At 30.8% G+C, this 108,224-nt stretch overlaps 4 protein-coding genes across 11 annotated transcripts; 2 read left to right on the top strand and 2 right to left on the bottom strand.

Moving 5' to 3' along the window:
- The first annotated feature begins 22,967 nt into the window (after positions 1-22,967).
- Positions 22,968-30,190, top strand: LOC145323077 (uncharacterized). Its single transcript, XM_080165458.1, has 6 exons — positions 22,968-23,102; positions 27,123-27,211; positions 27,537-27,595; positions 28,261-28,349; positions 28,759-28,867; positions 29,180-30,190. Exons 1-6 carry the CDS (start codon positions 22,968-22,970, stop codon positions 29,359-29,361), a joined length of 663 nt encoding a protein of 220 aa, XP_080021584.1. The 3' UTR covers positions 29,362-30,190.
- Positions 30,191-30,783: 593 nt separating this feature from the next.
- Positions 30,784-59,883, bottom strand: LOC145322442 (uncharacterized). 3 transcript variants are annotated; one of them, XM_080164439.1, is made up of 16 exons: positions 59,778-59,883; positions 55,179-55,266; positions 54,855-54,902; positions 50,062-50,198; positions 49,109-49,200; positions 48,560-48,657; positions 48,090-48,171; positions 47,491-47,576; positions 43,845-43,928; positions 43,401-43,493; positions 35,895-40,165; positions 35,376-35,518; positions 34,542-34,652; positions 32,952-33,113; positions 32,585-32,792; positions 30,784-32,102 (listed from the first exon to the last, which is right to left on the bottom strand). In XM_080164439.1, exons 2-16 carry the CDS (start codon positions 55,236-55,238, stop codon positions 32,051-32,053), a joined length of 5,727 nt encoding a protein of 1,908 aa, XP_080020565.1. In that variant the 5' UTR covers positions 55,239-55,266; positions 59,778-59,883; the 3' UTR covers positions 30,784-32,050. The 3 variants fall into 3 exon arrangements, with proteins under 3 accessions (XP_080020565.1, XP_080020567.1, XP_080020566.1); XM_080164441.1 differs by lacking the exons at positions 50,062-50,198; positions 54,855-54,902; positions 55,179-55,266; positions 59,778-59,883 and adding an exon at positions 49,992-50,026; XM_080164440.1 differs by lacking the exons at positions 50,062-50,198; positions 54,855-54,902; positions 55,179-55,266; positions 59,778-59,883 and adding an exon at positions 49,712-49,763.
- A 4,621-nt stretch (positions 59,884-64,504) lies between these two features.
- On the bottom strand, positions 64,505-71,830 carry LOC145322441 (uncharacterized). 4 transcript variants are annotated; one of them, XM_080164436.1, is made up of 19 exons: positions 71,715-71,830; positions 71,105-71,171; positions 70,515-70,647; positions 69,964-70,055; positions 69,521-69,590; positions 69,079-69,122; positions 68,846-68,906; positions 68,394-68,485; positions 68,007-68,103; positions 67,518-67,598; positions 67,126-67,197; positions 66,922-67,005; positions 66,552-66,623; positions 66,381-66,455; positions 66,103-66,295; positions 65,534-65,933; positions 65,334-65,503; positions 64,707-64,878; positions 64,505-64,595 (listed from the first exon to the last, which is right to left on the bottom strand). In XM_080164436.1, exons 1-18 carry the CDS (start codon positions 71,776-71,778, stop codon positions 64,715-64,717), a joined length of 2,031 nt encoding a protein of 676 aa, XP_080020562.1. In that variant the 5' UTR covers positions 71,779-71,830; the 3' UTR covers positions 64,505-64,595; positions 64,707-64,714. The 4 variants fall into 4 exon arrangements, with proteins under 4 accessions (XP_080020562.1, XP_080020563.1, XP_080020561.1 ...); XM_080164437.1 differs by having other exon boundaries at positions 65,334-65,473; XM_080164435.1 differs by having other exon boundaries at positions 65,334-65,933.
- Positions 71,831-81,212: 9,382 nt separating this feature from the next.
- On the top strand, positions 81,213-104,716 carry LOC145322440 (uncharacterized). Of its 3 annotated transcripts, XM_080164432.1 has the most exons (13): positions 81,213-81,347; positions 83,361-83,417; positions 92,596-92,686; positions 93,395-93,499; positions 95,605-95,696; positions 96,190-96,273; positions 97,208-97,313; positions 97,586-97,654; positions 97,861-97,977; positions 98,111-98,207; positions 98,443-98,497; positions 99,066-99,135; positions 104,126-104,716. In XM_080164432.1, the coding sequence occupies exons 1-13, from the start codon at positions 81,265-81,267 to the stop codon at positions 104,177-104,179; spliced, it is 1,080 nt and encodes a 359-aa protein (XP_080020558.1). In that variant the 5' UTR covers positions 81,213-81,264; the 3' UTR covers positions 104,180-104,716. The 3 variants fall into 3 exon arrangements, with proteins under 3 accessions (XP_080020558.1, XP_080020557.1, XP_080020560.1); XM_080164431.1 differs by lacking the exon at positions 104,126-104,716 and having other exon boundaries at positions 99,066-99,673; XM_080164434.1 differs by lacking the exons at positions 81,213-81,347; positions 83,361-83,417; positions 104,126-104,716 and adding an exon at positions 90,182-90,330 and having other exon boundaries at positions 99,066-99,673.
- Positions 104,717-108,224: the final 3,508 nt, after the last annotated feature.

Here is a 108,224-nt window from a genome sequence, read left to right as displayed (position 1 = left end):
CCCATCCCTTATCCCTGATCTTAGATTGTGATACTTTTTGGCATAATTGTTCTTGCTAAAATATTTTAATCTGTTAAAATGTTAAATCTATAGTAATCTAATAAATTTGCTAAAATTTTTCAAGTGAATAATTTCAGCCGCGACTAAGCCAAAAATTGGAATTTTTGTAAGAGTGATTGTTATATTTTATTTCAGTTTAGACTTCCAGTTGATTTTTATAATTTTTAAAGTCAAAGGTGCTGCTGCATGCCGAGCCCTCTATTAGAGACATATATACTGGTCGACTAAGGTATAAGGTATAACCAACAAGGGAAATAAATCTTAAATAATATTTGGGTGGCAGATGGATTTTACTCGATATGTTTATACTGTTGTTCTTACTGCGCTACTAATGAAAAGAGTATTTCTCGTAGATAATATATTAGTTGAATAAATTTTGTCCTCAAATCTTTATATTTCATTGAAAATTTCTATATTCCACGATTTTGATAATTTCTATGATTATGTTCATTGTATGTAGCACAGCTCACAGCTGCGATCTATCTTAGGTACGTCCGTCCGAACAAATAGCTAACACTTAGCCACAGAACATTAAATGAATTATTTAAAGATTTTTGAGTGCTTTAACCAGGTAGGGACATTGGACTGTAGAGTGTAGATTATTCTGGTTGGTACTCAAGGTTTTCCAAACATCTTCTAACATCTAAAAGCTTTATCACATTGGATGATTTTTTTAGTCCCATATCTTAACAAAATGTTTTATTTTTTTTTATTTTTCTGTGTTCACAAGTCTGTGATTGTCCTTGTATATTATATCTTTAGTAAAATTTTAAGTGTGTGCAGTGTGTATGGGGGGGGGGGGTATGTTTGTGTGTTTCTTAAGTGTGTGGACTGCATATATCAAGGTTCAAGGACAGATATTGGGGGGCGAGGGCTTCATTTAATTCAACCAATTTACAGATAATGCCTTTATCAAGTGTGTTGTTGATATTACTAAAAAGTGATTTGTATAAAGAATTTTATCCATAAGTAACGAAAAACAAAAATTAGACATAGTAAAATGTAAAAAAAAGAATTAAATATAAATCTTTGATTCTTATTATACTATTAATTATTAAAATTGTTGTATTATCGTCGAACCAATATTTTTGTTAGATCTATACTAGGCCCTTAGATACACCCTCACTTCCCCTTATGAAAAATACCTCTATTTACAAATTTTTAAAAGTGCGAGGCTTTTCTGCATAACTGTGCCTGTATACTCATTTATATTTCAATAGCTTCTTAACATGTAGATATATTGCAATGTTGAAATAGTTCTATTGATTTTTTAAAAAATTCATGTTTATAAAGAGACAACTTGGGTACCCTCTCTGAAATATCAAAATTACTTCACTTCTACTTACGTCATTAATATTAGCTTTCTTAATCGAATTCAACCATAAGGAAAAAGGATAAGAGGATGAATACTCACCCCTTTTTCATGGTAAAATACTACTTCCCCATCTCTAAATTTAGAAGCAGACGAAAATCAAAAACCGCCCAGGGCTTTTTGTAAGTCAATCATAAATAATAATGTGAATAAAAAGAAAAGCGATATTTAGCAAACAGCCGTGGGCGGTCAGAATCAGCTGAATGTTCATTATGAAAAAGTTTCCCCCTTTTTAGAAATAGAAGGATTCATCTTTCATGAACAAATTTTTTTAAATAAAAATAAAATTCTATGTAATTTTTAATTAAAACATTAAAACGAAAATATCTAATCTAATATTCTTGCCCTAAATATGGAAATAGTAAAAAGTAAAAAAATATTTTTTTTAATACTTTTTAATCCTCCCATTTGAAAAGTAGTGGAATAGCAATAAATTTTAGCGCGGCAACAGCGCTGAGTAGGCCTCTAGGCCCACTGCCTATTTTCGTTTTCTAGTTGCTTCGATTCCTCTCTTTTATTTTTTTCTCTATGAATTCAACAAAAAATAGTTCCCTTGCCAAAGAATTAATTTTTAGGGCAAACTGGGTCCTGATATAAACTCTCAACTCTATGAGATAATATGGAAAGATAAATTGTTGTTTTCCCAATTTTAGAAATTTTTCTAGAAAATAATCGTTACAGTGCTATGAAACAAGAAAGGATTGCAACACTGAAAGCAAAGCTGGTGGATGTTTAATGCATAAAAGTAAATGTTGTTTGATGTACAACGACCAACTAACGAATAGATTTTCTCACGGATCTTAAGATGAGGAGAATTAGATATACATCCCCAATGATATAAACAAAATAACTCCTTCTGTATTATTGCAATTATTGGTTGAAAAGTTTGGACCCTAGGAGTGGACCGATTAAAATAAAGGGATTTTTAAACTTTGGATATCAGAATAACTCACATTCTAAAGTCCTCCCTGGAATTTATCGCACTCAAAAATACTTCAAAAAATCTACGAATCAAATAAAAAACTTCATATAAATATTGGATTTGCTTTGAAATTGGTAATTTTAGAATATGAACAAAATTTATTTCTTTACAACATTTCTTGATTTTCTATCTATTAGAAAGAGCAGTTACCATTATGTACATCAATATTTTTTTCCCTTCTTTTAGATTCTAGTTCTATTGTTTCTTTTTCAAATTACAAAATGTTGAGAAAAACAGGCCTAGGCCTTAAATAACAATAATCAAGAACGAAATTTCCTTAAAGTTCTCTAAAGTTGTTGTTTTGAAATAAAAATTGACCACCTGTGATCGAATAACCATATGACATCTATCTAGATTTAATAACCAAAATAATTTATTATCGTCCTTATTCAAAAGTAACAGGATTTGTGTCTGTCTGTATCGAAGTATATCTATAATTAGTGATGAATAGATTCAATTTAAAATGTCGATAATATGAAAGCTACTATGATTACCTAACAATTTAAAAACGAATAAATGTCAACAACATAAATAAGAATATGTTACTTTTTAGAGTAGCTCCGCACTAAAAAATAAGAATTATACCATCAAAACATAAAAACAAGATTATTACACTTTCTAGAAATTTTCATTGTTTTGAAAGCAAAGCTCTTCTAGTATTAAGGTCGGTGCAAATCGTCAGAACGAACATTGACGGTCAAAAAGGATCGCTACACCACTAGCGCGCTTGCTATGGTAGCGGTAAAATACTGCTACTTTTTTTGAGGCTCATCTGGGAGCTTAAAAGTGGTCGACTCAATCTGGTCACTATTACTGTAATACATATGATTTTTATGATACTTATAGCATAACTTCTTTATAATTTTATTAAATAATTACAAAACAGATTTTTCTTATAGTCTTTTCACTGGAAGGTTGAGTATTGATCTTGGGCTTTAGACTAATAGTTTTTTGGCAACTCTCCTTGATTGCTCTAGAACTCCATCTCATCTTTCCCCTAACTAAAGTAATATAATTTTATAATTCATAAAATATCAAATTTGAAGTACATCACCCCCCCTTGACTCTTGGGGTAAATTGAAAAGTCATAAATATTTGTAATAGCATTGCTAATTTGTTATTCCTTCTATAAGACTTAGCTTTTATGGATATAATCATCTTTGAATTTCGATTGTTTTCATTTCTAAGTAAAGCCACGCTTTTGTAAATGAGGGTCAATCACCAATCAAAACAAAGCAATTAAAGTCCTTCTTTACAATTCTTTATTGATAGAATCTTTTTACGATGAAGTTTTTAAGTAAAGATTTCTATATCCACAGTATTTTTATCAATCTGATAATAAAGTTTGATTTTGGTATTCCTATAATAAATAGACACAATGTTAGAGGCATGTCATTTAAATTATTGCGTCATAAGCTGTCAGTAACTCAATATTAAACTAATTGGAAGTCGGGCAATTTACACGTCTAAATTTTTTTCAGACTTCTAAATAGTATTTACATACCTATGCTGCTTAGCAGTTATGTCGCATCTATGGCGGAGTGTGGACGTCTTGACAAACCTTATCCAGTGAAGGACTGAATTACTTAATTTTTTTAGTCTTACTTATGCAGTCAGCTCAAAATTAATATGGGCTGAAGAAATGTATAAGAGCCAAGTGAAGCATAGAGTTGTGAGAATACTGAAACCATACTGAAGAAATTTCCACATACCAAAGCCATTCAATGAACGCCAGCTTTTTTTCAAATTGAAAAAATCTCTTTACTATACCTATACACCCTATCTACAAAAATACCCCACCTTCCCTTAACCAGAGCCTACCTTCCTTACCTCTAGTCTGACCGACGCACAGCTCAAATTGGCGTGCTATTTGACACCAAACTTCACAACACTACAACTCACACAATGGGTAAATCTTGGAGATTTAAAATAAATTAGGTTGGAGATGACTAATTTATTTTGACATAACTCCTGATTTTTCAGTATGAATCGCTTGGTTACATCCATGCCAGGCGTCAGCCGTTTTTATTTATGGATGAAGGGTTTCTTAATTGAAACTTTGGCGTCTTGCTGTCGACGAGTTGCAGTTTCCTGACACTTTCCTCTTCAAATTTCAAGTCATGGCAATACTGCAGAAGAAATCAGCACCGAGAAGCAATGACATTTGTCTTTGTGGATTATGTATATAGTGTAAAAAGTGACAATAGTAAACTTCATTTGTCAATGGATAAATATCTACAATAAATGAGGAAATATGAATCTAGCTGCTGAAACATTAACTTCTATCATCCAATAACTATTATATGATGATATTAACCATATTATAACCTATGTGTCATTATATTATATATGTTATAAGATTATGTTGCTAATAATCTCATAACTAACTTATCATATTTATCGTTTTTGAACCTATCTAACTCACTGTGAGATTGTTAAACATTGTTATTAACTTACTGTACTAATGATTATTTGCTATCTGTGTATCATTTTGTTAGTTAATTGTTTGTATTTTTCTTATTATTTTTTATGATTTTTTCCATAAGTTGAATAAATCATTTTAACAACAACCTATGCTGCTTATGTTTCTGTCCTTAGAGTATCTCATGCCATAAATTTAAAAATAAAATCACTTATAACAAAACCATCCCGGGGACTATACGAAGCTTACCTAATATTAAGTGATTAATTGTTTAAGCGAGATCTTAACGTACAAAAAAACTTACTACTACGAAACCGATTAATATAAGGTGGATTAAAACCAGTTCTCAGCAATACTAAAAAATTATATTTTATTTATTATTTACCAACGAAATACAGACCATTTTCCAAGAATATTAAATAAAAATCATAAGATGAATACTGATTTTGTTAGACAGGGCCTTCGGCCCTTCGAGGCCAACAGAGCTGGTTATAATTTTTCATTTCAATATCAAACGAAAGCTTTATATACACGTTACGAGAAATAACTATTACTTATTTTTAAATATTTCTAAAAACTGTCTAAATTGAGCCATCCCTAATTACGCTGTTTGGGTTTATTCTTCCTTAAAAGGTTTCAGATTTGACCCCCATATTCCCACTTACATATTTACACGCTGACCTATCATATGTAATATTTTGCTATATTACAAGCGTAGACACTCTATGACTACTTTTTATTCATTATTTTTTTAACAAAAAGTAAAAAAATATGTTTCTTAGTCGATATATATTATTAAACATGTTTTCAATGATTTCAATGCAAGCTATTTCATTCAAACTTACACAACACACAGAAAATTACTTTCACATGCAAACATACCCTGACAGACAGACTGACAAACAAACAGACACTTACACACATGTTTGGAAGCGCAGCGCGCTTCGCTCAGAATTTGATAACTACCTTCCTAACGTATTACCTATATACAATAACCTCCCTCCCTTCTTATATCTACCCCCCTTCCCCTCATATTTTTTTTCTTTTTTTCCTATTTTCCTCAGTATATGAATGCATGGGCCTATTTGGAGTGTTTTTACCCTTCCAACCAAGTTTTACGATTTTAGCACAATTTCTAAAAAAATGACATATTAACGACTTGAATCAAAATAGAAGCTTAAATACCTACTATTGACATCGACATTCTTATTAACATAGCTGGTAGAATTCAATATATTTGTCTGAATATAAAGATATCGAAAATTGGTCCGAATTGATTACACTTTTGATAGCATTATTATTGGGTCTTTGTATGGTTTAGGGCGATAGACACCGCTTTCCAATATAGGTTTGGATCAGAGCAACTTTTTTATAATAATATAATTATCCATTAAGTAATTATACCTTATTATAACTTTCATTTGCTTTGTCCATAGCCTCTAGGAGAGGGTGCATGGGGTAGATCAGGAAAATAGCTCAAAACCACAAGATTTGTAAAGGATATCTAAGAAGTACATAATTTTGTACTTTATATGGAGTAATTTACTTTATATTATGGAATAGTCTCATATAGATAATGAGATGTCACATTTATAATTCAAAAACTACGCAATTTTATGCGTACACTGTAAAACGATTCCCCTTTTCATTGTATCCTTACTTTCCTCCATAGATACCAACCATCCATCCTAAAGGGTACGTTCTGACGCTAGACATACTTACGCACTCCACACACTCACACACACACAAACACACACACACACACACACACGTACGCACACGCAAGGCCCATGGTTGAATATACATTAGTAGTGAACAATCAAACCTTCATAAAACTCATTTTATTCAAATATTACTTGTGACAATAATAAAAGTGATTTAAAACATTAAAACAATACTAAAAAATATTCACAATTGATAGTTAATAACAAACGATTTTTTGTACATAATTATTTAGTTTTTCTATTTAAATTTTCTATCAGCCGGTTGTCTGTAAAAGATTAGATATGGGAGCTCTTCATTCTGTTCCTTTCTGCTCAAGAACTGCTGCCGATGACAACAATAATCTAGGTAACACTCCAGAAATAGGACAATGGATGATAAATCCCACTTCTTACTATGCCAATTTCTGTTTCTTAAATTCTGTTATTTATAGCTTAAAATGTTTTAATAAATAAAATTGGTGTATAGATTATTTCATCTGGTAATGTTCTTTAAAAAGATTTTTTAACATTCATGGCCAAATTTTAAATCAAACCTTTTTTTAAATCAATTGTCACTCATTAAAATTTTTCAATTAGTAGTTATCCCTTTAAGGCTCACATTCCCCTATAAAATCCCTGTGCACGCCAATGTGTCAGCATATTAAATATTTTGAATGCGTCCATTGTGGAATTGATAATTTGTAAGCTTTGCTTTTATGAATGATATCATCCTTGCTTTTTGCAAAGTTTCAAATGGCTTTACAACAACTTTATGTAAATATTTTTTCTGAACTTCAAATTGGTAATTCACTGATTTCTGACCCTTACCTTTGAACTGTTTAATGATATTCACCTATTTTCTAAATGTCTCAATCTTGATTATCAGCTGTTTCCGAGATAAACAGCTGTTTTTTCTTTAAAATCTGCCTGAATCAGCTGTTGTTTTTATTTCTAGGTGACCGTCCTGACCTGAACCTGTCAGAGGATGAGCCTCCCGTTTGTGCCGTGGTTCAAGCTCAACCTGAGGCTACCAGCACACCTAAGGAAATTGGACAGTTAAAAACATAAAGAATATAGTAAACTATTGTGTCTTTGATTTAGAAAAAGGTTATCAAACACATGTCATTTTTGCGCTTGTTTAAGATAAGATAAGATAAGATAAGATTTATTTTCCTCAAAGGTACAACATGTTTTTATTAGATATATAGCATTCATTAAAGTTACTATGCTTTGATTGGTTTGTTTCTTCTGGTTTGTTAAGTTTGGTACAAATTAGAGAACAATTTACATAATAACTATTATTAGGTACCTAGCATGGAATTGGCCGAACTTCGTCTCCACCTAGTTACCAAGCCAAGTTCATATAGGATAAAAATATTATTTTACAAGAAAAATTCCATGCAACATTGTACCAGATAGTTGGCATAACCCTTTAAGGGTTGTGGAGCCACTGGTGTACTTTGACGCTTGCCAAGCCGATACAATGTTATATGTGCAAATAAAAATCTTAGCAATAATAATAATGATAAATACAGTATCTTGCTGTGTATTTCAGACATCCTCCTACTATCAGTTGCAACTCCTCCAAGCATAAATTCGGAACAATTAAGGAACCAAAACCTTCGTGAGAAGTTGCTATTCCCGTTGTGATCCCTTAGCAACCCTGTCCTGACAGATTCCTTTGTAACAAATTGTTTTCATTATAGAGTGGAGTTATGTCCGTGTCTAAGGACACTTCCACACTAGTAATTACAGGGTAACGATAAATATCTCGACAACGCCGGTCCAAACCAATAATCCATAAAATAATAATAATAATAACGGTGAAAGTGAAAAAAGATATACCTAGATTAAGTGTCTCTAGATAAAAAACCGTACCTATGTAACGTACCTAGGTACCTAGGTGAACAAGGAGTAAAGTAATGGTTTCGATTCCTACGGAATCTGAGTTTTATTTCTTGGGAAGGGATATAAAATCCTCTTGTGTACAAAAAAAAATAGAAATAAGAATATAGGTCATATGCGATTCCTACGGAATCTGATTTTGGTATTTTGAGATATAGGGAGTGTGTCCCTAAGTATGTAGAATTCGATTCCTCCGGAATCTGATTTTTATGTTTTGAGAACTGGTCACAAAAAAACTAAAGAAAAAGAAACATAATTAGATTAAAGGACGACGATAAATATAGTATATACTCAAAGAAGGAGAGGACATTGGGCTTTTTATTACACAAGTCCCCAAGGTTTTATAATAACATTTTCATATTCGTTGATGCAACAACATTGGGGAATTTTATTGGATTATGGTTGTTGAGTGTGCAAACGTTTCTAACACTAATTGTAATCTACAGAAGGGATAACTTTGTTTATTATTATTGGGGATGTATATCAATTTATCGACCATCGTATAAAATTTAGTATCATAATTTTGTATAAGGAAATGTAAAATAGTAAGAATGACAAAAATGAGAAAATCATAGGTTTTATATGTTTATGCAACTTTTAGATAAATCTTCTATTGTTTTTATATCTTCAAATAAAACAAACAAGTATGTTGGAGTTAAAAGTTAAAAAGCTTTGCAAATAATCATTGATTTTTTAAAAAGAAATCATAAAATATCTTATTTGATTGGCTTTAACTGATATGGTAATATTTATGTATAATACAAAGTAGAATAATGTCTGTCGCTCCGTCTGTGAGTGGATGGGGGTATCATTATTTTGGCCAGCTGCGAGCATCAATTTATCATAGTACATGAAAATCTTGTGCAACATCAAAGTTATAATATATAGATGAGTATAAGTAATTAGTATCATTTTTATTCACATTGGCATGTTGATATTTTGTCAGACAATAACACTTCCTTTTCTAATTAAAAAGCAGAACCAATCGACAGCCTTCCTTAAAACTTGTAAAGTAGCACCGCTACTAAAAAAAAGGTTGAGAACAAAAGGGAAAAAGAATAGAATAGGAAATGATGGAACAGTTTGATGACAATTTATATTGAAACAAGGACAGTTTTTCTATAAGAAGCGCAACCATGGCAATGTCACAAGAAGTTGTTTAAAAATATAACAGCAAATACGTTTTTTTGTTTGGAGAATCACCCCCCAAAAAAATAAGTTGTAATTTTATAAGGTCGCAATTTTTTTCGGTTTTGAGTATTTTATCAAACACCAAAATCAAAATATGTGAATCCTGCACCAAAAATTCTACGAAAACATACAAGTTGAGTCATAGAGTTGCTCAATTTTACCAAATTATATTTCTGTGTGTATGTTCAAATATAAGATAGAGAACAATGGTTTTTGAGATGTTTTACCGATCATGATTGACAAATATCAATGTATTGCGCAAATATACCATTACCAAGACAAAAAAATATGTCAACAAGTAGCGCAGTAGAATCGTTCTATCATTTTCAAACATTGTTGGTGGATATTTGATCGGGTCTATACAGTAAACGTAGCAACACCCAAAAATACGTACGTCCAAATTAAATCTCAAAATTTGTATTTAATTTTACTGGGTATATCATTCGCTCTTATAGATGTTGTCATTCTTGTTTTTCAAATTAATTTATAATAAACTTAATTCTTCCTGATGTTTTAAAAATCTAAATTGTTTTATTATTTTTGAAAATAAGATAATTTTATCATAGTGTACTAATTATTTGTTAGGGTTAGGCAAATGGTTTTATTTGCGTTTGCTTAACAGTTTTAAAGTTTTTTTTTCATATAGTAGAATATAAAGCATTGGCATAATTTCAACAGCTATATGTGTGAAGCAAAATTGATTCAATTGCCAACGTTAAGAAATAATAATAGAAAGCCCTATCTACTACATAAATAATGTAATTAGTTCTTAAGGGATAAGTCAAAGGACGTATACTTGATGTAAATCCCAAATGATTATGAATAAAATGACTCCTTCCATAGATTAATATCATTGTTGGGAAAGTTTGAGAACTTATAGTTTAAACGAACCAATTAAGCTTTGATAAAATTACTCAAAGTTTATCAAACTTTGGATACTGCATGATTTCCAGACCAATAGACCAATGGGTCCTCCATTCATGGAAGTTATTGGTTTCTATATAATTTACAATGTCTTGCAAAAAAGCTTATGGAGCGGCATGTCAAGATCTAACTTTTATTTTTTCTTTCTCATAAATCTTGACCCTATACTAGTACAAAACATTGCACACATACACACACACACACACACACACACACACACACACACACATACAATTATATGTAATCTATCTTATTAAGATTTCTTAAACCATATTGTTTTAGGATCAACAACAGTTACTTACGAGATTTGTACTGTGTATTTTCTAAACCATTTAAATAATTTAGATTTTTACAAAAGACACCAGTTCGCCTGTCTGTCTGATATTTTGAAATGATCATAAATATGATAATAACTTCATCTATTTTTGAATTCTATCTGATTGAAGTGTCAAACAATACAGTGATCTTTTGGAGAGCTAGCAAAATATCTTTTTAAAATCTTCATTGTTTATAGTCATAATTATATTTTTATTGATATCTTTTTCTAATATTGTTTTTTATTTATTTTGGCACTTTAAAAACAGTACAAGTTTTGAAACTAATTATATATTGTTCAACTGTTACATAAGAGAAAGTTTACTACAAATTGTTATATTTTATGCCATTTTCAGTAAAAACATATATTATCTAATTTTACAAAAAAAAAAATAAGATCTCGTAAATTGCTTGAGGCAGCTTATTATTGGTCTTCAGGAGTTTATAGACTTGGGGTTGATGGGCAAGAACAACATCCCACCCCCCATCTATTTTGAGGTACCCATAGATGCCAGGGGGGGGGCGAAACCACTGATTTTTATAGAAAACAAAGCCGGAAAAAGATGTAAAGATTCCTTTTTTGGGGTGTAAAAGTTAATTGTGTGAGATGCGGTTTATTTTGAAACAAAAAAGGAAATTATGTTTGGATGAAAATAAGAATTTTTTCCACCTTATGAAGGTTAATAACTTTGGGTTTCCTGTGTGTCATTGCAAACCATTTGTCCCGACCATTTAACTCCCATTCTTAATCTTTTTATCCCAAAACAAAACAAGGATGGAATTATTCAAAAAAAAAGTAAAGTAGAGAATAAGTTATATCAAATAATTATAATAATTATTTCTCGCATCGTATTATTAACAGCTTCCCTCGTATATAAAATGTACAATTATAAGATTACGATTGTACATTTTTATATTCGTAGAAAACTGGATATAATATGATGCTAGACATAGTTTTTTCTTATGGATAAGAACCGGTTCTAATCCACCGCATATTAATCGGTTTCGAATGAATACGATAAAACGAGTTTTTATATCAGCATAACTTTGTTGTGTAATGTTATTCAAAGATTTTTCACCCCTAGTATTTAGTAAGAGTGGAAATGTCAGAAAAATACCCTAAATACTCCTCAGGACCATCTAGGGGATAAAACATCCCAAGACTTAAATCCTAATATAAAATAGCCGAAAACCACCAAGTGACCATAGGATCTATGTGAAGCCTACCTGTTCAGCAGTTATTGAGATCTTAAGCTTGAGACAAAAAAAAACCTTACTACTTTATATAATAGGATTATAAAATAATAAAAAGTCGATGATATGTCAGCAGCAATTATAAAAATGCCATATTGTCGATTGCATGTCTATAGAATGCTAACCTAAACCTAAAGAATACCTAAAGAACACTGGCAAAATAAGGGATTTTGTGGAATAAATGTATATAATAATGTCTGGCTCGTGACATTTGTAAAAAGATAATGAAATTTAAATTATCATTGAAGGTAGATGTGTTCATTAATTCCTTTGCCATATTATTCTGTCATTACTTTTATTCAGGGCTCGGCAGTTATAGCTGCATGTTTTCTTATGCTAATTGCTGTTTTTAAGATATGTTCAGTTAATTTAATTTAAATATTTAATTATCAACTTCAAAAATGATGTGACTGATTGGAAGACGCTTTTCAGTGAAGCTTTTATTAGTTCTGAGTATGTTTCCTTGTTGTTGGGTTGTGCTTTTTAATGAAGCTTAATGTGTATGTCTTGAGATGGATTTGAGTTGATTTTTAAATGATAGGTAAATTTCTGAGAATTTTTGTAAATAAAACTTTAAAATATTAGAAGCGTAGATACTTTATAATTATTCACTAAATGTCAAACATTATTAATGCCATAATGATAAAATTTAAAAGTAAGGTAAACTATTAAAAAAAATATAAATTGCTCAGTTTTGCCTCCGGAAACAAAAAAAAATATTCTACCAGGGCAGAAAAAAGACTCATAAAAATATAATTTTTGAATATTTTTAATTTTTTTCAATATTAATCTGATTTGCCTCCAATATTTCTATCAGTCTCTGTAGTATAACGAACTTCTACGGAGAAAAATATTGAAATTATTTCATCAGAATATGTAAATGTCATTATAATTTGTTTTCTCTTGGCTTATCCCTATAACTCCCTGGTCTGAATGTGCATTTGAAAAGTGAAGATTATACACGACATGTACTTTACTCTTATACTTACGTTTTCATACTTAAAGTTAGAAAATGAAAATTTTTTAGTATCACAGAAAAAATAAACCAACTACTTTTTCTCTATGAAAAATGAGCTCTACTTACAATAGAAAGATATTTATGGTTTAAAAATGTATTAGGGTTACTTAGCAAAGGTAACTCGTTCTCATGGATGCATTGCAGCCAATCAAAATACCCTTGTTGTATAGTAGCTACGCTTTTAAAATGAGTTTGTCCCAGTAAAAGCCAAGTAAACCCAAGTCATCTATTAAGGACTGAGCGATGATTTACATATGTTACTAAATCAAATTACCCTTCAGAATTGACAATATGTATAAGAATTTTATGTTAATTTACCAACCCCTAGTTTACATATAAAGCATGTACCCATGAGCACGCATGTCATACCCACACACACTCACACACACCCACACATACAACACACACACACACACAAAGACATGCAGAAATTTCACTTTCACAATAACTATATAGTGTCTCATGCCAATACCCATGCAAAATCAATTGACAAAGGGGGACCTATTAACATATGATTCCCCCCCCCCCACATCTCACCAAAAGGCCTATAGGCACAACACCCCCCCCCCTCTCAAAATCCTTGTTCTTCCTTATTTTTGCTAGAGCAGGAATAAAGGAATTGATAGTATTTTTTAAATTTCATAATGTTAATTTAAGTTTATTTTTAAGCTAATAAAATCAGTTAATTGAGCATGCTATCTATAATACAAAGTAGAACGATGTCTGTCTGTCTGTCTGTCTGTCTGTCCGTCTGTCTGTCTGTCCCTTAAGATCTCGGTAACCACTGAACCGATCGGATTCTACTCTTCAGGGTATCTACCTATTGGTCCTGTGGTGGTTTTAAGCTATTTTCTTGGGGGGTGGGACACCCCCAACTCCCCCAAAAACCAAAAAATCCCCCCCATTTTTTTTTTTTTTTTTTTGAAAGAGATTTCCATGGTCCTTTACGATTTTCGCCATAATTTTTTTTTATCACCTCTTGGGGCAAAGCCCCTAGAGGCTAGGGGCGAAGCCGCTAGTATTTAAATAAAGTAAATATATCATAAGTTAAAGTATTCATAGATTTTTTTTACTTAAAGTAATTGAATTTCCTGTTCCTATATTCCTGAGTCTCAAGGACCCTAATATGAATTGAACCATCCCTTGTCCCGCTCTTTTGCATGGAGTTTATCCAAGTCCGCAAAAGTCATACCTGGGAAATATTTGAATTGCAAAAAATGTTTGCAATTGCAAATATCTATTACAAAATATGGTTAGTTTTTCTTTTGAATCTATAAGATAGTTTTATGTTCTATGCAATGCTTTATATGTTTAAATATATGAGCGTTTAGTGGTATTTGATTGACGTACTACGTTTCAAGATAATACCTCTTGCTTACAGGAATCATCATCTAATGCTGTACATTGGTTTTACACGCCTTGAAAGTAAAAAATCTTAGTTTTTAAAATTCTATACTTTAAGTTGAAGTTATTGAACACCCCCTCGCATGCCGCCCACTAAAGTCACGAAAAATGAGGTTTTAAGGTCTAACCATTAGACACAATATTAATAGATTATTCATAAAAGCACAAAATAAGAAGAAAGTAGTAGGATGTGTGTATGTGTCCTATAATATATCTAAAATGTCTATATTTGTCAGGAAAGCTTCAAATTTGCAATAGACAGAGTTTCAAGCTATTTTGAAAATAAATTATTTTTCTCTCCAATTTTATCTTTAAACAAAAATTTATTAGACCTTATGTTAAGTATTTTTTTTTCGCTTTTATTATAAATTCTTAGGTAAAGCGGTTTACGAGATCCTAAGTGACAAATTATTTATTAAGCTGATGAGTAGCTCTAATATAGATATAAATATGCTTATGATTCAAGACATGAATATTTGTGAACAATGTAATGAAATAAGAACAAAGGCATATGGTAATGTATAGATTTAAGAAAACAAGGATGACAACAGGCATGAAAGCAACGCTTAACAGATAAAAACATTGATATCTTTGAGAAAGCATTATAATGGAAAATCTTTTAATGTAAGATTCTCAATTTGGACGATTGAACACCATGTTTACTCATCTTAAGAATCACCTAATTTCATCGACCATGTGGTTAGACTGTGTTGTTAATTTGACAAAAAAATATTCTTATAGTTGAAGGATAGGACAATGGGCAATAAATTATTGTATCTCCCAATTATTGTTAATAAAATTACACCTCATTTAACTTAGAATAATTGGTGAAAAAGTTGGAGACTGTTACTTTGAATTGACAAGACCCCTTTAGGTTTTAAGCTAACGAATGGCAACCCATGTTTATTGGCAGTATATTTTACAGTCCATCCATTCTAAGTTGCTACTCTTTCCAGATAATATCTATTAGGAAATCTTCATGCAAGGGTTGAAATCAATAGGTTATTTGTTTTCTTACAACCCTAATTTTCAGTGCAGAAGTGTATGTTACGAACAGATCAGATATATAGAGAAGCTTTGCATTGACAAAGGCGTAGGAACATTGTAAATATTCAGGAAGTTAGAAACCTAAAAGTAAACTTGCAATCAATATAAAGGGGTGGAGGGTACAATGGCGCTATAATTAATATACATTCAATCAACAATATTGTAGATTCAGTGGGAGGATTAATTAGTAATCCATTATTAATTCCCGAAAATAAAGATGGTTGAAAACCATTTCAAGACTTAAAACTAAAACTAAATTAGCCTAAAAAACCTGGGATCTATGTGAAACTTCCCTAAAATGGCGAACTCAATTGGTTCAGAGAGTATAAATATTCTAAGCAACAGACAAAAAACCTTACTACTTTAAACAATAATATGCATGTGTATCACTATTAATATAAGTTTCGAAAACGGTTGGACCGAATGATCATCAATTTTTAGGGAGGCTGGTATAGGTTGTTATTTTGCTAGGAGATTGGTCTACATACCTAAGAGATTTGGCCACATTAAGAAAACCTTATTTAAAAATACTCTATCTTGGGTCAGCGATATTTAACGATTTAAATCCTCAAATGTTTTTTTCGTAATAATTTTATATTTATCCCTTTTGTTTATTGTCTATATTTACTACCTATTAAAATCACTAAATATTATCTAAGCCCCTGGTCATGTAAAGCTTTTTTAGTGTCTGATTTTTGTTTCTATGGGTGTTTCGTGTCCATGTATGTGGGTGTCTCTATCTGTATGTATGTGTGCGTGCATGCACGTAAAGCCAACACATCAAAGCTTTTTAGCTAAAGCAATTCCATGCATTCCTACCTTCCTTTTGGCCTTGCTAGCCTGTCATGCACACACACACACACACACACACACATATACATACACTAAAAACTCCTTCACACACACACACCCAAAAAAACATATAAAACCACACACAAATAGGCCAAAAAACAGGCCCATTTGAATTATTAGAATACATTAAGAACGACTAAGTGTATAAATGTACATATTTATATGAACTTTATATCTAAAGCAAAGCTTTTCTATATACACCATTTTAAATAACGGACGGTCATCCTATTATATAAAGCAGTGAGATTTTTTTGTCTGTAGCGAAGGATCTTGCTAACCGCGGAACCGATATGATATTTACTGTGAAGCTCTTATAGATCCAAGGAAGGTTTTAACTATTTTCGGGAAGGGTATCTTCAACCTCCAAATAAAAAATGGCCCAATCCTCCCCCCCCCACCCAAAAAAATTACTTTCTTTATAAAACTCAACATGAAAATGTGGGGGTTTGGGTTGGTTGTTGACTTTCCCTTCTTCCACCTTAAATGTCCATAGAGGCCTCTAGGGGCGTAGCCGCTAGTTTTTAATATCTTGATGGAGAAAAAAACACCTAAGCATTTAAAAACCAGCTTTGCGTGTAAGTCGAATGTTTTTTTTATAGACACATTAATATATTATGTATATGTAATCTTAAAACGAATCTTAGATAATTCTCAGATTATAAAATCAAGGACTTATTGATTGGGCAATTGGGGCTAGAAAAAAATGCAAGACTGTGTCATATTGGTTTTCATTGAGAACTTTTAAACGCCTTTTTTTATCAAATCTATCCTTGTTTAGATTGAGCTTTTTGTTACTGTCTAATGGTTTAGCTAAAGGGCGTTGTACTGGCCCTAAGGCCCTTACACTCTTATAGGCTTACACTACATATATGTTGCTGTCTATTTTGGTATCAACATTAACCCTCTCTATCTATCTGTCTATCTTTCTATCCTATATATCATCTAGAATGCAGTTAAATAAGCACACACATACACACACACACACACACACACACACACACACACACACACCCTTACACATATGAAGCCCTGAACTGTTAAAAACATGAAATGATTACCACAATGTTAGACAGGAGAGGAGGGTTCATTGGTGAATTTAAAAAAAATATACAGATTACTTTTTACTCAAAGATAAGTTACAATTCCTTTTAAAAATGCATAATTTTCTCGATCTAAAAGGATTACAGCATGCTATTGTACTACAATATGAAAAATTTAATGCTTCTTCACTGCACTGATAATTATTTTCGACCAATGCAAACCGTTGATTTTTAAAAGGACCACAAAAAAATTAGGAAAACAAACAAACATGCTTTTCTGTTCATTTTGGGTTAGGTTTGGTTCAGTAGAATTAGGGCCTTTTAAAAAATATTACTAAGCCTAGTGAACCATCCGTGTTCTTTTTATATTTAGCTTGTTGCCTAAGCTAAGATTCACTGCCCTCTAGACATTAAATATCTCAGACATTGTCTTATTAAAAAATACACTAAAATATCAAAATTTTATTATAATAAGGTTAAAAACCTTTTTTAGCCACAATGCTCCGTTTTCCCTCGAATATTGCCATTCTTTGCAGCATATTTTTATCTTTGAATATTTTTGATATTTTTTGTTACTTCTGTTTACCCTATGTAAATAGTTGAAATAAATCCCACAAAATAGCCTGAAACTTGCGGCAATAGTCCAAAACACTAATAAGAAGCATTCCTGATTGACCGATTTACCAGTTGTTTGCGAGATCTTCCTATGCAAGCAAACACGCAAATCAATGCTTTTAAGTATATGCGATGGTTTGTTTTTGTTAACCCCTTCTAATTTTTTTGACCGCAACTTTAATTGGTTAACTGTGACTTAAATATCATCAAATTCAGTCTTAAACAAATTTTAAGCAACTTAGAAATAAAATATTATTCAAACAGAAACTAAATAAGTATCTAAAGGTGGTTGTTCAAAGAACAGCTCTGTTCCCTATCTTGGCTGACAAATAATTAGTGTTTGAATTACATGATATATAGATGATTTATGGCCCTATTTAATATTAAATGGGATTAAAGTAGGGTAACCCCTTAACTTTGCAAACAACAAGGATGACAATATTATTCTCACTTATTCAAGCGAAGCTTAGAAGAAAAGAATTTTGACTAACTGCACTTTTAAACTTATTTTCTTTTATTACAAATGTAAAACTATAATCTTTTGGAAGACATTTATATGAACGAAATAGGTTCCTAGAAGTAAAACTTCAGTGTGAAAAATATATGATAATGTCGATTTTTTAAAAACAACAAGTAGTCGACAAAAACTATTGTAATTCAACATCAATAAATTGCTTCTCAGTTTAGGATATAAATGCATGTAGATTCTTAACATTCTGACTTAGTTGTTTTGTTATAGAAGAGCTCTGCTTGATATAAATAAGCAAAGCCAAGTATAGGCAATAAGGAACAGAGCATATATTGGCAGGTCTTTGTTATACGCCGATTTTTTTTTTCATTTAATTAAGCCTTAGATTATCTTTTTTATATGGATAAATTTATGGGGAATTCAGTTAATTATAAAGTTACAACATAAATGGATTAGTGGCTTCGCCTTTGGCATCTAGGATTTTGAGTTTAATAGGGAGGTAGGGGACAGAAAAACAACAAAAAAACATTCTTGTACATCATGTAAAATTGAAAACTTAATCAGCTAACGTCAAAAAACTTTTTCTTAACAAAATAGAATAAAGACAAGCTAAATCTTACAAATGGCTTTAATGGTGACATTGGGCTAGTTTTAGGCTATATTAGGACTTAACTTATCCCAATTCAAAATTGTGAATGTATAATCCTAGAGGCTAAGACGAAGTCACCGGTTTTATAAACTAGTGCAGTATAGTTATTACTGTACAGTTAGTTGAAGATTGCAAAAATAGTTTATTACACCCTTATACTACTTTAAATTATTACACCTATTTGTTTAGAGATAAGGTTTTATGTAAGTATGTCATATTAATTCCTATATTGGACATTCATTTTTGCAAGTTTTTTAATGGACATAATAATGTAGTTATTATAAAATCAGTAAAATGTCGTGGTTATTAAGATCTTCTTGGCAAAAAATTATACTTTATATAATACGATATTTTAAAATTTTATGATATGTAAAAATATCCTAATCACTATGTACATATGAACTTCCTTATCGATAAAAAAAAACCTAAGAAGGAACGCCTACTTTTTAACCAAGTCTGGTGGGTGGAGTTTGGTTTCTAGTAGTAATCTCAAACATCACTAAATTAGGTATCGTAACACTGTAATTATACTGTGATTTTACCGTATAAATAGGCATTAGAACTAGTCATAATGTATTGTAAAGAAACAGATAGATGTAGGATGTATTGACAAATCAGCGAATTTCAATTATAAGAATGATAATTTGTGTTTTTATCCCTTAAAAGTGATTGTGGCTGGCATTTTATCAACATGATGAAGTTGGGGTAATAATGGGTATATAATTAACTCAGTCCGCCCATCTGTTTGGTCAGTCTTAAAGACAGCTGATTTTTTTGTGAAGATTCCCTATTTCAATGAGCATCCAATATCTGATTAAATTGGTCAGTAAAGCATAAAAAAAACCAAATATACTTATTTTCTCATTTTTTGATTTGTCCGTCAATCAATTTTTATTGTGCTTCGCTACTTATGGATGTTGTCATCTTTTAATATCATAAAACACAAAAGTTTAATAAAAGATTTGTATTTTTTGTTGTATTGCATTATGTCACCCATAGATATATATTCCCAAGTGCGTTATCACTTCCGTCAAAAGTGTCACATTATAATAGCAACATAACCACATATTATTCATATTACAACTACAGCAAAACCTTTCTATCCTTTTTACTTTGCTCTCAACTAAGAATTCAAAACTGCAGGCAGTCTCCCTCAAAGTGCTCAGTCGATCACAGAAACATCCCCCCCCCCCCTCCCCCCAATTTATATTGAATTAAGGTGAGGATCGTTACTGTGTTCGCCTATGATAATGTATCTTTTTACTGAAATAAAATAAATTTAATAATGACAATATGCAGAAATGGTAAGACACCATATGTATTCCATGGTAGGCTCCACCCAAACATCTCTTGTTACTTGGCTACCCTATATGTTTTCAAGGACATCCAGTCATCTTAAGGGATATGACAATGGACGATACATAATTTTCATTCCCAATGAGGATAAACAAAAATCACCTTTTCAGTATATTAAAATGATTATTCTAAAGTTTCAACCAATCAATTATCATTCCTAAAAAGTACCCAAAGTTATTGAGCACACGATAGAGCAGCGTGGTTAAAATACATTGGGTACCAGTAAAGTTGCATTTACAGTTTAATGTCCCCTGCCTCCATGAGGATTATCTTAGACATCTATCACCATAGACAAACATCCAAAAAAAATAGTAAAAGATTGATTAAATAAATTTTCATAAACCCTTTTACCAATCAAAGTTTTAATTCTACATAAAAAAAAGATATTTATGCTGTGCTTTTTTGGCTTGGGTTAGGTTAATAAAGGTTTAAGAAAAATTGTTCCTTTGAGTTAGAACCTTGCATGATTGCATAGCAAAAGTCCCCCACATGGATTATGTCACAGGAATAAGTGGTTAATAAGTGGTCTCTCTCGAAAAATTAAAGGACAGACAGCCAAGTTCTAATTTTAGAAAAGCATTGGTTTTAAGATTACATTAAAAATTGCAATTAAGCATGATTCATATACATATTTACCAATGCATGATTTTTGTAATTCAAGTTGGTATTTTTTGCACATTTTGAAATGTCTCTCGCAAATAATCACAATTTTACGCCAATTTTGTGATTGCAACTGCGTGGCTCATAAGGAAGTTTATTTGAACTCCCCTGTTGAACACAGCGTCATTGTGGTGACATACAATTTTTATATATTGGGTTTTGGGCCGACTCAATTACCACAACTAAGTAATCAGGGAAGGAGGGAAAATTGGACGGTTTATTACTCTAGTCCCAAAAGTTTTATAATAACGTTTTCTTATTCGTTGAGTTCACAACTTTGGGGACTTTTATTGAATTTGGACTGGTTGGTTCATTACGTTTGGTGTCCAACCGTTTCAATTGTAATCTATAGAAGGGGTAATTTGTGTATCATCATTTGGGATGTATATCAATTTATTGTTCATTGTCTTATCCCTTTTTATCACTGCTAAGAAATACTTCTTGAATCAAACATCTACCTTGGATGTAAAAATTATGTCGATATAATAAGAGCGCTAAAGTTAGGTAGGGTATGACCCATAACTAAAATGTTCTTGATTAGATATTACAATTCTAAAAGGCTGCTAAACAACTTTAATATTAATAATATATTTAAAGAGACTTTCTTCTGCTTTTAGATGCAAGTTTGGAGCAAGAACTTTAACTTTCTTGACAAAATTTGGAAACTAAATCTAATGATTGATTTAAAAAATTATTTTACTTAATGTTCTTCTTTAAACCATGTAATTAAAATCAAAGTGTCAAGCTTAAAAAGCCTTAAAAAAACCTGGAATGGAGTGTCCTTCTGATCTTGAACTGGAGGCAAAATAATTTAGTTGTGTAATATCACGACCTTTTCAAACACTTGATTAACTATTTCTGGCCCCAGAAGTTCGTACAGGGGCGTGCGAGGGAAAGGACCCCCCTCTAAATAATTAAATTGTGATCTTAAGTAATGAGAGAACTGACAATAAATAAATGTATCCCCCCCCCCCCCACAATTATATTATGAAAAATACCTATTTTGTTGATCTAATTTATTGGTGAAAAACATTGAAATCAACATTCAATATTTCTATAAAAAAAAGATTTTTTGCTTACGACTGGCAAAACAAGTTTATAAATCTTAGGGGTCAGTATGATCTACATTTAATTAACCACTTCTGCTTGGTTTTTACACCTTTCTTCTCATTGATCAATTTACATTTACATTTTAGATTGCAGTATGTGTCAAAAGTCATGATCATGCTTAAAATCCTCTTGTCAAAATCTATTGCACGCGCCTAAATTCACTTTTGTAAATTATTTAATTTGCTAAAGCGATAAAATGATAAATATCAACTGGATTTTAAAATATTGATTCCAAGAGCAATTAGAAACAATGATAATCCCTATATTTTGAACTATAATGTCCATGTCCATATTAAGCATTCTAATTTTGGGTAATTTTACGAGTGATTGGTACATACTTTAAGTTAAAGCATATAATTAATGCTTGTTTATTCAATATCGAACGGACTATGCATTTTTATATTTTTTTGTTTGTTCTAATTTATTAAACCTTGCCTTATTTTATTCTTGTTTTTTTAGTATTAATAAATTAAAATTTCAAGACGTTTTGATTTAATTTAAGACCTAATCTAATAAATTACAAAATTAATTTTGTAAATAAATTATGAAAAGGGACACTAGTAACTACATTGTAATTTAAAGTTCTACCATGAAAATTTATTATATCAGAGAGAGTGCAATGGAGATAACCAGGCTAAAATTTTCCCAACATTCCGAGCCAACAAATGGTAGAACTTGTGTTCAGTTAATGTCCTCCCTTCCCTATGTGATCACCTATGCTTCAAATAATAAAGGTCGTAAATTGGAGAAGGGTGTCAAAACTCCCTGTTTAATAACTGCAACTGTCATTGGATAAGCAAAAAGTTTCCCCAAAAAGTAAACATTCATATTTTTGGTATTTTTTGCCTTGGACGGTCTTACAGACAAGCATATCATTACTTTGTATAGAGTATCTTTGCGTTTCATATTCGCTTCCAATAACATGAAAAAAAACTTTGAAAATAGTGTTTCTTTAAATGTTATGCTTTGATGAGCTATTAAAGTACTTTAAGATTACGGTCTTTACATCCCAGGGAGGGAAACGACAATGGCAATTAGATTAATCTAAAAACCGTTCTTTCGCCTACTTAAATCAGTTACTTAAGGAATAATTTAGATACATGAATTTGAGGTAGGATAATTTTTCTTCCATTATTTCATCCCTAATTCCCTGAATTTTACTTAATATTTTTCTTTGTCAATAAATACTGATTTACCCTATCAACAATTCAAATATCAAAACTGTTTTTGTTTTCTCCAAATCACTAAAAATTATTTTATATTCGTTATTTCCTTTATTTAATTTATTTATAGTACGAACTGAGACTAACTATTAGGTGGCTTTGCTACTTTAATTCATAAAGAAGAATTCTTTATTTTATTGTACCCTTAAAACATTTAACATACAACAAAATTAGTGAACGAATGAAAAACCTTTAAAGTTTTTTACAAAAAATCCTAGGTTTGAATGAATTTAATGATTGAAACCTTTTAGTGTACTGTTACTATAAGTATTTTGTTTTGTTTTTAGAACCCAGTTCATGAGATAGTTTGTAGTAAATGCATGATTCTGATCAAATCAATGTTTACGTAAAACATATTTTTATAACTTCTATAATAGTTCTACATATACTAGTTGGCTGTTCGTCTTTAGAATTTATACAAATGTAAAATATAAACATATTATATAACAAACGTATACTATTCATAGAGACCTTATAAAGTTTTAGGCTATTTTCTAAGGAGTAGATAATCATGAATGTCTCTATGAGAAATGGTCGGGAAAATGCAGTATACCTAGCAGCAGCTAGGAGTTAATTTCATGGATATACACATTCCTGTCCAGACTGGTACATACAAAACACTTACATCCAAACAAACTAAATTACAGTTTATATATTACAGTTTACTGTTAATCTTTTTCATAAAGGGAGGGGGTGGTCGTTTAAACCCCAAGCTTTCAATTATTAATTCTAAAAAGAAAGAGTAAAAAAACAATTTATTGTTTTTCAGGGTGAGGGTTATTTTTTCTATGATGCTCTTGGGAAGAAATTTTAGTTTTGGCTTCACTTTTTATGGAAAATAAGTTCTTTATTGTAAGTTAAATTACTAAAACATACGTTTACAATAATGCATAAACAATTAAAAGTCAGGGATAACAAAATGCATAGAAAAAATCCTATACAATAAGGTCATTTTTATATATTTTTTATAACGATTTGAAGTACAATTGTTAAATTGTTTTGTTAATAAGGACCATTCCATTTCATATAAGTTTTAAATATAAATATCCAAAATTGTTACATGCTATTATTATTAACATTTTAATGATTTTTATATAATAATGAAAGAATTACTGAACCGCTTTATAGTGTCTTTAGTTCCTCTTGGGGCTTTTTTTCTGATGGGAAAAACTAATCCTTGCTAAATCTGTCGTCAACTTGAAGCAACCATGTAATAGATCTTCAACGCCACATTAACAAAATAGTGTTTATTTTCATCGCCAATTCCTGTCCATGATTTAAATGTTAGTGTGCATTCGCTAACGCATAATATCTGAAAACATCTTGCATAACCCACATACTCGCAATAAGACACAATAGCAAACTAATTACAGTTGATAATTAATGATGAGATTGTTAAGATATCAAGTTAATTAGGTATTATTTCTATACAGGTTAGTTTAGGTAAAGATATGAATATGCAAATAAGCCCCCTGCAGGGGTTAGGCATTTAAAGAAAACTATGTAATGGTTTAAAATAAGTTAGGTAAGGTTAAGTGTCCACTACGACGTTTGGCCACTACTTCAAAATTTGTCACTCCTGCGTTTATCCTAGTACCATAATAACATGCGATTTAAATGGTATTAAATGTTACACATTAGCGGAAGTGAATACACACCTTAAATGTTATACGAAAAGTAATGGTTTAACCTATGACATAAAGATATAACACTTTTAGTTTTAAAGAATAGATAAGGGTTTACATAAAAATTAGATGGATTTCATCAGAGTGTTTATAAGTACTTTTGTAACCTAAAGAACTCTTTTACCTAAATTTTCTGCCATTCTGAAATAAAGTAAGTAGAAATTGCTTATACATTAATTGTGAGTTTTTTACTAGAGGCAAATTTATAATATTCTGTTGGTTATAATCTTATAATTTTTCATATTAATAACCGCGGAAAGTTGCCCATAATACGATGAGATAAAACACTATTCAAGCCACTTTTGCTAAAGTTATATAAACGACATAAATTATCAAATAATATCAGTAGCAGCAAACTTTTATTTTGAAGCAGCAGTAGTTACTAATTTATATTTGTTAAGGTTGAGATAGATTTATAACTGTTAAAAGAACTTTTATTGAATCAATATAGTAGACATTAACAATTGTAATCATTTATCAACATGACGTTGCTGGGTTATTTTTATGAAAAATTATTCCTGTTTAAGTTGTTAGTGGGAAATACATGTTTAAAAGTTCAATATAATCATCTTATATACTGAACTACAATCGTACAATGATTTGATACTTTTTTAGATTGCTTTATTTTGTATATATATGCAAATTAAAATGTCTTATTTTTGTCAGGGAGGGAGAGGTCATCAGACTGTAAAATACACCGGTACCTAAAATTTTCTATTCACTTTTTCTAACTTGTAGACTTATAAACTTAAGATACTTGTATTATATATTGATTTACTGGTTTAAACATAGCAGAAACTAAACTTTTCAACCAATAATATTAAATCATTGGTACATCAATATATCTTTCATTGTGTAATCCCTTCACGCCATTACTTTAGAGAAAACTAAGGCTATTATTATTGGCAGATTTAAAAATGTTATAGCAAAAAAATCGTTTTCTGTAAAACTGCATAACGTTACCTTTGGGAAGTTAATTTTTCGAAATTCAATGTAGATTTTTGACCGTTATAGAAAAAATTGTTTATTCAAAATAAAAATAAAACTACACGTTCAATTTGAGAAAATGCACTTTGATGACATTTAAAACATAAAAAAGTGTTGTTTAAAATGTAATTACAACCGTATGCATATAAAAATAGTGTGCATACAATATAACTAAAGAAATAACAAAACTGTCCTCATACAAAAATTTGAACGCAACATAAAAAGGTTACGTATTATTCAAAAAAAACATTTGAAGTGCCACTAGAGGCCTGTAGGGGCGTAGCCCCTAGTTTAAATTAAAGTAAGGAAACGTATAAGAATTACTTTTGGGTCACTCATCTTAAGTCTGAGAAAATTATGCAAATGGACTTTATGTTCTTTGTATATTGACTCATATAAAACAAAGAACTAAATATATCCATTTTTAGACTACATATTCATTTATTTAGATTTTTTTTATAAAAGTGAAATTCAGTCATAACTTCTCAACAGTTTTAAAATAATTTTCTTTCTTTTATTATTATATTATGATATTCTTTTTAGAAAGTTATTTTTCCATTGCTGCTCTTCTTTATGGCATCATATTGGCTAAACTTTAGTTTCATCTTGGATTTTGAAACACTAGCTAGCTAAAATTTTGTCAGGTTGTTAGGAAATGTCATTGTGAAGTGCATCTTTGCTCAGGGTTAAATAGATTAGCAAATGGATGATAATTCAATCTTTTTGCTCCATGTCAAACAGTCTTACTTTGTGGATATAGGTTTCAATAAGATATGCTAAATAAATTCTAAAAATCGCCGTAAATAAGCAGTCTTTGTTGATGGCATGTTAGCTATACACATCTTAGGGATTTTTTAACTGACCAATTCTGATGTACAGACAGTAAGAGTCGAAGAATCAGGAGACGTGGCCATAGTACACAATACACATCCACCCAGGGTACAGAGTACACCACCTCTATATAACAGGTATAGTACACATAATACACATCCACCCAGGGTACATAGTACACCATATCTCTATTAGGCCTAATCTCTATATAACAGGTATATTACACACAATACACATCCACCTAGGGTACAGAGTACAACGCCTTTATAGCTGGTATAGTAAAAATAGTACACAAAACACATCCACCAAGGGTAAAAAGTACACTACCATTATATAACAGTTATAGTCACATAGTACACAATACACATCCACCCAGGGCACAAAAAAAAACAAATATCAGGTCTGTTAGTCTATCATCTATCATGAATTTTTTCTTAAAAATTAATCTTATGATGTATTTAGTATGGATGGAGACAGTGGACTAGAACACAGTGGAGAGGATGAACAGGATAATAGTTCAGGTCAAGGATTATCACATTAAAATGAACGTACAGGCCTCTATGTTCATATTTATAGAGTGTATTTGCTAAATTCATTGTCGATATAGCGTTATAGAAAATTTTGTTTAATACAGATCAAACAATAACTGATTATGATTAGTAATAACGTTGCAGGAACAGAATTTTATATTAGATTCAAATACATGACAACTATTTTAAACAACCAACCCATTGTGAACAACCCTAGACGTTAACTATGCAAGGTTATGTGTTGCGACTGTTTTGAAATAAGACAATCCCTCCTCTCTTATTATTAATGCCAAATATTTTCTCGTATTCACTCGAATCCGGTGGATAGAAACCGGTTCTCATCCATACGAAAAAACTATGTCTAGCATCGCATTATATCCAACTTTCAACGAATATAAAAATGTACAATCATATAATTAAAACCAGTTTTTTAGCTCCGAGGTGCATCGGGGCTAAAAAAAAATGGTTTTAATCTTATAATTGTACATTTTATATCCCTGAAAAGCTGTTTATAATACGATGCGAGAAATAACTATTACATTATCCTTTTACGTCTTTTGTTATAACGCGGATGGGCTAAGATTCGAACGTACAAGCCGAAGTATAGAAAAGCTAAGCGTCGTCGCATTTAATAATATAATTCTTATTGTTTATAGATGAGAGATTATCCCAGCTTGACAGCAATGAGCTATCTGCAGATGAGAGATTGGGTGATGAGGTTGACCTCAATGGTACTCTTTCTGAGGTATTATTCAACTTAGTGATAAAGGACTCCAAGTATTTTTTAAGAGGGGGTTAGGTGTAGAAAATCAAAGTAGGAGGGTATTTCAACCTTTTTTGATGGGGTGACGGGGTAGAAATGGCATATATTTTTGGGGGGTTCCTGTTAGACTGTAAAAATCTGAAGTAATTCGAAATTATTTAGGGGGGGGGGGGTAATTAGCCATTTCCCTTACAATCACATGTGCCTTTATGATACTGACAAACCATAGTTATTGAATTTTGAAACTAACTGTAGTAAGCTGAATGGTGAAATTGTTGATAAGGATTGAAAAGATTGCTAAAACCTAAGACAGACTCAAACTAAATAGTTCCAAATTTTTTTTAAAAGCAAGTTGATTTTTATATTTATTCTATTTCTTTTTTAATTTAAGGATAATGAGGAGGAAACTGAGAACAAGGATAAACCAGATGTCAACAAGTATAACCAACAAAACAACAAGGACAAGATTGACTTTGCTCAGCTGGAGGAAGAAATATTAGGTAATAAAGAAAAATAATAGTGGGCTCAACAGGTACTACAAATGGATATTTGAGAAACCTCATGATTGAGTCCCAGATTAAAATGACCCCTTACCAGCACATATTTGATTAAGGGGTAAAATCTGTTTTTTTGTGCCAAAAGTTTGCATATACACAAAATTTTAAAGTACCTCAGACATTGTTTTTTTATAAATAGTCGTTTTTGGTGTGTCCTATAAAATCATACCTGTGGAACTTTCATCTTGGAACTCCTCCTTTAATTTATTTGCCATTAGACAACACCTACACATGTGATAATTTGCTATATTTTAGGTGACGACATGGTTGAGCCAGTCACTGACACCAACGATGAAACCAATGTTGATGATCTGGACATAACAGAGAGCAAGCACCATGGTGTGGGCAAGAAGAACAACAGCACTACAGACATGATTACAGATATGCTCAATCAGATGGTTGTTGATGGTGGCAGCAGGGATATTGCTATTCGTTAAGTTTTATGCTAAGTTAGAAACAGGGATAAATATTTATGCATTTATATTCGCCCCTAGCCTCTAGGGTGCACAGGAAAAGTGTTGTAACCAAACAGTAAATATACTAAAAATCACCCCAAGAAAAGCTTCAAAAAAGCAATTACAGTGTATACATTACAGAGATCTTATCCTGAAAATAGAAAAATACTCTTTATTGTTTTGTTTATCTTAAAATATTTATTCCAGTTTCTTAGTGTTTTATTTAAATTAAGGGAAATTACTTACTGTATTCCGCTAATTTTTAGCTGATGAAAGTTTTCAATCATGTAACAAAACTTTAATTATATACCTTTCCGAATTTTTTGAAATATTGTTTGAATTTTACATTTTAAAACGTTTTTAATCTTTTTAATCATGTTAATATTTTTTTGATAATTTTCAAATAGTGCCACATTCAAATTATTTTTGGTAACTTTGAAAATATTTTATAGCCATAAAACATACTTTATATCAGTATTATTTCATTCTGTTTTACATTATATTTATTTTATATTATGTATGAAAAATCAATATTTATCAATTTTAAAAAAATTATTTTAGAACAACTACAAAAAAAAATCTTACTCTAAGTGTTGAAATTCTAGTCTATTTCTTTTTGGCCAAAGAATTTTCATAAAATAATTCTTTTTAAAATCTTTAAATTAATAGATTTATTAGGAAAGAAACCTAAAATGCTCAATAAATGTACCTTTTATCAATTTTATGTTTTACATGGTGCATTTTAGTCATTAGTTTGTAAGTTTATTATTGTAATGTATTTAATTAAATAAATGAATTTGTATAAAAATTATGTTCTGATTTTTCATTTAAAAAGTTTAAATTATCACGCAACCTTGACTTGAATTTTAAAGCATACTACCTTCAAAAATTGGATGTAGAATATACGTGGATATTATGACGGGAAAAATTGTCCTGAATTTAGCTTGCTAATATGGAACTCGCTTATTGGTCAGTTCGTTCATCCAGTATGAGATGAGTTGATGAGGTAATGGGATTGGAAGGGTGTGCTTAGCATTTTAGCCAATGGAAGTTTTCACTATATTAGAGAACATAAAAATCTGGTTTAAGATCCAAGTAATAATACACCCCTTCTTACAAGTACTACTTTCCGTTTACCGTAAAATAAAACAAGCAAATCCTATTGAAAAACTTTACAATTTTACATGTTTTTAATCTATCAAGAAATTTCGGGAAAGTTTAGAGTTGTTTTTTTAACCTAAAAAATTTATGCTTTATGGTAATACCCTCTCTCTTTCGTGGACGTAGCTCTTTAAGATTTAAAGTTTAAATTATAATTGTGGAGCTAATTGATGCTGTAATTTGGTAAGACCATATCACACCTTCTTAAGTCTGAGTTTGCTTTTTGCTTTATAGTTAAACATATTTCTATATTAATTTATTAAAAATTCTAAATATATTCTATGATATTTACAATAAATAAATGAAAATCTAAATTTAGATATTTAAAATATAATTATACAAAATAATAAGAATCTTTGAGCATGTATAAATATAGATTTATGTCAAATTTAAACATATATGTTAATTGAGCATGGAAAATTTTGCATTTTTGGCCTAGAAATTTTATAGATGTACATACTTGCATTTACTTTAAAGAATATACACATTAATAATAATTAACAAAATATAGGATCTTAACTATGACTTTTACATTAAAATTTACTTTACATTTTGGCTTTAAAAAAGTATTTTACTTTTTAGACAAAAATCTCATTTGGGTTTGTAAAAGTATCAAAAAGAAAACATTAATATGAAAAAAACATTGATAATATTTTACATTAAAATAACAACTTTTTTTAACAATAATGAAATAAAACAGAAATTTAGAAAATTAAAATATTTGTCTCTTTGTAAAAGCACTAATTTTGTGTTCTGTTTTTTGTCCCAAGTTTTTGGCAATTTTTTTGCTTGACTTATTTTAAAATGTCAAAATGTGGCTTAAATAAGGAACAGATACTTGTAATGTGAAAAATAATAATAAGATGAAAAAATAAATTATTAGAAATTTGATTCTTTCTCAGAAGAACAATTTTAGTTTATCCTGCCTTTTTTTAGCTCATTAAAAAAAATATCCAAATTAACAAAGTATTGTCCATTTCTCTGTACTTAAATACCTGTAGTGTACATTGCATGTACCTGCGCCACTTTCTTAAATGTACACTCTGTACTTTATTTTAATTTACATAGGTCAATAAAAGAATTATGTTTTGTTGTGCTTAATAAAGTTTGAGGTGGGGTATAAATTTACTTGAATTGAACGAGTAATTTAATCAAAATTTTGGAAATATAATTTTAAAATAAAAATAAGAAATAAAATATGCTTTAACTTACTACAAAAACTTACCTTTCAAAATATGAAACAAACTGTAGTATGATACTGTCCTTTTACTTTGCTAAGTGATGACTGATGTCACACCACCATAAAAATATATTTTAAACGTCAAACTTATATTTTAAACTTTTCTTTATGAAGGTATGTAGAGAAAAAAAATGAAAATGCTGTATTTTTTGTTTATTTTCTGTGTGGAATCACATACAACAAGTAAGGTATAACTTTCTACAAAATGATAGATATACCTATTAGGGAAGACCTAAAGATACGTATATGTAATTCCAGGTAATTTTTATATTATTCATATGCAATTCCAATTGGTGGCCCTTCTTGGTGTTCCGGTAACACTCTGAAATAAGTTAATCAATTACATTTTATTACTTTTATTTTTAAAGGGTTAGTTCTGTGCAAAGTATTTCAGTTGCATACTAAATGGTACCCATTTATTACACAAGACAGGAAAAAACATTCAAAATAACCTTTACAATAAAAGAAAACAACAAAACAAGTAAACGAGTATGAATTACAGAGTAGGTGCCCATTTGCCAGTGTTATACTAAAGAGAAAAAATCTAATAGCCAAACAAATATAGGAGCCCATATAAATTTTCTCGGTAGAAATCATATTTCCTTTTAAGTATTTTGCACAGACGCATGAGTTATAAAATGAAAACCAAAGGTTCAAAGAAATCAAAGCATTAAAATTAAAACATCTTACGTAGGGAACGAAAAAGTAAAATTTTCTATGAACAGATTAAAAGACGAATCGACGGGCGTACAATCTTTATTAAAGAGCAGATTCACTTTAATAAAACAGTTTTTTAAATAATACCTGTAATAGCAATAGATTTGAGAATACCCAATATTTGGTACATGTGACTTCTTCAACCCGCGGATTTTTCTCTTTTTCTCCAGCTCCCATGGGCGCAGCTTATGCTTGGCATCCTTGATAATGTCCTGCAGGGTTAGCCCCAACACAGTCGTGTGCTCTATATCCTCAAAGTCGAACAGGAAGGCTACCTGCCGTTTTAAGGCTTTACCTAACCAAATAAAGACATTAATAAACTACGACGAATTTAAATTTTTCCTGAAAACCAATGTATCATATTATTTAAGATTATTTAGATTTATGATGATCACTTGTGGCATTTTTTTTGTAAGTTTTTGTGAACAATTTGTATCAACTATTCATTTTTTACCTGTCTGTGGATCTTTTAGCAGAAAACTGAGAAACTCTTTGATTCCTTCAATAGTTTTTCCAAATACTCCAAGTTTTGACATTTGGTCCTCTAAGTCGGCTTCAAGCAGAAGTCTTTTTATCATCTCAATCATTTCATTCCTGGCTATCTCCTGCAGGTCACCTAAATTTATTTTCATATTACTAGAGTAGAAAATACTTTCTGCACTTTCATTCTTTAGATTTGTATTCTATAATTTTCACCTATTATATATGCAAATTTATTTAATTGATTATAAGGGGCTTGCTGGGCCTTAAAAGTTGTAGGCAATTTTTAAATAAATGTATAAATTATTATCTCCTTACATGAGGATCGAGGGTAGGAAAATGGAATGGATATGGGATATGGGGAATATACCAATGAAGGGCAAATTATTTTCCACTTTTTGTAACTTTTAATTATAAGAGTTTGAAAAGCTTTTATGTCTAACCTAACCTAAGAGTATTAATTGTTAAAAATAAAAAAAGTTGCAGTTTTGTTGCAGCAGTAAAAATTGTGTTTAGCATTCGTAGACTCTGCTAGAATAATTATTTAGAAATTGTGAGACAAATTTAGTATTTTTGACACTAGTCTGCCTAGCCGACACAATATTTCAATTTTAAGGAGACTTTTAGGATTAGGGAGGTATTTTATAATACCAAGGACAATTATGTTCAAAGGCAGTAAATAAAATTAAAATTTCTACTAAAATATTCTATTATATTCAGTAAGTTTATTTATTTTTTCTTTAAATTAAGACAGATAATGTAAAAAATATAGGCTTGGGGGGAGAGGGGGTTAATTATGGAGCTATTTGTGTTAAAACAGTTGCAAAGAACCTAAAAATGCCTCCTTAAAAATGTAGCCACACAGAGACAAATTTTCTTTTATAGAAAATGTGATACTTTTTAAAAGTCACTGTTTTCAATCACAGGTGTAGTTTGACAAAATCCTACGTTAAAAAAAGTACTTAAAAAATTTATTTCATAATTTTTTAAATTCTATGACAAATAGAATATAATTTAAAAGTACATTGTAATTCAATTTATGAGGGTTGAATTTCAGTTTTATTAACAGAAACTCCCAACTGCCATACATGTTAGCAGTATTTTTAGTTCTTTAGTATGACAAATGTTTACCAAGGGTAACTATGGTAAGCAGTGCCTACTATTCCTTGGGCAAAAGGAAAAAAATACCCAACAGACAACAAACCCTTTGATTGCACGACATTAATCTAGAAATATGAAATGTGTATGGTAATGAGTTGCGCTAGTTTATGGGCTAAAACATTTCCATTTATTATTACCATTAATATGCAGGAATAAGGTATACCCAACAAGCGAAATAAATCTAAATTAATATTTAGGCGGCAGATAAAAAGGTCGTCAATTTCACTAGGTGTTGACCCCCCAACAATAGCTGAAAATCATGTATAAGTTTCGTGATATTTTTAGAATTAATTTCGTTGTTGGTATAAGCTGATTAATATGACACATTGCGGTAAAGACTCGAACCTGAACTCGCCGAGGATTACCAATAATGGTCAAACTGCTGGTCAGCAATCTAAATTACCTCCTGAGGGTTTGAGACCCTCCCTCTCAATGAGGTCAGTGGCAGAGGCTAGGGCAGAAACCATCAGATAATTGAATATCATATCCGCATCAGGCTCGTACTCAATCACATCTAAATAGCAAAATAGTTATGACTGATGGTATATGTTTCTTGGTTCTAAGGTAATACTGTTTTTAAATACACAGTAATTAGTATAAAAGAGGTCTACTTTACTTAAATTAAAGTATTCTATTTTTAAAAGCGAAAATATAATCATTACCAGAATGTTCGTACGTCCATTTTAAACTTTTTTTAACAACAAGTTTTTATATATAATTATCCGATTGATCTGATTTTTGAAATACTGATTCCTAGAACAACAAAGTACAATGTTATAAGCGTATCATTTCTATAATCCAGTCCTAAAAATGTAAGTATGTCCTTAAACATTACCTGTATTATTTTAGTTTTTCAACAAATTTACGTACAGTTTTTTCGACTTTTAAACATTTATTTTCTAATTATTTAGTTCTGACACTCAACAATTGTTAATGTTCGTTTGTCCTTCAGATCCAGAGCTTCGCTTTTATGGATGTTGTCATTCTTGTTATTATTTGTTTGTACCATTAATCCCAAGTTTAAAAGATTAAATTAAGTTTAAATAAAACAGGATATTTAAGATCATTTTGAACTTACTAAAGCATTTGAAAGAATAATAGAATTATCAGAAGAAAAAAACTAATTTTTACACACCTTTATATATTTCTTTTCTTGAATTTTTATCTTGTTTAATTAATCATTTGATAAAATAAAATTAGGTTTAGAGTATCAGCTCTAAAGAAACAAGAAAGTTACCTTGCAAAGCTTCATCTAGAACATCAACAAGAGCAAGTTTAACATCTGTTCTAGAAGTTGAGTCAGCGCAAAGCTTCTCTGCAAGTGTACTACAGGTACTGGAGATGTCTTCTGCACTGGGTATACTGTTCAAGAAGGTATTCCTATACAAAAATATTTCATCAATTATAAATTATTTATTTCAAGACTAGATTTAAATTAAAAACAAAATGAATGTTTGTAATTAAATTACAGATTAGATTAAATTTACAAGGATAAATAGCTTTTCAATAGCGTAATATTCTGGCAATACAGAATATAACCGCTATTTTAACATAACCAAACATTACTCTGCATTCAAAATATTTTCTTCAGACTGCAATTAAACTAGAAAACTTATTTTTCTCTTTTCAAAATGAAGGTGGTGGGGTGATGTTAGTTTCATTACGCGCTAGGCAATTTGATGCTAAATGTTTCAGTGTTCTTTTATTTTGAAATTTAATCAAATATTTTATTCTAAATTAAAACTCATAATGTTACCTGAGTGCATTTGTGACAGAGTTCATTTCTTGTTCCATGGCAGCTTTAAGGGCATTCAGCTTCTCAAATGGATTATCCCCACTAGCCATTGCTTCTTTGATACTACTTATAAAGTCTTCGGATATGCCACCAGTTTTGTTCATAATCATTTGCATCATCTCCTCAATTTCTTCCTTTGATGCTCCGGCAGCGGCCATGGCTGCAGATACTTCCATTGCCTGCAGAATGGAGGTGTCTAAAACGTTGTGTAAAGCTCCTTTCATGGCTTCTAGCAGGGCAGGGTCAGTTGTTACTCCAGGGGCTTTCTTTTTTAATGTTGCTTCCATTAATCTAAGTGCTTCAGGGTTAACTTTGCGTAACATTCTTTGAGCAGAACTGCTGGCTCCAAGAATCTTTTCAAATTTCAGAGTTCTAATAATATCCTGGCCACTTAAACCTCTTGATAAAGCTCCTTTTAGTTCAATTTCCATAAGTGTTATTACGTGTTCTAAACTAAGTCCAGATTCAATAAGAGTTCTGTGCATACAAGCTGCTATACAGTCTGATGATGCACCAGCCTCAGCCATGGCGTTCTGTAACAATATTGCTTTACCAAGATCTTCAGGTGATATTCCAGAAGCTGACAAAATCTTCTGCATCAAAATTGCTTTTTGTAATAAGTTACCATCAAGAGCACCCTCGCCTAGTAAATTCTCTAGTTTATCACCAATAGCTGATAATCCAGCATTTAATGATTTTTGCAAAGATAGCATTTTTTCAATTTCATCCTTAGAGCAGCCCTTCTTTGACATCAGATTTGATATTAGTTTAGAAAGTTCTTCTTCTGTTAGATCAGAGGCTTTGTTGAATATGTCAGCAATTTCATCAGGTGAAATACCAGCAGCCACTAAGGCTTTCTGGAACATAACTGCTTGTGCCATAACTTCTGGTGTTATTCCTGAAGCTGCTAACGCCTTTTGAACCAGCAATGCTTTAGCCATGTCCTCCTTGGTAAGTCCAGCAACTCTCATGGCATTATCAAACACATCTTTTATTTTGGTTTCATCAACAGTACTGCTGGACTTTACACCTTTTTGATAACTCTGTAGTCCTGATATTTCAGCTTCACCTATATTCAAAACACCTGACAAAGATACTTCTGACAATAATTGTTTTAATTTATCTGTAAATTGTTTTCTTCTGGGTTTTAATGTTTCATTAATTGTTCTTGCAAGAGATTCTGCATTGACACCATTCTGTAGGATTGCATTTTGAATTCTAAGTGCTTTAGCCAAATCTTCTGTGGTACAATCTGAGCCATTCAGGGCCTTTTGGAATAAGAGCATTTTACACAGGGATTCTGGTTTGATATTTTCAAGATCCAGAGCCTTTTTTAAAGCTTCAAACAGTTCAGATTGAGTTATACCTTTCCTAAGTTCATCTTTTAATAGTTTAAGTCCTGGGTGTTTATCAAAATTAGTTGAAGTTTTGATAGCTTCATATAATAAACTGCAATTTTTAATATCTTCCCCCTTTGCTTTAGACTGGTCAAGAGCTGCAACAAGCAAATCTGCAATTTCTTTGTTGTTAACTTTTGATTGGGACAAAAGATCCGACAAGATTGCAGCCACCTTGCCTGATGACAATCCACTTTCAAGTAGTAAATTCTGCATAGTCACAAGTGTCCCAATTTCTTTTAAACTTAATCCAGATGCTGTGATTAACTTTTGCAAAAGTAGAGATTTCTCTAGGCTTTCTGTGCTTAATCCATTTCTTTGCAATAATTCTTGTAGGTCATTTGATAAGCTCTCTGGGGCAATACTATTTCTTTTCATTTTATTTGCTAGGTCAATGGCAGATTGTTCTGGTGAGCAAATGTCTGCCTCAATTGCTTTTCTCATTAACATTATTTTAGATATTAATTCGGCAGGTATTTTGGTTCCTTGGAATGCATCAATGACGTCAACAATATTAACAACGTCAGCAGCATTCAGTTTTCTCTCAATTGTATCCTTAACCTTTGCAACAAGACTTTCCAGGTCAACTTGTTTATTTCCCAGAGCCATTTCCATCATCATTGAAATATCTTGAGGTGTAGCGCCAGCATCAAACATGGTTTTCTGAATTACAAACATTTTAGCAATGTCCTCAGGGGGAATTCCAAGAATTGTTATGATTTTTTGAAGTAAAGCAGCTTTAGCAATTGATTCTGACTTTGCACAATTTTCTAATAATAACTTTTGAATGTCACCAGACATGTCAGATTTCTTAGAATTTTTATTATTTGATGATTTTGTTACAACTTCTTTAATGTTATTAACAGATGTACCATTTGTGTCAAGAGCTTTTTCAAAACTGACTGCTTTAAGCACATCATCAACATTCATGTCATCTGTTAAAAGCCTGTTAAGAATGACAGCAAGAATATCCTTTTCCTTAAAATCTTGTCCCAATTCTGCAATAATATCTTCAAGAACTTTAGCTATATTTTCAGGGTTGTTACCATACCCATTGAGCCAAGCTTTCTGTAAGAGAATAGCCTTAGCAATATCCTCAGGGTCAGCTCCACATGCAGCAAGAGCTTTCTGAAACATCAGTGCTTTTCCAACATTTCCAATTTCTAAACCGCAATTTTTCAATATATCTTCAACACTCTTGTGGTTGATATCCCTACCACTTCTTAGATCTTGTAATAACCGCTTTGCAATCTCTTCTGGGTGAACACCTATGGCATTCATCAAGTTTTGAGCAACAATTGTATTGGCAATATCTTCAGCGGAAGCACCTGACTCAATCATAGCTTCAATAACATGCTTCTGTATCTCCTCCTCACTCATACCTGAATTAGCCATTGCAGCCTGCATTGTTTTAGCAATAAATTCAGCTGATGCTCCTGATGCAGCCATTGCTTTCAACATATGAGAAGCCATCTCCTCATCAGAAACTCCACTTGCTGATAGGGCTTCTTGCATAGCTCTTGCAATATCTTCTCCAGAAGCACCTGCCTCTGCCATTGCCTTGGCCATAGTTTTTGTAAGTTCAGCAAGCAGTTCAGGGTTATCCACCTGACCAGCTGCACTGATTGCATCCTTCATAGCCTTTTGAATCTCCTCAGGTGAGGCACCAGCTTCAGCCATTGCTCTGGCAACTGTTTGTGCAATTTCAAGAAAATCTTCTGCTGTTGTATCAGCTCCTAGACTAGCAGCTAAAGCTTCTTGCATTGTTCTAGCAATATCTTCAGCAGATGCGCCAGCACTTGCCAAGGCACATGCCATTGATCTGGCGATATCAGCTGCACATGCAGGATTAGCTGCCATCGCCTTGCTGAATGTCTCCTTCAATGCTGCTGCAATTTCATCTGCAGAAGCACCAGATGCTGCCATAGCCTCTGCCATAGCTTTAGCAATATCTTCTTGTGAGGCACCTGCTTTAGTCATGGCCTGCTGCATTGTTCTTGCAATTTCTTGTGGTGTTGCACCTGTTGCTTGCAAAGCTTTAACCATTGCCTTTGCTATACTCTCCTGGCTCTGGCCACTAGCTGCAAGGGATTGCATCAGAGTTTCAGCAACATTATCAACAGATCCTCTTCTCTGCTTCATGGCTTTTCTCATAAGATTAATAGCTTCTTTTGGAATTTCACCATGCTCAAGTGCATCTTTAAGAATCATGATAAGGTCAATGTCACTTGGGTCCAATTTTTTACTAAGAGCCTCAGTTAATTTATCTTTTAGTTCTTTTAATTTATCTTCATCCGTTGAAACTAGTGATATTGCCAGTGACATAGCACTTGCAACATCATTCATTGTCATACCACCTTCAACCATGGCCTTCTGTAGCAGCAAAGCTGTGGCCATTTTTTCAGCACAGTCACCACCGGAAGCAAGAGCTTTCTGGAATACAAGTGATCCAGAGATAGATTCAGGAGACAATGTACCATTCTCAATCATGCTTTTGATCACTTCCTCAAGTTTTTCAACAGAGTCTGCGTCACAATCTTCTAGCATTTTCTGTAGTTCTTTTAAACCTCTGACTTTGCCGGTTTCGACAGCTTTCTGCATTGCCAGTGCCTTGGCCAATTCATCAGTTGAAATAGAATCATTTCTCAGCGCATTGACAATATCATTCTTGAAGTTGGCAGCCTCTCCACTTGTTTCAAGAATATGGTTGAATACCTCAGCAATGACATCTGAAGGAACACCTTTCTTCTTGAGAGTAGTTTGTATTAGCAGAGCTTTGGCAATATCTTCAGGAGCTGCTCCAGCAGCTGCCATTACCTTCTCCACATACAAAGCCTAAAATTTAAAATAAATATAGTTGTATCTTTATACCACCATTTTATGAAATCAAACCCAATCCAATCTCAACTTTTGTTTAATATAAGAAATGAATAAGTAGTTTTAAAATCTTTAAGCTACAAGATATTTCATTTTTTTATGTACATGGAGGGAGGGGAGTACCATTTACCAAAGACAGAATTTCACATATCAAATTAGGAGGAAAAATTACTTATCAGTTATTGTCCTATCTGTCTTAATTAAAGGCACCAAAACTGCATCTAAATCTAATTTTATTATTAGAAAAAAACCTAGAGTTTAATTTCTTGATTTTGTGTCAGAGAAGCAACGGGAAGTTACAGGAAAAATAGAAAATTTACCGCAAATGTGTTTTTATATGTGCAAAAATTTGTATAGTCGTTAGTCCTTCACTTAATCTTATTAGACATGCGCTTTTTAACAAGCATTTAGTGCAATTAGAATGAGAAAGGGGGGTAATTCATATAATTAGCAAGCTGCTTCGCCCATAGATTCTTATTCAAATATTATCTAACCTACCCACTTATTAGAAGGTCTAAATATAAAAAAAAACCAAGAAATTAACTGAATCAGTATAAAAGGCAGAGTATATTGTAAAGATGCCAATAGAAAATTTTAAAAAAATCATAAGAATTAACAGAACTTTACTATTCATTTTGCAGATTTTTTCAATATGAATTAGGCTACATATTTCAACTGTCTTTAGAATACTAAGATTGAAATAAAGAGCTTAGTGTTGTAAAATTTAGAATAAATGACCTTCTAATGACTTTACGTCCTTTAAACAATGCCTATGTTAAATATATTTGCATTATTCACAAACTTCTCAGGACTCTAGGAATAGGACAATGGACTGGACAGTAAATCTAATCTTTCCCTGCATTATTAGTTTCAATTCTTACTTTGGTGATTGTAACTTTTTTAAAAAGTTTAGATTAATTTTAATTATTTTAGATAACTATAGAGAATAAAAAAATGACAGATTAAGATGTCATATAAAACTAAATCCCATCATATTAATTGTTGTTATTTTATACTCTCAAATGTGTTATAGTTAACAATTTGTAGACCAGAAGTGCTTTTATTATCCACTTAATGAATTTTTAGTAGTTTAAACTGAAAATTGGGTAATAAGATGAATATTTTTATAAATAATTTTAATGGCAAAAATCTTTAAATAACGTTGTTTGAAAGTAAAGTCATTGATTTTTTTTTAAATTTTTAAATTCTTATCTGATCAATTAAACTTTTTGGAATAGTAAATAAAGCATATTAATTCAATATTCAACAATAAAACGTATTTTAAACTTTAGCAAAGCATTTTTACTTTATATTTTATGACTAATATGTAAAAGAATTTAAAAGAGTATTTGGTTTATTCTTATATTCTATCAAAATCTTTCTTATTTTTGAATTATGAAAAAGCCAGGTATTAAAAGTGCAGATTGCAAAGGAGGAGGAAAAAAGTAATCATTTACTGGGTAATTAATCTTGCACACAGCTTTTTAATTGTCTAGTTTACAACACAAACAAGGTAGCAGACAATTCTAAAAATGTGTAAGCACATTTACATGGAAAATGAGATAAATGGATAGTTTTTAAGCTTGATTTTTTTGCTCCAAAACTTCATATTAAAGCAGCTGGAAATTGGGATAGTTTTCAAAGCTTTGTTCTCTAAATTTTTCACTAAAATAGCTAAAAGAACTAAGATAAGTTTTAAAAATTTATTGTTTTTTAAAAGTTTAACTAAGGAAGTTGTGCTCCTGGATACATTAGCTTTCAATTTCTCTACAAGAAAACTTTGAGTTTAGAATCGCAGTCTCATAAAATTAAATTCAATCTCTTCTTCTTCTTTCAATATATTTGATTCCAACAATTTTTAAAACATAGAGTGCAAGAATTTCAAATTGTTACCACCTCAATAATTCTAATAAAAAGGTTTTTTAAGACTAAACTTTATCTTACCCCATGATTAATGAGAATTTAAGTCAAAACTTACTATCCCTCCATTTATTTTTGCTATTCTTATTATTGTAATAAACATTTTAGCCGTAGAATAAGTTTTAATCCAACTGAAATAAATCAGAATAATATCAATAATGTTTGATATTTCCTTTTTGAAACGAATATTCTTACCTACATCTGAATTTGTTTTGAAAAATGTGAAAGGAAGAGAAATATTTGGGCAAGTATTTGCTTGCTATGCGCGGTAAGTGCCACGCTATGCGCACCAAACAACAAGGATTTATAGAAAGAGGTTACTATTATTGATATGCTCACAATTTCCAATATAGTTTTATAACTATTCCATCAAATAATTACAGCTAAAATACTTCATATTGCTTACTTTAGTCAATCTATTTATTTGAAATTCTTTACAAATTATGTTGGTAAGTTACTTGGTTTTAAAAAATGGTAACAATTTGCAATAGATTAGCCATAATCTCTGAAAAATATGCTGTCTTATCCAGGTACAGGTAAAAGTATTTTTAAGGCTTTGAAAATGCTTTTAAAGTTTTAAAAGTATAATTGGCTAAAACTACAACAAAAATTCACAAAAATTAAATAGCTACCCTCAATAATAAACCTTGATTTACATACAGTGGTATATGAGAACTCAAAATACTTGCAGTACAAAATATCAAGTTTTAAAACCCGAAACTTCTTTACAATTAATTTTGTCCGCTCATCATGTATCCAAAAAAATCATATATTTTATATTATCATTTATGATTTGAAGGCAAAATAAAAATTATGCTGTTCTTAATTTACCCTATTGTTTTTATTACTAATATAAAACTGAATTATTTTAATTAATTTAAAGTTTCCATTTTCGTTGTTATACATTTTGTAATATAAGGTAAAAATCATATAGCCCAAACATGTAGAGATTAAATATAGGTCAAACTATCAACTAAATATGTACTTTTTTCTACATTTTTCTCTAAAGGAATTTCAGATTTTTCATTCATTCGTTTAATCTCATAGAAACTTAATATTTTTTGTTCCCTATATTAGTAAATGATAATGGAAAACTTTTATTGATAATTTAAATTTTTTTTAAAGCAAAGTAGAAAAAGTCCTTATCCAGAAGGAAAACGATTAAATTAAAACAAAAAATAGTTGGTTGTCCTGTAAGGCATTAACTTTATGCCTTCTAAAAAGGAGAAAGGTTACTTGTCCCCTCACTCCCTGTGGCAGGTAAAAATCATACCTGGGCAAGGTCTTCTGGTGAAAGGTTGGCAACATTCAAAGCATTTCTCAGGGTTTTATTGATGAAAGCTGGAGAATTGTCACCAGCCATTGCCTTAATAATAAATAGATATCCAAGCTAAAAATCATGTACAATATCAAATATTGTTATACCTAGTTTCTCATAAGTGCATTTACTAAATAAATCTGTATCAATGATCATACATATTCTTGGAGAAGCATTGGAAAGTGTCATGTGTGACGACATAAAAATATGTCTAAATTCATCTTTTTAGACGTATTTCAATGACGTCACACATGACACTTTCCAACGCTTCATTATTGGATTTTTACTTGTGTTCTTAAAAAATTTTAAGTCAGGCACAAACGCTGGTTGAATGGACTGGACATGTCTTTGTGATATAGAATCGATTTGCTACTGTACTTTGATTGAAAAAATGTTTACCTTTTGAAGCAAGAGAGTTTTAGCAAGAATTTCTTCATCACTCAGTCCACTAGCAGCTAATTCTCTTTGCATAGCCTCCAAAATCTAAATATGATTATATCTAATTATACAATAATCTTATAAAAGAAAGAAGGGTTAATCAATTCAGATTTAAACCTCCGTTACGTACCCATATCCCCCAATGCATATATTATCAAAAATGGTATTAATCCTACTTTAAGCAATACAAGAAGGAACCTCATATGGAATGTTATTTATGTTTCTTTGACTATAGTTTTGATTGATAAGACAATGGAAGATACCCAATGATGATATATACAACTACCCTTTCTGTAGATTTAAATATTTAGTAGAAACGTTTGGACACTAAAGGTGTGTATAAGCCACATAAGATTTAATGGTACCAGCAGTTTTCAGGCTTCTGTTTGTATATAACGTTGGGTACCAGTGTGATAAATATAATATAGATACACCTAACTTCTTCATAATATAGTTTGTTTTCGTTTTCTAATAGATTAATGATTTTTAGAAGTGAGAACATTTGTAGCTGAGTGTGTCAAAATCAAAGATAATCAATTCCCAAACATTTTGTTATCTGAATTCCTGAAGCATTTTTGTTTTGTCGTCTGCAGCCGACATTTTGTCTGTTAAGTCCTATTTTCTCATTTCACAGGAGTAAGGGACTACTAGTTCGCTTTTATGAATTTAAATCATAAAAAAGGTATTAATTTATTTTGTGAAATAATCATATCAAAAGAAAAATCTATGTTAAAACACAACTTTGAGTAGAGATTTAACACTGGTGCCTTTAAAAAGTATGAATTCAGCCTGCATTGTTTGATTTTATGGTGGTTTTCCGCAAAGTGCCTTGTCGAGCACACAAACCCAAACTCCTTAATTTAAAATAAGGGTGCTGAACAGCAGTCTTTTGTTTGTTTGTTTATTATTTTTGGTAAGGTTTAGGTTGTGTAATTGGTAGCTCTAGAGGGTTAGGCGTATAACCCCCCCCCCCACCCCTTATTTTCATTCTTTAAAAATAGGGGAGGGGCTGGGGAGTCAGTGTTTAATTTGAGGGAAATCACTGATTTTATAAGAAAACATTTTCTTTCAAATATATACCTAGTCCCTGTTTTTAGTCTCTTCATTTCACAAGTTAAGAAGTCATTAGATTAATTCCTCAAATAATCCGACACTTTTTATTTTCATACTCAGACGTGTTCAAAAAAGCAAACTAACCTATATGTATATAAAAAGTATGATGCCTTTTAATACATTTAAAGAAAAATATCTCAAAAACTGCTGGGCTGATTTAATTCTGCGTTTAAGTTATGAATATTGGCTGGTCTTTTTATATTTTTTTACTTTTATTTTTATCAAATTCTAATATTAACAAAAAGTAGAACTAATAAAGTTTCCCAAATTAGACAATTTTCCCCATTTTGTTGCAAAGTGCCAAAAAATGCTTAAAATTGCATTCTCCTAATGCATGGAAAAAATTTTAATGCACCGTTCAGACATTGATATACACTGAAAAAATTGATGACAACATCCATAGGTAACATAGCTTAAAAATTAATGGCAAAAGGGAGAAATAATATTCTCCAATAAATTGTAATTTAAGGTAAGGTATCATATTTTCAAGTTAGGACATGAGATGCTTTTCTTATGGAGCACTGAACCCCCCCACCCTTAAGATTGAGGATAGGGGGGCGATAGTTACCCACATTAACCAAAATAACCTAAAGTAATACATACATATACGAAAACTACAGAAAGCATTTTTAATGAATTGTAGAGTTACTGCACTCCAACAAAAAAAAGTGGAATGGACCTTGAGAAAAAAATGTTAAACCCATGTTTCAAGAATTAGGTCAGACTGCAGATTCTACAGATGTTACAGCTATTCTCAATGATAAATTTAGTAAAGGCAGGAAAATAACAGCACTTTATACGGCCTAACACATTAATACTGCAGACTCTAAATGATACATCTACTATCAAGGATTATTTTAATAAGGGATGGAAATAATAATGTTGTACACAGCCATAATACAATAATACTGATGATTCTAAAAGTTACAGCTACATATAGTTTAACACAGGTTGGAAAATAATCATGCTGTATACAGTCTTACAAAAGGACCTCAGATATTAATCATAAGCTAAAGCCAAATATTTGTTTAATAAAGACTGCAAAAAAAACAATGTAGTATAGGGCCATTACACATTAATACTGCAGATTCTAAATATTACAGCTATAGTCAAGGATTAGTTTAGCAAAGGCTGTAAAAAAAACCAGGCTGTATGCAGCACTAACGCAGATTCTAAATGTTTCAACAAAGCATATATAGTCAACTATTAGTTTGTAGTCACGTTAATTCTTTGAACTATAGGACAGGAAATTTACAACTCATCTTTAAAAAAAGTAAGATAAAAAAATATTTCGAACATATTCTAGAAGAAGAGACAAAAAATTCTTAATTCTCTATTTTTCAGCCTGACATTTAGTAAACATGAAATTTGAATCTTTAGTATATTCCGTAGAAATTAATATGTACTATTATTACTTTTCTATGTATAAATTGGCAAGAACATGTAGGCCCTTGTCCCCCCCCCCCCAAAAAAAAAAAAACTCTCTATAATTTTGTGCAACTAAAACATCTTTTACATTACAAAAATTCTACGACCTTTGAACTACAATTAGGGGTTTTTAGCCCAAATCAAAAAGGGACTAATTCAAACTCTTACTTTAGTAAATTTTTCATATTTTATAGACATTATTATTTTGTAATGGACACCCTGTAGATACAAACTAGACACTGTCTATAGTAACAACATGAGTTGTCTTAATTAAATATTTTTTACATTTTAATTGTCTGAAGCAAATCATTTGTCTCTAACAATTATCTTGAGGAAAAATAAAACAAATTGAGCCCAATTCTATTCTCATTTTTAAATTCTTTTTCCAAAAAAAAAGATTGTTTATCTGTAACAAGGTAAAGTAATAATAAAAAATTAAAAAATAATTTGATATCTGAAAAAAAAAATTTCAATAGAAAACTTTAATAAGAACAAAACCTTTTCAAAACTATGCTTTTGGACATTTTGTGCAAAAAAATGCCCAAAATACATTTTCCAATTTGGAAAAAATGCAAATATTTTTTTCTGCATTTTTTTCACAGAATAATTTTGCATTTGTCATATCACACCTATTTAATTTTACTCACCTAGCATACACAAAAAATGATCAGGAAACATAATATGCAAATTTTATTGCTTTAAAATTTGGCCACCTTATTATTTACTTTAACAAAAAAAAATGGGATGTCTATTTGTACGTCTATATGATTCTTATGTCAATATAAATATTTTAGATGAAGATTATATTTTTTAAATATAAAGAGGGTCATCAGTTGGGTGTTGGGTTGTAGTCAAAGGCTTTTGTTAAGTCAAAATTGTTTTTTTTTTATTTTGGACCATTTCATATATTTACAGTATATTACAAATAAGGACACCCTGACTTAATAAGAGCATTTGACTACAACCCAGCTTATTCTTTACAACATTGCGCGAAATAATGACCCTCTTTGTACTTTAACTATACTAATTATTGGTAGGTATTATCAATAAATTAAAGAATATTTACCTCTTGTGTGCTTGCTCCAGCGGCTACCAGAGCAGTTGTAGCCATTAAAGCAGACATCATCGCTGGATCTATTTCATCTCCAAGCCCTAAATTAATATAAATGACAACATACATAAACGTCTAAAAAGCTGTCGGACTGTCACTTAAATCTGCTTTCTAATAATGCAAACTATGACAGGAAAAGTCAGAGTCTAGCTTTTATAGCAGCTGAGTAAATTTCATTATTCCCGTAGCGTTACGGGCGGACAACGACAAAAACATATTGTCATAAACTTAGATTAAATAAACATATCTACATGTCTTTGACTCAATCTATAACAAGTAAAGAAAAGTAGCAGTCAAAAAAAGCAAAACTCAACCCATTCAAAAACCTTAGAATAATTCTTTCTTAAAATGTTCTATCAAGGAGGTTTTGATTATAGTTAACTCTTAACAGTCGGGCCCCTTGATGCATCTTAATCGGTCGGGGGAGCTAGAGGGCTAAATTTTTTTATGCAAGACCACTGTTTGATAATGAATTTCCGACCTTTTATAAGTCAAAGTCAACGCCCCCCCCCCCCCCATCCAACCGTTAAGGGTTAAGAATGCTAAAGGATTACCTGACATCATTTTCTCAATTATTTTGTTGGCAATTTCTGGATCACCACCAGAGGCCGCTGCTGCGATCAAAGCTGCGGCTGCCTAAATACAAAAAGTAAATCATGCTAATGTGCCGATATTTCTAAAAATGTAATAAGAAATTCAGAGAGAAAAAGAAAAAAAATTGTGTTGATTACAACATCCATAAAAGCTAAGCTCTGAAATCAAACGGTAGAACAAATATTTGTATAGTGCCAAAAATTAAGCTGAATATTAATCAAAGCATATAGACAAAATTTTATATAACCTTGTTGCAAAAATGTTTAATACAGGATTCTGTTTAATTACATGCTCACATTTTTAGAACTTGATTATAGATTTGTTTCGCTTAAACTATTGTACCTGGTTGTCTTATTAATCACTGTTAAAAAATTAGATGAATAGGATAATTATATCATAGACGGACCAACAGACTGACGGACAGTCATACCTTGGAATCAATCTTGCCACCAGAACCTGTAACAGCAGCAATAAATCTTTTCTTATCCTCATCGCTCATCTTGTTAAACTTTAAACTTCCATCAGGACCTAGAATATTTTTTGAAAATTAATCCTTACATTAGTTTAAAATCGCCCTCTAACATCTTTCTAACGGTTAGGTTTTTATTGGCCTTAGTAATGTTTTCTCCTTCTAGTCTCAAGAGAGCACCTATGAAAAACGTTAGATACTTCGCCCTGAAATTAATAAAAATGGAATAGATGCCAGGACCTAAATGGATAAGACAATGGTTGATAAATTGAAGTATATCCCCAATGTTTATTCACAAAATTACCCCTTCTTACAATTTGTGGTTAAAACGCTTAGACACTCAACTTTATTAACCAACTAATCAAAATCCATTAAAAGTCCCCAAAGTTGTTAAACATTGGGGTCTGGTGTAATAAACAGCCCATTGTCCCCTTCTTCTTTGGAATACATGTGCAATGCATTATAGTTTATTTTTTTCTCAATAAGGGATGCCAACTTCTAATTATTTACCTTGGCCAAAAAGATTTTCAAGACCAGGGATGCCAGATTGTAACAGTTTCTGAAGTGCATTGTATGCTCCACCAACACCGTTCTTTCCACCACTAAAAGAGGAATATCATGTTATATGTTTCAAGGGTAAAATAATAAGGATGACAACATCCCTAAAAGCAAAGCTCTGAAACGGTAGGACATACGAACATTAACAACTGTAGAGTGTAAGAACTGAATTAGCATAATATAAAGCATAAGTCTAAACGAAATTATAAGTTAATTTGTTACAAAACTTTTTATGTTTTGTTACAAAATACAGGATACTGTTTAAGGACATACTTACATTTTTAAGACTTCATTATAGAAATGCTTCTCTTACAACATTACAAATTTTGTTAATAGGAATCAGTATTCCAAAAATCAGATGAATAGGATAACACACCATTAGACATACCCAATATTAATATTATCATAAATTAGCATAGATTCCAACATCTTAAACATAGGACCATCTTTAAACATATCCAATAAAAATATTATCATACCTTAGCATAGATTCCAAGTCCAACATCTTGAACATAGGTCAATCATTAGACATATCCAATATAAATATTATCATACCTTAGCATAGATTCCAACATCTTGAACATAGGTCCATCATTTGACATATCCAATATAAATATTATCATACCTTAGCATAGATTCCAACATCTTGAACATAGGACCATCATAGAAAATATCCAATATAAAAATTATCATACCCTAACATAGATTACAACATCTTGAACATAGGACCATCATAGGACATATCCAATATAAATATTATCATACCTTAGCATAGATTCCAACATCTTGAACATAGGTTCATCATTTGACATATCCAATATAAATATTATCATACCTTAACATAGATTCCAACATCTTGAACATAGGTCCATCATTTGACATATCCAATATAAATATTATCATACCTTAACATAGATTCCAACATCTTGAACATAGGACCATCATTGGACATATCCAGTACAAGTTTAATTTTCTGTTGTTTATCATATTTAGTTGAGGGACCATCGTTTGTGCTGTCTATATTCATTACACGCCTTTTCCCCTAAAAAGAAAAATTTTAGTGCTAATATGTATTCTTAAGAGAAAATGGTTGATAAATTGATGTATATCCCCATTAATGATACACAAAATTACTTTTAGATTGCATTTAGAGGTTTAAACGTTTGTGCACTCAACTTAATGAACCATCCAATCAGAATTCCCTCAGAATCAGAATGTTATCATAAAACTATTGGTACTAGTGTAATAAACAGTCCATTGTCCCGTCCCTCCCTGACATTTAATAGTACAATGCATATTTTAGGAAACTTTCAAGTGCCTAAAAGCACTGCAACAAATCTTAATTTTAATCCAGTAAGTTTGATATCTTTTAGATAGATTTTCTAAACATTTTGTTGAATGTACTGAGTTTTATACCAAATCCTGGAATAAGGAAGCTTCTTATTAGAAATGTTTGGTTTCATCACAATTATATCTCTTTTTTCGAGTAAAGGTTTGAACCCCCTACAAATTCTATATTCATATATACTTTTTATAATGTATGTCTCTTGCTTAGGTATTTTAATTGATGCACAATGTAATGTTATGCATTCTTATTAGAGAAAGTTTTATAAATATTTCTATTTAAAGTGTCATTTAGTTATTTTGGAGGAAAAATCGTTGTTTTGGAGTACTAAAAGCCTCTCCCCCCCCCCCCCTTATTTTTTATAAAACCCTGCAGGGCCTTCCTAAACTTTACTTAACCTAAATCTTTAAAATTTAAAAATCACTTTTAGAGACTTTGAAAGAAAAAAAATTCATTAAATTATTTTGGACCTAAAAATGAACATACAGTAAGAAAATTATTTTGTAATAGCTGCGCTAAAATGGAGGTACTTCTTGGATATTAGTCTTGAAAATGACAGAATTGAGACAAATATGTGAACTAATAAATATTTGACCTAATATTTTGATAAAGTCCAAGTGAAAGAAAACTGTAAAATACGTCACTCCACTCCAACGTAAATTCAGAAGGCATATTTTTACTTTCCCAATGAATTGAAAATATGGTTTAGTTTTTTCTGTGCCTAACCCTGCAGAACACCCTAACCCTACAAGACTTGCCCAATATAACCCAACCTAGTCTGCCCTGAAGTAATAAACAAACAAAACATAAACTCCCACCCTCTTATTTACAATATTGGGGGGGGGGGGGGCTGGGTGACAGTGCACAACAAGCAATTTAAAGGAATAAGCTGCATATTTAAAGTTTAAGAGGAACATAGATATTTATTTGAAATATATTTGCTAGACTTGTTAGGCCAATGGAGAAAGGGTAATTTTTTCTCACAATTTTTGAGTGTGTGTACATAAACTTATCATCCATTGTATTATCACTGTGGGATATTTAAAGTACCTAACCAGTAAAAAAATATTTATATGTATGATTATATGAGTATATTAATATGTAAAATTTGTAAACCTACATGACAGTTAGAAAAAATTTTAAAAAGCACTTTTACATTTATTTCTGTATCAAAACAAGATTTTTTATTTAAAGCTTAAATTTAAATTTAAATGTATTGAGATCGACTCTCCACTCCCCCCAACCTCCAGTGCATCTAAAGGCCTCTAGGTAGCCGCTATTAACCCTTTACAGTCGGGCCCCTTGCCGCACCTTAATCAGTCGGGGGGGGGGGCGTTCAACGCCCCCCCTTATTATCTCAGTTCCTATTAGAGCTAGAGGGCTAATTTTTTTTGTGCAAGTCCTCTGTTTGATAATGAATTTCCGACCTTTTATAAGTCTAAGTCAATTTTCGCTTCCTTCACCCTTTTATTTAACAACCTTTGTTTTTAGGTCCTTTCTTACTTAAAAATTTCAAACGGCTGTAATTTTCTTATTTTTGAAGCTAGAAGAAAAATTTTTTTCTAGAAAATTTTTATCTTTATGTAAATTTTACATTTGAAATATCAAAATATAATTTTCAGCGGCCGCAGCTGTACTTGGCAGCTGCCAGCCGCCGCAGTCGGCGGTCGGCGGGAAAACGGCGGCGGATCTTCATGAAATTTTAATACGTTATGTAGACATGTAAGAAAAGCTTAAGTTTAAAATTTGAAGTCTCTAAGTCAAAAATTGCGGCCACAGGAGCCTTTTAAAGACTTCTGGAGACCTGGAGGATCAGGACCTGCAGGATCATACCTGGAACCTGAAAGTGACTTGAACACCTGTATTTTATATAAGGATGTACTACTAGAGGATTTTTTAGTATTTTGGTATGATAAAATGCTTTGTTTTAGTCAAAAAAATATTTTTGCTCTTTACCTGGATGACCCTGCCAGGTTTGCTGGCATCCTGTGCCCGCCAGGATGGAGATATTCAAAAAATTCCAACTCTCAGTTATGTGTCATACCCATACTTAAAAAGTCAAGCAGTTTGGGCTCTTCATCTCTCACACACAGAAAATGAAATAGAAAAAACCGGAGGGGGGGGCGTTCAACGCCCCCCCCCCGACCGTTAAGGGTTAATGAACACCGAATGACGATATGTTTTATAAACATGTGTGTTACACATTTCATAATCTTGCAAAAAAAAGATTTGCAAGCTCTATTTTCAGTGATAAAGGAAACAGTATATAAGATAACAAAATTTAGATAATATAATCTCATCTGGTCATTTTCATTTTCAATGAAAAATTTAAAATCTTAAATTTCAGAGGTTTCAAAGACGTAATTGTTTTGTTTAAAGAAAAATTCTAGTTCTCTTTATTCTCAGCAGAAAGCTTCCTACAGTAATTGTGCAGAACATACAAAAGTTACGTTTAAAAAATTCGCAAAAATCAAATGCTTTTCTAATGTCAAAGCTACAAAAATTGACAATTATAAACTGCATTATTTACAATTTAAGAAACTACAAAAAGAACCGTTCATATGTTTTTATGGACAGACATATTGTCTTACAGACAGCCTCACATTTCAAAAAATTCTTGCAGTTTTGTAAAAACTTGTAAACTAGAACAAAAGATACCCTTTTATACTTGCTTTTGCCCATTCATTTATGCATTACAAAATTATGTTTTGCAACACCTCATATGATTTTTATTTTGGTGAAACTTTACCTCCTCCAAGCTACTCTACATTACAAAAAAGATATTTTATAAAGAGTCAAGCAAGCATTTCTGAATGTGTGTCTGTAACCAAAGATCTCGCTTACCAAACGAACGAGTTGGTTATCTTTAACAATAACATTTATAAGTTTTTAGGTCTTGGAGAGGGTAGGTAGACTAACTGAAAATAAATTACCCTTTTATCTTGCGACATTGGTTATAACAAAATAAAAATATCATATGATGGGACTATTAAAATAAAAAAAATTTACTTAGGAAATTCTATGAAAAGGTGGTGCAACTTAATATCTATAAATATTGTCTATGTTTATAAGTAAAACACGCTCTGGGCATAAGTCTTAATTAATGCGCCCTCCTCCCCCCTATGCAATTAAAGTTTAAGATTTTTTGGGGGATTGTAATTGTATGGCATTTTTAAAGTCAGATTTCGATCACTTTACTTAGGTAAATTTCCTAATAAAATTTTCAGAAAAGGGTAGGGGAGTTCAAAGGTAGTCCACTGGTGATTAAAATAGTGCTACCCAAGTTTGAGCATTCATGACAAGCTTTTTTTGCCACAAAGTAAGAAATAAACAAGATAATATCTTTTTAACTCTTCTCCCTTTTTGCTAAAAACAAGTTACACGTGTGTAAAAAAGCATAAATTTAACAAAAACAGAGTAATTACCATCATAAGGTTAGAAGTAGATTAAAATGACTGTGTAAAAAGATCATTTCTTATTAAACTGAAAAATAATTAGGTAGTGCTTTAATCAATTAACCCTTTAACCCTTACAGATCGGGGGGGGGGGGGGAGCTCTAAGAGCCCCCCCCCCCGCTATTTTTTTCAATCTCATTTTTTTGTAGGTAAGATGGAGAGCTGTGACTTCATGACTTTTTAAGTTAAGTAATTATACGTCAGCAAGAGTTGATTTTATAAGAATATCTGGTCTGTGTGGGTCGTGTTGTCCGATCAAAGTCGGTTGGGTAGCACCAAAATTAGAAAAAATTCTAAATAAATTTTAATTTCTAAATTATGACTTTTGTGTATAAGGTAGAAACCTAATTTTTTTTGGTAAATACTTAGATATCAATGACCTTCTAAGAAAAGTGGTGTTATGACCGTTTGACCGCTCCCTGGCCGACTTTATGACCGATTTTTTGTCCGGCTTTTACTATAGACATCGATCATGAATATCGTGGCTTCTATTACAGCTAGAGACCTGTAATTTTTTTGGTAAATCCTTGAGCAACAATAAACAGATAAAAAATATTAATTGGCGCCGCCAACTGCCGTTTTACCGCCGTAACCGCCGAAAATGGCGGTTTCCGTTATTTGCCGTTTTTCGGCGATGATCAGAAAAAGTAATTTTTTTGTTATGAAAAATAAATGTTCGTCCTAAAATTTTGTTATCCTAGCTGCAAAATTGGCCGCTCTACAGCTGTTTTAAAATTTAGCGGCTGGCCGCTAAAAAGTGGCTAAGGAGCGGTCTGACCGCTATGACTAGAAAAAGTATTTTTTTCTAAAAATACACATGAATCAACAGAAAAAAAATTTTACGTCTTTATCTGTAAAATTTATTTCATTAAAGACTTGAAATTTTTATTTAACTAACCTTTATTTTATTGCAGGTCCATGGTGCCAAGGGAATAAAATGATGAACCTGTAAAAAAAAAACAATTAGTACTTTTTATATACAATTATAATATGGCTAAAAAAATAAATTATGCAAAAGAGGGGGTTTATTCAAAATGTATTATCAATTTTAGGGGTTTCAGAGGTTTCTTTTGAAAGGTGCCTAATAACACACTCAACTTGAGGGTATAAGTTTGATTTTTTTTTTTTTTGGGGGGGGGGGAGGGGAAGTTAAAGGAAGTTAAAATAAGATCTAATATTTACAAATATTTTTTTTATTCATTTTTTTGTAAAAATGTGGTACCTTTGGCAATGATCTGGTTTTTCCTGTAATTTTACAGTAGACCAACTCTATCATAACCATCTTGAGGCCGGGGGTTTAGTAACTGGTCCTAAAATATTTTGAATTAGTTAGGCATAAAATTAGTAGACCAACTCTATCATAACCATTTTGAGGCCGGGGGTTTAGTAACCGGTCCTAAAATATTTTGAATTAGGCATGAAATTAGTAGACCAACTCAATCATAACCAACTCGAGGCTGGGGGTTTAGTAACTGGTACTAAAATATTTAGAAATAGTTATTCATGAAATTAGTTGAACAATTCTTTCATAGCCATATTGAGGCCGGGGGTTTAGTAACTAGTCCTATAATATATTGTATGGTTAGGCATGAAATTAGTTGAACAATTCTATCATAACCATCTTGAGACCGGGGGTTTAGTAACTTGTCTTAAAATATTTAGAACTAGTTAGGCATGAAATTAGTTGGACAACTCAATCATAACCATCTTGAGGCTGGGGGTTTAGTAACTGGTCCTAAAATATTTATAATTAGGCATAAAATTAGTAGACCAACTCTATCATAACCATCTTGAGGCTCGGGGTTTAGAAACTTGTCCTAAAATATTTTAAATGGTTAGGCATGAAATTAGTTGAACAATTCTTTTATAACCATTTTGAGGCCGGGGGTTTAGTAACTGGTCCTAAAATATTTAGAAATAGTTAGGCATGAAATTAGTTGAACAATTCTTTCATAACCATCTCGAGGACGGAGTGTTCTTTGCTTGTTTTTTCTGTGTTTTGGGGGACATAACTCTAGTACCACAGCTAACGTGTAATTCAAAAAGTTCGTCCATCCGTCTGTAAGAAGCCGTTAATTTATCGAGTATTATTCAAGATAAACGGTCAGAAATTTTTTAATGTCTAGGTTAATCATATATCCTTTACACAACAACGTGCACATCAAATTTGAACAACTTCATTTTTACTTTCATGTCTTGCAATCAGAAATAAAAGGATGGCAATTATTAAGAACTTAGAATATAAAACTGACATAGACGAACAGACATTGTAAGTGGTTGAATTATCAGGTAGATACTTTTTGGTAATAAAAATCTTCGCAAAAAATTATTTACATTCTGGTAATCCTGTCTTAATTTATCTTAACCTTCAAATGAAAATAGGGTTTCCGTTAAGTTAAAGCTTAATTTTACAGTTAGTTTTATAGCTTCAATTAAATAAAAGATAAAACATTAAGCCTGTAATCGAACTTTCAATTGGCAGGTTAAAAGAAAATCCTTTTATTTTTAGATGAAATATCTCTCCCTGTTTAGAAGCACTTAATGTTTTTGCAAAGTCATGTCTAGGCTTACTTTAGGTTTCCTGGAAAATGGGCTGAAGCCAGGGATGCAGGATTTTTTTAATTAATGATAAGTTTATCTTACTCCCAATATGATTATTTGTGCACCTTAGACAAATCCAAGCATTTCTGAACTCAAATTATAATGTGGGTTGTTTTTAATTAACCCATGAAACCTAGGTTTAAATCTAACCACAAAAAAAAAGATTTTTTAAATAAACGCATTTTTATTCTCATTTTTAGTTAGGTTAGGTTAAACAAAATAAAAAAAAACAATACCCAAGAAAATATAGTCACTTAAAGAAATATTATCAGTATAGGTGCTAGAACGAAAATTCTTAAATGTTTTGCCACAAATAGGAAATATATCATGTTCAGGTTCAAAGATTTTTTCTTTTAAATTAATTTATCTTTTTCTGTGTCTTTAATTGATATAATTTGAATTAAAATAGATAGAGTACAAAGACTACTGTAGGTATTTTAATTAATGAAAAAATGTGAAATCAAATGTTTAATTCAGACTTGCAAATATTTCTATTCTATTTGAGAATTTTAAATAAAGCATTTCTTAGTGCGAATAGGCTGTGACTGAATTCAGATTTGGCGCAAGAAGCGGTTGGAAATTTCTTAACCAAAGTACAGAAGGCGGAATTCAAATTTGTTTGAATTAAATTATGTTAATTCTTCCCTCTTTAAGTGTTGATAACAATGTCTTGCTGACTTTGGAAGACTGACACACATTTACTAGTTAAAGATCAGCTGCTCTTACTAAACAGTAAAACAATTTCAAGAAAATAGTTGAAAATAAAAAGGTAAAACCTGTTGTTCTAGATTAATTTAATTCCCCTGGACGTGTTAACAAAATTCTAGTGCAAAATCTAGACTTTACTTGCAAAATTAAACATCCTTTTTTTTTAAAGTACGGATTCTTAATACATTTTTTTTAAATGAAAACAATCCTGAAAAATAAGGCAATCTTACTTTATGGAACCATGTTATTATATATCTTGAATAAACAAAAAATTCAATGAACTTTATAACCATTTTTTAACTTTTCAGATAATTCAAAACAGATGGAATTAAACTGATTTTCTAATTTTCAAGTTTATAGTTTTAGGTATTAAGTGTATATGCAGTTTTAATGCCTTATTTATTCAACCAGTCAACCCAGTATAATTTCCATATTTTAAGGAAACCTTTGGTGCTATGTATGATGTGAAAACCTTTGCCTCATATAATTTTGTCGCTAAAGGAAGATTGCGTTCAACATAAATGAATACACATAGAGAGAGAAAGATAAAGAAAGGAAAAGGAAAGGAAAGAGAAAGACAGAAAAAGGAAAAGAAGTAAAAAGAAGAAAGAGGGGAGGTAAGAGAAAAATAGGCAAAGAAATACTAGCGCACATTTATGTAGCACATCATTTAAGGGTATTATCCTCTTAGAACAACGAACAACTCTGGCCGCAGCGCTCGGCCCCCTTGCCTGCCTAGCCGCAGCGCTCGGCTCCCTAGCCTATAACCTAACCTAACCTAACTAAAATAGTTGTTCGTTGTCGGGGGGGGGGGGAGTACTCAAATTTTCAAAATTGAAAAAAATTTCCTAAGAGGAAAACGCCCATTTAAGGGATAAAAGCGTCAGAGTTGGTCATACGTTATTACATATACAGAAGCTTTACTACTAAAAATGAATGAATAATAAAGAGACATGACTTGAGTAATTGTGCTTGACACTACGAAAGGTCACAATATACTCTCTAAAATAAATAAATATCATGTTATTTTAAAAATAATCAAATATGAATCTAGTATAAACTTATAAAGCATAGATGAAATGGAGAATTCAATCGAATCAGAAGATATGAAGAATTTAAGAGACAATAAAAAATAAATAAAAAGAAATCTTTATTATATGCCAAGGTAAAAAAAATCTTTTTTTAGAGAAATAAAAATAGCAAGCTATTAAAAGATTTTCAAAATCTAAGAATCTTATTTAATGATATAATATTCTAATCAAATATGCACAGCGACAGAGAGGGGCACTAAGAAATATAGTTTAATCGTTTAAATTTTGTTGAGCATTTCTTTAAAATTTAGACTATACCTTTTTAAGATACTAGTGTCTGCAAAATTAGCATTAGATTTGATAATCAATAGTTATTTCTCGCGGAAACAGCTTTCCGCGGATATAAAATGCACAAGTATAAGATTAAAACCAGTTTTATTAGCCCCGAGTTACCGAAACTAGGACTAAAAAGCTGGATTTAATCTTATGATTGTCCATTTTTATAACAGGAAAACTGGATATAATACGATGCTAGACATATTTTTTTTCTCGTATGCATGAGAACCGGTTCTAATCCACCGGATATTCATACAATATACATATATTAATTAAAACCACATACAGTGGATAATTAGTTCGTGAAATCTTAAAGAATAAAAACAATCTTGGTGTAAATTTTACAAAATTATTTTAAGCTAAATGGATTAATATCTTTCAGCATCCATTCCTTTCCTAGGTAAGGAAAGGAAAATTTTGAAATGCTTTCAATCATAAAAATTCCATCGATAACATTTTCCTTGAAATAAATACTATCAGGGAGAAGGAGGGTGATCACTATTAGTAGAAAAGGACAAACAGAAAATTTAAAATGAAAAAAATGATAAAGAATTAAGATAAGAGTCACCGCAGATATTGTTTTATTAATAAAACTAGTTTATTAGGACAAAAGTTTTTAATAAATAACATTATCATCAAATATGAAAATGATTTTTAGTTTTGCAAAATAAAAATAAACAAAACTAAAACATTTAAATTAAATGAAAATCAAAACCTAATCTAATAATACTTTACTAATCTAAGAAGTAAATCTTACTCAATGTAAGTTTCTTTTTTATTCTAGATATTTAAATCACTTTCTTAATCCATAAATTTAATGGTCATATCATGTTTGTTTTTGTAAATGATATATGTTATAAAACTATGTCAAATTCTTTGCCTAAATCAAAATATCGCAAATTAGATTTTTTAAAACAATATTGCAAAGTACCGAAGTAAAAAGATATAACTATTTTCAGTATACTAAAGCAAACCAGACAGCGTTACTATTGGACTTAATCGTCCCTGTAATGAACTGAACTACTCAATTCACAAATATGTTCATGTATCTCTAGACTAGTTTCCAAATATTAATAGCAATGTTTGTAAAACAAGCTTCTTAAAAACATATGAGATTAAAATGTTTTGAATAAAAACATGCTTACCTAATAGAAAAACAAAGTCTATCCTTTTTATTTTACACTTTCTTTCACTATGGATTCAAAATAACATTTAGGTTGACAATTTTCAGGTTTTTAACATTTTTGATCTAAACAGTAATCATTAAATTTTGAAACAAATTTGTACATTTTCTTTTAGAACTACATGTCATAATGATATACATACATATATTGTGATTTGGTCAGCAGATGGGACAATTATGAAAAGTAGAGTAAGCTAAAATACAGGGATATATATCATATTTACATAAAATAAATATTAATCAAAATTAAATGGTATTGTAAGAACTAAGTTAAAAATTTCATTGTGGCATATAGCGAGGCTAACAAAGTTAAAGAGGACTGTCCATGAAAGAAATTAGTTTAGATTTTTAAAAATTCAGGCTAGAAAATTTATCTAATTTATCATAGGTTACTGAACTTTAAAGGTTAATCTATAACAAATTGATATTCAAATTATGTTGATTAAATAAAGTGAAATCTTGTTATTGTTGAGCTTTTAATAGACAGAAACAGACCTCTCTTAGTTTAAGTAATAACGTTTTAAATTAGTGCAAGTTGGACTAAAACAACGCTTTTGATAAACCAAGAAAAATATGTTTTACATATTTAATTAGAAAAGAATTACTTTTTGTTTCAATGTATAAGATATAAAAAATCACTCATGAAAAGACCCCGTTTAGATTTATGTTATAGTTCACTAGCTGCTGCTCTTGTTAAAATAAAATTAATGTTCTAAGCAAACCGACCAAAAAGTGTTTTTACTACATTTGATTCAAGTTTACCGTGCCCATATTTTCACACATAGAAAATGCTTTCATTTCATTTACAATAATCAAAATCAACGTTTATTTCAATTTCACTTATTTTAATTAAAGTAAGTTGTTAATACGTTTTGTAAAAAGTATTGAAAAGGTTAAATATATTAAATCAAAAAACGAGTAGTAGATTATGATTTCCTTCTTTTCATAAATTTAAAAAAAAAGGATTTTTAATGCTTAATTGATGTAAGGTTAAGTAGAGGATACCGGAGGCAAAGAAACAAAGGATAGGACATACGGACAGTCCTCAAGTATTGCGTATTCTAAATCTATTATGAGTTTTTTCAATAAGCCAAGTTTTACAACTATAATAAATTTATACTGTCATGAAAAGTGAAGGAAAACTAACATTAGGTTAATAGAAAAATGGGTATTTTAGAATCTAATTACTCACACGTTTTTAATTAAAGGAGATAATGTTCAAAAGTGAATAAAAATACAAAAAAAAGATATTTGGGACACACATCAATAATTTTCAAATGTTTAAAGCTGCTTTCTCTGCCGAGAAAACTATTTGAGTAGCAATAAATATGTCGGTGCAGCTCATATCCACTCACTTTTTAATATTATTTGGCTCTAGAGCCGCGAAATGCTAAATGTCTAATTTTGCCCAATTTGGCGGCTGGCCATTTTATCAGCCGCTTAAATATTAGGCAATTTTAATCTTAAAAATTGAATACATTACTATTTACTTTAAATAAGAAATGTTTTATTTCACATAGTTAGACTGAAATTCTGTGCATCTGTCACTCATCATGAGTATGTTTTAGGCAGTTTTCGGAATGGTAGATCATCCCCAAATATAATAAAAGCGCAGCTGCTAGTAAATATACATAGTTTGGGTGTAATAATGAAAATTTAATGATATATTGCATTATTCTGCAGGTCTATATCCGAAGGGTTACAGAAGGACAGAAAAGTTGCCTAAAACCACTCAAATCTAAAAATAAAATAGCCTAGAGCCATCTCAATCTGTTCATAGTTATTTATTCTAAGACAAAAACACTTACAACTTTATATTTTAATGTATGCTAGATAATAATTTTATCATTATCAACTAATTAAACAATTTTTAAGCAGTCATTTTTAATTATCTAGTTGTCTTTTGTGAAAAACAAATTAGTTCTTAAAGAATAAACACATTTTAATAACTGAGCTATTATCATTTTTTTAACCACTTAAAATGGAAATATGTGCATATAACAAAAAATATTGAATTCTCTTTAGATGCATGGTGTAAAATAAACTGATATCCATATCCTTCAATCCTACCTATCTATCTATCTATGTAAGTGTATCAGTGTATGTTTGTCTATCTATCTATCCGCGGTGACCTAGTGAAAGCTCCCATAAGCGGCAAAGGGTCAGAGAGATAAACCTGTAACCTCTTTCCCTTCCTCTTCTCCTCCTCATTCTACTCCTCAACTTTCTTTTCCCTCCCAACACTTCCCCCTTTCGCCAGGCTGCTTTTATTACTTCTCCTTCTCCCCTACCCCTCACTCAAAGAGATTCTCCTTCCCCTGTGCAAAAGGGAAGACATAAGAAGCGGTCAACTCAAATATTCTGTCTGGGATTAGCTCTTCCTTTTACTCTTTCATTATAGTTATAAGTTAAAGGTTTTCATACTTTATCTTTTTTTCTATAATCCAAGTTTAAAAAAAGAATTTTTTAAAATGTTCATTGTTCTTTTAATTTCTGTTTACATTACTGGGTAAGACTTTGACTTTAATGGCAGGGGTATTACTCCCACATTTGTTTATTTTTTAAAAATGGTGGGATTAAGACTGTAAATATTTTCTGAAAGACATATGATTTGAGTGGGTTGTCACTGGTCCTACCACACAGCAAAAAATACAAAATCCCACCAACATATTAAAAGTTTATCTGAAAAAAAATATACATAAATCAAGAACTTTAGGTATATTATAAACCTATGAGACAAAAAAGTATTAAAGGCGAGATTTTTTCACAGTGTCGTCTGTTAAATGTTTTATTTTTCGTGGATAAAAAACCGATTTGTCAGCAAAAAACTGTACTTTTTTAGTCCTATTCTAAATACACTAAAACAGTTTTTGGTAGCGAAGATTTTCTATAATTAAGACGTAATAATAGAGTGAACCTGAGCATATAATTCAAGCTTTCGAAATTTTACGAAAAGTTTCCTTATATGGATTACAGAATTCAAAATTGTATATAATAGTTGTAGGAATTTTATTACAAGGTTTTAAATTGAAAGGATAGTTCTGGAATGTTTTAATTAACTTATTGAGTTATCTGCGTTGGACATACAAACATATCCTATTTTTTATGAGCTTCGCATTCTAAACAAGGATGACGACATCCATACGTTAAATGCTAAAACTGATGTATAAATCCATTCATTCAGTCTATATTAAATAGCAGCCTAGAAAATCAAATTTCTCCCATTTCGTTACGGTAAGTCGGAAAAACAGACGGACAATAAAAGTTTATAATAGAGTAGATCCGCTACTAAAAAATATATGAAAGAAAGACAATGTTTCTTATGTCTAAATACGCAAATATAAGAACAAGGATGACAGCATATCAAAAAATATTGAAATATTTGACTATTGAAATAAAAAGTATTGTTTTGATTATTTTGTATCCAAAAGTGATATTACTAAAGCTACTCTATTTTTAGTAGCGAAGCTACTTTATAACTTGCAATGTCCGTCTGTCTGCATGTCCGTATGTCCGTCTGTCTTAGTTTGGGGGAAACGTGATTTTCTCGGCTCCTATAAAAGATAAAAGGCTGAAATTTTTTGACAACATTCCCATTATTAAGGAGCACAATTAACTATAAAACATCAATGGCGGTTGGACCGCTTTTTAGCAGGTTTTAGGCTATTTTTGTATTTTTCACATTTTTGTCCATATCTTTGGTGTTTATGGTCCGATTTCCAAATTTTTTTTCAGTTATAGTATCAAAATTAAGTTTCCTGTCTTTACAATAAAACAATTATGACGGTCAGACTGCCTTTAAGCAGGTTTTAGGCTATTTTTGTATTTTTCCCATTTTTTTCCATACCTTTGGTGTATATGGTCCGATTTCCAAAGTTTTTCAGTTATAGATATCAAAATTTAATTTCAAGAAAACATCAATGGCGGTCAGACTGCCTTTTTCCAGGTTTTTGGCTATTTTCATATTTTTCACATTTTTCCTCACATCTTTGGTGTTTATTGTCCGATTTTTAAAATTTTTGTAGTTAAAAATATCAAAATTAAATTTCCCGTTGTTTTGAGCATCCATTTACTTTGACTGACAGTCTGTTAGTCATAGTACTGAAGTATAAATATCAAGAAATTAAAAACAAATGTTAAAAAGGTTTCGTGATTTTTTTCCTAATATAAATGCTTTTGACAACTAATCTTTAAATTCTTATACATATTTTTTCTGCTTCGCTACTTATGGATGTTGTCATCCTTGTTTTTAAACATATTATTATTACTAATAGGATTATAATCGTAACACTATTAAAGTTGTTAAAATAAAATCTAAATTGTATAGTTGCTGTGCAACTAATAACACAAAACAGAGGAGGCATTTAGCTTCAAACTTACAAATAGATATAATGACAGCCGCCTCAACAGAACAAAGTTATTATGGCAAATATTTTATAATTTTATATTTTTTTGTACTATCATATTTTTAGAATTTTTAGTTATAAATATCATTTACAACAAGAGTTTCAATTATTCACTATTTTATTAACAATTTTTCAAGTTTTAAGACTTTTTTCAAAGCTAACTTTTATACCTTTTGAAACCAATCATTATTGAGGCAAAACTTTTATGAACAGAAATATGTATATGTATTCTTAATACATACACATTTTTATGATATTGTATTTTATTTTATCACAATAATCCTTTTCTTCAATTAAAATCATAAATTTAATGTATTTATTTCAAGATAATTTATAATAAATATTTAATAAACTTCCATCACTCTTCACAAAACGGAAAATAAAATAAAGTATTATTATTAATGTCTTTTTTAAATAGATATTTAGAATTATTTTACAGTAAATACATTCTTTTACTGTTCAAAATTGGAATCAGATATCTCACCAAATTTTACTATCCCATCATTTTCTGAAGAAGGTTTTGAAATGAATTTCCACCATCTCCACCTGTGGCAGCCGGAGACTCATCTCCACCTGTAGCAGCTGGAGTCTCATCATCTCCTCCTGCAGCAGCTGGAGCTCCATCAACTCCAGCTGACTCATTAGTTTTCTCTCCTCCTATTTCAATAAAAGGGTTTGTGCATGAAAAATTTCTCATCTGATTATCAAACCTTAACATTTTCTATGCACCTTTTGCTATACAGATCAACCAAAAACGTCCTATTTTTAAAAATATACAGTATTTATGTCACAGGATTTTGTGGCATTTCGGGAGGTTAAGGTTTTATAATCAGATGAGAATTTTTTTCGTGCACAGTCCCTTTAAAAACTGTTCTTAGGTAATTATGAAAATGAGCAAAATTGAACATTTCCTTTTGTTTTGTTTTCTCATTAAATATGATTATTTATCACAAAAAAAAACTTAGTTTAAAAATTGGCTGCTGTAAAAAATTAGAGCAGTTTAATGAAAACTTGAAAAGTAAGATAAATTTTTAATTATTATATAAAGACAAGGTAACATATACATCTTTATCTTACTAAATTTATGAAATTATTATTATCATTCCATTTACCTTCTTGTGTCTGTTCTTCTCCTTTGACTTCTTCAGTATTATTTGACATTTCATTGCTATCTGTACCAGGTTTGTCTGCCTTGTTGAGGACTTCACCAGGATTCATACCATCTGGTGCTATTCCACCAGGATTCATACCATCTGGTGCTATTCCACCAGGATTCATACCATCTGGTGCTATTCCACCAGGATTCATACCAGCTGGATTCATACTGCCAGCACCCATACCAGGAGGCATGTCACCTGGATTCATACCACCAGCAACCATACCAGGAGGCATAACACCTGGGTTCATACCTGTAGGCATGTCACCTGGGTTCATACTGCCAGCATCCATACCAGGTGGCATAACACCTGGGTTCATATCTGGCATTATTCCTGGGGGTATTCCAGGAGGCATACCACCTGGGTTCATACCTGGAGGCATCATATCTGGGGTCATACCTGGGGGCATGATACCAGGAGGCATCACTGCAGGTGACATCTTATCACCTGGATTAGGAAGCATACCTTCAGATGGTTCCCCACCATCAGGAATCATACCTTCAGGTGGATTGACACCAACAGAATTTTCATCCATTCCCTCATTTCCATTAACAACTTAAGTATAAAATAAATCACTTTTTAAATCCCAATTTGATGCTTTAATAAAATTGAGTTTGGTGCATTGTGTCATATGTTAAATTCCTTTTAGGAGTATGTTCCCTAAAGCTTTTACATATCATTAAACACAAGTTAACTTTATTTATTAAAAATTGTATTACTGTACCTGTGCCATCACCTTCTATAGTAGTTTCAGGGCCTAATTTTGAAGTTATTTGATGGTAGGGCTGATCTCCTTTTCCGTCATGTTCATCTCTTGATAGTCCACTATGTCCACCATGGCCACCTTGATGTCCAGTGTTATGATATTCTCCCTGTCCATCTCCATGTCCAGATGTGTAGCCTGATGGCCCATACGTCTAATAACATTTTAATTTATCAATTGAAAAACAATTTTTCTTCATAAATGTAAATAAAAAATTTAAAACAATAAATACTACTTACACTGTTATTGAGAGTGCTGTAACAGACTTGTTTCTCTACTGTTTTTGTCTGATGATCAATTTCTTGACAAGGTACCTTAATTACATTATTATTGCAATTTCTAGAATGGTATTATTGGAATGGTACAGGATTCTAAAAATTATTAAAAACATTTTCTAATGTTGCTTATACCTTGTGGCAAACTTTTTTTCCAACAGGTTTACATACTTTTCTTTCCATTTCTTTGTTTTCATTTACTGGGTTCTAAAAAATAATAGTTGCTTAGATATTATCATTAAACAATTCTTTTGTATTCCTAATATTGATCACTTGACACAACAAGTACAATTTTTAACTAATCTTTAAACAGAAAGTTTATTTAAGAAGAACTGCTTGGAGACTGTAGACTTTTCAGAGGGATCAGTGTCTGCAAGACTGCAGGACTGGGTAAATTTTTTAAGGCTATATCTACAAGATATAGCAAATTCTTTACTAAAACTACTTCGTTCTTAATAATTCTTAAGTAATATTCAGATTCATGATGAAATAATTATTTATATACCTTAAAGCAAACTTGTTTGGGAAATGTTTTACATTCTTGCTTAGAAACTTCTTGAGGTACATCATCACAATGCTTCTCTTTTACCTACATAACAATACTTAGAATTTTTTCATTTCATTAAAATTCTTCCCTGCTAAGGCTAAATAATCATATGAATAATAATAGAAGATTTGATCTATTCTATTCTTTAAGATACTATTTTACCTGTTTACACCTAGTTTTTGGCACTTGTTTCGCAACTTTCTTTGGAACATGCTTGCACTTTTTCTCTGGCACCTAAAGAAATTATATTTACACAAAATTATTTGCAATCTTAAAGTAATACTTGACTTTATTCTTCTATTTAATCAATTTTAAAATGTAGCCTACAGCTTTAGGAGATTTATAAATCAAGTTTACAGCATTTCAAAAGTGTGACTATGTTTAAGGTATGTTTAAGTAGGACACCTGTCATACTCTGAAAAGGTTAAAATATTTTAAATATTATGAAGTAAAACCCATATTAAAGTCATTTCTTGACTGTCTATGATTGTATCTCTTTTCTGTACATAATATCCTACATAAACATCAATACCAGAGCTATGAATAAGACTGACCTCCTCACACTTGTCAGCAAATCCAACACCATAGCCTCCATGAGCAGCACCATGACCTCTATTAGTTGAGCGCTTGTTTCTGCATATCGTAATATTCATTCAATTCAATAACTATTTGTTTTCTAGATCTGCTTCTTTTGGGGGTTTAACAAAAACTTCTCTGTCCATTTTGCTACCCTGGAGAAAGGCTGAAGAGATGTCTATTTAAGCTTTAATCATGCACTGATCAAATATTGTCATAGTATTTTTTAATAAAACTGTAGATGTCCCCTAGAAATGTAAGAGGCCTTGGGAATAAAGCTTGACAAGGTACCTAAAGAAAAAAAAATTACCCCATAATTTTTTTTACTTTAAAAAAAACTAAAATTGAAAATGAAAGGGGTCCAAGTCCCCTTCCCCCTTTAACCTCAAGTGCCTCTAGAGGTCTATAATGGCATATTCTTTTAAGTCTTGGGGCCTGATTGCACCAATCAAAATGAATACTTTCCTAAATCCTTTTCTATTATGGTGATTAGATGGATAACTTTCTTTCTGATATCCTTGTTTATCATAACTACCTTCCTCCTGGCCATAACCGTATCCACCACTTTTAAAAAGGATGGTGATAATTAAATTGTTGATTAACTCTAGTATATCCTTACTTATAAGTATGAAATGAATTGTGTGTATGGCAGGTGTCCCAGTCTAATCATGTATTATTGTTTAAGTTGTAAAGCTTGACACCAAAAATAAAGTAAACTATTGATTAAGATTATTAATTCTAATTTTATTTGATTTTGATAATACTTTTGCATTTAAAAATGATATTATTCATTTTATATCTAGATTGTACTATGTATATCATGTGTTACCAATTTACTTATTTAATTATCCTGCCTTTCTAACTGTGGTTTACAATGTTTGACCATAACAGTTTCACAAGCCTCTTCATAAGTTGTATCATACTCTGTCTCAAAGGCTCTTTCACACTAAGATACAATAATAGTTTAAATCTGTACATTACATCCAGGCAGACAAATTACACTTTAAGATTATCAAATTACATACCATCGTTTTGAAAAATTAAATATAACCCTTTTTTTATTCCTTTGATTATTTCAAATTCATAGTCTAATGATGAGAATACTTATACAGGAATATTTATTAATCACATTGTATTATTGACAGCTCGTTCCACAGATAGTAAAGTTAGATATTATAATATTAAAATATCAAATCTTCCAGAATTGTCTGTAACGATACATTTTTTTTTAGAATGACTCAGATCCAGTTATAATCCAGCAAATTAATATTAATTGGTTTTAAAGTTATACTGGAATAGGAATTACCTTTTTTCTAAATATCTTCTTACACTTCTGTTCATACTTGGTCTCATAAACTGTTCTACACCTATAAAAAGACTAAGGTTAGGATATTGATTCCATTTAAAAGTAATAAAAGTTATCTATTGTCATAGGCATAAAGGAATCACCCAATCAAGCCTTTTGTCCTAATAGAAAATGATAGAATTGATGTAGAAAAAAAATGAAACAATAATTTCATGTGAACATTAAAAACTTACTTAGTCTCAGTGAATTCATTACATTCTTCTTTGTATTCAACAATCTAATAAATAATCAAATAAACTAAATATAAATAAAGTAATATGATGATTTTTTGTATGATTTTTAGTAAAAATAATTTTGCTATTTATTATTCGAAAATCTACAAGGGTTGAAACAACTAGACTGTAAAATATCGAATTATAATTAGTGATATTATGTAAATGATTAATGGTATAGAGCTAAGAAAAATTAGACAAAAGTAACAATTTACGTCTTCTTGACTTAAAAAGAACATTTGATAGCCATAAAAAATCTGCTTATTTTTCTTGTTATAGTACTTGAATCTTTATATTAAGAGTGTCAAATCTATAACTATGGTATGTCCGCCTAACAGTCTACAAACAATTGAAAGAATACATGTATCTTAAAAGTTAATTTATTTGTGAATGTGTTTTTTACCTTTCCCACAAATGGTTTTTGTTCACACTCCACTTCGTACATTGTGTAGCACTTTTCTTTCATTACTAACCTATTAATATTTAATTTTAATAATTAAACAGTTTACTGTTCTTTTTTTAGTTATAAAATTTGGTGTTAAATTAATTGAAATTGTTTATTATGAAATATTGCAGTTAAATGCTTAAAATTTTCTTAGTTACATGCTATTAAGATTTTAGTGGCATATTTTTATTTCTGTTTTATTTTGTTCATGTTGATAACGAAAACATAGGATTTATTCGGGATAGATTAATGTAATAGTTTAATAGGAAACATAATTAGGAGGTAGGCAAATAATTTCATTTATTCCATCTTTCATAAATATTTTAAAACCACACAGGGGCAAAACAAGACCAACAAACACAGGTGACTTAAAGAGGGGCTACTCTTCTTAAAAATCTTACTTTAATTGTGTATCATAGAGTTGAATCTGTTTAGTGTCACATTTAAAATTTTCAGTTGGTTCACTCCAGTCAGTAGGAGGCCGGTTGGTTACCTAAACAATGATATGTTTCCATAAGGGAGGTTTGCAGTAAAATGATAAGGTTGGTTTCAGATGTTGCTTTACATTTTTTTACCTATTGGTATTTAGATTACAAATTTAAAATTTCTGGTTCTATCTGTTTTTGGAAATAGTTTTTCACTTTTTAATTTTTTTGCCAAAATGGCTCTAAAAAAACATGATTTAAAATTTGTTTAACATAGTAGACGAGATAGTCTACAAATACCGAAAAAATTAGCAAAGTTTTATTTAAGTTGATTGTATGTCAGTAATTTAAAAACTTTTGACTCCAATTATAAACAAAGACATTACTAATTTACTAATTTACTAAATCTGCCTTAAGTTTTCTGTGTTTTTTTTTATGTATTATATTTCATGGATTATTAAAACTGTTTTTTTTTATATTTTTCTCTATTAATGGATATCATCATTTTGAAAATATAATGGTCTTACTTCAGTAAAATCTTGTTCTCCATAGCCATTCTTATGATACCCAGCTCCGGCTTCATTGTAGCTTGCTGGAGCTTCATTATAGCTGGCAGGGGCTTCATTATAGCTTCCCTGCGCGTCTTCATTAGGACCATATCTAGTGTCATGCTAATCTTTATATAAATGTAAAAGGACTTCTGTAAGTCTGTGTGTCTGCTAAACAGATATGGTTACATTTACTAAGTAGCTACTCAGAGATCATGGAAAGGTTTATAAATATTTTGGTGGAGATAACACCACCTTCATTGAGGGTTCCCCCCCCCCCATATTTTTTAAAACTTTTTCTTCTTAAAACTACAGTTAAATAATAGGGGATTGACGTCTCCCCCCCCCCCCCCCCCCCACAAGGGCACTTAGAGGCCTCTAGAGTCGCAGTATCTATTTAAATAGTAAACGGATTTTGAAACTTATTCCCATACAATCTCTTATGAAAAAAAGTCTTAAAAACCAATAAAATTATAATCTTTTTTGATTATATTTTTTTGTGAAGTTCAAATACATATTAAGATTTAAAATCATAAAGAGAAACGTACGTCTTCTTAAAATTATCCAACCTGTTTTGTGATTTACGTTTTCCTTGATTAGCTTTTGCTTGAGCAGCCTTTCCACCAGATTTATTACCTGGATTATGTACAATTAAAAGACGCAAATAATTTCATAAAATAATCTTTTTGTAAAGGAAACATTTGAAAATGTTTTAATAAGGCTTAAAAGCTGGCATGAAATCACCGCTTTTAATTTTTATCGCAGTCAGTGTTTTGCAACTTCTATCAAGTCCTCAGTTTTAAACCAGAAGTAGGTCTGACCACGAACTACCACAATAAACAGGAGTAAATAAATAGACAGATAAAAAATTGTCATTGGAATTTTGTTTAATTTTTGTTTGTTTGAGTCTATGAATATTGTATTTCAAACCTATACGTGATCAAGTAGTAGAAAGAGTTAATGTTAATAAAGAAGTAATTGTTACTTATCGCATCGTATTTTAAACAGCTTTCCGCAGATATTACAATTAAAAATTATTAAATAAAACCAGTTTGTTAGGCTCGAGGGGTCAAAGTCCAGGGCTAATAAACTTGGTTTTAATTCAGTGGATATTAATCGGTTTCAAAGCCATACCATAAAAATTATAAAATGTCGGGTGGGGTGAAAAATTGCACTTACCACTTACTGATTCTAAAACCATACATGATGACAAAATGAAAAGGCTTAGTCTTTTTAACTTCATTTAATTATCTTAAAACAAGAACAGATGCATTCAATTAATTCAAGACAAATTTAAGAAATGCCACAAAGCAAAGCAAAGAGTTAAGAGTTATTACAAAAAAATATTCTACTGTTTTCTAATATCAGAAGGTTCATTAATAATATCAAACTGTTTCAACAAAATGGAATTATTAGAATCCAAAAATCACAACAACAAAAAATTTAGATTAGTAGAATTTAAATATTGCTGCCTTGGTGTTGTAAAGTCTGACACAAATTTGTCCCGATTCTATTCAAGAACACTGTGATATAATATGTTACGAAATATTAAGAGTAAAAAGCAATTATTTTGAATAGGTTCTTGTGTATTATAAAAATTAAATATAACTACATAAATTTGCAAGAAATATCATATTTTGTTTAACTTTATTAATGTAGTAAAACTAAAATTAGTATTTATGTCAAAGTTAGGCAGCCGCGGCTGCTGTTATTTAAACTGCTGAGTAACGCTGAACAGCTATTTTTAGGCAGATAACAGCTGCTTATTTGAATAAGCAGCTCAAGTGTTAATTAAATAAAACCGCAGCCGCCATCCTTCCGCACTTAACAACCGCATAAATAAAATTGCCAACCCCTTGGATTTTATTTACATAAATAACTAGAAATATCAAATTACAACTAATAACAACATTTCTTGTTTTAGTAATTAAAATCAATACACTTTTATCTATTTAGGTTTTAATTAAACGTACTATCTTATATTAAAACCCCTATGAAAACTTTTTTTTGTAAAGTGTATTTTTGGGGGGATTTTGTATAATTTAGTATATTTTCTAAAAAAAAAACAATTTCTTTATGACGACATTTCGTTTTATTGTTAAAAATATTGTAGGCATAAATAATACTGATAAGAAATCAATTTTGGTAGATTTTTTGTGTTTTTTTTCAATCTTGGACAAAAGATTGTTTTTAAATTATTTTGGTTGTTTAATTTTTATCATACGTTGTTAAAAAAAAAACAATGATAGAGAAAGTTATTATATAAAACAAAATAGAGTTTGCAAAAAAATGGCAAGCAAAACATTCTGTAATCTATGTTCATCCACCATAATGAGAAACAAAGATGTCCTTTCTGTAGATTACAATTACTGGTTAAGTGTTTGGAGCCAACAAATGATAAAGGTTATTTTCTAAACTTTGGGTACCAGTTTGATTTACAATCCAATTTCTTCTTTCCTCCTAATATCATGTTGCTCTTAACTATTGTAAATATAAAACCAATTACACCTAAAGAAACAAGCCCTATAAATATGAAGTATACTTTTCAATTCTTAATTTTATATTTATAAGGTATGATAATTATGGATGCTGCCATCCTTGTTTTAATTCTATCTTGTAATATTTTTCTTTGTCCAATTTAAATATTAATTAAGAGGATAGGATGTATCAAATAACAATTTAAATAATAAAACATAAAAATACTAAAAATATTTACCCTTGTAAAACATCCCTGTCAAAACTATTAGCATTTTGCTGATATAAAATTTCAAGGATGGAATGTATGACATTAAATAAAAGTTGGAATGGATGACATATTTTACGATATCCAACTAATTTCAAATTTCATTAATAATGCAATAAATAAAAGGGTCAAAGGTTTGATATATTATTGACAATATTTATGTCGATAACATCCTATTTTTACTATGTTAAGCTAACAATAACATTTTGATTATGGTCATATTTCAATATAACAACAACATCGAAGTATAGCATTGTCATTTCTTTAGTTAGAGGTAAATTGAAAAGTTGTTTTTTCTTGCTATTTATGACGCAGCTACTGCCCCTTGCCATACTGCTCATCATGCAAACATTTACACAATCACACTTTACTATTTTCCAACACATGGCATAACAGATCTATAGCGTAGATGAGTATATACAGACAACTACCTCCCACCCTTTTTCAAAAACCTCTTTCGTCTGCTTCTATTTTATTTCCTGCTACTTGGCTGTGTTAATATAAGCGACACAATTGGTTGATTTTAAATGACCCAATAGAAAGGTTGCACAAAGTGGTTGGAATGGGGAGATACAGTTATTTAACTCTTTCTCCCTCTAGTGTTTAACTATAATCATGGTATAATGGTTGCACCCTTACAGGGGATATAGGTATTAGGTTCTACCACACTTTATTTATTTTAGTTTTCAATAAAATAGGGAATGGGAATTTTTACTCCCTTAAAACTTCTTCATATCATTGCTAAACATTTCTGAAAATTATTAAAATTTTGGTCCAGTTGTTTTGTGGATCTTTTGGTAACTTAAACATTATAGTTTATGATAAACTAATTGTAGCGAAGTTTTGAAATAAATTTGAAAAAAACGGTTGTGAAGGTTTTGTGTTTTACTTTAGGTCCGTTATTCCTTTAAATCTTCGTGTAAAATCAAAATATCCATTATATATCTTTTTAATTTAAAGAATTTACGTACATTAATACTGAATAACATTTAAAATCTTTTCTTGAAAGTCTATGTTGAATAATCTATTATCATTTGTGTTGGCCAGTGTAAGAAGACAGAGCTGAAGCAAAACACTACGTACTTGAATAGTTTTCAACAAATCATCCTATACAATTACAAATTTTCAATATTTAAACAAAACTGTAGTATCAGTTGACCTCAGTCCATTATCTAAAATGTAAAACTGTTTAGAACTGAGAGGGATTGTTAAAAAAAATCATTTGAAATATATACTCCATTTAAACTAACATCAAACTATTTAGAATAATGTCTTGTTTTTAACTTTTTATTGTTCGTCTTGATTGGATTGAAGACTGATGTTGCAACCAAGAATCACTCTAATATTCCCCCAATCCTTAAAACTCTGGGTAAATTTGCCTGTTAAGGGTGCAACAATATATCAAGAGACGCTTATATCCAAGAGAAGCAAACCTTTTTTAAATCATACGATTATAACCAGTTTTCTTTGCCTAACCTTCGGCCACTCGGGGATAAAAACTGGTTTTAATTATTTTTCATTTTAACATCCGCGGAAAGCTGTCTATTATACGATTCGATGAATAACTAATATATGTATCCTGCTAGCAGTCATAAGACTCAAAATCACCTTTCTGGGTCAATCTGGTCCACTCCATGAATATTCATTTTACGTATGTTTAAAAGTCTAATAAATAACAGCTAAAAAGGATGTTTTCTGTATTATATGTTGGATCTTTCTAGAACGAATCCTCCGGTTGTACAGTTTTTTTATTACAAAATGTATCCATCTGTATTATAGACTTAAACAAAGCATTTGATGCCAAATAGCATTAATAGGTGGACAAAACTGCATTTTGATTCTGAAATCTTTTTTTATGTAAAAGGTTGGGTTCTATAGTTCTATGAAACAAATGGTATACGAAAAATATGGCATCCATATTACATATGGTCCAATTAGGGGCCAAAGGTATTCAGGTTATTTTTTATTCCGTACTAAAGCTTAAGGGTAGTTTTATACTTCAGTTTTTACTTTACTCAACAAAAACTAATAAATTTAAAGTAAAAACTTTACAAGAAAGTAATTATTGTGCCAACCTTAAGATGGTGCAAAGTTGTTTAAACTCCCTGAGGTAGCTGTGAGGTAGCTGGCAGCTGTGTGCTGCTGCACCTGATACCATGTTCCCGCACAACTGCAAAAATATCAAATCAGCAAGTTCATTCAAATATCACAATAGAACATTGTTATATATTTCAGTAAAAATGGAAAGGTTTTAAGTTAACTTAAGAAAGGTCGATAAATCCACTCAGGCCTTAGACTCCCAACAGGGACTATAAAATAAAAGGAATAGATATATAGAAATTACATGGATATCATCACAGATGAAACATTGTCGTCAATTTAGGTTTCTAAAAGGGACACAACTTATTGGTCAGTTCGTTCATCCTATATGAGAGAAGGGGATGGATGGGGGAATCATTATCTTGACGAGCTACAATTTTCATTTTATTAGAGTACATGATTGTCTGGCGTTAGATCCAATTAATAATAAATCCATCATAAAAGGGGAGAAAGACTATACCAATGATCTATTACAGGTATAATCCAAAAACCAGTCTGTTTGCTGGCGGGAGCGAAGACTATACCTGAAACATCACAATACAGAATAAACACATTTTCATGCAGTAACAAATTAACTTCACAAGTAACTCAAACTTCAACCAAAACTTTACTCTTCTTTTCTTAGTAAAAAGAGAATAAAAATAGTTTGAAGTTAATTTGTTTGTAAAAGTTTATTTTGCATTCTTGTTGATTTCAAATTAAATTTGAAGTTAATGACAAGGTCATAAGAAGTGAAGAAGTGATAATCAATATAAATTTCAAAAAGTTTGCCAAAGACGTCATTATGTTCAAAACAATTATATTAATTATAACATTTGACCGAAAAGTCTAAACAAATCTTTCCTGGAGAAAAAAAGATTGCTTTTTGGCTTCAGTAGTTTTGGAGTGTTTGGGGTATCATTCCACCCCTACCAACACCCCCCTCCCCAACACCACAAACATTTTATATTCTATTCAAACATAAAAGAAATAGAATATTTCCCCTTATAAGTCCTACCATTCCTAAAAAGACAAATAAACATTGCTAGAAAATAAATCAATCTGCTTGTAAAGGAGAATTCAATCAGTAAAAGGGAAAGTGAGATCTTTTAGAACAGACAAATATCCTAAAAAAAATAAATTTGGTCGTCTAATAATTGAAATAGTTTTCCTCGATTTTTTTCATCAAACAACTGATGAACTTTTCTTTCAAAAATATACTTAAATACTTCATTGGACATTTTTTCTTTTCCATAAACCTGAAAAGCAATATTCAGCTGTGTACATTTTGCTTCTCACCTGTTTTTTAGATCTTAAGAAGCATCCTGTGAGTTAGTATGCTAATGCTAGTATACAGGACACTACGCGGCTCAAAAGGAAAAATATGATCACCCAATAAAATGCGTAAAAATGACGTGGCCCCAACTTTACAAGGTTAATATTATGCACTTTGTGTTTTATGGGATAAAAGAACAGAAAAACATCTGTAAAACGAATAAATTAAAAAAAATATTGATATTTAGGGTTTTGCCTTTTCATTTGCCCATTTATAACTGTTGAAAAGGGCGTTCGCAATACTAAAAGAAAAAAATATCAAAGTAATTAGCTTATCAATTTGAAAATGCAATTCATGCAATTTTTTACAACTCATACCTTTTCCTTTCCCTCCTATTCTGCAATTTTTTCTGTAGTTGTACCAAATGCACAATAAAAAAATCAAACCTAAAAACTTATTTTTCCTCAGTAACTACAAAAAAAGTAAAATGAAGTTGTAATGTTGCAAAAAGCTTTGTTGGTAGTTGCGTTTATATGTCCTTTAATCATTAATCATTAGAGATTGAAATGATATTAAATTAAATGAATAATATTCATGGAAAATATATTATCGTAATTTTAAACAGGTATTAATAAGATTTAATAGATTTTTGAAAAGTCAATAATTTCAAAATAATTATTTTTTTTAAACGGCTAAGATCTATCAATCAAGAAAAATTAAACAAGAAACAAAAACTACTTATAATGGCTATTTTTAGATATGTAGGATTAAAATCGGGATAAGTTGTACGCGGATAAGGCCCCTTCAGGGCTAAAATCTTTAGTCCTACAAAAAAAATATATCATAGAATATCATTACTTCTAAACAGTGCTCTTCCAATTATCCTAGGAAAATAAAAAAATCATTGTTTAATTTACAATACATATCTTTTTTATTTCTACTATTATTGTTAGTTTATAATGAATCGTTGTTTCAGAAAAAAAAACATCATAAAATTTGTATGAGATGAAGATGTTAGATTTTAAAATGGTGGATGATGACACAAATTCTTTACAGGAAAACATAATTCATTTTGATAGTGTAGCTATAATATTAATAGTGCCTGTTTACTATCGTATCGTTTGAAGTAGCATAATGTTTGTTTGTCTCTATGTTTGTCAATATCTCTACAAAAGATCTATATATGGCTCCCATTTACAGCTTCTAATATATCATTGGAAGATCTTTAACTATTGTGAGGGAGGGTGAAAAATCCCTTCTAAAAAATATACCATGTGAGCATAGTTTTTTTATATCATCAACCATAAAGCACACATACACTCACACACACACACACACACACACACACACACACATGTACTCAAAGTAACTCCGCAAAAAAAGCCAAAAAAAGTGTAAGATATACATTTCTTATAGCCGTTCTCGCAACCGAATAATAAATAAAATAACAATATATTTCTATCAAACTAAGGCTGATTTTGTAATGTTGACAACTGTCACAAATGTCTATAGAGGCCTCCCTTTTATTGAGGCCTTACCCTGCCCATATTTGCTTCAAGATTCTCTCAGAAACCTCTTCAATACACCTCCCTTTCTCCCTTGGTCTCGAGAAAAAGGGATAAAAGATAGAGAATAAAAAGATAGAGAGACAAAAAGAGATTGAGAAGAAGTTAGAGAGAGAGAGAGAGAGAGAGAGAGAGAGAGAGAGAGAAAGAGAGAGAGAGGGAGAGAGAGAGGGAAAGAAAGGAAGAGTGAGAAAGAGGGTGAAAGAGTGCATAAATGGTAGTAATATTTTCATTCCAAAGGCCTCGTTTTCTATAATTCTACAGGGGCTTTAGTATACAAAGTGAACCATTAGGATCACTAAAAACTATTCAGTAACAGTGCAAGTTAAAATTTGATACTAAACTATTGCAATTCTTTACCAATTTGACCTTCGATAAATGTCCTTTGGCGTTTCAATATTTTATATTATATTTGTTTTATTTATATTGGTTAAGGTTACTACTACTGATGTGTTTTATCTTTTTATTTTCTTGTATAGCCCATTATTGACAACTATATGAGGTTTATCTTTGATTAGATAGATAGATGAGATATTATGAGGGATCTTAAGAAATAAGACAATGGGCAATAAATTGATGTTTTTCCCCGATAATAATTAACAATATTGTCATTTAGATTAAGATTGTTGGTTGAAAAGTTTGGGTACTGCTAGTAAGTACTAACCAATCCAGATTTTATCAAAGTACCCAAAGCTTATTCGCCACCGTATAAGAGAAAAATTTTGGTACTATTGTTATTTTTGGTCCAATGTCCCTTTCCCTCCCTTATAATACTACTATGACATATTCTTTATCCAATTAACTAGATAACCAGTGATCGATAACTGTTACCAAAATAGTAAAGGAATAATTTGTTAATATTTATTACTTGATATACTTAAGCATTTATTTTAAAATCAGCTAATAAACAAGTAAGTTATATTGCCTCCTTGGATCGACGGATTTACGGACAGAGACACGTTAAATAAGATTGGATGTGCTGCGATAATCTTAACCTTGAACACGTGTAGTTGCATTATGGTCTTATTTGTTACTTAAGATATCTAAAACGGCTAACTTTTCTCAATAAAGATAAATTTTATTAGAGATGGGGGGATGTGCTCTTTAATGCCATATACATATACTAGCGGCTACTCCCCTAAAGGCCTCTAGGGTCACGTAAAATTGATTCTTTTCAATCTATTATAAATTCAGCTATTACCAAAAATATTTTTTTCGCCGCTAGATGGTGTTAGTTATGTTTTCAGCTTATTGCAAAATTGGTGGCGTTTTTTATCGATTTCTCTGGGGAGGGTGGTGGTACCCTCCCCCAAAATAGGTATAAACCTTCCCGGGACCTATGAGAAGCTACCCTGTTAAGGAGAACCCGATCCGTTCAGAGGTTAGCTAGATCCTTCGGTACAGACAAACAGACACACAGACAAACACACATCCTGTTACTTTATTATAAGGATTGAGTTATGATCTATCCCAACAAAATAGCTTTAAACCTACTTTATCCTCTCTTCAAACATGGATACTCCAGAAAAATGTATGTAAGAAAATCAATTTCCATTAAACTGTAAAAGCAGCATTTAACAAAGTTGGTTTTATTTTGTTTTTTTTCTCTTTTTTTCGATCAAATTGTTAATCTATCTATCTTTCCAACATTTATCTATCATCTTTTTATCTATTGTATGAAAGTACTTTTATTCTCAGCCATATATGTATATAAGTATCAGGATGGCTTTCTGTTTGTCTATGTGTTATTTTTATCTGTTTATTGGGAGGGTTCTACCATTCTTTCCAAAGAAATCGTCCTTAAAAAAATGTAACTGCCTCAACATATTTTTATTTCAAAACATAAATTTAAGAAGCTTTTGGTCACAAATATGTACAGGGTGAGTCAGAAAAAACTGAGTTTTCCGATTTTCTGATACAACCAGTAGGAATATGGAAAAAACAATTATAGATTCTTGTTCTCTATAAAAATATACATTAAACTTAGAAAAGGTGTTTTTGAATATCTCAAAAAACAACGGCGCTTTTTAGAGCATAAAGATTTCAAAAAGTGTGTGTGATGACTTTTTCGGCCATTATTTTGTACTTTTTAGGTAGATATATTTATGATAAAAAATGTCTACCAATTTAAAAAGATAAACAAACATATTTTTTGATTATTAAAATTTTTATTCAACAGATTGTAAATATTTAACACCTTAAAAATACAATTTATTTAAATCAAATTATCACATTACAAATCAAACGTTTTGTTGTAATCTATTGTTAAGATTTAATAACCCATGACTGGAAAACCAGCTCATGACCGGAAAAATTTCATCTTGTTACCTAAATTCCTCCCCCCTCCCCCTGAATTTTCTCTATATTTGGTGCAAGACTGGATTTAATCTCCAAAATCTCCGCCCCCTTTTGACAAATTATACTTGTGTGTTATAATCAATCATAATAAATTCATTTAAATAGGGTAGGGTTTCTAAAAGGCATTATTATTTTAAAAATTCAAACCTTGATAACTTTTTATCTTAAGAGATTTTTTTGTCAAATAAAAAGGGTTATTTTTCTTTTTACTATAAGCTACGTTATTATAGAAGATTCTTTTAAACCACATGCATCACAATCAAGAAATATAAAAAAATGACAAATTGCAGTATTCTAAAAATGCTTTTGTGAGGAGCCAATAAGCATTTCACCTTTAAAACTCATTAAAGTACTTTTCTTAGACCTTTTTCTAAATAAATATTGAAATTTTAAGATTTTTTTATACAAAATAGATGAGTTATTTCAATTTTTCCTGATCAACATTTTTTACACAAGGCATTTTTTGACACCATACACCTATCATAGAGGCCGCATTTTTAGAGATAATGAAAAACACTTTTTACAAATTTAATGTGCTTTTGTACAGAGAACAAGGACATATAATTATTTTTTCTGTATTCCTTCTGGTTGTTTCTGAAAATCGAAAAACTCAGTTTTTTCTGACTCACCCTGTATAATTGTTTGTTTTTCTTTTTAGAGATGAGATAATAATCAATTAACAAAAATAAATGCTCTAAAATATCAAAAATGAATTTGGCTGATTTTGACAAGGCTTTGGTTTGCTCAGGACCTGTCAGCAACTTCAGCTATGACAGCCATATTGTTACAAGGTAATATAAATGTTAACAGGATTTATTAGTAACTATAGCTATGATAACCATATTGTTACAAGGTAATATAAATGTTAACAGGGAGTATTAGTAACTACAGCTATGACAGCAATATTGTTACAAGGTAATATAAATGTTAACAGGGAGTATTAGTAACTACAGCTATGACAGCAATATTGTTACAAGGTAATATAAATGTTAACAGGGAGTATTAGTAACTATAGCTATGACAGCCATATTGTTACATGTAATATAAATGTTAACAGGGAGTATTAGTAAAAACAGCTAGGACAGCAATATTGTTACAAGGTAATATAAATGTTAACAGGGAGTATTAGTAACTACAGCTATGACAGCAATATTGTTACAAGGTAATATAAATGTTAACAGGGAGTATTAGTAAAAATAGCTAGGACAGCAATATTGTTACAAGGTAATATAAATGTTAACAGGGAGTATTAGTAACTACAGCTATGACAGCAATATTGTTACCAGGTAATATAAATGTTAACAGGAAGTATTAGTAACTACAGCTATGACAGCAATATTGTTACAAGGTAATATAAATGTTAACAGGGAGTATTAGTTACTACAGCTAGGACAGCAATATTGTTACAAGGTAATATAAATGTTAACAGGGAGTATTAGTAACTACAGCTATGATAGCCATATTGTTACAAGGTAATATAAATGTTAACAGGGAGTATTAGTAACTACAGCTAGGACAGCAATATTGTTACATGGTAATATAAATGTTAACAGGGAGTATTAGTAACTACAGCTATGACAGCCATATTGTTACAAGGTAATATAAATGTTAACAGGGAGTATTAGTAAAAATAGCTAGGACAGCAATATTGTTACAAGGTAATATAAATGTTAACAGGGAGTATTAGTAACTACAGCTATGATAGCCAAATTTTGTAGGGAAAAGTTTTCCTGTGAATTTGGAAGAAGTTTTGACAACTTTGGTTTGCTCAGGACCTGTCAGCAACTTCAGCTATGACAGCCATATTGTTACAAGGTAATATAAATGTTAACAGGGAGTATTAGTAACTACAGCTATGACAGCAATATTGTTACAAGGTAATATAAATGTTAACAGGGAGTATTAGTAACTATAGCTATGACAGCCATATTGTTACATGTAATATAAATGTTAACAGGGAGTATTAGTAAAAACAGCTAGGACAGCAATATTGTTACAAGGTAATATAAATGTTAACAGGGAGTATTAGTAACTACAGCTATGACAGCAATATTGTTACAAGGTAATATAAATGTTAACAGGGAGTATTAGTAAAAATAGCTAGGACAGCAATATTGTTACAAGGTAATATAAATGTTAACAGGGAGTATTAGTAACTACAGCTATGACAGCAATATTGTTACCAGGTAATATAAATGTTAACAGGAAGTATTAGTAACTACAGCTATGACAGCAATATTGTTACAAGGTAATATAAATGTTAACAGGGAGTATTAGTTACTACAGCTAGGACAGCAATATTGTTACAAGGTAATATAAATGTTAACAGGGAGTATTAGTAACTACAGCTATGATAGCCATATTGTTACAAGGTAATATAAATGTTAACAGGGAGTATTAGTAACTACAGCTAGGACAGCAATATTGTTACATGGTAATATAAATGTTAACAGGGAGTATTAGTAACTACAGCTATGACAGCCATATTGTTACAAGGTAATATAAATGTTAACAGGGAGTATTAGTAACTACAGCTAGGACAGCAATATTGTTACAAGGTAATATAAATGTTAACAGGGAGTATTAGTAAGAACAGCTAGGACAGCAATATTGTTACAAGGTAATATAAATGTTAACAGGGAGTATTAGTAACTACAGCTATGATAGCCAAATTTTGTAGGGAAAAGTTTTCCTGTGAATTTGGAAGAAGTTTTGACAACCCCTCAAAAATCCTATAAAAACTTTACAAATTAAGATCATGTTGCGATCAGATCAATTAATCTTTTTACATTTTATTTATTTAGGAAGAAAATTGAGGAGGCTATGCCCACCCGCCAAAACCAGGAGCAGAAACCTGACAGGTAAAAACAGGCCAGGCAGCGAAAAATCCAAGGAAATAACATAGCTTGATGTTTCTGCGTTACTATCATCCAAAATTGGTGGTAGGCTATTCAGATTGGAGATTACTTTCTATCTAGATTTTTTCTTTTTTTAAATTAATAATTTTAGAGGATTAATCCTCACGGGGATTGAAATATCTTCATAAAAAAAAGTTATATTTTTCCTGTAAGTACATAATTACTGTTAATCTATAAATAATCAATCAAGGTAATCTAAAATAAATGTGTAATACGGATAATTATGGAAATATTTCATGTTCATATAACATTATGTCTTAAACTATAAACTGAATTCTAAAAAAAACTGACGGTTTAGTGTTTGTTTGTCTGTCTATCTATGCTTTGATGACGAGGTATATATGTTATCAGCCCTGTGTAAGTTTTGGACTATATTTTGAAAACGAAGTTCGACTTATAAATTTAACTAGGTTTTTCGGGGTGAGTGATATCATTGTTCACTTAAAGATATAGAATTTTAATAGTACTTAATTTGCAACTTTTGACTTAGCCTCTAGCATCTAGGTGCTCTGTATTTAAAGGAAATATGAGTTGGCAATGCATGTACAGTCCAAAAACTAAAATAAAGAACTCAGTCGTTTCATTGGCTATGGAGAGACTAACAGACATATAAAAAAATTTGCAACCAATATTATAGGATGTAAAGATTCTTAGTAATTACAGATTTTTAATAAAATAATTTCTTTTTAATCTTAATAATTTAAATTTTATAATAAATATTTGTAATAATGTATTTTTTTAATTTGGGTAAAATAATCTAAGTTGTTTCATAGCTTGAAAGGGGTAAACACCACTTTATCCCCCTTCCCACCTCCCTTGGATGTCTTTGGTTGTTGACCCATGAGTGCAAGAAGTGCAAATTTTTCAAAGGAAAAAATGCCAGCAAGATCTCAAAATTAGTAAAAAGTTTTAACCTGGGACTGCACTGCATTAGGAATGTGTAGTAAGAAGACCAGAGACGGCTGGCTGCTTACTACGGCAAGTTCATGCGATGCCCAATAATTGGTAGGAGCGGAGCTTCTCTATATATATATGGCGTGACTGGCAGTCTCTCATTACTACAAATTTATTACCTCATAGATGGCCAAGGATGAAGTAAATGTCCAGAAAAAACGTCCTAAGATACAATTTATGGAAGTCCTACATTATGCATTTATTACTGTGTAGTGTCTTAACATAATCTAATTCGTTCCGCTACTTATGGGCAATTTATCCTTCTTATGCAAGTTTATTATAAAAAGATATGTTATATGTTTTTTTATATGAATATTGTATAGTATATTTTAATGATAGATTGCTGTAAAAAAATATTGTAAAACAAACACGCACAGAAACCATAATTTCTAGGGTTATTGTTAATACATTTACATTGACATATTGGCCTTTTGTTTTAATACAAAAATAATAATGTTTTTTTTTGTGCCATGCATAAATTGTATGTTCTCTTACTGAAAAGAATAGCTTTAAACCACCATTCCAGATGATTACTGAGATCTTTTGCTATAGACGAAGAGACAGACAGATCTTACAACTTTTGTTAGACAATTAGAATAGTCATAGCTTAATGAATATAGAATATACGTGGATATTATGACAGGTGAAAATGTGTCTTCAATTGAGGTTGCTAACATGGACGTCAACATTTTATTATTATAACATCACGCAACCTTGTAATATAATCAAAAAAAAAGTCGATATGTGGCAAAGATCTCTAGAAATTCCATAGGAGAAAAGCTACTGTGAAAATACGACGAAACATCCCTTAGGAGGCGATGTCACAAAAGGGACTATACCTAAACTTATTTCCTATACACCATATTTTATTGACCAGAATATTAGTTGATTGCCCCTTGTTATTTCGAGTTAAACATGAAACAAACTATGAATTTATGTATTTTTTAATGTTTATAATAGATTACGAATTAAGGAATATAAATCATGTACATTTGAAGTATGAGATATTATTTTTTTGTTTTAATAGAAACTCAAGAAAATCATTTAGAAAATCGGAATTTAGACCCATGTTATTTAAAATTGTAATGCAGATATTACAACAAACAATGATTGAGAAAAACAGTTTAAAATGGTCCATCTTGATAAGCATTCATCTCTACTGGTTTTTAATGAGCGATCTTTGGCAATTAAAATTAGCAGTGATAGTTGAAAAAATATTTCATTTTTAGCAAATATAGGGTACCAAACATTAAGAAGATAAAAATTTTCTTTGAGATGAATATTTTAAAGTTAGTATGTTTTTCAACCTATTTTTAAAAAAATTACACTATTCTAAGACATGAAGATATATTTCGATTTTAGCAATCATTTTCAATTCATTTTGTCTAAAAAAATATAGGCATGAGACATTAGATAACAGCAAATATGATCAAAGATATTAAACATACATTTATATAGAACAATGTCACAAATTATTTTGAATCTTAGGTATCACCATAGAATACAGATTACTACTGAAAAAGTTTGAAATAAAAGATTAAAACATTAGTTTTTGAAAAAGGAGGAGTAGGGAATAATTCTTGGCCTTGTTTGAGTTTTGGGGCGGGACATAGTTTTTATTAAAGGAATTTTTTTGATGGTTAGGAAATAGGCGGAGTTTTGGATGGTGAGTTTGGTTGAAGGCGGAGACAGAAAAAAACTGGGAGGAGACCAAAAAGTGGGAGGAGTGGGGGGTTATGAAAAGGTTATGGATTTATCTTTGTCCTTGGTTGTTTTATGGGTGGAGATTTGGATTTTGAAATCTGTTAAAAAAATGGGTGGAGTTATTCCTGAGATGGGAAAAATTTTAATCTTTATGATATCCTGCTTTTTTAGGTTTTAGGATGGAGGAAGAATTGGTGTTCTTTTGAATTAACCAAAAAAGTGAAAAAATGTGTACATTTTTTTGATGAAACATGAAATGAAAACTACATGGTATAAAATGTTGACTTATTTGAGAATTTTGGAAGTATAATTTGATGATGCAAACAATTGATTTAAGTTAAAAGATAACCTGAATATCAAAGAAGCTTAATCCTTTGAAATGTTAACTGTATTTTAAAAGTTTTTTTTATAAAAATTTGCAAATGCACACAGTTAATTTGAGTTTAAAGAAATGTTCAGAAATAAAATATTTTTTACAAACTAAATGATGAGGGTTTTTTAGTAGATCTCTGAAACTGCAAACAAATGTTATGTGTTGAAAAAGAAATTTGTTGGAAAGATGGGTCTTGTTTGAGAAAGGATTTTTTTGTTTGATTGATGATTAAATGTTTGTTGGGTGAAGCAAATTACACAATTTTATTGAGAGCAGAATCAAAAGACCTAATCAAAAGTTTTTCCCTAGCTAGGCGTATCCAGGGGTCTGTGCTTCGTATTTTCTCTATTGGGACAATTTCCAAGTCCTGTAGATTGTGTCCTTGGGCCTTGAAATGACTTCCAACTGTAGTTGATCCAGTGCTGATTGTGTGACTGTGCTCGTTAAAACGGCTGGAGATCATTCTACTTGTTTGGCCCACATACTGAGGTCTCCTAACTGCACAGGATCCACTGTTTTTCCTACAAGTAATAAGATATATAACGTTTTTACTAGTACAGTCTAAAGTGCTTAAAATAGGGAAGATTTCATTGGTTTTAGTGTTTATGACACTTTTACAAAACCGGGGGGAATTGTGACACATTTTACAATTTCTACCACAGTGGGAAAATCCATTTTTAACCCTGCTTGACCTTCTCTCTGTAATTACTGGTGGGAGTTGTGCCTTAATTAAAAAATCCCGTAGATTTTTTGGTCTGGACCAGCAAATCATTGGTGGATCTGGAAAGGTTCTTTTGAGATGAATGAATTCAGGGGTGTCATTATTAAAATAATAGTCTAAATATAAGGCAAGTGCATGTATAAAGAATTTTGGGTAAAGGCAGAAGAATAACGAGTGGTCTATACTGCTTTCTACATTACATAGATTACATTTAGTAGAATCACTATGACCAAAAAGACCAAGTTTTCGTTTTGATACAAGATATTGCGGGATATTTGTTCAAAAAGGAAACTTTTAAAATACAGGGGTAGAGGAAGAGAGAATAATTTATTGAAGCTCAATTCAAAAGTCTCTGTGTCAGGGAAAAATAGACCATCTCTTAAACGAGTTTTTATGATGTTGTTTTTTGAATTTATTTCTTAACATGATTTTGAAGTGTAGAGAAAATATTTGTGGATTAAAATTGTTTAGGTTAATGATGGGTTTTCCTAAATTCATAAACTCTTTTCTGGTGACTACAGGAAAGTGAGATGCAATAGATTTCAAATTATTTGATTTATTAACTAGAGTAGAACATGCAGGGTTATTGGTTATTTTAGTATGTAGAGTAGGAAGTATGATAATCTCCAATTATTCTGTGGTCAAAAATATTTGCAACTGTAATGATATTATTCTGTTTAAGAAGGGAAAGGGGGGTGGTAACTCTCCTAAAAATTGTAGGACGATGGGAAAGATCAAACATATATACAGACATCTTGTTACTTTTATACACAGGATTATCAAAATAAAGTATGTTTCTCTCTTAAATTACGTTAATAGAGTTTTGTTTATTATTGTTACTCACCATTTTATAATTTCCCTACGGGTTCAACATAGTCGACAAAAATTCTTATTATAGTCGGGGAGGAAATGGGTTCGAATCTCGGTCCAACCCGTGTTATAACCTTAGACGTTAAAAAGTGTACCTACTACTGCCTTATCAGATGCACTACATTTACACTAAGTATATAAGGAATGCCTTGGCAAAAAAAACAGACTTAACTCAATATTATACACACTTAGGACATCCAGATAAGGGTCGTACATTCGATAGGTCTGTCTGGCTCAACCTATAGGTAGAAATCATGCTTTAGCATAACTTATTTAACAGTATGTCGATGATATGTCAGCCATTAACACTATTATTAACTTTACCAAAGCCGACTAAAACCTAAATTGCATGGCAACACATTTTTTATGTCAGAAAGGAGGTTATTTTTACTTGTACAGGATATTGATTAATTTATATACATCTAACGACTTTCCTTTTTTGAGGCAACAGCCGCCTTTTTATTTATTAATTTGGGCGGGCTCATTTAAGACATGAAGTAATATGTATAATTTAAAATAATATCAGTCGAATAACTTAACGTTTTGTCTAGAAATAATTTAATATAAATGATGACTATTTTCAATTCAATAAAAGTGACTTTTGACATATTATATTCAACGTTAATTATAATTTAATTGGATATTATATTAGGAACTAACAAGCCCAAAGTGAGAAATTATCGGTTCAACGATTAGTAACATCTTAACGGACAAACAAACAAACAACTTAATACTTTATGTAACAGGAGGACTGTAAATAATTTTCTTATTGATTACCAATTTGACTATAAAACTATGAGATGAAAGTACAATACCAGTTTAAATACCTTGCAACTATTTTTTCTTTTAAAACTATCCAGAACCATAATTTTATACCTACAAGAAAATACCTACATTCCCATTTTCGCCGTCTAAAAGATCACACCACACTAGCTAAACCCTGTACACGCCACACTGCTTAAAACTGCAGATTTCCATATAAACTTTCTTGTTCCTTTAGCGCTGCCTCTATGTCAAGGCAAAACTCAATGGGAATGTGATTAAAAAAGAGGTGCACCCCACTCCTTAATAATGTCTAAACTAGTTTTCTTTTCGAAAACTAGATCACATCTATTATTTTTAGTGGTGCCTAATCCGTATTTGCCTTGGAATGGACATTCAACCAAGAGGGGTTTGGTAATAACCCCCCCCCCCCCCTAAAAATGGTGTTTTTTTTATTTTCTTCATTGGACAGTTATTTTTTAGTAGCACGCCTACTCTATGACAAGGACTAGGTCTGTCCATCCGTCCGTCTTCAGGACATTTAAAAAAATTAATTTTCAGCTGGGCTAATAAAGGTAGAGCTCTGAAATCTTTTAACTTCCTTTTGGTCACCATTTTATTCCAATTTTATAGTGACTTAAAAAAAATACGTCATACTGGCCTAAATTTGGACCATTAGAATTTATACTGGCCTGCCATTGGTAATTTAGTCTGTGTTTTAACCTATCATTGGTCATTTGTTCATTTGTATTGCATAACGTCATTTTTTAGTGGCACTATAAACAGCTTCATCCGAAACTAATTGAATTCTCAATGCTTCGCATTGTACTTGTTAACGTTTTACTTATTCATAATTGAGGAGAGGTGTATTGGGCTGTGAAAGTGAGGTCTGTGTAGAAATAATGAAAACAACAAGGCCTCTAATTTAGTAGTCGCATACATGTGTGGATAGTTCTACACATTACATCCTTTTATATTAAGTTTTTTTGTCTGTTGTGAAGGATCTCGCTAAACGATAGACCGATTGGGTTCTTCATTTTAAATAAGCTTCACATATGACTTTGGATGTTTTGGGCTGTTTCATTTTTTGAGTTTATGTGGTGGGATGGTTTTAGGCTATTTTCTCTCCTTTACTAACTCTTCGAGTTCAATTCCCCTAGATACTAGGGACGCATCCGCTAGTACTTTAAAAAAAAATAATAATAAATATTTCATCTACCTTTTTGTAGTTATTATATCTACATTAATGTGAAGTCAATAATATATCAACCTTGACCATCTTTATTTCATGCAATTTAGTCAAAATAAATCAATGTCAATTATGTCTGTAGAGTAACGGCTTTTTGTTTGGCAGAAAATTTTATCTTCAGATGAAATAACTTTGCCTGACAAGTAGATAATATTCCAATGTATCATGCAAAAATTATATTAGTGAAGCCGAGCCCTGGCGCTAGCATGGCTAAGAAAAAAGAGTAAGTCATTCATATTTTGTGACAGTTTAACTTATGCAAAGTGTTTGACTGTATTTTTGTTATCAAGGGGTAACAAAAAGAACTTTTCTCGTATTCATTTGAATCCGGTGGATAGGAACCGGTTCTCATCCATACGAAAAAACTATGTCTAGCATCGTATTATATCCAGTTTTCTACGAATATAGAAATGTACAATCATAAGATTAAAACTAGTTTTTTTAGCCCCGAGGTGCCGGAAAGCCGTTTATAATACGATACGAGAAATAACTATTACTGACCCTAAAAGTTTTCTCAATCGTTAGATTATTAGGGTTCAATCTTGATCGGGTTGTACAAACAACAATACCCAAATTTTTTACCTATAGTTTTTAATATTTAAAAGGGGTAATTTTATCTGTCATGATTTTATGCTTAAATTTATTGTCTATTATATTATCCTTTAAGGTCCCAGGGTGGTTTTAAAATATTTTATTTAGTTTGCCTCAACGCGTTTCTTTCACAGAAATATTCATATTTTCATTGATTGCACGTTCTTTGTCTGAAGGTTCTCACACCGGATTGGTCAAAATATTTTTTAAAATTCTTTTTCTCCAGTCACTTAAATATCTTACTTAACCTAATCTAACTCTTTTTTTTAAAAACATTAAAAATACAATAACAAGGATGACAACATCCATAAAAGCGAAGCACTGAAACATTAGGTCAAACGGACATTAACACTTGTATAGTGTCAGAACTGAATAATCATAATATAAATCTATAAGAGTCAAAGCAAAATTGTAAGTAAATTTGTTAAAAAACTGCTTGATTCAGGATAATGTTTATGGACATACTTACATTTTTAGGACTTGATTATAGAGTTGCTTCGCTTATTACATTATACTTTGTTGTCCCCGGAATCAATATACCAAAAATCAAATCAATCGGATGATTAGATCACATAAAAATTTGTTGTTAAAAAAGTAAAAAAAATCAACATGTTTAAAATGGACGTACTGACATTTTGGTGATGATTATAGAGTTGATACGCTTTCTAAATCGTACCTAACTATTAAAGGAATCACCATACAAAATTTGAAATCGATAGGACAATTCTAACATGCCTAAATTAACAAACAAAAAAGCTATCCGTTACCGACGGACGTACGGACGGACCGACCCTAATTATAGAAAAGCTTCGCTTTTAAAAATGTCTAAAAAATAAGAGGAAAGAGAGTGGTAATTCTAGTTAATTTATGGTTAAGTTTTGCTAATACTTTAAATCAGTTATCCTTTATGACAGGAATTCAATATATCAATAAATTATGATATTAATGAGCAAAACATTAAATTTATATCGACTTTCTAGTTGTTAATACAATGTAAAGTGCGTCAATAATACTAATGATACAATATGGTTAAATAAAACTGGGATTATGAATGTAATTGTTAGTGGCTTAGATAGTCCATTATTTACTTGATATGCCCGTCATTCCATTCTTGAGTCTGTTCGGAAACCTATGGGGGGAAATGTAATTTTTCAGTACATTAAGTACTGTACAAAATCGGAACTTGAATTTAACTGTCTTTTCTCTATGTTTCCTATCATTAATTACTTCAATAGTAACATAACAAGGATGACAACATCCATAAAAGCGAAGCTCTGAAACGGTAGGACAAACGGATAATTAACACTTGTATAATGTGAGAACTGAATAATCAGAATGTAAATGTACAAGAGTCAAAGCAAAATTGTAAGCAAATTTGTTGAAAAACTGCTTGATACAGGATAATTTTTATGGACATACTTACATTTTTAGGACTTGATTATAGAGTTGCTTCGCTTATAATATTGTACTTTGTTGTCCCAGGAATTAGTATACCAAAAATCAGACCAATCAGATAATTAGGTCACATACAAATTTGTTGTTGAAATTGTAAAAAAAATCAATATGTTTTAAATGGACGTACGGACATTCTGGTAATGATTATAGAGTTGCTACGCTTTCAAACTCGTACCTACCTTCTATAGGAATCACCATGCAAAGTTTGAAATCGATAGGACAATTTTAACATGCCTAAATTAACGAAAAAAGCTATCCGTTACGGACGGACGTACGGACGGACGGACCGACCCTAATTATAGAAAAGCTTCGCTTTTAAAAAGGCAAAGAAATAGTTAAAAACCTGCTAAAATTACAGATCAATCTGTCTAGGGATTAGCAACAAACAATTACTTATTTTTTGTTGTGCTTTATTTAATGTTATCATCCTTGTTATATTAAGGTATACGAAGGCAGATATGGACATGGAGATACAACGAGTTGCAAGAGAGCTTTACAAGGCTTTGAGCGGCACCAATACTGACTTTGATGATGTAAGTTTAGTTTTAGTCGCGACTCGCGAAGCTACTACGTAACTGTTTTTATTAGTACTTCAGAGTGATTTAGAAATCATGATAAGTATATTGTTTCTTGTTTTACTTACATACTTTTTATCAGCGAAACTACTTTATAATTCCCTTTGTATGTCTGTACGTTAGTCAGTCCGTACCGCTATGAAAGAAATGTGATTTTCTCGTCTGCTCTTTAACATAGAGCGCTGAATTTTTTGGTAAAGAAACGCTTTTCCAAAGAGCATCTAGCATTAAACTTATTTAATCCGTCGGTTTGTAGGCAATGTCGCAAAGTACATAAATATTTGTTTTTTTTAAGGTTTTGTTATTTTATGTTAATAATTATTACATAATATCTCTCTTTTTTATGACACAATTGCACATATGCCCTTTAAACTACGTTGTCCGTTTGTCCATCCATGATTTTTTTTATGCTTCGCTACTTATGAATGTTGCCATCCTTGTTGTTGTGCTAACCATGATTTGGAGTTTCATTTTATTTTTTTGTCATAAATCTTTAAAATATTATAAATTTTGAAGCTCTTTATAGTGCCATTAAAAAAAGACATCATACAATTCAAATGACCAATGATAGGCCAATAAACATATTATCAATGGTAGGCCAGTATACATTTTAATTGCCAATGCTATGCCAGTATAACGTCATTTTATCCATGTTTATTTATCTAGGTAAAAGACCATGTAGTAATAGATGATTTAACAACCCATACAGATTCTGGTAGACAAGACATGATTCATCCATATAAAACCCTTTATGGACGAGACCTCAATCAGGTCAGTTACAGGATACTTTTTTAAAACCCTTTAATAAAAAGACCTAAATTAGGAAAGTAAAAGGTTATTTTACATCGAATAAAATCATTTATGGGCAAGACCAAAATTTTGTGGGTTACAGGATATGATAGTGTATCTATATAGAAAACGAGACCTCAATCAGGTGAGTAAAAGGTTATAATACATCCTTACAAAAATACGTGAGTGATTTGATGAAGCAGCTTATAGTGCTTAATTAAATGACGTCATACAATAAAAATGACCGATGATAGGCCAGTATACATTTTATTTTTTAAATGAAAGAAATGTATACTGGCCTAACATTGGTCATTTGTATTGAATAACGTCATTTTTTATTAGGCACTATAAGCTGCCTCTGACAGGATATGATAGTATGATAACTATACAAAACTATTTATGGACGAGACATCCGGATAAGTGATATAATATGATAATAAATCCAGACACATTAAGTGCATTAACAAGTTTAGATTCATATTGTGGAGAAATGGCCTTTCTCCTTAACTTGAATGTATACATGTCCCTGTCCTGAACTATATATATTTATCTCTCCAACTGAGTTGGATGCATATACCCACACTGATAATTCCGCCACCTTGCCCTGTCCTGCTGATTCCATAAGTTAGTTGATTGTTATAGGCCATAGTGTGAATACCTCACCTTCAGTCTGTACTCGGTTGGATACAAGCCTAAAAGCCTAGGCCGTCGGTATCCATAACTCCCACGTGTTCAAGTACGTCGTTTCTTACCTAAGTTAAGAAACAGGACGTACGAGCTTTTATTATTAAATCATTGCCCCTAGTCCTATCATATAAATATATTCATGTTGCTTGTTCTGCTATGTTTTTTTCGTGTAAATAAACCTATTTTTTATTAATCTACTTGTGTTAAATTATTGGTATTAAATTGTATCGAAGCTACTTTATACTCAGAATTCGGTCTGTCTATACATCCCTTCATGCGTCAATATAGTATTAAAAACTACATGGCATTTGAATTTAAAATCTTTGCCAAATTCTATCAATAAAATAATTTTATATTGGAAATAAAATGTTTTTTTGAAAATAATACGTTCTTCAATGTTGTTTACAAATGACAAATATTTTTTCATTGAAATTTTGCTCAAAATGAGTTTCACATTTTTGGAGCTTTCTCTTTTACTGCAGTCAAATTCATAATTTTAATTTCATGCAATTTGTTGGGTAAGTACTTTGTTTCATTTTCATAAAACAATGATTAATTAATGTGATTTAACTTTTATTTTAATTTTGCCAAAAAAAAAGTACAAGAATTACTAAACCTAAATAAAAAAAACCTTACCTATATAATACGAAGAAGATTGATTTTGTCCGTCCGTTAGGTTGGATGAAGCTTAAGATCTCACTAACCATTAGATATACAGGGTTCTGCTGATAATACCAAGGTTCTGGGCTATTTCTTGGGTATTATTCTAAAAAAAGGCTTTCTTCCCCTACCTTCCCAACAAATATCAAGTGTGTGTTCTGTTTGTTTACCTACATCCCCTCTTGAGGAGAAGCAAAAAAATCAGACATCTATCTTTAAAAACAGTCGGGTATAATCCCTTTCGTAACATCGCACCTCATGGGGCGATTCTTCGTATTTTCACAGTAGCCCTGCGAGGGGGCTCTAACCCTGCGGGGCCAATTTCCTAACCCTGTGGGGCAATCACCTAACCCTAAAAAATAACCTATAAAAAGCCATTTAAAAAAAACAACGAATCGCCCCTTATGGGGCGATGTTACGAAAGGGACTATTCCCAAACAGTCAAGCAAATCCCATTTCCCTCATATCAATAATAACTGATGAACAGACAAGACATGATAATTCTAATATAGTAGCTTTGCTACTAGAATACTTTTGATAAAAGATATTCAAAATAACACAAATCATGTGTGCCTTTCAAGGAAGTTCCGAACTCATCCATAGGTAAAATCAACACATTTTTCTTAGGACGAATACTTTCATTTCCTCCCCTTTCTCTGGGCAATTATTTTAATTGAGATTCTTTCTTCTTCTGGCTTTCGGCAGGTTTAGAGATCTTAATGGACACTGAAAATGTTAAGGTTCTCCGTGACAATCTTGGTAATGATTGGGAGGAGGCGTGTGCAACTCTGATGACTGAAATGAGAATGTATGAACTTGAATGTCTTCGAAGGTATAATTATTTCAAAATCACTTATTTAGTTATTTTGTAAACAGGACAGTTATGTTCATAGGTATAAGGACAAAAAAAGAAGCCTGTGAAGTTTTAAATGAGAATATTTAATTATGATAAAATCTGTAGATAAGCACAGAAATATCTAACCTTTTTTACGCCTTTAAATGATTCTGTAAACATTCTGTAATGAACGTAGAAGGACAAAATGTCTCAAAAATCAGCCATGTGACGTCATAAAAATGAGGGAGATGAGAGTAGACGTGGAAAAGAAAACCCCTAAAAAGATAAGGAAAATTACTTATTATTATGACGTCACATGGCTGATTTTTGAGTCCCTTTGTCCCTCCATTTATTGAACAGACATGCTGGGTTTCTAATTAAACAGATAGCAAAGCTCAAATCAAACCACAGAAATTCAATATGGCTGAACCCTCATATAGTTAGATGTAATTATTGAAGCTACTCCATTTGAATAATATTTTATTATCAGGAGAATGGAGGATGAAGCTGCAGCGTTGGCTCAAGCTGAAGCAAATGCAAACGCTGATAAATCATCTCTCCTCAGCTCAGCAAGGTCAGTTAACAAGTGTAGTATAATTAAGTTTAAGTTTTTGGCTTAAAACGAGAAACATAATCATTTACTCTCAATTACTCTGGAAAAAGTTAAGAGAACATTTATTAGATTCAGTTGTAATTGAGAGTCCATATACAGAACATTCTGGTTTGGAGTCGAGCCTTCTTCAGGCCAATTCAGCTACAGAAAGTCATCCTACTACTTTAACGAGTTTAGTACAGACAAATATTCCACCTCTTCAACGCCTTCAAAGTTATACAGCTAATTAATACTTCGGTTTAATTAGACAGACAGTCATCCTGCTACTTTGGTGTTTCTACACACAAACAGATATCCTATTACTCCAGAAGCATTCCAGCATATTTAATCAACAGATTGAATCATTTGATTTTATATATATTTGCTAATAAAGTATTTGTATTTAATCATAAATATAATAACCTATTTAATCAAAACTGCTATTTAATCTTAGTTAAATAAATACTTAAAAAGATATATTTTATATTTGAATTAAGTACCCGAATCTACTCTATCATTTAATTCGTGTCTGTTGGTTTACATTTCACAAGTTATTTAATTAGGGATCTAAAGGGATACGACATTGGCCTATAAATTAATGAATATCCCAAACGATGATACACAAAAGTACCCCTTCTGTAAATCACAATTATTGGTTGAAACGTTTGGACACTTGATTTAATGAACTAACCAATAAAAATTCAATAAAAGTCCTTAAAGTTGGTAAGACAGCAAATAAGAAAACATTATATTAAAAAAACAGCTTAAAGTACAGGTTTTTGTTTCCAACTCTTCTAAAGGGCATTGATATTTAAAAACAACAATAATATTTCATTTGTAACTTTGTAAAAAAAAATCTTCTAAAGATTTAGCACATTGAAAATTTATGCCGTGTAAAGCTATCTAATTCATTAAGGTCGTCTTCTGTAAAATCTGGCAGCCAGTCCTCAAAGAAGAAGAACGGTTCTGTTGGAAAGAAAATGAAGCTTGAGGACATGCTTGATGAAGCTGCTAAAAATAGGGTAAATGATTTTCCAGTATGGCTTCTCAGGTCTAACAAAACTGGTCTTAATTTTTCATGTCAGTACGCTGTCTATAATAATTCTCTTATTTTTATAGTGGAGCAACCTTAAAATAAAATTACTTATTGTTTTTATTACTAAAACTACCATAAGATTGGTTAGTTTAGGGGGATGGGGGGTTCCAGGAGAGAAAAAAGATCATTAAGAAGTAAATTCTTTAAATTTAAAGAAAACGAATTATTTCAGTCATGGATTATAAAATTTAATTTCAGGATGAATTTTCTGGTTATTCTTGCCTGCTTGTCACCTGGAAATCAAATCCTGAAATCGAACAATTCAAGGTAAACTTGTTGAATTTACTGTAATTACCATTGAGTTAGATGAGGGTATGCATTTGCTCAATTTTATATTCAATTTTGTTTAGACTTACAAATTAATGTTCTGCTTGTTAAGATCTGCCACAGCACAGAAAGAGTTATTGTTCGTATGTCTTTCCTTCTGATTTAAAGATCCCTCTTTTATGGATGTTGCATCCTTGTTTATTTAGAATTTGTACATGGAGAACAGTATTAAGACGCACAAGCGGAAGGGAAAGAAAGTTGTGGATCCTGGAGACCTTGTGTCGGAGAAGTCTCTTGCCAGAGTCTATAAAATTCTTGGTCAGGTAATAAATAATATAATTTCCAGTATTGCTTCGAAACCGTATATATATTCACTTGATTAGAACCGTTTCTCATGCATTACAGACAACTTTCCACGAACATTAAAATATTGGAATAAAATGTATAAACTTACAGGGTGAAGGAGTAGAAAGATTGCTGGTTAAGAATGAGAAGAAGAAAGAAAAAATGGAAGAAATTGATGGGGATCAATTCAGATATTTCCTTCTGGCTGGTAAGCTTACAATCTAATTTACAATCTGATTGACTTTATATATCAATTCTAAATACCCTTCGAAATTTGACCAAATGCTATTACTATTTCTATTACTTTCATTCCTTTTTTAGATGCATTAAATTTCCCTTTTTTTATTTTTCAATTTCTCGTGTTTCAAAATGCTTTTCCAAGAGGAATTAACATTACAAATTAATAATATTTTATTTAATTGAATTGAAAAATAAATGTTCAGGAACAAGTCATCCCTATCCCGAGGATACATTTTACAGTGTTGGAAGGGTTCCAAGGTAAGTAATTTTTTTAAAAGCTCTGGTGCTTTCCTAAAACTCAATTCTGGAGTACTAAAACCCCTACTCCTTAATTTTGATGTTTTATACCCCCCTCGGTCCTAATCCTTTTTTGGGAAATGAAATCATTGCTCCAGATTTTGAGCACCCAAGCTTCAAAATAGTAAAAGTTTATTGTTTACAGAAGACGCATGTACAGGGTTTAGCTAAAGGGGTGTTCTGAATGGTCGAAGAAAGGGGAAGACAATCCTCCAAAATTCAATTTCATCTGAGGTGTTGACAGATATTTGATTTTTAAAATTTAGATTTTATTTGAATTTGAATCTAGTTTGAAAATACCATTTAAATTATTTTTCTGCAATTATAATTTCAGAGATAACTTTAATTTTATGAAATTTTATTTGAATGGTATCCAGTCGTTCTGTGAAGGAGAAGGACGTCTATATGTCAAAACAGCAAGGTGTAGATGTTTGTAACTAGGAAATATGAATTTGGTCATTCCTTCGTTAGTGAAATGTGAAGTAACAAGTTTTTTATGATAACTAATCTTGTTAAACATTTCTTGTAGGAAGCTGTTATTGAAGTACCTTGGCATCAAGATGTACTTGGTTAGGTTGAAGAAGCCCCCCGAGGGGAAGGTATTGAACTTCAGAACTTGTGCAGAAATAGCTGAACTTGCTCTCGGCACTGTCAATATTGGCGGCTCTAATTAAACACACACATACACCCAAAGTTTTACTGGTGCTCAAACACGTCTGCAAACTTTTTTTTTAAATTGCAGTTGTTACATTTTCGCACAAAAAAAAAGAATAATAGTTAAGTGAATGGTTAGTTGTTAAATCTAAGATTGAAGTGTAATTTTATCCCTCGAAACGACCAGTGGACCCTGGAAAAACCCCAACTCTGCGGGGCTTAACTATCTCTTAACATCAAATAAGTTATTTTAAAATATATAGAGGAGTTCACTTTTGATTGAAGTTAAATAGATGAGATAGCCTTTGTAAACTTGATTTATTTATGTTTTAATAAAGTCAAAAATAAGATCTTTTGTGGACGTGATTGCACACCAAAACTAAACCATTACTGCACTTATTAAATAGTTATTATGAGACAAATAACACACTATAAAGGCATTCTTTATTAGATTGGTTTCAAAAAGAATTTTTGAAAAAATTTCAAATAAAGGGAGGCGGAAAAGAATCAGTGAAAAGTAATTTTATTTTGAAATATGTTATTTAATATCAAACCATCGAAAAACCAATCTTTTATAGGAATCTTTTAAAAACACAGTTTTCCATATTGTTTGAGAGTTTTAATAATGATTGATTATATTTTAAATATTGTATGAAAAAGACTTATTATAACATTTAAAAAAAGGCAGAAAAAATGCCCTTTTTGTAATATTGATATGGAGATACAACACAAATAAAATGAATTTGTCTCCAAATTTTCGCATGTGAAAAAAAAAGACATTTATGAAGAAAGCAGAAAACAATATACTTTGTTTTTATGTTGATAATATTTAGAGTCTTAGTTTTGTAAGCATTTTTTTTTCTTTTTGTGCTATACCCTTCTTAGGATTAAAAACTTTAAAGTTCTTTTCTATCTATTTCACTTTTCATAAGACATTTTGAAACACAAATTAAGAAACAAGACATTCATTTAAGACAATCAGAATTGCAAATCTAGACATAGATTCAAATAATACAATAATGCACTTTAAATATCTAGGAATACATTAAAAATACCAAAAAATATTTTTTTTCAAAACTAAACTAAACAAAGAAAATTTGCACATTTAAATAAAATCAATTGTAGATGTAAATAACTGTAAGCAATACAAAATTAAATAGAATAAGAATTTAAGAATTTATTGTGTATTCCTAAAATACCTTAGTCTCACAATAACTTAGGGAGCTAAATATCATAATACAGGGGTTCGGCAGCTTCATCTCGGCATCAAATTTAAACCCACCTGTGTGCAAAAAAAGGAATGCCGAAAAGATGAATTGTCTGTGAAAAGGTTTAGACATCCAGCTAAATTTCCAAGTTTTTGTGTGACGATTTCACCGAGGCGCTGCCAAGCTCTGATAAATAGCATCCTAGATAGAGGTATTAGGAGGCCCAATCTAAATCAACATCATAATCATAAAACTATATTTTTTTTAAATTTTGTATTCAATTTGATAATAGTGAATAAGAATAGAAAAAGGTTTAAAAGTTTCTTTTACAGCCAGGTAAAGATTTCATTGGGCTAAACACCTGACTAAAGAGGCCATAGTTTTAGCTTTTATGTAATTTTTCTTACAGTACAATGATTCCACTCTAATGTAATGTACATCAATTATTTACTTTTTTTGTGCCATTTTCTGAAATACTAACCAAAGAAAATGATAATCTATTGATATTTGAAAATATCTATATATTTATCTAAATGACGATTTAATCCATATTGAACTTTTAAAAATAAAGGATATTTTATCTGAAGAAAGAATCTTTTGCCAGCAACAATCTCTTGCGAAAGTCCTTTTTAAAATAATCATTTATTAAATGGCAAAATAGTTTTCTTCAAGTGAAAATTCTGTCTCTAACATCATATTTCATTATTACTATTGTTACATTGTTATTTTTCCAATGCTTCTGTTTTGAATTATGAATGTGTGTTATTCTTGTTGATATGACTGAAATAAAGCTGTATACATGATAAATTCTATATTAATAAACTCCTATTGTTAAAATCATAAAATATCCCCATATTATTATATATGTCTCAATTTCTTAGTCAAGATAGAGGGTCATAACTAATTGACCTATTACATTAGTAATAAAAGTTAAGATTGTCTTATTTTTTAATATCATCATCCTATCAGGCACAGGATGCCGGAAACAATGCCAAAACACTTCTTACATTGACATTATATTGGTTCAAGCCGGAGCAGAGCCAACCCCCCCCCCCCAAAAAAAAAAAACTAGGTCCTACATGGTTGTTCATAGGACGACACACTGAGATCTTTTTAACGGGGATTTTATGCTTAAAGTTATCAAGTTTAGTGCAGTATTTCAGGCATATCTTCATAATTTTGATTGAATTAGTTGGCCTTGGTTTGACTAAAAGGCATTGGAATCATTTACATTTCATCATTAAAGGAAAATTGTCTTGAAAATTTTTAATTGACACGACTCTCTAATATTCTAAGGTAAAAGGACTAACATTTTTTTTAACTCCCTATGGTACAGTTTGTTTTTCAAGATACTTTTCCTTTTCTCCATTGATATACTTTATTCATTTGCAGGGATAAAGGATACTTTATTTTTCTCTTCTTTATCCTTCATTTTTAAAATCTATTGAATGTTATACTTTATGACCAATTTTAATGAACAATTTTAAAAACAATTAAAAAGCTCATGAAAAACATAAGAATATCACAAAAATTTTGACAATTTTCTATTCTTTTAACTTGATCATATTGCTCATATTAACTATATTGTATTATTTGCCCTTATTTTGGAAACTCCTGCTATTTTGAAAGTTTTAGAAAGTCTTTTCTGATCAAATAGTAGAATTTCGAATTTTCTGTGCTATCAATGCATTACTTATGGATGCACTGGTAATTTTCAAGATTTGTTTTGACTGTATCTGTACTTCAAAGTCGTATTTCTTCCACATAAAAGTAAAATATAGATCATGATTTGCGCCATAATCTCGTTACACAAAATTTAATTTGTTGGCGTTAGATTTAATGCACTATGTCGACAGACAGGTCATTCAACAAAAGTGTCCATAACTGACACTCTGTCCACAGTGCGTATGAAGGTGCTTTGACTTTTGTGTCAGAACCTAAATTGGGACATAGTGCATTTCATTACCCTAGGTTAGGTAACTTCATTTCACTTTTTAATAAAATCTAAAATGCAGTCGTTTTTGAGAAAATTAGGTTTGAAAATTTCAAGTTCAATTTTCATCCACTAGGAGTTACCGTATAATCATGACAAGAAAAGCAAAGATTATTTATTTAAAATTTTGCTTTTATAAAGTCTGTCATAAAACCTCACTATATATGATTTATTTAAGGCTGAATTTCCATGACCTTAGCAAAGCAACTGATAAAAAAGACATTAATTAATTAACTCACTTCAGGAGTGGTTTTATGAAGAACTTTATAAAAGCAAAATTTTAAATAAATAATCTTTGCTTTTCTTGTCATGATTATACGGTAACTCCTAGTGGATGAAAATTGAACTTGAAATTTTCAAATCTAATTTTTTTTTAAACGGCTGCATTTCAGATTTTATTGAAAAGTAAAATGAAGTTACCTTACCTAGGGTAATGAAATGCACTATGTCCCAATTTAGGTTCTGACACAAAGGGCAAAGCACCTTCATACGCACTGTGTGTCGAGTTGTAAATAAAGTTTAATTTCAAATATCATAAGTCTTAAAAATTGAAGAGGTATGGCTGCTAAAATTACTTTTCTGTACAATTATAACATACAAATAAATTGCTGTACAAATCTAAGAAATAATAATTTGCAACCTTATATTATATTAAAATACTTCTAAAATATATTATACCTATTAATAAAAATATGTTACTTAAATAAATAGTTTTACTTACATGAACTTTATGAACCCAATTTAATATGATAATATAAATTGCTAGAGACATAAACCAACATATGTAATTAATTTGGAGTTTATAAAATATACTTTTTAAAAATAAACTTGGATATCTACACATGGACAACTTCCATTTTACAGGAAGACTTTAGCAGCATATTTGAAATTTTTTACTTGTGAAAAAGGTCTAGATTGTACTAGCCTTTTTATAGTGTTACAGTCACAAATAAATTGCAGGGAAAAAGGGAATGTGATTCTGACAAACAATTTCCCCTCAACCCCCTCCCTTTTTTCTTCCCTTCTTACCCAATTCAAATTCAGTTACACATTAAAAAACTCCAACTTTACTCCAAAAATATTTAATTTTCGGCAATTTCAAATGGAATTAATTGACTGAATAGCTGCCCCTGATAAATTGGGATCTTATATAATTTATCAACTGAGAATAGAAAAAAGATAATTTGATTGCAGTAAGGTAGGTGATACAATACAGGTAAAGTACAACAGTGTACAAAATTGCATGTTTGCATGAGTCTTGATATATTAAATCCAGCAATTCAGCTACTATATGATTTACTTTGTTTTCTTTATAGATGTTTGGAAGTATATTGTATTTTTGGAACTTATTGCTTTACCTATTTATTTGGGTTTGATGTATTTTTTTATCAAGAAAGGTTTCGTGATTTTTAAAATAGCAAATCAAAGCTTGAATTGTCCGTCTGTTCGTAGATCTTTATATTTTTCACCACCAATTTTATTTCCAAAATTTGATATTGTTTATAATGTATACTGCAGTGGCGTGCAAAGGGTTTTTCCAGGGGGGTGTACGAATAACTCTTGAAACCTTTAGCAACCTCCTTAAAACAAAATCGAGGTAGGGATGTAGATTAGACTATCCACCCACTTAATTTTGCCGGTTGGGTGGATACACCTCTGGTATACTGTTTAAGTCTTGGAAATAAATATTGGAGGCCTTTTTAGCTGTACATAAAATTTTTTGTTAAAATTTAGGATTTGATAGAAGATGAAAAAGATGAAATTGATGAACCACCTCAAGATAATTAAAATAAAACATTTGTTTTTTTAGAGCAATTTTCTTTTAGAGGATCATTGGTTGGAAACGATGTTTTGATAAACAATGAATGTATTTATATGTGTTAATTTTAAAGAAAAATCAACTTTGTAATCATTTTAGATGTTAAAAAGTACATAATTTCATAATATTTTCTAATTTTTTTTTGTTTATAAAAATATTATTTCCCACCACCATAATCCTTGCAAGCAATGAATAAAATTATTAGAAATTTATTAAAGGTACAACAAACAATTATAGTTGAGCAGTTTCATACAAAGGATGTGCAAAAAAGTCATATGAGCCTTGTTTAATATAAAAAAAAAGTAATAATAGAAGGTTGCGAGATTTTTTAGGATTAGTATAGGTGGTTGGTGGCGGTTTTTATTAGATATTTTTTTCTTTTCATTATTCATTTGGTTTTACTGTACATTTCTATGTAATTGAAATCTTATCTAGTTTTAATAAATGCCATATATCTATGACAGACAAATTCAGGGTCCTATTTAGTACACAACAAACTTTAAAAGCCAAAAATTAATTAAGATTTAAGAAGCAGTACTCTGGTGGTTATTTGCCCTTGTACTTTACAAACTTGTGTACATTCTTAGATTACTTGGTAGCTGTCACCTGAATTGTTATCATTTTTTAAAGTTCCTAAATATATATGGATGATTTTATGAATTAAATAAGATTTCTACATAATTGTGTGTTAGTTTGTAGTAATATTGTACATAAAAATAAGTTTTGATTTAGTCATTAAATACAATTAGTTTTTAAATTTTTATTCTATAGATTTATCTAATAGCATTTAATTCTGAGGTTAATTCTCATTCCTATTTGTGGACCACTATAATCATCCGCCCAACCCCCACAGTTAAATTTTTTTTAGAAAAAAAAATTCACATTTCTTACTCCTGCGGGGAGCTATAACCATGCAGGGTACTGTCCTTAAGGGGTAATATACATTCGAGAGACCTTTCTAACCTTTATACAGCCTAATCAAAATTAAGCATTAAAAATAAGGTTTGTAGTCCATATACGATTTGAGAGAAATCCCCTTTAATTCATATTGGTCAAATATGATTTTTTTAGCCTTTCTTTTAGTTTTTAATGTTTTTCTTTGTCCTATGTATTTGTTTCATTATTTAATTTTTTCAATTGGATGTAAATATTTTTGATAGTATATTAGTCATTTTTAATTTATTTTTGTTGTTAACTTTTTAAGGATAAAGGATTTGCAAGATGCGATTGATAATGAGTATTTTTTACTTGAAATATATTTCGGGAATAATGAAGTAGACTTTTTTCTTTTAAATTGGGTTGAGACAGATTTATAGCTGAATAGTTTAATACCAAATAATTTTTTACGTTCCTTTTACATTGGGTGGAAATATCATTTGGAAGAAAAAAATATGAGTTATTTCTCTTATTCCTGTTTATAAACTCATTGCTTTGCATGACGTAAATAAGTCTTTAAGGATATCTAAATAAGTATATGCAATTATAAGTATATGCTGGTTGAAAAGCTTTTCTATTACTTGGGTCCGTCCACACGTCCATCTATAGCTTTTATCATTAATATTTAAACCATATATCTTATATGATACTAGCGTCTTCGCCCCCAATTGAGGGATTTTTTTGGTTTTTGGGGGGGTGGGGGTGTTCCACCCCCAAGAAAATAGCTTAAAACCACCACAGGACAAGTAGACAAGTAGATATATTCCCTGAAGAGTAGAATCCAATCGGTTCAGTGGTTACTGAAATCTTAAAGGACAGACGGACGGTCAGACGGTTAGACATCATTCTACTTTGTATTATAGAAAACTTTCCTATTATCTGCTTTTTGAAATGTTGATGTCTAGGACGATTAGACAATTTGTTTTGAGCGAATTATCTCAACAATCAAGTACTTAAATGTATGTATTGTATTCAATTAATTTTGAAGCAGATGATCAAGAAATTTTTGTTTAGACTTATTATTTGTCAATGTTCGTTTGTCTGTATAATTTGTTGAGCTTCGCTTGGATATTGTCATCCTTGTTTTCCACTATCTATAATACAAAGTAGAACGATGTCTGTCTGTCTGTCTGTCTGTCCGTCCGTCTGTCTGTCCGTCCGTCTGTCTGTCTGTCCGTCCGTCCGTCCCTTAAGATCTCGGTAACCACTGAACCGATCGGATTCTACTCTTCAGGGAATATATCTACCGGTCCTGTGGTGGTTTTAGGCTATTTTCTTGGGGGGTGGGACACCCCTACCACCCCCATCCCCCACACACAAAAAAAACAACCCCCCCCCCCCCCCTCCAAGGGGATTTCCTTGGTCCTTTTACGTATTTCGCTTAAATTTTTATTATCAACTCTTGGGGCAAAGCCCCTAGAGGCTAGGGGCGAAGTCGCTAGTAATATATATTTTCATATTTGTGTAATTGGGAAAAATTTCGTTCTACAAATGTAAGTTCTTTAATTTATCTTTCGTAAAAAAAGAAAATATTAAATAATTCTGATTAAATTGGTGAATAAAGTATAAATAAATAAAAACATATAAATTGTTGTGATATTAAAATATTAGCTCAAAAATATAATTATCTGGCTTAAATAATAATAAATACGTATAAAATCAGTGTTTCTTCTTTGTTTATGTTTAAAAATGAAAAGACTTGTTTAACAGAGCTTTGCTTCCGTCACTCTGTCTATCTTGCATTTTATACAAATAACTGAATTCTTGTACCTTAATAGGTATATGTTAAAGGTTCAAGGACTAGAAATAAGATTTCAATCTTTATAGTAAAATAGAATAATATTTAGGATGTGACGACTGTTTTTTGTTTATTATCAGGTTTTTATCCTAGAAATTCTATTTAAAATGCTGTACAAAAATGGATATAAATAGAATATACGTGGATATTATGACAGGGGAAAAATCACTTATTGGTCAGTTCGTTCATCCAATAGGAGGGGTGGGTATGGGAAAAAGGATTTATTTTGCCCAACTACTAGTTCCCCTTTATTAGAATACAGTTGATGTAAATTTTACATCTTATTTAATGTGTAATATACTCATTGATATTTTTTCTCTCTTGCTTCTGCGTAAATAACTGTGAATTGCACTCTGATTGTAATTCAATCATCTATGTGTTATGACCGTTTGCGTCCTTGTTTACCTTGCACTAGATGATCTTTATTTACTCAATGATGTAAACATTGATGATATAAAAAGTGACATTGAAAAACGCGCTAAATTAAGCAGATTAGTTTGCAAGGCTATTAAGTATTTGGGTATAGTCCTTTCCACGACATCCCTCCATAAGGGGCGATTCGTCGTATTTTTAAAATGGCTTTTTATAGGTTATTTTAGGTTAGGTTAGATTATATTGTGTTAGGTGATTGTCCCACAGGGTTAGGAAATTTGCCCCGCAGGGTTAAAGCCCCCCGCAGAATTAGAAATATGAGAAAAGCTACTGTGAAAAATACGAAGAATCGCCCCTTATGGAGGGATGTCGTGGAAAGGACTATACCCAAGTATTTTGATTTAACTAAATTGATAAAAAAAATTAAAATCTATGTTAAAGATCACGAAACCTTAGCCCCAAAATATCCATATCTGTTCCCGGCCAATTTTTAAACAACTGGTTTCACACGGCTCCAATGGGGCTAACAAAACTGGTTTTAATCTTATATTTTTTTATTTTAATGTCCGCGGAAAGCTGTCTATAAGGATAATACGATGCAATGAATAACTATGAATAACTTTGAAATTATCACACATTATAATGAATTAATCAAATATTTTGATGTCAGTTATCTTATTGTGTAAAAATATGTTTATTTTTCATTCTTGATTAATTAACATAATAATAGAAACAAATATTTTTTTGAAAATTTTTAATCCAAGATAAAATGTATCCATTTATGATATCTTGCAATTAGTAGTGAAGTAACTCTAAAAGTGTAACTAACTCTAACTAACTGACTGACTGGTTGAAAGCAAGCAAGCTTCGGCAAAAAAAAACAATAAGGCTATTTTTTTAACCAAATT

The sequence above is a fragment of the Acartia tonsa genome, chromosome 6 (genome assembly GCF_053477335.1).
Source record: "Acartia tonsa isolate MP-2025a chromosome 6, ASM5347733v1, whole genome shotgun sequence".
In the NCBI taxonomy this organism is placed as follows: Eukaryota; Metazoa; Arthropoda; class Copepoda; order Calanoida; family Acartiidae; genus Acartia; species Acartia tonsa.
This window is presented reverse-complemented; position numbering and strand designations above follow the sequence as displayed.

What these genes read in the sequence shown, in the direction of transcription:
- LOC145322441 (XM_080164435.1), bottom strand. Translation starts at nt 71,778, where the DNA reads ATGAAGTTAAAAAGACTAAGCCTTTTCATTTTGTCATCATGTATGGTT. An exon ending in CAAAAACTAGGTGTAAACAG is followed by an intron (nt 67,006 to 67,125) that starts GTAAAATAGTAT and finishes ATTGTTATGTAG; the next exon opens with GTAAAAGAGAAGCATTGTGA. An exon ending in GAAAAAAAGTTTGCCACAAG is followed by an intron (nt 66,456 to 66,551) that starts GTATAAGCAACA and finishes AATGTAATTAAG; the next exon opens with GTACCTTGTCAAGAAATTGA.
- LOC145322440 (XM_080164431.1), top strand. Translation starts at nt 81,265, where the DNA reads ATGAATTTGGCTGATTTTGACAAGGCTTTGGTTTGCTCAGGACCTGTC. An exon ending in ATGAAGCTGCTAAAAATAGG is followed by an intron (nt 97,314 to 97,585) that starts GTAAATGATTTT and finishes ATTTAATTTCAG; the next exon opens with GATGAATTTTCTGGTTATTC. An exon ending in TCTATAAAATTCTTGGTCAG is followed by an intron (nt 97,978 to 98,110) that starts GTAATAAATAAT and finishes ATAAACTTACAG; the next exon opens with GGTGAAGGAGTAGAAAGATT.
- LOC145323077 (XM_080165458.1), top strand. Translation starts at nt 22,968, where the DNA reads ATGGAGATAACCAGGCTAAAATTTTCCCAACATTCCGAGCCAACAAAT. An exon ending in GTCGTAAATTGGAGAAGGGT is followed by an intron (nt 23,103 to 27,122) that starts GTCAAAACTCCC and finishes TCTGATGTACAG; the next exon opens with ACAGTAAGAGTCGAAGAATC. An exon ending in GCTGGAGGAAGAAATATTAG is followed by an intron (nt 28,868 to 29,179) that starts GTAATAAAGAAA and finishes GCTATATTTTAG; the next exon opens with GTGACGACATGGTTGAGCCA.
- LOC145322442 (XM_080164439.1), bottom strand. Translation starts at nt 55,238, where the DNA reads ATGGTTATGATAGAGTTGGTCTACTGTAAAATTACAGGAAAAACCAGA. An exon ending in CACCAGAAGACCTTGCCCAG is followed by an intron (nt 40,166 to 43,400) that starts GTATGATTTTTA and finishes TTTAAATTTTAG; the next exon opens with GCTTTGTATGTGGAGAAGGT. An exon ending in CAAATCTATTGCTATTACAG is followed by an intron (nt 32,103 to 32,584) that starts GTATTATTTAAA and finishes AACTTATTTCAG; the next exon opens with AGTGTTACCGGAACACCAAG.